At 34.2% G+C, this 144,179-nt stretch overlaps 8 protein-coding genes across 13 annotated transcripts in view; 5 read left to right on the top strand and 3 right to left on the bottom strand.

The window, feature by feature from the left end:
• Positions 1–7,295, top strand: part of LOC127877843 (uncharacterized) — a 26,509-nt gene extending 19,214 nt beyond the window's left edge. The window contains exons 6-18 of one of the 4 annotated variants that reach the window (XM_052424123.1): positions 515–586; positions 902–940; positions 1,471–1,524; positions 2,233–2,295; positions 2,550–2,594; positions 3,000–3,035; positions 3,144–3,200; positions 3,369–3,410; positions 4,689–4,814; positions 5,938–6,076; positions 6,159–6,251; positions 6,595–6,672; positions 6,882–7,295. In XM_052424123.1, coding sequence (XP_052280083.1) covers positions 515–586; positions 902–940; positions 1,471–1,524; positions 2,233–2,295; positions 2,550–2,594; positions 3,000–3,035; positions 3,144–3,200; positions 3,369–3,410; positions 4,689–4,814; positions 5,938–6,076; positions 6,159–6,251; positions 6,595–6,672; positions 6,882–7,148 — 1,111 coding nt within the window. In that variant the 3' untranslated portion in view covers positions 7,149–7,295. The other 3 variants (XM_052424124.1, XM_052424125.1, XM_052424126.1) reach the window with 3 other exon arrangements.
• Positions 7,177–8,004, bottom strand: LOC127877844 (uncharacterized). Of its 2 annotated transcripts, none has more exons than XM_052424127.1 (2): positions 7,914–8,004; positions 7,177–7,666 (listed from the first exon to the last, which is right to left on the bottom strand). In XM_052424127.1, the coding sequence occupies exons 1-2, from the start codon at positions 7,968–7,970 to the stop codon at positions 7,304–7,306; spliced, it is 420 nt and encodes a 139-aa protein (XP_052280087.1). In that variant the 5' UTR covers positions 7,971–8,004; the 3' UTR covers positions 7,177–7,303. The 2 variants fall into 2 exon arrangements, with proteins under 2 accessions (XP_052280087.1, XP_052280089.1); XM_052424129.1 differs by having other exon boundaries at positions 7,917–8,004.
• Positions 8,005–10,618: 2,614 nt separating this feature from the next.
• On the top strand, positions 10,619–13,334 carry LOC127877842 (uncharacterized). The gene is made up of 3 exons (XM_052424122.1): positions 10,619–11,758; positions 12,136–12,387; positions 12,727–13,334. The coding sequence occupies exons 1-3, from the start codon at positions 10,890–10,892 to the stop codon at positions 13,169–13,171; spliced, it is 1,566 nt and encodes a 521-aa protein (XP_052280082.1). The 5' UTR covers positions 10,619–10,889; the 3' UTR covers positions 13,172–13,334.
• A 26,804-nt stretch (positions 13,335–40,138) lies between these two features.
• Positions 40,139–67,276, top strand: LOC127878400 (uncharacterized). The gene is made up of 22 exons (XM_052424926.1): positions 40,139–40,143; positions 40,642–40,692; positions 42,861–42,923; positions 44,825–44,863; positions 47,097–47,159; positions 47,292–47,354; positions 47,696–47,782; positions 48,210–48,263; positions 51,705–51,758; positions 57,781–57,852; positions 58,135–58,173; positions 58,633–58,686; positions 59,817–59,879; positions 60,169–60,225; positions 60,609–60,644; positions 60,782–60,838; positions 61,009–61,050; positions 61,810–61,905; positions 63,149–63,320; positions 63,700–63,777; positions 64,603–64,689; positions 64,970–67,276. Exons 1-22 carry the CDS (start codon positions 40,139–40,141, stop codon positions 65,303–65,305), a joined length of 1,668 nt encoding a protein of 555 aa, XP_052280886.1. The 3' UTR covers positions 65,306–67,276.
• Positions 67,277–74,345: 7,069 nt separating this feature from the next.
• Positions 74,346–104,283, top strand: LOC127877841 (early endosome antigen 1-like). 2 transcript variants are annotated; one of them, XM_052424120.1, is made up of 27 exons: positions 74,346–74,677; positions 79,855–79,911; positions 80,585–80,716; positions 80,900–80,971; positions 81,512–81,562; positions 83,770–83,832; positions 84,803–84,889; positions 88,850–88,888; positions 89,092–89,145; positions 92,663–92,725; positions 93,085–93,171; positions 93,579–93,632; positions 96,138–96,191; positions 98,606–98,677; positions 98,987–99,025; positions 99,556–99,609; positions 100,310–100,372; positions 100,622–100,666; positions 101,062–101,097; positions 101,206–101,262; positions 101,431–101,472; positions 102,462–102,557; positions 102,649–102,774; positions 102,937–103,135; positions 103,218–103,310; positions 103,589–103,666; positions 103,876–104,283. In XM_052424120.1, exons 2-27 carry the CDS (start codon positions 79,868–79,870, stop codon positions 104,140–104,142), a joined length of 2,067 nt encoding a protein of 688 aa, XP_052280080.1. In that variant the 5' UTR covers positions 74,346–74,677; positions 79,855–79,867; the 3' UTR covers positions 104,143–104,283. The 2 variants fall into 2 exon arrangements, with proteins under 2 accessions (XP_052280080.1, XP_052280081.1); XM_052424121.1 differs by lacking the exons at positions 101,062–101,097; positions 102,462–102,557.
• A 6,539-nt stretch (positions 104,284–110,822) lies between these two features.
• Positions 110,823–114,238, bottom strand: LOC127878399 (uncharacterized). Its single transcript, XM_052424925.1, has 7 exons — positions 114,216–114,238; positions 113,785–113,952; positions 113,375–113,564; positions 112,970–113,065; positions 112,721–112,810; positions 112,163–112,260; positions 110,823–111,121 (listed from the first exon to the last, which is right to left on the bottom strand). Exons 1-7 carry the CDS (start codon positions 114,236–114,238, stop codon positions 110,929–110,931), a joined length of 858 nt encoding a protein of 285 aa, XP_052280885.1. The 3' UTR covers positions 110,823–110,928.
• LOC127878398 (uncharacterized) lies at positions 114,216–116,461 on the bottom strand. The gene is made up of 5 exons (XM_052424924.1): positions 116,336–116,461; positions 115,759–115,866; positions 114,862–114,965; positions 114,569–114,754; positions 114,216–114,378 (listed from the first exon to the last, which is right to left on the bottom strand). The coding sequence occupies exons 1-5, from the start codon at positions 116,459–116,461 to the stop codon at positions 114,279–114,281; spliced, it is 624 nt and encodes a 207-aa protein (XP_052280884.1). The 3' UTR covers positions 114,216–114,278.
• Positions 116,462–119,036: 2,575 nt separating this feature from the next.
• On the top strand, positions 119,037–122,654 carry LOC127879028 (uncharacterized). The gene is made up of 2 exons (XM_052425618.1): positions 119,037–119,772; positions 121,164–122,654. Exons 1-2 carry the CDS (start codon positions 119,748–119,750, stop codon positions 121,529–121,531), a joined length of 393 nt encoding a protein of 130 aa, XP_052281578.1. The 5' UTR covers positions 119,037–119,747; the 3' UTR covers positions 121,532–122,654.
• Positions 122,655–144,179: the final 21,525 nt, after the last annotated feature.

The raw sequence follows: 144,179 nt of genomic DNA, 5'->3' as shown, positions 1-144,179 counted from the left end.
TTCAGTTTGGCATTGTATAAGTACATGAACGTAATATGATATCGGCGGGCTACAATAACCTATAATTTTTATCAACATATCCATAAATGAATTTCAAATTTGGACACACATATTTATCATGGTTGAATTTATCCTTACTTTCTAAATGGTTACGGCATATATTTTACTTAACTTAACTTTACTTTACTTACATAGGCGGTATAAACATCGAGCAATTGAAATCATTATTCTTATAGATGTCAATAAAACTTCCTATTAGTATTAAATATGCTTTAAATAAAAATATAAACATTAATTTTTGTGTTATATGAGATCATGCAGACTGGAACATTCTTACCAAGGGGCATGCATAATAAAATTACTAATAACTTTTTTAAACATGTTAAAAGGTCAAAACATTGTTCAAATTAATGTCTTTTTGATTGAGAGAACAAAAATACAATACACTTGTGATTACGATCATAAGTCTGCTCCCTTCATGCTCACGATCTGGTATGTGTTAGTAACATTTCAGCGAAAACAAAGATACCGAAACTGCGTGCCTGAAAAAACAGGTCGAAGAGCTCAAAACCACAACCCATCAAAGGTAAATATGAAAGCAAAACACTGGCTCTAGCAGAAAGATGTATCTGATAACCGGTACTCGTATATAAATAATATGGTCGGTAAACAAACTAACATGCACAATCGATATAATTATTGTTTATGTATCAGAACTTTATAATGAGATTTGAAGACTTTTCTGTATATTGATTTGGTAGGTAATGAGGTGGAATATTAACATTATAATAACCTAATGTCTCGATAAAGAGAAAACCTTCTTGTCTGAATATTGAATAAAACCTTAGTCACAACATCATGAAATACGGGTGAATCTAAGATGTCTTTTTTTCGTTTATAGCAGTGTTCCTAATGACACTAAGAAGTTGCAAGAACAATTGTAAGTTTTCTTAGATAGTAAATAGATAATATGCTTTGATGAAATGGAAATGTTGCAAGAACTATTCAATTAATTAACCTTAAGCTTGTTACGTTGTATGTTTCCCGGAAATAGTTTGAAATAGCGTGACTTGGTATTTCATGACAAGCATACATGCCCTAGTGTTCGGCTGAATTGTCATTTATTTGCGATCAAATTTGTGTGTTTGCGAATTTAATGAACACAACTATTTAAGTCATCACTCCAGCTGCCCGTAAGTCCTATCCTTCTATCATTTATTCCATACCTTTCGTTTTTGCGCTTCTACGTTTGCGCCCAATATCTTGCGGACTGACAATCTGAAATTATATGCGCTCTCGATCTTTTGATAATATTTTGAATACGAAGTACTCAGCTTCGTTTTCATCCTTTACTCAAATATATTTTGAATAATCGATACCAAAGTGAATATCCTTCCTTATGTCGTGATTTTGAATAATCAATTCCCAATACCTAGCAACGTTCACAGACCTTATCCGATTTTTTTTCAGGGATCAGAATAAACAACAAATGGATCGACAAGCGTCCGAACTAAAAATCGTGAAGTATGAAATCCTCTGTTTATTGTGTCTTAAATAGTTTGCATAAATACAAAACCAGCATTCATTATATAAACACCTTTATATGCTAGTAAGTAAACATTTATAAGGCAAACGAGTACATGATGTGTTACAGACAACTTTATCTTGCGATTTTAAAATTTCAGGAAGAAATGAGTACTTTGTTAATATCTTCCAACGTGTTAAATAAATACTAACGAAAGTATTCATTTTAATGCACGTAAATTTCTATTAAATAATTATAATTATAAGTTTAATTTATCTTAATTGCTATTGTTATTTTCATAGTCTATAGAATATGTTGATGTCTTTGCCGATATCCCTTATGATATTGACGATTAAATGTATAGGCCATTTTTTATTAATAATTTAGATTCGTTTTATAGTGTGATGTATTACATTAACTTATTACTTAAGAAAACTCGTTTGAGTTGGTAGTAATATATAATTTTGCAGCCGAAGTAACAGTAAACTTTTATGAATTCTAAACTATATTAAAAAATTCTAGCCGTATCAAACTTTCAAAGATTTTAGTTATCAGTATTATTTTGACAATAAAATTAAAAATAAAACAGTTGCAAGGAAAGACAGACTTAAATATATGGTTACTTCAGAGAATATGTAAATATGATATGAATTTATTTGATACTGAAATGTTTAGCCTTCTTTAATAATTTTGAGTTATTTTTCCAGGAAGGACCTTGAAATAAAAAAGGAAGAAATCATAGGTCTACAAGATGAAAAGAAATCAATAGAGTTCGTATCACCAAATACGTGTAAATTTAAAAGGGTAATATGCACTTTGCGACGGAAAAAACAACAACAAAGTGTTTATTGACGAAAAAAATGTTATTGCTCAAAATCGTCATGTTTTGTTGTGTTGTCATCCGAACATAACTTAAACAAATACGTGCGTACAACTTAAATTTGGTAGATTCGCTTTATATCAAACAGACATGACATGTATATAAGGGTTTCCAACTGCACTAATCATGTATTGTTGTTTACAGGAGCGAGCTTACAACGTTGAAGTCACTCAGTGAATCTCAAAACAAGTATGTCTTTAACACTGTAAACATTTTTATTATTTAAATCTATGAGTTACCCATTATAATTGAGACTTAGACTTTTTAATTACGAAGTTACGTTGCGAGATTATACATATTTTTATAAGGTCGACTGAAAAATAAGGCATCGATTAAGACACCTTTTATCCTCAATCAAGATAACGCTCATGTGGCTAAAAATTGTCATTGTTTATATAGTGTAATAGTGTAATAAACACAGTACCAATGGAATTTTTGTCAGATCGTTAGACATAGTAAAGATAGTGTCATAAGACTCAAGTTGACAAATAATACCCAATATTAAATTAATTTTAGACTGAAATGTTTTGAAAATATTGCATAAATTGATTGATAAATTGTATACCGACTCAAGTAAAAATACATTTGTTTTAGTTCGTCTAAGATAAACACCGGGTTGCAGGACAAAATGTAAGTTGACTCAATCCAAACTATGTTTTCGTAATTAAAAATGTAATATTATTGCATAAACAGACACAAGTTAGAAATACACATTTTACATGTTTAAATGTTTTCTAGTGGCTCTATGAAAAAGCAGATTACCCAAAAAGACACCGAAATTGGAAATAAAAAGTCGTGAGTAATTATTCAAATTACTATCTACCGTCTTAGAGTATGGGTGCTTTCAGAAAAACGTTTTTCGCTATTTAAGTTCACGTACACTCTTACTCGCGGTTTATTCGGTTTTGTGAACAATTTACTTGATAATAACATGCAACTTAATGTTGCTTCTATTCTTTTCAGAGAAATAGACGCACTGAAAGTGGAAATCAATGATTTAAAGAAGTATGTTAAAATTTAACACGTATCACTACTCGTTCTACAAATGCTACTACTAAAACGTGTAACACAACTGCAACATCAGCTGCAAGTACTGCTAATACTGCATTTCACGAAGTCTTCTTTCACTTCCACTACTACTACTACTACTACTACTACTACTACTACTACTACTACTACTACTACTACTACTACTACTACTACTACTACTACTACTACTACTACTACTACTACTACTACTACTACTATTTCTACTACTACTACTATTTCTACTACTACTACTACTACCACTGTAAGCACAATTTAAGTACACTTCAACACCGTTATTTCGAAGTCGTCGGGACCGTAAAAAAAACTTCGGATTAACGATTATTCGAAATAAACATTTGACAGAAGACTTCTTTGACTCTGTACAAATAAAACGTTGTGGAATTCGCATGGTTCGATTACACGCTAATATTAATAATGATTTCACTTCAAAACGTAAACAAGTCAGATAGCAATAGATTTCTATTTGTAACAAACGGAGGAATAAAACGATTCTTTTTCTTCTTCTTTTTATTTTTCTCTAATTACAGAACATATAAAATACCATGAACAGCACACATTATAATACATGTAAATACATATGAGTACATTTTCGGAAATGAATTAACTTTTTTAATAAGACGCGATGTCTCTCTGAACATCGGCGTTAGCAGCACTAAACTGGACGCATGTAACATATTTCTCCAATTTGTCAAGGACATTCAACAATTAACTTCCGCCCGTTTTTTGCTCGCAGAACTGCCTTACGTCGTTGATGCGGTCACACATTGATTGGATGTCGTGTTCATTCTTGTGTTGTCGGCCTCGTCGTCGTCGCTGGATTCATCTTTTAAGTACAGCGTCGGCTGATTGCTGGCCGATTAAGTCGCAGACGACAAAGGTGTAATTATCGGTTTTTGACGTGCAAAGCGCAGACGACAAAGGTGTGAAATTACGCTCAGTGTTTTGCAGTTTTGACTTCGGATTAAAGATTGATAATTAGGTGCGAATTATAGTGTTGGGACCGACAGAATCACTTCGAATTAACGATTTTTTCGGATTAACGAAGTTCGGATTAACAATGAAATTTTACATTAAACAAAGAAGAACCAAAATCGGGACCCGAAAAATACTTCGAAATAACGGTGACTTCGGATTATCGGTGTTCGAAATAACGGTGTTGAAGTGTACATAAATGCTTTTTTAAAACAAAGACCATGACCATGAAACAAATTGGAACCAGTGCCTTTATTTCAGAACCATCGATACACTTCGGAGAGAAAAAACGATGGAAAAAACAGCACCGCCCGGGCGAGACGACGTGGGTGATATAAAACAGCAACTCAGTAAGGCAACACACGAAATTGATGAACTGAAAAGCAGGTACATTTTAATTGTTATAATACTTAAATAAAGGACCAACTAATTGTTTTTAATGAAAATTCAATACTGCTCCAGCAGGTGGAGTTTCACTTCTTTATATTATAATACAACACGCATTAGCATTTGACGAATAACTCTTTATATCGGCGATTGCAAGTGGTTTATTGCAGTTAAACTTATACGAAAACGTGATAATAGTTTGTCAAAATATAATATTGACATCTATTTTTAATGTGCAATGTTTAGGTTGAGCAAGATGGTTGGCGAGAATCTAACAAACAACAATCTAAGACCTAAGAATATACGTAACAGCCTTGTAAGATGTTCAGTGTCTTATAACAGTACTGTTATTCATTTATCGGGTCAATGTAACCGACCAAGATGTACACATTGCAATAATATAAGCATATGTTCAAGTTTCAATATTAGTGTTACTGGTCTATCGTATGATTTACGCTATGATGTTGATTGTACTTCGCGCAATGTTATATATCTTATTACATGTAAAAATTGTAATAAACAATACGTTGGACAAATTAATCAGAATGTTTCCCGCAGAATGAATAGTCATAGATTTGATATCAAATATTGTTCAATAAATCCTATTTCACATGTTGCTACACATTTTGGATCCACTGACAATGATTGCACTTTATCAGATTTCTCCTTTGTACCTATTGATGTTGTTCAAAACAATCTAGACCGCTTATGTAAAAAAACATTGGATACATAAATTAAAAACTATGATTCCTAACGGTCTAAATAATAAACTGCTGTATGACATATAGAACATAAACATAATTTACATATACATTTGATGTTTGTCTATTACTTTGTTTTTCTAAAAATTATATTATTACTAATAGACTGTTGTATCATCACTGATCCATCTTTGTATTATGTATTATTTAATATTATGTACTATATATTTTTCCGACAAACGACGTTACGTTATTGTATGACGTTGAAGTCACTTCCTTTGTATTTGTTTATATTAATGCACTACTGATGAAGGTTATGGCCGAAACATGTTTAGTACCTAAGACATTTTAATAAACAGTGACGTGTTTGTACGATTTATTTAATTTTATACAAACAACAACCCAAATATCACGGATCTTAGCGACGAGATTCGACCTACAAAACTGGCCGAGATATATTCAGAAATGTACGACAACGAATGGACAGACGCGTTTGAAGAGTTAGAAAAGCAAGGTTCAAAAGAGCTTAACATTATTTCGGATTTGCTCAAGATACTTCAGGTGAGAAACATTTGCCTTAAAAAGAACTTGTAAAATACTTAATGGTGTTATTTTAAATGACAAAACAATATTGCCTTTCCAGGATACGCTAAAGTTCTGCGGGCTATTGGCCGAACAATATATTGCGAATTTACAGAAATCTGCTTCTAAATTACAAGAGAAAACATCGACAACGGTAATAAATTTATCTTCGTGTATACGTGCTTACAATGTTTAACTACTTTTTCAATACAGTTATTCATAAAGCGGTTACATTGCCATCTTTATTTGACATCGCGATTAAACTGAGCTTGTTCAAGAAATCGTATTAATAATTTCCATTCGATAACATGCTTTATTCTTAGTTTAAAGTATATGGTTCTTCATTAGCTTCTCATTTCATATAACTTGTAATTTCATACTAAAATCTTTTAAACGAAAATGTTAAACAAGTCAAACACCGAAGCGTGTTCAATAGTGTCTTGTTGTGCCTAATGTAACTGTTAAGATAAATGTATGCGTTTAATATTGAACTCCAGAATCAATACCAAAAGCTTCATTTGCTGAAAGAACTAAGAAAGAGCTATGCACCGTCATTAGCGGATGAAGTCTTCTCGGTATTTAAAAATAACACGTTACTGTATTTCTCTTTAAATTGTGTTTGGTGTAATAAATTGAACGGGCTTTAAAAATTAACGTTTCTTTCATCATGATACTATACTAATTTATACATAGACTTACTTCGTTATGATAGAAAAATATCGGCGGCTCTAATCTGATTTTCTTTTCTTATTTAATAGAATCATAAAATAAACTTTTATTTCAGCTGTATGTAAAGGAAAAGAATTTAAAATTCGGTAAAACACCTAAAGTGGAGGCGTATACGAGAAGCTGCGTAAAATTGTCTTGGCTGATGAGCGTCCAAGACCCTGCAGTTGTAATTGATGTGGTCAAAACACCTTCAAAATTTGACTTCGATCGATACAGATCGTACACGAAATCGGGGACCATAATGGAGTTCGTTGTGTGGCCAACAATGCTTCTTCATATCGGAGGACCAATTTTAATGAAAGGAGTTGCTCAATGCAAGTGAACTAGAGACAATAACATATAAGCGTGTTTATTTTATTCATTAATTTGATTCCGTCCAGTATCTGTATTGTGTCATATTGTGTTGTAAGGATGTCCTAAACATGATTTTCGGACATATTCAAGGCATAAAAAATTAACTTTTTTCATTTGCTGTTATTAATACATTGAATGTTTGGAAGACGACTGTGACAATGATGATGCGATGCGCAAAGCAACGCCCTCTTGCTTCGCCTGAGCTATTCCCTGTACGAAAATATAGCCCTCTTTCGAGGCCATATAAAGCGCAGGCCACACTATATAGTCCAGCTTCGTTCCGTGGTGTTTGTAGAACCGATAAGCATCCCTGTCGAAATCGTCCCCAGGTTGCCGTATTGTTTCATCCAGACAGATGGGTGGAGTTTGATTGATCATGAACCAGCTCAGTTCAGTACATCTGTCCATAAACGGGCTTAACTTCTTAAACGTCTTGATGTCCTTGCAATAATCCTTACGCGATTTCTGCATATGCTTCAGAAAATGCTGCAATATACAATGATATCATGCATATCAGCATGGCGATCATTAAATATGTATACACATTGCAGTATACTTTCAAGCACTGTAAGTTGAGGTCATTTATATGAATAAAAATAGTTTTATCTACCGTTTTAATTGCCAGATATCACATTAAAAACCGTTATAGTGTTTACAAAATGTTTAACAAAATTGATGCAAACGATAATCAGTTTAATACTGCTGGCATGGACTTTGTTAATAATACACTAACTACTTGAATTTGAGCTACTGCCTCTTTTGCTGTTGTTTTCTTCAAATCCGCTACCATCTTCCTAGTAGTTTCATCTGTGGAGTATTTTTCGACATCTTACGAAATAAACCAAAATTGTGTTCTAAGTAATAATGCGTCTTTGAAAAACAATATCTTGAATAAATGTTAACCCGATATAACTGAGAGAAAGACTACCTTTATCTCAGATGTTCTGGAGAAGGGGAAACACAGATTTTCTAATAACAGTTTTGTGTGACTGTCATTGGTAATGACATTAAAGGCATAACTTTCCTGAAATTTAAAAACAAAGCAAAATAAAACTAATATAAGAAATTAAGTGATGAATTCCTTTATTGCCACTCTATTTGATTAAGTTTTAAGCGATGAGACCAAATACAAGACAGACATCTTTGTCTTACTTACATTTATTATATTTCATACTACCAAGATTGAACCATGTATCATTTACGATCAGCATCGATGATTACACCATAAAAATAAATAAAAAATTTAATAAGAAAAATGACACATTTATTTGTATGTTCCTATTACATGTACCAATACCAGTATTTGTCTACTGCGGTTAATAGCTTGACAGTAATTATGGTACCAGTCGAACGTAGAGATAAGAATAAAAAACATTCCCACTTAAATAGTTAAGTTAAAAAATCTTTTACGTGTGAGGTGTTTGTGTATAGTTTCAAAGTGTCAACGTTAATTGGCAATCTGACATTCTGCCTTTGGCCAAGTACGTATATACGAAAGAAATATAGCAAAGACAGGGATTCAACAATAATACAAATAAAAGATCAGCAAATAACACAATCACAACACAATATATGTATGACTATTAAATACAATAATGTTTGTTAGCATATAAGTATACAACAGCTAGACTATTTAAAATTTCGCCTCTGAGTTTGTACGCTTCGACCAAATAGTTTGAAATGTTTTTGAGAATCAGATTAAATACATTAGTAGAAGGCTTCATTGATATGTTTTTACTTATGGTCATGGCGCTCGGATGTTATATTTTATACGTTAATCGTTATATAATGGCCAACACAGTAAAAAGTGATATTCGGATGCACATACATTTGGTTACAGAGTTAACACTTGGGTTCTACTCGGGACAATCTACTATAACTACCAACTTATATTTTAAGACAATGGGAACTTTATCGAAATTGGCTCAATTGGATTCTTAATAACTTTTCATTCGATATGTAAACCAGGTATCTTCCATATTCGAAGCGTTTTTAAAATGTAAATTAGAGTTCCCTTTTGGACTGTGAAGCTAAAGTATCGCTCCACTCTTGAAAAAATGTCTTTAATTCGTTGGTTTACGATGTAAGGTATGTCGCACGTGAAATCAGTTGCATAAAGCATATAATCCAAGCCAATGTTGTCTAAAGTTAACTTCAAATCATGACACCATATATTATTTTTCGTACAGATGAAATTGGTTAAAACATAAATCAGTTCTATAAAAACTTGGTATAATAAAGATTTTTGGTTATTTACAACTTTCATCCAATAACGCAAAGCTCTAATTTATTTATCTCACCTCCTACAAAAATTACCTAATCCGATTGGCTTAGAGCGGTCACGTGCCCATGGAGTATTTTCCATACACCTCGAGTAATTTCCATACCCACCGAGTAATCGAGTAGTCGGTTGAGATATAATCGTAACACCGTTAGTAACTGACTGTGTATGGGATATACACCCTCAGTAATTTAATACCATACGAGGGCTTGTATGGTATGAAATTACTGAGTGTGTATATCTCATACACCGTCAGTTACTAACGGTGTACCAGTAACTTACACCGTTATAAACTGACAGTGTATGGGATATACACCCTCAGTAATTTCATTCTCTCGTATGGTATGATATTACTGAGGGTGTATATCCGATACACCGTCAGTTACTAACGGTGTAACTAATAATATCTCACCTCCTACAAGAATGACCTAATCCGATTGGCTTAGAGCGGTCACGTGCCCATTTTGCATACACCCCGAGTAATTTCCATACTACCCGTGTAATCGAGTAGTCGGTTGAGATATAATTGTTACACCGTTAGTAACTGACGGTGTATGGGATATACATCCTCCGTAATTTAATACCATACTCGAGCTTCGCTCTCGTATGGTATGAAATTACAATGGGTGTATATCCCATACACCGTCAGTTACTAACGGTGTAACTAATAATACAATTGCTAGAGGGAATCAACCAAAATTAACTAAAAAAAGAATAGTTAGAAGTATTGTTTTAGACGAAGAATATTTTTGCAAAATTTGTAATTTAATGTATCACTATCATAGTCATCTTAAGTTCACCAGACTTCAGAACCATACAGTATGGTGCTACTAATGAATCGAATAGAGCTAGTTTGGTTTTGCCATCTAACTTGACACGGCCAAAAATGGACACAAGATGATGATATGTTCATTTAATATGTAATCAGTATTAGACATATTTCTAGTGTAAGGACACAATACACAGATATACTAAACTGTCGACAATTTCAAGGCAGTATTCGTTTTAATGACCACGTGTAGTTAAACCTGCTTTTCCATTTTTCAAATATGTTTTTTTTCGTTTTATTGACATTAATTTTAAGACCCCATTTAGAAGAGTGAAGGTAAACATTGTTAAGTTGGTTCTGAAGGCTTACTGGGTTAGAAGTATATAATACAATTTATTTTATGCTTTCCGGTGGTTTATAGAGAAATATCAGTGAAATAAAAGTGGTATTTCACTGTTTCAAACAGTGAAACATAACAGTGAAAAATATCGTTATTTTTCACTGTTTCAGTTAGATACTGGAACTACTTCCCCAATAACCCCATGGTGAGCCTCAATTGCAATTTTCATTCAAGGGAGACTAGTCTACTTGAACCTGAAACACATATTTACCTCCCTTAAACATAATTATTTCGTCTGCTGCTTAACTCTTTAACAACAATGGATGAATTGGAAAACAATGAAATAAATCTTCTTTTCTCAAATATCTTTGACTTTGATGACTTTTTAAATGAAATGAATGAACGAGATGATGACAGCGCTTCAAAATCACAAGAAATAACATCAGCAGCACCAACAGCAGGAGCAGCAACATCAGCCCCACATCCACTGGTAACAGCATCAACACAGGAAGAAAAAGAACAAAACCCAACATCAACACCAACAAGGAATTTCAGATCTGTAAGTGTGGATAGCTTTCTGCTTGAAAACGAAAATTTAAATACAAAAAAGAAAACCGACAATGACATCAGACTTTTCAAAACTTTCCTAAAAAGTCACAAAAATGAGGCAAGAAATATTGAAAATATACCTCCTCATGAATTGAACCCTCTGGTCTGCGAGTTTTTGTTGGGTGTGACTAAAAAAGATGGATCAGAGTATGAACCCACATCTTTGAGGGCATTTTTAAGCTCAATCGACAGGCATTTAAGGCACATGAACTACAAGCACTCTTTGATAAATGACCCTGAATTTGCCAAAGTAAGGGAAGCATTAAAAAGTAAACAAAAAGCTCTGAAAAAAGAAGGTTATGGAAATAAACCGCATCAAGCCCAGGCATTAACAAATGAACATATTGAAGCTATGTACGCAGCTAAAACTCTGGGAGAATCAAGCCCAAGAGCTCTATTACACTCACTGTTGCTTATATGTACAACCCATTTTGGGATGAGAACCGGCAAGGAAATTCACACCCTATGCTGGGGTGATGTCAGCCTTGGAATCGATTTTGAAACTGGTGAAGAATTCATCACCTTCGACAATGAGCGTCAGACAAAAACCCGTTCTGGTGAAAATCCTAGGGATATAAGGTGATTTTCCTACTTTAATATATTTGTACACAAATCTGAATTGATAATTTTTTATTTATATAAAAACTGGTACTGTTTATAAAATATTTAAATGGAATTTTTCTTTAGTAAAAATAATACAAACATGGAGGATATTTGTTGGTTAAGGTAGAATATCGATTTTATTTCACGAGTGATCATAGAAATTATTATTTTTACGAGTGGCGAAGCCACAATTGAAAATATATATTTTCTATTATCACAAGTGAATTTATAGACCTTTTTTTACAATATAATTCTTATTTGTATTATTAATATACAGTAGACTTCACTTTTGGTGGAATAGTATTTAATTTAAACAAAACATTTAATGCAACACACATTTTAACTATTCATAGGAAAGTCAAGCCACGGGCATATGCAGTTCCCGAACAACCTGACAGAGATCCGGTGCATCTCTACAAGCTATATGCCGACAAACGCCCTGTTGACATGATGACAGAAGACAGCCCCTTCTTCTTAACTCCTGGCAACAAGACACAGCAATGCTGGTTCAGGAAGTCTGCCATGGGAATAAACAAGCTATACAGCATAATGACAGAGATGAAAACAGATGCTGGTATTCAAGAGCCAAGAATCACCCCATACAGGTCAAAACCCGACAAAACCCCATATTATATACACTACTTTCATAACAAGACTAAAATATATAATAAAAATCACTTACCTCCCATTTATTAAATAGGTGTTGTTTGTCCAATTTACATGCTACAACACTCAAAATTTTAATTCATAAAATCTCCTGTACTCGACTAGTACTATTCCTCTACTTTCCGGTTCCATTACATCCAGTACTTGACAGACCACCATGTATTTATTGAAGTGTTTCAAGAGCACACAAAACAATTACAACTTATATCTTATGCAATATGTCATGTGTACCGTTGAATATTGATTTTATTTTTACCATAGAAATAAACTTTTTTCAGTGCAAGAAAGCACTTGATTCAGAAGCTGAATGACGAGAATGTTCCTGCTCATCAAATAATACAGATTTCAGGGCACAGAAATATTAACAGCTTAAATAATTACAGCAGTTTGAACAAGGAACAGTCAAAAAATATTTCAAAAATACTTTCTCATTCAAACCAGTCAGTTGAAAAGCACAACCGCACAGCCACTGCCACTGCGTCAGCCACACCTGCATCTAGTGATTTTCCGATGGCCCGAGGATTTTTTGTCAACTCACATTTCCAGGGCAATGTAACATTTAATTTTCACAACTCTGAATCTTACATGGGCCTTTCCCAGACACAGAACGTAGTCAATCACCAGAGGCAATCTCCATCCCGTACACCGGCGGTAACCGCAGATTCCCCTGTACAGCGACACTACAAGCGAATCCGTCTTATTGCAGAGAGTGACAGTGATTGATATCGAAACCATTTAGCACAAAAACACTGTTGAAATATGTTTGCGTTCCTAGTTTAATCCAGTTATGTGTTATTAATCCAGAAAGTCGTAAAAGTGTTGTTCAACATGGCGAGCACTTTCGTAACTTTGAGATCAGTTGAATACACAAATTACTACGCCAGTATATGCAACACTATTAATTTCATAATAATTTAAATTAAACTATTGTTTGTAATAATATTGAATGTATAAAGTATGAAAAAGATATATGTTGAATAAAACATTGATTTTAATAGTAATACACTTTTTACAGATGTGAACTATTTTATTGTGTAGTAAGTTCTTTGTGCGTTCTAAAAATTGAGGCACCCCACGGGGAAACTTAATGAGGCAAATTCGGAAAATTAACAAAACTACAAAAATAAGCATAAAATAAAAAGAAAATTTGTTGGTTTCGGTAGCATATCGAATTTAATTCACTCGTGATCATAGAAAAAAATATTTTCACTCGTGGCTACGCCACTCGTGAAAATATAAATTTCTATGATCACTCGTGAATTAAATTCGATATGCTACCGAAACCAACAAATATCCTCTATATCATCAGGAAATAACAGCATAAAAACAGATAGCAAATGCAAATAATCATTTGCAAATTTTGAACATTTACACAATCTTTAAAATTATTTGTAAACAAAAACTAATCATGTTAGCGTCACAAGGATAACGTTTATAAATTATTTTACGTCCATAAAACTCGGTTTTCTTTACTTTACATTTTTCGTTAAACCACAATGATTTCTTCACATTTATTTTTGCGCTTATTTCCGCCTGCATGTACAGTTTTACAGTTAAGCTCAAAAGAGATATTGAAAATAGTATTCGATAAAACATCGATACAGTTATCAATATTGTCAATCGTCCGATAGCATTGAATTTGTTATTTCATCGAAAATGTATCTTTAATCTTCTGAAGCATGTTTTAAAAACTCTTTATTATTTTGTTTCTTATCTATTTTTATAAAGATGTGCCCTTGATTTGTTTATGTACATTTATCACAGAGTAAAGTAAATTCAATCGGGCTCTGTGATCAGAAAATTCAGTCAAATTAAGTACATGCATAGTATAATACGCGTGTACATATTGTAGTGAACAATCACTTAGTCAACATTACTTGCACCCACAGAGTTTCTAGTTAAGTCATCAACATATTTGTTAACCAACGTCCTAAGAGACTATGGCGGTGTCATATGTTCGTCGATGTAGCTTAATAATAGTTTTGTTGATTTTGTTCAAGGATTAATGTGGATAAAACGTTTATGAATATTCTTATCGCATAAAAAAAGCATCAAGTTAAGTTTATCTACATCACCACAATCACCACAATTGTGTATGTTGTTACGAAAAAAAAATTTGGTACAAAAAATTTTCGAAAAAAATTTGGGTATGAAAACAAATTTGGGCACGAAAAAATATTTGGGAACAAAAAAATTGGGACTGAAATTTTTTTGGGTACGAACAAAAAATTGGGGATGAAAAAAAAATTGGGTACGAAAAATAAAGTGGGTACGAAAAAAAATTGGGTACGAAAAATTTTAGTTACGGAAAAATAATTGGGGGAACGGGAAAGTAGTACCTGTGGGGAACTTGACCCACACTCGCACATTTTCGGCCCTTTCCGTCAAACATCAGATAAGTTCCTCGAAGGCAATAGTATGAATACACATTTCGGAAGCGGTAATGCGGTCCTACCTACGCGCGACAAGATGTAAGCGAAATATGTACACAAGTCTGTCAGGAATGATTGAATTAACGAAGAAAATCGTGTATTGATGTAAGTTTTTGTAAGAAATGTGCAGAAAATATATTAAACAAGAGCTGTGTTTGTGAAACACAATGCCCCTGCTGCGCAGCTTTGAAGCCATATATTTTACCTTTGACCTTGAAGGATGACCTTGACCTTTCACCACTCAAAATGTGCAGCTCCATGACATACATATGCATGCCGAATATGGAGTTGCTATCTTCAATATTGCAAAATTTGACCTTTGACCTTGACCTTGAAGGATGACATTGACCTTTCACCAATCAATATGTGCAGCTCTATGAGATACGCATGCACGCCAATATTGAAAGGTTATGGCCAATGTTAAAGTTTTCGGACAGACAGACGCTTTATATTTCACATTTGACCTTGAAGGATGACCTTCACCTTCACCTTTCACAACTGAAAATGTGCAGCTCAATGAGATGCACATGTATGCAAAATATCAAGTTGCTGTGTTCAATATTAAAAAAGTTATGGCCATTAAAGTTTTCGGACGGACGGACAGACTGACACACTGACTGACTGACAGTTCAACTGATATAGGCCACCCTACCGGGGGCATAAAAAGCAATGGCGATATTTTTCTCAGCCACATAATTGTTAATAGTTTGATATCACAAAATGAAAGTGAAAGTAGAATTGTCAAAAATGACAACCTGTCAACGTGTTGTTTTTGCTGGCACGAGAGGGCGATTACACTCAATGTGTTCACATTTTGACCATAGGCTTTGTCAATGACCTTTATAGTATGGGTAGCTTTGATATTATTTATTGCTTTCATGTAACTGCATATTGTGTATATGTTTACAATACACAAAGCATAAATAATGATATAAATATACTGATTGAGCTTATAATAATCTGAGAACTATAGCCAGGTCAATTAAGGACTTAAAATACAATTTTGTGTCGTGATTTCATGAAGAAATGACCATGCATGTACTAGATTTCAAATTCAAGGCCCTGGTGTGACACATTGGTAGCATTACCGTTAAACTGTTACAAGGCTCATGAAATTAGTTTTTATTGAACTATCTAAGGAAATCTAAATCAGGCACTGATTTTTCTTGTTTTAATACAGTCATAGATCAGTTGTGGCCTCTGGGTAATGACCAATTTTTGCTTACTTGTCACACCCGTAAAACTTTCCACACGTCTATAATAGCAAATCTGGATTTAGGTGATCTTCAATGGTACATTTAAACTTTAGCTCTGTTACAAGAGTGCTGGTAAAGTCCATTCACATATTTAAATCTAGGCCATGTCAAAATCAAAGTGTTAAAGACAAATGAAAGATGCGTTCATTAATTATTGTCCAGTTGTTTACTACTGCTGTAAGTTTTTATATAATATGACTGATGAACATCATGTGAGACAAAATTCACATTATCATCGTATAACAGGTTTAGCAACCTTTTAGATAACAAAGTATGCTAGTTTTCAATGTCGCTTCTGGGGATCAAACCCGTAGGGCTTTTAGGAAGATTCTGAAATTTTCGATCCCTCGAGAGCAACCAAACCAAAAATTAAGTCAAATAGTGCCGACTCGGTTTTTTGAGTCGGTTCATGAGGGATAATGGAGCTTGATTGGTCATTGTCGGCTCTGGTACTACTTACATGTACCCCGGGTACTCTTAAGTATACTTACATGTACCCTGGGTACTCTAAGTATACTTACATGTACCCCAGGTACGGTAAATAAACGTAATTGTACTCGGTCCATATTAGACTGTACCCGAGTTGTATTCGCGCCCAAAATCCGATGTCGTAAAACGCGCAACCGATTATCTTAAACACACTTCTCTTCAAAAAACACTGCATCAACATGCTTTTTGAGTATGTGTTCCTATAATATAGAGGCCATTCTACAGAAAATTGACATAAATGTGTTATATAATTATTACAAAAAATAGTCGACAACGACTGATTTAGGGTTAAATTTCCCGAGTACATTTTAGCATATTTACCGTGACCGGGATACATGTAAGTATACTTAAGAGTACCCAGGGTAAATGTACGTAGAATCCGAGCCGACAATGAACAATCTAGCGATACTGGATGGTGCAACATCTCTCACGCCCCCTAGCATCGCCTTTAGCAGTATTCAATTCTCAACAGGAAAGTGCTGGAGTCATTGATCCCGAGGGACAAGGAAAACAATTGATTAATGTTCGAAATAAATAATTTGATTAATTACAATTCTATTATTTGAGCCAGGTCACAGGAAAAGCGCAGTCAAATCAGTATCCAATTAAATTATTTGTTATTGTCAGAAAAACGCTTTTAAGCAAACAGCTTTCAAGCGACTGCAGGCTGATCTAGATCCAAACTGGCCACAATCGCCTTAATGTCTCTTTTACTGTGACACAGTTCATTTAACTTTAAAATTATAAAAAAGTACTAACACTAAGAAACAGAACAAACCAGTAAAGAGTTTGAAATCAATGTTGAATTTCAGGACAGCTTGGTGATCTGCTAATCCCCGATGAAATGTTGATATCGGGTATCATAGTCATTCAATAAGTCGCAAAATGCTCGAATACAATTTATAAAGCACAATGTGACTTATATTGATAACTTAAAATACCAGTTTTGCCGTGTCAAGCTGTTATGATCCAGAAAGTCCTTCATTCACATCGAGTATATATCCTTCGAATTCCAACTATTGTAGTCATAAGCGGAGATTTAGTGAATAAATAATTCATATATCCTAAATGACAGCTTCTAAATAGCGAAACAAGCCAATTTATGCAGTAAGAAAGTTTTGAATCGAGACTCTCATTGGGGCGGCCATTGTTGAATGTTGAAACACGAACGACATCTCTGCTAGGAGAATGTTATCAATGACGAGCAATCTCCTACGCAGTGGCGAATGCAAAAGGGAAGTAACTGAAAAATCGAGTTATCTCAATCGGACTGGCTCGGTCTTTTACATAGGTTGCCATTGTGATTTTTTTTAGATGGTTATCATACCTTGGACGATGCTGTTCCAATAACTGACACTTTAAAACCGATATAAAATACGAAATGTTTTATACTCTCACTCAGTGAAGACATTTGCAATCCAATACATTCACTCAAATCGATTTTTTTCACTAACAAAATTCCATATTCTAATGAAAAGCTTACATCATTTTTTTACATGTATATTAAAATTCCATCACGAGACTTAGTTTACATTGTGTTTCGTTTAGAACAAGATATTTAAATCAATAAACTGTGCAGTATTAAATAACCATTAGTAAGTAAAAACCACACATTAAAAATGTAAAGTGTGCTATGATATTTCCAGGCGTTCTTCTTCTTATGCAGATTCTGCGAAATGCGCAACGTAAGAAAAAGCATTGTAAGTGTGCGTGATTTTTTGTCAAAGAAATAAATTAATAGAAAAAAATATTTAATTAAAAGTATTTTTTTTTATAAAATGGAATGAATAACTTTAGTCTTGCCACAACCAATCAGAATTAAAATTTAAATTTTAAAATATTATCAGACATTATATACTAAAATAATGAATTATTGTGAAACCTTGCATTATGTTTTTCATATTGTGTTTTTATCAATACACTTGACACATAGTTTGCTTTCAGGCACCAGAGCACACAGTACATTGATCGACTTACGGCTGAACTAGAAACCGTTAAGAATGTTTGATTACTAGTACATTTAAAGCGTAACTTAACGGCATGCTACGGCTAATATGAATCAAAGTACTGAAAGTACTGGTTTGACGATGCTTTTGAAGAGGATGGATATATAGAAGATATTTGTTGGATTCGGTGGCATATCGATTTTCCCAGAAAAAATGCGAAAAATATCGATATTTTCACTGTTATTTTTCCCTGTTTAAAAAAGTGAAATACCAGTTTATTTCACTGATATTTCTGTATAAATCACCGGAAAGCATAACATAAATAAGCATCCATTTAAGTTAATCTACATCACCGCAATTGTGTAATTTTTATTGCTTGTTATTTATCCGCAGGCCAATAGTTAATGGTTGTGGTGCAATCGTTTTCGTTCTTGGACACTGCATCCTTTCAATCAGTTCAATGAAATTTATTTACCTAAATAAACCTGATATTTGAACTTAAAATTCTTTTGGGAGAAATGGTCCAGACAACTGGATAATAAAGCAACAATATGCTAACCCATTATTTTTCGAGGAACATAATTTAAAATTCCCTTGCTAGCCCCCAATCATTTGATTATATGTTGGGGTATAATAATAATCAAACTTTGTTTTTCTTCTCAAAAGATTGTCGTAGATTACAAATTGATGAATATATCATCCAAGACTACAAGTTTTAGAAAGCCATTTTTTTCATTTATTTTTATTGATAAACAAGGTTTTGTAACAATCTATACTATACATAGATAGCTTTAACAGCACAATGTGGCTCACCTGAAACTGATTTTTTCCTAGTGGTGTTAACTAATTTTTCATGAAGATCTAGAAAAAAAGGCATTGTGAGTATGAACACACTATTTTCGTCTATCCGATCTAGTTGAGTCTTGTTACCAAGATCCTACTTTTATTTATTTGAACATTCTGATCAACTGCCATGAAGATCAGGTAAAAAATGTAAGTTTTAACATGGATTTTAATGATTTTAGTTATTGATCAACTGCTTAGAACCACATGACCCACTTTGGAACGTGACCTGTTAATCACTGAGACTAGACCTTGTGACCTAAATGTTAAATATGCTACTTTCATGCTTGACTTTGAAATCATTTAAAATAATGTTCTAACCAATTTACAAGTGGATCAGAGAGAGAATGTGACCACTAAAGTATTAACAGACCTTTTCTTATATTTGACCTAGTTCCCTAATTTTTGATAAAATATGAAAAAAATGACATAGAGGTGACTAGTTTCATAAGAATCTGGCAAAGAGGTGACACCCAAATTATCTTATGTGTTCACAATAAACTTTGGATAAAATACAACAAAGAGTGATAACAAAAGCTCACCTTGTCACTTCATAACAAGTGAGCAAAATAACCAAAACTATGACATCATATAATTGCTCAGTTACTTCCAATAACAATAAAATGTTACTTTTGAAACAAAATACAATACCTTCCCTTTCTTACTACAGGCTGTTCTAAAACAAGATAGACCTGTATCGCTCACCCAAAACTCATTCTATAGTGTCAAAAACGTGTGTATGATTTGACTTAGTTGTAACCTAGCTTTAGCCTGCCAGGACCAACTTTCATTTTCAGCTTTTGATTTGATTAAGATCATTGTAAGCAATTTTCATGAAAATCAGGAAGATAATGTGACCTGTAGAAAGGTAAAGGAAGTTTTCTTTATTTAACCTAATGACCTAGTTTTTGACAAACTACCAACTTTCAATCTGAAACTTTATTTCATCGGGATAACATTCAATTCTGTCCAATTTTCATGAAGATCTGGAAGAAAATGTGACCTCTGGAGTGTTCACTAACCTTTTCTGTGATTTGGTTTGTTGACCTAGTTTGGACCACATATGACCTACTTTCAAACTTAACCTAGAATTGACAGAGATGAACATTTACCAACATAAGACAAACAAGGGCTGTTTGTAAAACATGCATGCCCCCCATATGGGCTGTCAGTTGTAGTGGTAGCCATTGTGTGAATACATTTTTTGTAACTGTGACCTTGACATTTGACCTAGTAACCTGAAAATCAATAGGGATTATCTGCTAGTCATGATCAATTTACCTATGAAGTTTCATGATCCTATGCCTTGCTTTTCTTGAGTTATCTTCAGGAAACCTTTTTACTGTTATGAGTCACTGTGACCTTGACCTTTGACCAAGTGATATCAAAATCAATAAGGGTTATATACCAGTCATGATCAATGTATCTATTAAGTTTAATGGTCCTAGGCGTAAGCGTTCTTGAGATATCATCTGGATACTATTTTACTGCTTTGAGTCACTTTGACCTTGACCTTTGACCTAGTGACCTAAACATCAATAGGGGTAATCTGCAAGTCATGATCAATGCACCTATGATTTTTCATGATCCTAGACGTAAGCATTCTTGAGTTATCATCCGGAAATCATTAAACTGTTTTATCTCACTGTGACCTTGACCTTTGACCTAATGACCTGAACATCAATAGGGGTCATCTGCGAGTCATGATCAATGTACCTATAAAGTTTCATGATCCTAGGCGTAAGCTTTTTTGTGTTATCATCCGGAAACCATTTTACTGAGTCAAGTCACCGTGACCTTGACCTTTGACCTAGTGACCTATAACTCAATAGGGGTCATCTGCGAGTCATGATCAATGTACCTAAGAAGTTTCATGATCATAGGCGTAAGCATTCTTGACTTATCATTTGGAAACCATTTTTCAAAGTTGAGTCACCGTGACCTTGACCTTTGACATAGTGACCTGAAAATCATTAGAGGTCATCTGCGAGTCATGATCAATTTACCTATATAGTTTCATGATCCTAGTCATAAACGTTCTTGAGTTATCATCCTGAAACCATTTTACTATTTCGGGTCACTGTGACCTTGACCTTTGACATAGTGACCTGAAATTAAATAGGGATCATCTGAGAGTCATGATTAATGTATTTATGAAGTTTCATGATCCTAGGCATAAGCGTTTTTGAGTTATCATCCGGAAACCATTTAACTATTTCGGCTCACCGTGACCTTGACTTTTGACCTAGTGACCTCAAATGGGGTCATAATTTTATGCGAGTCATGATCAATGTATCTATGAAATTTCATGATCCTAGGCATAAGCGTTCTGAGTTACCATCCGGAAACCATTTTACTATTTCGGGTCACCGTGAACTTGACCTTTGACCAAGTGACCTGAAAATCAATAGGGTTTATCTGCGAGTCATGATCAATGAACCTATGAAGTTTCATGATCCTAGGCATAAGCGTTCTTGAGTTATCATCCGGAAACCATTGAACTATTTCGGGTCACCGTGACTTTGACCTCAAAATCAATAGTGGTCATCTGCGAGTCATGATCAATGTACACATGAAGTTTCATGATCCTAGGTATAAGTATTCTTGAGTTTTTATCAGGAAGCCATTTTACTATTTCAGGTCACCGTGACCTTGACGTTTGATATAGTGACCTGAAAATCAATAGTGGTCAACTGCGAGTCATGATCAATCTACATATCAAGTTTCATGATCCTAGGCATAAGCGTTCTTGAGTTATCATCCGGAAACCATTTTACTATTTCGGGTCACTGTGACCTTGACCTTTGACCTAGTGACCTGAAAATTAATAGGAGTCATCTTCGAGTCATGATCAATTTACCTATGAAGTTTCATGATCATAGGCATAAGCGTTCTTGAGTTATCATCCGGAAACCATTTTACTATTTCTTTTTTATGTTAAACGTCGTCAATTATTAATTGTATATAGATTTCTATATAGTTTGAAAAACATTTAGGCAAATATTTCTCATGTAAGATAATATGCAAATAATTAATAAAATATTCCCTTTTAATCAGTATGTTGGTTTATCGGTCAATAACAATATCACTTTGAACATTGAATTATTTAAAAGTTATAACAAACATTAAATGTTCTCCGAACAAATGACTCATAACACAAATAGCAGATTGATAGGAAGATATGAACAAATCAAGGTTGCTAGGTTGCCCGCCTAGAATGGTCCTGTTAGTATGGAAGTACTTGATATATAAATGTATGAGCCTGTCGGTGTTGTAAAGACATAAAATATTTTATGAATGTCTCAAAGTGTAGAATCATTTTGCATTTAGTAAAAGAAAGGCAACATATAACCCTAAGTGGCTGACAAGAACTTGTGGCTTAATACAACTAAAAAGAGGCATTATGATTCTTAAAAATAAAAGTAAACATCATTATTTATGAATTTTCTGATCAAAAGTGTTATTTTTAGTGAATAGGGGAAATACATTTTCAAGAATAAACAATATTATTATAAATGTTTTGGCGAAGTGATAGTATTATCATAGTACAGTTTTGGTCTAAAAATCCCGTAACATTTTTTAAATATCATAACACCTTGTTGCAAAAAAAAATCATGAAAAATAGAATTTTCAGAGTAACCTATTAAAATAAAATAAACAAGGGCTGTTTGTAAAACATGCATGCCTCCCATATGGGCTCTCCGTTGTAGTGACAGCCATTGTATGAATATGTTTTTTGTCAATGTGACCTTGACCTTTGACCTAGTGACCTGAAAATCAATAGGGATCATCTGCGAGTCATGATCAATGTACCTTTGAAGTTTCATGATCCTAGGCCCAAGCGATCTTGAGTTATCATCCGGAAAACCACCTGGTGGACGGAGCGACAGACCAACAGTCCGACCGACATGTGCAAAGCAATAAACCCCCTCTTCTTCGAAGGGGGGCATAAAATGCTTTATATGACCTTAGATATTATTTTTGCAATCATTTTTCATCAATTACAAATGTTTAAAAAAATTATTGTTTCATGCTACTCATGGTACCAGTTTTTTGTCAGAAAATTAATCACATTTTTTAAAATTGCATTACCCCTTGTTGAAAAAAATCATGAAAATATAATTTTCAAAGATATCCTTTAAAACAAAAAGAACATGCCTTCTTAAACCTTAAATATTATTCCTTCAAGCATTTTACATCAATAATTTATGTTTGAAAAAATCATTGGTTCATGCTAAATACTGTTTGATATTCTGTAAATAATGTAACTACACATCCAAGTAGTGAGTCCATCAAACTATTGCAACCGAAACACCTGGTGTGCCAAGGCACCAGCCGAAGTCAAATGCCTTCTGACTTGGTGCATTTTACTATTTATATTTGTATACATTTGTATGTGTTTGAAAAAATGTATAATCTTTAATGACATCTTCTGACCATGCATGTCCTAGATTTCAAAATCCAGGCCCTGGTCTGACACATTGGTAACATTAACGTTAAACTGTTACCAGGCTTCTGAATTTAATTAGCCAGGTCACAGGAAAAGGGCAGTCTAATATGTATCCAATTAAACTATTTGTCATTGTCAGAAACCGCTCTTATGCAAACAGCTTTCAAGCAACTCCAGGCTGAACTGGATCTAAACTGGCCACAATCGCCTCAATGTCTCTTTTACTGGGATATGGTTCATTTACTTTAAAGGGATCTTTTCACGTTTTGGTAAATTGACAAAAATTGAAAAAAGTTGTATCGGATTTGCCAATTTTCATTTTAGTTATGTTATTTTTAGGAAACAGTATTACTGAACATTCACCATGGTCTAATATAGCCATTATATGCATCTTTTAACGATTTAAAAATTATAAAGCGTTGCAACGCGAAACGATTGAATAATTTTGAGAGTTATGTTGTTGTTGTTTAATTGTGTGAAACTACGAAGATTGCTTATACTAGGTATAAAATACGTCAACCATTTATACTTGCCAGAATAGTCGAGCAGGCTAATGCGTTTTTACTCCAGGACTAAGGGGGTCACTGGTTGGAGCCCTGCTGCGGACTACTTTTTTTTAAAGAATTTTATTCTGGATTTTTAACTGCTGGAGCTTTTAATATCCAATGTTTACATTTATCAATATAAAGCATTTAATGACTAACTTCAAAACATGTCAAAATCTGTGAAAAGGCCCCTTTTAACATAATATCTACTCCTATAAATATGAGGTCAATATACATGGACTAAACGGTAAATTACGTCTTATTATTTGGACTGTAATGACATCAACTACTTAAATAGAAAGAAAAAAGAATTCATACTTACCAGTAATTTGAGTAAAGAGTTTGTATTCAATGTTGTATTTCAGAACAGCTTGGTGATATGCAAATCCCATATGACATGTTGATATCGGGCATCATAGCCATTCAATAAGTCGGAAAATGCTTAAACAAAATTTATAAAGCAAAATGTGACTTAAATGTATAACTAACAAAACCAGTATCATCAGTATGCCAGTTTTGCCTTGTCAAACTGACGAGATCCAGAAAGTGCTTCATTCACATTGAATATATCCTTCGAATTCCATTAATTGTTGCATTACTAAATAGCGAAACAAGCCGATTTAAGCTGTAAGCAAGTTTTGACACGAGTGTTATCAAGTCTCTCATGGGCGAAGCCAAGGAAAGTGATCCATTCGCATCGAATATATCCTTCGAATTCCATCCTTTGTTGTCATTAGCGGAGATTTAGTGAATAAATAATTCATATATCATAAATGACAGCTTCTAAATAGCAAAACAAGCCAATTTATGCAGTAAGAAAGTTTTGACTCGAGACTCTCATGGGGGCAGCCATTGTTAAATGTTGAAACACGAACGACATCTCTGCTAGGAGAATGTAATCAATGACGAGCAATCTCCTACGCAGTGGCGAATGCAAAAGGGAAGTAACTGAAAAATCGAGTTATCTCAATTCGACTGGCTCGGTCTTTTACATAGGTCGCCATTGTGAGAAATTTTTCTACTGGCCACAATCGCCTTAATGTCTCTTTTACTGTGACACAGTTCATTTAACTTTAAAAGGATAAAAAGTACTAACACTAAGAAAGAGTACTAACCAGTAAAGAGTTTGAAATCAATGTTTAATCTCAGGAGTCAGGACAGCTTGATGATCTGCAAATCCCCGATGAAATGTTGATATCGGGTATCATAGTCATTCAATAAGTCGCAAAATGCTCGAATACAATTTATAAAGCACAATGTGACTTATATTGATACCTAAAAATACCAGTAATCAGTATGCCAGTTTTGCCGTGTCAAGCTGTTACGATCCAGAAAGTCCTTCATTTACATCGAGTATATATCCTTCGAATTCCAACTATTGTTGTCATAAGCGGAAATTTAGTGAATAAATAATTCATATATCCTAAATGACAGCTTCTAAATAGCGAAACAAGCCAATGTATGCAGTAAGAAAGTTTTGAATCGAGACTCTCGTTAAGGCGGCCATTGTTGAATATTGAAACACGAACGACAACTCCGCTAGGAGAATGTTATCAATGCTTCTACGCAGAGGCGTATGCAAAAGGGAAGTAACTGAAAAATCGAGTTAGCTCAATCGGACTGGCTCGGTCTTTTACATAGGCCGCCATTGTGAGAATTTTTTCTACTGGTTATGAAACATTGGACGACGCTGTTCCAGCATCGTCAAAAATGTTTTCAAATGTTTATTTTTCTTATTTTACATGCGCTTAGATATTTACTTAGAACAAATGAAATAAAATAATTGCATCGCCAACGTTGATAGGATTTTAAATATGAATGCACTTTAAAGATATTTATAAGTATATTTGATTGATTAAAAGGTACAAGCTGTGCACAACATTAAAGATAACACTTCCGTAACAATAGGGTTTTATTCGTCGAAACACGCACATTTTTAAAAGATCATCCTGATACTAGCAGCTTTTAATATCAATTGACCACACTATGAATTAAAGTGGCTTTTTCACAGATTTTGGCATAATTTTAAGTTTGTCACTAAATGCTTTATATTGATAAATATAAACATTGGAACTTAAAAGCTCCAGTTAAAAATCAAGAATAAAATTTAAAAAAGAAAAAAAAAGTAACCGTTACCAGGGCTCAAACCAGTGACCCCCGGAGTCCTGGAGTTAGTCTGAAGTAAAAACGCATAAGCCCTCTCGGCTATTCCGCCGAGTATACACAGGTTAAGTATTTTTTACCTTATAAAAGCAATCTTCGTAGTTTCGTAAATTCAAACGACAACAACAGAACTCTCCAAATTATTCAATCGTTTCGCGTTGCAACGCTTTATAATTTTTAGGTTTTCAAATCGTCAAAAGATACATATAATATTGGACTATGGTAAATGTTCAGTAATACTGTTTCCTCACAAATATCATAACTAAAACGAAAATTTGCGAATCTGAAACAACTTTTTTCAATTTTGTCAATTTACCAAACCGTGAAAAGATCCCTTTAAAACAATTCGTATTCAATGAATTGTATGCTTGAAAAGTTATAACACGGCCATTAATCACGCGCGCTACGTCTTTTTTGAGATGCATTAATAAATGGGCCAATGCAACAACTCACTCTGTAAATGTTCAAGAAGCAAAAGGTACTTGGTTCACGACTTGCAACATGTTCCATTAATATGAATACATTATTCATACTAATATACTTACATCTCTATTGAGTATTAATGTATAGTTAAATTTTAGTTTTGCGCTAGGCTTATTTTCAAAGTTCATATAATATATTGATATTTTTGCCACTTTCAGTCATAATATTTATGATTATAGGTACATGCCATTAAAAATTAATTGTTTTGATTCGTTGGATAGTATAATTTATCACATATACTTCAAGAACTCTCTTCCAATTACTGTATACATGTACATTATAAAATTACAAACAAAGTTCGTTGTAATGCAACACAAACACATATGTTTCGTTTTATTTTTTTAGGAGGTGTCTTTCAATAAAAAATGAAGAACTTCTGAGCCTTAAAGATGAAAAGAAAGCAATAGAGTTCGTAATATGTGTAAATGATGATAGGTTTAATATGCGCTTTTCGATAGAAAAACAACAACGCAATAACAATCTGTTAATTGCAGATAAAACGTCCGTTATATTAAAGTGATATTATGGGCATTTTTTACTGCTGCATTGAGCTGAAAAGAATTAACAGGTCCAAAGAGTTAGTTAAAATGTGGTTACTGACCAATTATCTGCAACTCATCTTGCTACCAATTGTTTATTTAAACATATTTAATTTTCGATATTTAACATGACTCACCCAGTTCCCTAAGCCATAATGATCCGTAAAACAAAATTGTGTCTTTGTGTCGTATGAACGAATCTGCACTAAAACCAAATTTAGGTTCACATCGAACATGCATAAACAGTTGTCAACTAAAGTACGGTTGATATTCAAATGCATTATTTTTCTCTTTTCGGAATATTGTTTTAGTATGTTGATGCTGCATTAATAAATATACGTGTATATGAAGTGAAAACACCAACAATAAACAACGGTTGCGATAGACACCTATAAACTGTTAGATGCCCATAATATAACTTTAATGCTTATAATAAGACACGTCAGTTTTTTTTATAGTCCATTGCCATTGTCATGGTCTTCTTTTGTCTTGAATTCTAAATATAATTGTAACAAAAATGAAAAATTGCGAAAAACTTGACTTTGGTAGATTCACGTTATTCCAAAATAAAGTGTACATTTAATGGTTTCCAACTGCATTTATCAACTGATTGTGTTTACAGGAGCGAGATTACAACGTTGAAACCTATAAGCGAATTGCAAAAAAAGTATGTTATAACACTGTTAACTTGTTATTATATACATTTATGAGTAAACCATTATAAGCTAGACTTTAAAGTGGTGCAACTTTATTGAGATTAACAAAATCTTTATAAGCTTGACTGAAGAATAAGCAATCGATTTAGACACCCTTTATCGACAAAGACCAAACACAAACAGGACCAATATTACTTATGTCAGATCGTAAGCAATAGTAAAGATAGTGTCATAACACATCTGTTGGCAATTGACACATAACATTGGATTACTTTAAGAAAAAAAACATTTTGAATATAATGCATTTATTTGTTGATCCATTATTTAACGACTCAGTATTTTTTTTATTTCTACCAAGAAAAATAGTATGTTGCAGGACAACATTTGTCGCTATTACGGTTCATGTACCCACCCGTTTACATATGTCTTAATTGGTTTTGTGAACAATGTACTTGTTCAATGCAAGCACTTTAATGATGTATCTATTCTTTTTAGAGAAATAGACGCATTGAAAAGAGAAATCGAAGATTTACAAAAGTATGTTAACATTCAACATGCGACACTTCTACATTAACTGCTACTACTAAAACACTATAACTACCTCTGCTACAAGTACTGATAATTCTTTATTTATAGCGCCTACTACTATTACTACTACTACTACTACTTCAACTACTATAACTTCTTCTACTACTACTACTTCTACTACTACTGTTACTACTTCTACTACTTCTACTACTACTACTACTACTACTACTACTACTACTACTACTACTACTACTACTACTACTACTACTACTACTACTACTACTACTACTACTACTACTTCTACTACTACTATTACTACTACTACTACGACTACTACAACTACTACTACTACTACTACTACTACTACTACTACTACTACTACTACTACTACTACTACTTACTGCTACTACTACTACTACTTCTACTACTACTATTACTACTACTACTACTACTACTACTACTACTACTACTACTACTACTACTACTACTACTACTACTACTACTACTACTACTACTACTACTACTACTACTACTACTACTATTACTTCTACTACTACTACTACTTGTACTACTACTACTACTACTACTACTTCTACTACTACTACTACTACTACTACTACTTCTACTTCTACTACTACTACTACTACTACTTCTACTACTACTACTACTTCTACTACCAAAGAACGTCTAACACAAAAATTGGAAGAATATTTAAAAATGAAGATTGACCAAAAGGAAGAGTAAGCATAATTAAAGTGAAGCGCTAATTGATATTTAAACGGGAACCTTGATCATGATACAGACTGAAATCAGTGCCTTAATTTTAGAACAATCAATTCACTTCGGAGAGAGAAAGCTATTGACAAAACGGCGCCCCCTGGCCGAGACAAGGCTGGTGTTCTTAAACAGCAACTCAATGAGGCTTATCAAGAAATTGAGAAACTGAAAAGTTGGTACATTTCCAACGTTGAAACAATACATGTTAGAACGTTTAAGCCGTTTTTTACATTTTATTTTAAATAAGTTATATTTTGAGCATCTCATGCGTGATCGCTTAACTTGCAACCGGTCGTTATATTTTGTTTATTTTTTTTATGGAATATATATTGAACGTGTAATTTTCAGGATAAGCAAAATGATTTCGGAGGAATTATCAATCAACACTCCACATATCGCAGACCTTAGTGACGAGACCCGACCCACAAAACTAGCCAAAATGTACGAGGAAATCTATGACAACGAATGGACAGACGCGTGGGAGGAACTGACAAAGTCTAATGCAAAAAAGAATGTCGTTATTGCGGAATTGCTCATGATACTGCAGGTGAGTAATACTTTCTTGAAAACGGAATGGCTCTCAATCTACAATACAATCTGTGAAGCGTTAACCGTAGTGTATGGTACATACATTCTTTTAAATGTGCAGGAAAAATAATTGGAATTTCAGGATACGGCCATGTTTTGCGGCATCGTAGCTGATCGATATATTGATAGTTTACAGAAATCCGCTTCGAGATTGCAAGAGAAATCATCGACGAAGGTAAAAACGTACTCTACATATAGATAAGGGCTAGATATATTATGCTACGCTAAACGAATGTATACGGTGCTATGCTGTTTTTTGTTCACTTGTATATTCATTTAAGAAATAGTTAATGAAAAGACTCACATAAGCTTGTATTATTTCAGTCATTTGCGTTAAACTTATTATTCTAATGTTCTTAATAAATCACGACGCTTTACGTTTTTGAATTATAATAATTATAATTGTATTGTAGTACTTTTTTGTTACAAGTACTTTGCCTCTTCTGACGTACAACTGATTCTTAATTCAAGTCTTTAAATCGTATCTGTCCATAACAGTCATTGACTGGCAATACATCATAAGATTTATCCTTTCTTGTTATTTTTTTTTAATTCGTTGAAATGTTTGTTTAAAATAATATACTACAGAATCAGTTCAAAACGGTGCATTTGCTGAAACAACTTAGAAAAAGCTACGCACCGTCATTAGCTGCAAAAGTATTCTCGGTAATCGAATAATAACGGTTTGTATTTAACCTGTCAAAGGGTAATATTTTTACCAGGTTAACAAGCATATTATCAGGCGCCTTTATTACTTTATATACAGATGTATCTGATTTCGATAAAAGAGTATCATTGAAAATTTGAATGTCTAATGCTTATTTTCTGAAATGATTATTAGCCATACTTAAATTTCAGCTTTATGTGGAAGAGAAGAAATTAACCTTCGATAAAACACAAAAAGTGGAAACGTATACAAAAAGCTGTATAGGGCTGTGCTGACTGATGAGCGTCCAAGACCCTCCATGTGTATTTGATGCGGTTAAAACACCAGCACCATTTGATAAAGATCGGCACATATCGTACACGAAATGGGGGACCAAAATGGAGTACGTTGTGTTGCCAACAATGCTTCTCTATGAAGAAGGTCCAATACTTATGAAAGGAGTTGCTCAAGGCATATAAACGTTAGTGAACAGGCTACAAACACGTTAAAAAATGTTTAATAATTCTGTCCAAATTATTGTTGCCGCTATTTGAGATTATATGCACGTGCTTTTGTTCATAAAAATCATTGTGTTGTGGATGTTGCTGCATAAGTTAATTAGCTTTTGGAAGACGACTGAGACATTGATGATGCGATGCACAAAGAAACGGCTTCTTGTTGTACGGTAACCATACACGAAAAGCCCCTCTTTCAAAGCAATTTACAGCTCAGGTCACTCTGTATAGTCCAGTTCGGTTCTACTGTATCTGTATAACCGATAAGCATCCCTGTCGAACTCTTCCCCAGTCTGCCGTACTGTTTCATCCAGACAGATGTGTGGTGTTTGATTGATCATGAACCAGCTCAGCTCAGAACATCGGTCCATAAAGGGGGTTAACTTCTTAAACGTCTTGCTATCCTTGAAATAATCCTTACGCGATTTATGCATATGATTCAGAAAATATATACGCGATTATGCTGCAAAACAGCATGGTAATAAAAAATATGCATACAATAAAGTACATTTTGAATTTCTTTAAGTTGGGTTAATTCTTATGATTGAATGTCATTTTCTCTACCGCCGTAATAACATTATATATTTTTTTTAATGTTTAAGTGTGTGCTGATAAATTGCATAAAATCTGTAATCGGGTTAATGATGTTGAAATGGAATTTCTAAGTTTTAGCTACTGCCTCTTTTGCTATAATTTTCTACAAATTTATTTTCTACCATCTTTATTGTCGTTTCATTTGTGGAGTAATTGTCAACATCCAACGTAATCAACCACAATCTTTTGTTGAGATTTACAATGCATATTTCGAAATCAATAATTTTATTCCATGTATATGCAATACAAGTCTTATAGGAAAAAGTTCGGATGTTCTGGAAAAGGGGAAAGACGAAAGACATGTTTTTAACATCAGTTCTGATGACTGTCATTGATAATGACATTAAAGGCCTCATTTTGTATTAACAGTCATGGCTCTATTCCACTACGAAAACAAGCCCACGATTCGCTACGATTTCCCACATTTATTGAATCGGGAAGACTCGTGACAGTCTGCGATTCAGTTACGACATTGGTACGATTGAGTTACGACGAATCGTGGGGCTCGGTTGAAGTCTTGCGAATAGAGTCGCGACTTCACTTCAATGTGTAAGAATCTGCTGCGACTGTACTACGAACGATGCAGATCGGTCACGACTTAGCTAGGACCTCACCGAACGCACCAATGAATTCGGCGCCAATATCTACTGATATTGATTCTAACACGGCACGCGACTTGTTTTCTACAGACAAAGAAGGAAATAAAGTGTGGGTTATTCTGCAATAAATTATGGGCGGAGCTTAATGTTTCGAAAATAGTTCCGAATAAATAAAGAAAATATTGCTGTAAAATGCACGTGCTTAAATCCCACTCTTAAAGAAATGTAAAAAAATGTAGAACGTATATAAATGTAATGAAACAACAAATTGTATATTTGGTGATAAGTGGCATGACCACGCCTGCTAAGAATTTGTTTGTTAAGAAACGTCATTAAGAAAACATTTATAGCATATCAGCTTTTCAGAAGAATTAACACATGTGACGTCATTAAGTTTCTATGAGTGTTGTTCTCAATGAAAGTGACGTAATTTGCAAAATATTTATGAATGAAAACGACGTCAAATGTTTGAATATTTCAATATGGTCACTAAATAGTGAACTTTGCACTAAGAAGGGCGGAGTATTGAAAAATATAGTTCACGTCCAAAAGCTTGAAGCAACTCAATCAGAATTGTGTAAGAATAGAAATAATATTTTTCTATGATGGCTTATTGTCGAATAACCCACAGTAAGGAGTAAAGATTCGTGTTATCAAAGCACTCGTGCTCCGCATTCGTGATTTAATTCCTACGCATCTATACTCCTTACTGTGGGTTTTCGACAACAAAACATGATGGAAAAATATTATTTCTTTATCGTTCTTTACAAAATCGTAACTGTTTCGTAACTAAATCGCGAGAATCTTAGCGGGCTCGCAATTCTATCGGGGTGAACTGTTGAGAGTCTTGACAAAGTCGTAAATGATTCGTAGACATATCACGTGATCACCGATTCCCCGATTGAGTCACGAATTACCTAAGCTTCCATTACAAGAATGCACTACGACACTGTTACGAGTCAACTGCGATTTAATTCAGTCTTGGAGGTCTTGGTCAAATTTTAAACACGTTTAAAAACTGGCCGCGATTTTTTGGGAGCTCATGACTCGCCCGCGACTAGCTACGAATGAGTTAGGACCTTCGCCGATTGTGTTACGAATGTCCCCGACCTCAAAATATTGGAAATCGGGACAAATCGTGGGGAATCGGGTCGTAGTGGAATACCCCTATTTCCCTATTACAGTTACTGACTTTTAGATACTTTTTACTAGGCTCTCGATAATTGTTGCATCGTCACTATGTTTTACATTTGTTTTACTCATTTTATCGGTAGTCGTTGCGTTTAGGCTACAGTTATAGGTAAAATAATCGTATATTGTGCCATAAGGCAACCAGAGTATGAAGTGAACAACTATGTGATTAGATCTGCGTACGGACCAATACTTTGTGAGCATCTTACACACAATATCGGACAGTTTATCTCACAGTTAAGTAAACCCTACAGGATATACCTCTCGTTCATGCGTTACATAGAAAATACATTATCCAGTTTATATGCATAATAATTGGATTTGTCACCTTGTATGAGCCTTTAATCAATACATCGATGAGCATAATTTACTTTTAAAATACCGAAGTGCGAATGTTTGTTGCCCTATGTTTTATTTCAACCATTAGCGTCGGTCTGTTCTGGTCTAGACGTGCAACCGTCTTATGTACATGTAACCTAGTTAGACATTAATCGTGTAAACTAAAACGGACATCTCGACAGAAGGGGACGGTATATTTATCATAATAAATAGTTCTTATCATCAGTTATTAATGAATATATAAATAAGACGCAGCATTGCACGTGCTTTTATCGAAACTATCATTATCCTATGAAGTAACATTGTATGTAAATACTTGGATCAATTCCGCAGATAAATAATTTCCGCATCGTAATTTACTCGTCAAGTCATATATTTAAAACAGTAATTTCTGTTATTGGCCTCAATTCTTAAACACAAACATACACCAAAGATAATCAAAACGGTCATAATGAGATGTACAAATAATAGTAATACTAGTAGCATATTGTAAGATTAATCGTCGTTGGTCTCCCACAGTTGTTTTAAAAACACTTTGGTTTGCCTGCAAGGTGAAACATTCTTCACTAGCTAGTTCGTTTTTTGCATGTCTTAATTCTATGAAAACAAGACAAAGTGTCTGGAGTTTTATAATTCCTATTTGATACTAATATAAAATATTCTCGTTGAATCTAAATATTGGGTAACGTAACTGCTATCATATGGTTGACCGTTAAACAGTTTGTACAATGCATATAAACATTAGACGCAGCAATAACAAAGAATACAACCTTATTTAAATAAGTTGTATTTGCCATTGTTAAAAAAATCAGTTCAAATGCAATCATATATCATAACTTGAAAAATTGAAATAATATTAATTAACCTCGAATGCCTCTAAGCTACATGCATTCGTTCAGGCTGTTTCGACTGCCATGTCGTGGTGAGGTTTTGGGTGTGTGTAATGCATTATGCAATCTCGGTGTACCCCTCTTATTGAATCGATCTAGAAAATGCAATAGTAAAATACACCTTACTTTATTCTATTTACTATAAATAAAACATAACATAAAATGTAATTGTATTTGGACATTTACGACTTCAATGTTATGGGTATATTTTAAAGGGATCTTTTCACGCTTTGGTAAATTGACAAAATTGAAAAAAGTTGATTCAGATTCGCAAATTTTCGTTTTAGTTATGATATTTGTGATGAAACAGTAATACTGAACATTTACCATGGTCTAATATAGCCATTATATGCATCTTTTGACGATTTTAAAACCTAAAAATTATAAAGCGTTGCAACGCGAAACGATTGAATAATTTGGAGAGTTCTGTTTTTGTCGTTAAATTTTGTGAAACTACGAAGATTGCTTATATAAGGTATAAAATACGTCAAGCAAGCGTACTCGGCGGAATAGCTCAGTAGGCTAAAGCGTTTTTACTTCAGGACTCTGGCAGGACTCCAGGGGTCACTGGTTCGAAACCTGGTCCGGGCAATGTTCTTTTCCTTTTCTTAATTTTATTCTTGATTTTTTACTGGAGCTTTTACGATCCAATGTTTACATTTATCGATATAAAGCATTTAATGAATAAGTTAAAAAATGCCAAAATCTGTGAAAAGGCACCTTTAAGAGTAACCCATTTAAAAAGATAGAGTTCCGATTAAACAAGTGACATTATTTATAATATTGGAAAAAATTCTGCTTGCAATATGCTTTGAATCGAAGTCTCTCTTTTACCCATCTTTGTCGAAATAATAAAAACTTGATTAAATGAGCTTTCAAACAGACTTATGATAAACGACTAAGAGCATAATTGTTTTTTCTTATGATAGCAGCGTATTAAATTTGAAATTATAGAAAATTATATTTTCATTTCGTTTTTTGTTCGGTACCTTGTCTTTTGAACTGTATTCATTTTTGTTTTATTATCCCCCGCCATAGGCGGAGGGATATTGTTTTGGCGTTGTCCGTTCTTCCGTCCGTCCGTCCGTCTTTCCGTCCGTCTTTCCGTCCGTCCGTCCGTCCGGCACTTTATGTCCGTAGCCATATCTTGGAAGTGCTTTGGCGGATTTCATTGAAACTTGGTAGGAGTATATATATGGATAAGAGGATGATGCACGCCAAATGGCAATGTACACCATCCTTTAATAACAGAGTTATGGCCCTTTGTATTTTGAAAAAATGCTTTTTTAAGTGTCAAATATAACACTTTTTGTGTCCAGAAGCATATTGGCGGGGGATATCAATTCAACGAATTTGCTTGTTTAATACCGTTTTCTCTGTTATGATTTATACTAATATCATAATATGCTCGCTTAAACGTAAAACATCTAATTCCATACTTTGTAAGTTACTTCATAATTCACTGTTGTTACGCTTTTATACGCCAGCACATCACATTTCATTAAATGCCTCCTTATAAACTATAAAGTGTGAATTCTTCAGTGGGATCATGGAGTATGAAGTCACCACAGGTCTTTCGTACTATCACGGCGTTGAGATATGATGCATCGATAAAGGTCGAATTTTGCAGGGTTTTAAAGTACGCGATATTCTGCGTCAAATACACATAAAATGCCAGTCAGGACCCGTTATATTTGTTAATTTGCGCCCCATGCGACGCACAATCATTTTGACCTATTGGTTCTCGTAATATCAACACGAAACTCTGAAAGACAACTGCAGTACGTAATTTTCTAAAAGGATGTACCAGTTGTCTCGCTTGTTGATTTATCGACCAACCGTGTTATCGCGCACCTTGATTTATCGACCAACCGTGTTATCGCGCACCTGCTGTTGCTAGGTGCAAAGTCCTGAATTGAGATTACATTGCGTAAATGTGAGCTATTTATGTCGCTATGAAAGAAAAGCTTACTGAGGTTTCGATAGATTATTATCTGGCAAGCAAAATTAAACTATAAAAGTAAATACAATCTTTAATTTTATAGGTGTGTGTTAAATCTCGGCTATTGTTTACGTAAATAAATAATCGATTACTATACTTTTAACTAATTGACTTTGACACAGCCAGCATATTGAGCATACATTCGCTGCTTGTAACTCAGGTTATATTGGGACCCCCATTTTTATTGACATGATCCCTGAAAATTATTAACTAGAGTCCTAGGGACCCCTTAAATTTGACATGAATGTAAACACTGATTTTGTTAAATCGATACTTGAATTTCAATGTTCTATATTAAGCACCCGCGCTGTTTGACTTTCGTAGAAGCAACTAAGGAAGTTTAAAAGTTGTTTATATCAACCGGGTTTATGTGGTGTTACCGGATATATATTGGGGAATGAGAATTGTATTTGGCACAGTTACAATTAAATGACGCTGTATTAATCGCCTAAGAGGTAAGATCGTATGATTATTTACTAGCAAATGAAAACTCCGACAGGTTTCAATGTAGATTCGATTAGGAAAATGTGTGTTCTAAATAGTAATTGGTGCATTTTGAATTATGAAATAACTGTCCATAAAAATCGGTTCAAACTTAATCTATTAAACACTTTTCTGGCATTAGATCTAGTATTACTGTAAAATGCCTCGCATCAAATGCCTAACAACCCCCTTTATCATAGTCTCAATATTAATATGCTCATTCGCATATTTAGTAATTAGCAAGCTTACACATCTAATAGCTTTATTAAACTGAGCATGTTGGCGTTATAATGTGAAATCTGGCTGTATTCATCGTGTTAACTGTTTATTGAATTAGTGTGTTCATACACAAACCAAAAGGCTATCTCTTATATATATAGAGGGAATATTATGTGAATTTGGGATAAAGATCAAGTTTATCATGCGAGGCTTAGAACCGATGTAGCGCGAGGTTTGCCGAGCGCTAACATGAATCGAGCCGAGCATGATAAACTTGATCTTTATCCGAAACTCGCATAATATTCCATTTATCCTATTATTTCCTCACTATTTTCGATTTATAATTATCAAATGTCGCATTTTTTGACGATTGTATCTGTCCGTATTTGACAAAAACATATTCTCCAATTTTTGGAAAAACCAAAATCTGATATAAAAATAGCGATAGTATAAAGCTTAAGTTTATACGATCGTTGTTATACTATCGATTTTCATCTGGTAATAGGATAAATGAAAACATGCTTACAAGCGACACTGATCTTTGTGGCTATTTAGGGTAAACAACGTTTGATTTAACAGGGACGTGTTCCCGTAATTTCTTTTTTTAATACCATAACATATATTAACTAACAAACATATAACATACAGCAATGTCTTAATAATGTATAATATCGAGACAAAGAAGAATTAAAAGTGTTTTGCCTTCATGAGATTACGCGCATTTACTAAACAATTTAGGCGCTATGTTTGTAAAAAACGTAGTTCCAAATTTTTCATGGAAAGCGTTACAAAAAGTTTATTATTTCACAGATTTCAATTGAAAATTATCTAAAAATGTATCAAATTTGTTCAAAATTGTTCGCTGTCAGTATTATTCCGATTGTCTGAAAATCATGTATACATATATGTTTGAATCTTTTACGAATACTATGAATATTTCCATTTGGCAAACTGTGCACAAGTTTGAAGACGATATAAACATCAGTTGTGTGCTTTTCGTCATTCATTAACTTAAAGTTAAATGTTCTGCCGGTGTTATTATATAAGACATTCACTACTTTAATACACGCGAAGGAAATGGCTTTCTTAAGTATCATAGCGCTTGTATAGAATATTAAATAATGTACTGTTCCTGTATCAGAGTGTCTTGTGCTTATCAAATCATCTAAATTATTATTTTAAATGGATCACCTATTTATGCTAAAGTATATACTTAGGCAATATTCTCATTTCCTCTTGATATGTTCTTTAAATGCCGCTTTGAGTGAAAACATTGCATTAAATATGGAAGTATAAATACAATTTGCGAAGTTCAAATTGCACTGGCATTTGTACCAATGATGTATCCTTGATATTTCAGGAGCTGCAAAAACATGTCTAAAGCCGTTTCTTCTCAAAAGCAACCACAAAGACCGGGGTAAGTATTGTTAAATGGACAGAAGTAATTCATTATTTATTGATACGAAGACTTCACATGTAGTGTATAATTCGCATAGTTTTACCAAATGCAATGGGTGTAAATAGCCATATTTGTATACACAAATATTTAAAGTAACATGAATACAAAAAATCTACGAATATTTCGCAAATTATTTCGTAAAATAAAGTTAACCCATAAAAAATCAGTGTCCAATATAGCAATAGAAAAAATTGCAACGCAAGATGTGGTTTGATAATATAAATTTAACGAGAAACAAAATGCTCGTTTTGTGTTTGTTATTGTTCTACAATATATTCCATGTTAATTTCCTGCCACGATATCCGATCATTTACAATCAAACGCGAGACCGGGCAGCTTCGGAATAACGACCTATTCATGCGAACTACGTCCTGCTTCCGAATCTGCTCAAAGCCAATATCGCGTTCGCTCTTAAATGTTCGGAAATCGTAGCCGGAAATTCACATGCAATATATTGTGACACACACAAAATATAAACGAGCATTTTGTATCGCGTTAAATCTATGATACCCAACCACATTTAGCGTTGAATTTTCGGCTATTACTATGAGGAACATTGATTTTTTAAGTGTTAACTTTATTTTTCGTAATTTTGTACACAATTTTATTTTGAGTGTAAATGTGCTTTTAAACATTACAGATCATCCAAGAATCCACCACCAGCACACGACAAGAAGAAAGACACAGCAGTTGTCAAAAGCGTGTCAGAGCTCCAGAAGGAAAACGATGCCCTAAAATTTCGCATCGAATGCCTAGAGAAGGAATTTGATCCGTAAGAAAACCGACTTTCGACGACGAAATTAAATTTATTTTTGATTTGATAATAATAATAATAATAATAATAATAATAATAATAATAATAATAATAATAATAATAATAATAATAATAATGATGACTTATGCGCAATGAAATCAATCAATCTTGTATGTTTTTTCTTTTACAGGAAAGTGTTTGAAAAGAAAGCAGGTCAAAGTAAACAACAGACAGTGCTCACGCTATTCGCGGAAACCTTAAAAAGGTAATATTAAAAGTGTTCATTAAATTACTAAGACCCTTAATGCTGTAAGTTTATAGTCGAGCCCGGTAAATATCTTGTCTTAAGTCTTCTGGATTTTTTTTATCTGAACTGATCAGTTATCCGTACATGGATTTTTCTTGCATGATCGAAAACATGTTTGATTTAAGTTAAGTTTTTGAAAAATGTTCGAATAGCTCAATTGTCGCGTGCTTTAAGGTGAAAAATGTTCGGAACTGTTCCAGATATTTATAATGTTTCAATTCAGCTTTATAAGAAATGATTTTGAACAACAACGTTTGAATTCTCAAGCTGATATATTAAACCGCTTTTGAGATAAGTCATCATGCAAGTATCGCGTTTTTAGTCTGATAGGGTGTATATTTGACACATTAAAATGTATGTTTTAATCATATACACTGTTTATATAAGTTTGCTGATTATAATAAGGTGAATGATTTTTCCAAAATTTACGTTTACATATTGATTGAAATATTTTCTACTCATACTTATGCTTTAGTTATTTTTATGTGTTCTATTTGCAGTGCAGAGGAAACAATTGTTAAGCTACGAAACGGAAATTCTTCAAATGAAAAGTATGAAAATTAATTAAATTCTGAGTGAAAAGTAAAGAAGAAGTAAAGATATAACATTTTAAAATGACGAAAACCTTCATTTCACACGACGTTGGTAAAGTCTCAGTCGTAATGAGCAAATTAAACTATCAGTTAATACCTAAATGGTACAGATTAATGTACATGACATGGGATTTACGTCTTGGTACTAAAATGTTGTTGTTTTTTTATCTATAGTTTTTAATTATTCTGGGTTAGGCGTTCAATTGTTCGCTGTCATTTTTTTCAAGGTCGTTTTGAGGTTTACAGTTCAGAAGAAATCGACAATACAACTATTCATACCTATAATTAATCCTTTTCAAACACTACTGCATTGTTCACCTTCGACAGTTTATCATTTTAAATAGCATTTTTTAATTGGTGAGTCTTGCACTTGCGTTTGCACTCTAAGACCATGTTTTTTATACTGTTTTTGTTAACGTAAGCCTACACTGCACTGTACCGATTAATTTATGCCTAGTGTTCGCTCGAGTAAAGGCCATTGAAATACGTAACTTTTTATAGGGTCAGTAGCAGCACTAAAACTAACGGCAAATATTCACTGAAATCCCATATGGACTGTAATATTTATTTCATAACCAAACAAATACACATCATTGAGAAAATAGAACTGTCATAAAACGTCTAAATAGTTAATAACATGACAAATATAATTTAAAGCATGTAACCAAACGAAAACTTGAAATATTTCCATATTTCAATTAAGTTAAACAGATTTCTCATTTTCATTCCCGCAAACAATAATAAAAAGTTCTCTCTTTACTAAGGCAATATTTCACAGTATTACCACGGGAGCGAACTTTCCTCTAAAAATATTTTGCATACCAAGTGCATTTGTTTCAACTTGTGTAACTGCATGACGAAGCCGCGGGCTTGCGAGGTTTTCAAAATGCATTTGTTTAATGACTGGCCAATTTCTACACATCTAATGCGCTTGTTACAAAAGTGAATACCGGTAATGATAATTTACTTTCGCTTTAAAAACACTGATTTACTTATTTAAACGTTAGTTTACCAGTCTAATTCTATTACCATTAAATATAAGAATTCAAAGTGTATTCAGTTATCCATTAACACTTTGTAAGTAGTGTTGAAAACTCTTTTATTGAAATGACACCGCATTCTTAACGGCGACATAACAACATAAAATAAATGCTTACTTCTTTTCATTTAAAGATTATGGTACGGATTTGAATGACTCGTGAACCAAACTTAATCAGTACAGAAAAGATCAGTTAAGTTTTTCTTGAATTTAAAACCGGTTTATATTAAAGCTGATGGAATAAAACACAACGGCCTTCGATTGAACCAGTCATTCAAATAATTGTACATATGATTTTATAGGGCACTTTCACATAATTATCCTGCAACTCTTAATCGTGATTCTGCACTTTTAGGTCTCCAAGAATTACAAGTCTGACACTCAAAGCGTGATTACGATTATTTAATGCGCGATTGCAAAATCGCGATGCTAGATTGCAGCAATATGATGTAAGATAGCTAAAAAAGATTGGAATGTGCGAGATAAACGGGGCAAATTTGCATCGCGCGTATGTGATTTCATCTGAACATCGGGTGTGTTCGCCGGATTTTGCACTGTCGACAACCTTATCATGTATCTTGGCTTGAGAAAACACTCCCAACGTTTATCATCACATTGGAAATGAGAGGAAATACCAAAATTGCGGAAGAGTTAGTGTCCTGTTTGCAAAATTAGTTGCTCATATCCGGGTGTTCCTTTTTTAAGATCAATACAAGACACGGTTTCCGGCGTAGGTGCATCTGACCAAGCTTTTACCTTTAATAATAGTCTATACAATTTTGAAGAATGCATAAATCCTAACAATACATTTGCTATTTTGAGACATATCGCAGCAAATATTGGCAACCTATATATTTGTTTCGTGATGAATGTAATAACAATTGTAAGTCACATCTATCTTAAGCTTCTTTACGGTTGTTTTACTGCATGTGCATTTGCGTTTATGCAGACATGTCCTTTCGTCATACCGTACACATGTACTGTGTAGTGCTTTATCTTATGTGATTTATTTTTCTAACCCTCTAATTGATGGTATTGTTTCATCGCCTCTTTGGATGAGACAGTGTTACAATATTTATCTTTTCAGCACTCGCGAGTTAAACCAGGCCAAAGATGAAATTAAGGAACTGACCTACAAGCTCAATCAGATGTAAGTGACAGTCTTAAGGGTCAATATATTAAATCGTAATAAATCAGCACATTTGTATTACGAAAAGATTAATGCAACATTATAGAAAAACAATTACAGCAAAGAAAACTATTTTTCCATATCATAATCTTAAGTAATGTGAACTCACAGTATCAACACCGCCCACGTCAGTTGATATTTGCCATCGCTAGACTACGACTGTACAGAGTGTATGTTTTAAGGTTGACTGTATGTGCATGTTATGCTTGTTGATTTGACTAAAGGTACGTTTCTTTGCATATGCCCCGTTGTGAAGGTGAAAACATTTTTAAATATCAATTTATATAAGTATTTTGGTGATAGTTTTTATATAAAAATGAGACATTTACGTTACAAAATCGTGCTATTAATTACTCAAATATAATTGTATACACTAATACTTTATAATGAGCCGATGCATGACACTTTGAAAATACAATTTCATTAAAGGGCGAAAGCAGAAGAAACACTGAAACTTGACCTCCAAACAGCTCAATCAGAACGAGATGACTTACAGCAGAAACTAACAGAAACAAGGTACTTACATATGTCGAATTATATACCTTTTAAGGTAGGATTTTAATTTTCTCCCAAAACAGAGAATCACTTGCACGTAGTATTTTGTTCTTATCTCTGTCGCTTATTTGTAAACACCTTTTTTCTGACAGAAACGTGTATGAACACAACTATGTTTCATATAGACAGCATATCACACCGAGTAATTATTATTTTTTATTTCACCTCTGTATAATATAAGAAATACGGACAGTATTGAGACGTCTTTTTATATTTGTGACGTGGATGTTGTTTATGGTGTAATTCAGTGTGTATTAATTTTACAACTGTACTCTCATAAACCTAGTATACTATTTGTACACGTTGTGCATGTATATTACAAAGTATTTATTCTTAAAGATCGAATATAAACTCCCTGAATAGAGAGAAGCAGGAAAAAGACATTACCATTAAGAACCAAGCAGAGGATATTAAAAGACTTCGCAACGGCATTCCTAATATTCTAACTAAAAGGCCAGTGAACTCACTGTGTGCCAGCACTTTGATATAGTGATGCATCTTTCTTATTAAATTTTAAATCGATATTTTGTCCCATAAATATCAAACCTGTTTAATGGTCCTAAGATGCACACTTATGAATTGAAGACATTTTTAAAGAACCCGAACTTAATAAAAGTACAAACTTTTCGTATCATTTTATATATATATATAATATTCACCTAAGTGTTACATTATTTGATTGAATTGCACGATCAGCTTCAACGGTTCTTAGTCGTTATAGTCCCAGCTGTATAAAATATTACACTAGTTAAATATGTCTTCTTCAGCGAACAATTTTACAAAGCCGATGTGATAAATTATACATTATTATGTGAAGATATGTGATTAATGTATACTTTTAGATTTATAAATTGTTTGTCCTTATGCATGGTTGTATGTGAAATGAATGTACAATCAATATACAATAATAAATCCCAGTGTGTTATTTATATATACTGTTAAATCATTTTAATCGTCGGCATTAAATTTCGTGGTCAAAAATATTTTGTGTTGACAAGTGCTTTCGTGGAATTCTGATTTTGAAAAAGAGCCATTTTTCGTCGGTCATTTTCACATGTGTTTATTTTAAATTCGTGGATCGGTCTATTCACGAAATTAACACCAATAAAGGTTCCACAAATATTTATGATTTTACAGTAGTTAAATCTTCAGTTATATAATATTTATACATTCTGGAATGTGTACCTTATAAGTGCCATCACAAAAAGGCTAATTTCCTTCTGCTGATTGCTTGAATTGCAATATTGTATGTTTAATCGAAAGCAGAGTTGTGTCTTGGATTGCAAATACGGGTTTTAACTTTGCAGACCCCCAACTGTACCTGAGAAAAAGGAATCTCCTGGGTCGTAAGTTTTAAATAATTTTGTTTCGTAAGAATTAGTGTTCATAATTATTTGACGAGGATTGATAGCGCATGTTAAAAGTTCAACTTCCGTTCAGGCTTTTTGAGAATTTATGTAATTATGTTCAATTATTTTTTGTTTAATTACGCATCAATTGAATTAATATGTATTTTACAATATAAGAAGCGCAATAATATTCATGGCATACTTAATTTAGTGTGCTCAACGTTTGAACAAGAACGTTATGACAGCAATAAAAGAATCATTCTCAAAGTTTGACTTTGAAAGATTGCGATAGAGAGATAAAACAGGTAAACAGTGTATAAACAATACAGCCAACCGCCATATATGAACACGCATAAAGTAAGGACTAAACATTCCAGGAAAAAATAAGAAAAAGAAATGGAAGCATTGAATGATAAAGTTCGCAATCTGGATAATGTCACCAATAACATACTCGTTGGGTTCGGTAGAATATAAAATGTCGTATCGTTCAAAAGGAAAGTTGTTTAATGTTGCAATGATTTAAATGTTACCGGTAGGTTATTTTGTGGGTTCTATCGTGGAAGAAAACTCAACTTGGCTGAAATATATATTTATTAATGATATTAAAAATCATTAATATATCAAAGATGTAGACTCTTTGAAAGTAAAGCATCGAATCCACTAACAATAATATTAATAATAGACAAATACAAGTAATGCATGATCCGACGGTGATCATTAAAATACAAGCAATCCAAAATATAATTAAAACAACGAACATAATGAAATTAATAAACACATTTACCTAAAATATATATTTATTAATGATATTAAAAATCAGTAATATATCAAAGATGTAGACTCTTTGAAAGTAAAACATCGAATGACTATAGCAATCATTCGATGCACGCGATCGACATTGAACCTATTTGTGCACGGGAAAAGGGAGGAGTGATCTGAGTATAAGTCAAATTATTAACGTGCAACTGTATGGATAAGGTGAACTGATCTTATCTCTACCTAGAGGAAAACGACTTAAACGACTAAATCGAATAAACAACTGACTAATTTTATATTCCCACAGAATACTCGTAACTTACTTTTTAAACTAACTTAATATAAAGATACTGGTTAAACAATAAAACAACACAACACAGTTTAGTTAAATAAATTTAATAAACTTCATAAATTACTTTATAATAAAAATTGACCTATAACATAAATTAAGTGCGTTTTCAACTTTCGTGATTATTTTTCCACCTTACATACAGCTGCTTTAATTCAGTATTATTACAAGGTGTTGCCACTCACAAAAATTGTCACTTGCTATGAAAATATATATACTAATTAAATGTAAACTTCTCAAACTGATCTGTTTGATACTTAAAAGCATGCCATAGTCTTTAAATTTATTTTTGCTCTCAAGAATGTACTGAATCAGATTAAATCTCGACTGACTCCAAGAAACACGATGCGAGATTGAGCAATTAATATCCCTATCGTACTCTAACAACCTTGCTGTGTAAATTATGAAATCTTGAATCGTATTCTCGGACTTTAGAATAGTTATATCTGACGTCGTGATTCCGCGTTTTATGCAGTTGGAGAATTACACGTCTTCGAACGAGAACATGCAAAGCGTGGTCACACAATTTTGATGAGATATTGCAGTAATATGATGTGAGATCGCAAAAAAATAAAGATATTTTGCGATATGAAATGGTATAGTAGTGATCTCGCATCGTGCATGATCTCAGGATTTTACACTGGTAGCTAAATTATCGACACTCTTTGTTAAAAATATCATATTAATATATTTTTAATGCGATGAAATACCAAAATTTCAAAAGATCAGTATCCTGTGTAGACATTAATTTGTTTCTAACATTTCCAGTTGAGTCTTTTAGATAAATTAATGACAGGGTTTTCGGCCAAGCTGTCTAACCAACGTTTTGACCTTAATCAATAGCCATTAGAATGTTGAAGAATGGATCCTAACATTAAATTTGCTATTTTGATCCATACCCCAAAAGCATTGCTACCTGTATCTCTTTCCAGATCAATTTAGTATCATTTGTAATTCATGCCTATCTTAAGTTTCTTTGGTCCTACCGTAAACATCTACGGCATTTTGCTTTATTTTATGTGATGTAGTTTGCTAACCCCTCTTAGTTGATTCATCGTCATTGTTTTGTTTTATCATCTCTCATTAAGACTATGTAAGGCATTGTAACATTATATATTATTCCAGCACAGAACAGTTGAACATAGCCAATGACAAAATAAAGGATCTGAACAACATGCTCGAACAGAAGTAAGTTTTAAGGAGCGTTAATATAGAATCGTAATAAATGAACACATTTATGTTGTGGTATCATATATGGAGTGGTTTTATCATCTCTCATTAAGACTATGTAAGGCATTTTAACATTATATATTATTCCAGCAAAGAGCAGTTGAACAAAGCCAATGACAAAATAAAGGGACTGAACAACATGCTCGAACAGAAGTAAGTTTTAAGGAGCGTTAGTATAAAATAGTAATTAATGAACACATTTATGTTGTTGTATCATATATGGAATGGTAAATACAAAAATGAAGCAAGGACAAATGTATTATCCTGACTCTTTTCTAACAAAATTTTAACTCACGTTATCAACACCGCCCACCGCTAGACTACATACGTAAAATAGTGCATCTTTCTATCTTGACTTAATGTGCTTTTTGTTCACATCATGTCGACTAATTTGTGTTTCTTGTTCAGTCGCACAATTATCAACGTGAAAACATTTCTAGTACAATATACAGTTTCGATGCCACATAAAAAAATGAAATAAAATTTCATTTAAGGGAGACGGAATGCGAAAATCGAAAACGGGAACTCAAAAAAGCTCAATCAGAACTGGATAACTTGTCAAAGAAAGAAACAGTTGCCAGGTACTCACATGTGCTGCTCAATTGTATAGTTGTTCACGTCTGATTTTAATTTTCTCAAAGAAAAAAAAACAACGACAAAGAATCACTTGCACGTAGCCGTATGTTGTTTTATCATCTTTATCACTAGTATGACATTTGAGTGCTTCCAAAATACAACACAAAATATGCAAAGTGCTTAGTATTTTAATTTTGCCTCATTATATGCCAAAACTTGTTTTTAATAGCACACAATGTCTTTGTGTATCATAAATACAGTTTTATTCTTTAATCATATTACATTAATTGAAAAAGCATACATTTTTGTAGTTTTATATTGTGTTTTTACAAGTTATTTTAATACACATGTGAGTTAATATAACCATACGAATTATAAGGTATGAGATCAGTATAAAATCCAATGCAAAATATTTGTTTAAAATGTTTACAGGCGCTCTTCTGATGAGGTTGAATCTTCGAAAATTGCAACTTTGAAAGAGGATTTGTAAGTTTGTGTTCATTTTATTACGCTAATAATCACATTAAACATAAAAATAGACAAACAAGTCCTATAATTAAGTAAAGGCAGTTAATCAGAATGTCAGTTATTGGGAATGCTTACATTTTAATCTTAAATTGTTCGTACGCAAGTATTATAACTCCAAGCATTATGTATTGGGAAGTTTTTAACAGTTTTATGAAATGAACGATCACGATCATATTTTCGTATAAAAGTTCCAGACTTAAAGAAAAGAAAAGGTCGATGTGCTTTAAACAACTGCAAAACATGCATTCGTTTAGATATGAAAACATTATCAATTTAGAAACTATCAAAACAAGAGCACCAATAATGAGTTTTTGTATATATTAATTCCAAATTCCGTCAATCCACTATTCATACATTTCGCTCTTAAGTCTAAACTAGAGACCGTTGGCCAGATCTTAGTTTGTTTATTGATTATCACTATTACATGACATATAGTCATAGATATAACATGACGAGTAGCTTGAAAAAAGATACAACAAAAAGACCAAAAGTAAATTTACATCCGTTCGTTTGTAGCATATCTAAATTATGTCATTAAAAAAAAATACATACCTATCACCCGTTAGTAACCACATACACACCGACTATTAATTGATGTGTATTAGACAATAATGTAATTTACGCATTTACCATTATTTAATAAAGAGAACATGGAAAACATCATGCAAATTAGTAAAAGAGCTTAATCAATTTTACATTTTTTTTCACTCAAGCGCTCAAGAAAATATAGTCTCCCTTTCTTTTGATGATTGACTATCAAAACCGAAAAAAACACATATCCCATATGAATCGCCCATCATTTATGATTTATCTTCGTTGCATTGATTCTGTAGTTAGGTAGACGAAGAATAATACCTTCGCAGAATTGTAAACAACGTTTTAGCACTTTTGGCTCAATGAAAACCTCCATTCATATGTATATGGGAACGTGTTCACTATGGAATAAATATGTAATAAAACATATCGAAGTGCTTAAACATGTGCAAACATAGTAAACTATAACATGTTATAAAGTCATCAAATGACTTTTTAAGCCTACAGACACATTTCTTTCAGATCGAAGAGCTCACAATAAATTGATCGACTTAATGCTGATTTAGAAACAGAAAAGTATGTCTAATTCCGTTATGATTGTTAGTAAAAATTGACATTACACTTACTTAAAAAATATCACGTGGTTAGTAGCTTGTAAAAGAGCTATTTTTCAGTATAATAACAAAAGGTTTGACAGTTAACAAATGCTAGTCAAATCGCATCAGTACAATACAAAACAAACATGTTTATCGACATAAATTACAAAAGTTAATGTTTTACCAACTCGGTAAGAAGGAAGAAGTAATACATATGCAATAACTTTAGGGTACCATACAATATTTTAATGTAAAAAGCAGCCAATACTTTTTTTTTCTTCACAGAGCGTCAGTAATTAATCTCGCAACATTGTTAAATACTTTAGCTTTTTGGCAAGATAGTCTTTTTTAATTAAACATAATTTGGCCAGTTTGATCGAATACAATATTTTGTTCGCAGCTTTTTATAGATGTAGTAAGTTAGAAAAAGGTGATATTTGGATTCAACATTGTTTGCGTTTCATAGTTTATATTTGCGTTCATCTCTGGGTCGTCTGTATTTGACATTGAACACATCCATTCGAAATTTTTAAGAAAATTACTATGCGTAAAAACTTCAACTAATCTAATGGGTCTGTATGGCGAACTTGGAAGAATCCCTATGAATGAACACCGAACAATTATTATGTTTCGATACTGGATAAAAAATTTAAACTTACAGGAAAATAACATAATAAAAAAGGGTTATCTCATGCTAAAAATGGACGCAGAAAATGGAGTCAATTACAATAAAAATAACTGGTCATCACAAATAAAAGAAACATATGGGCCTTGCGGAGTTATAAATAAACCAAAGCATTGCTAAACCATCACTAGATACCATCAAACTCAGGATACTAAATCAATTCAAACAGAACTGGAAAAGTAATATTAATCAATCTGGAAGGCTTAGCGCGTATTGTACATTCAAAAGTAATTTTGAACTCGAACCATACCTAAAAATCATAAAACAAAATAAATATAGAATAGCATTAAGTAGATTCAGACTATCTTTACACAAACAGGAAATTGAACAAGGGCGTTATTATAATATAAATAGAGAAGACAGAAAATGCAAAATTTGTAATTCACATTTAGTTGAAAACGAATATCATTTTATCTTAACGTGTCCCTTATACTCTCACATAAGAAGAACATACTTAAAACCATACTATTGCAGATGGCCAACGATAACAAAATTTAAAATCCTTATGTCCACAAACAATAAAAGTGAACTGATAAACATAGCAAAATACATCACGCAAACAATTTAAGAGAAGAACTTGTAAGTGATTAATCGATCAATGAATTCACTCATCACACTATACCGATTTTGTTCATATACCTACTATTATATATATATCTTGTTTATTATTAAATAAAATCCTTTGTATATGCATACTTATGTCTGTCTAAAGTATACATGTTATGATTCATATTTACGTGTTGTCTGTCATACAGGTATCTGAGATATATATATATATATATATATATATATATATATATATATATATATATATATATATATATATATATATAGTAAAAAGAACAAGTACATTATTTGTTACACGCATGTATTATTCAATGAGAACGTTATCACACTATCTGTTACTTTGTTAAAATTGTTGATTAAATCTTTAAGCTTTTTTCAATATGTCAGATTCATATCCACATTACAGGTTTTACTTCCAATCAATAAATACATAAACACTGACATTTTTCAGATATCTGAATATATTAAAATGAAAGAAAAGACAATTTTATAAACATTTTTAACCCTTCCTGCGCTCATTTATACAAATGTCATTTATTATATACGAACTAACAGTCTAGAGGAAGCATTCGCGATATATGAACACATCGGGACTAACTAATCTTTTCACCTTTATACTTCAATGAATGAAGCACCAAAGCAATCGATTTAAAGTTTTCTTTCTCCTCTATCGGATACTAAATGCAATCATCTGAACCAGAAGTATATTTGTATTCACTTATGTAGGCTAGAAGCTTTATTTGAAAGCTTTATTGCTGAATAAATGTTGTTGTTGTTGTTGTTGTTGTATTTCTAACTTATGGGCGCTAAGTCTAAATCTTAATAACTGGTGTTTATGATTTATATTTTTAATTCAATCTAATCATTTTTATACGCGAATTAAGTCTTAAACTGTATATAGTATTCTAGTATTGGTTTGTTATTCGTATTTTACCAAAATTAGCGATACATGCGAATCGCGTATTCTTATTTTCATTTTCTCAATTTCAATACACTTACCTCACATTTTGATTTCAGAAAGAAGAGAGCACAAGAAATAGATCGCATTAAGGCTGAACTAAACACAGCTAAGTATGTCTAATTCCGTTGTTATTGTTCCTCAAAGTTTAAATAACTGTTACTAATAAATATTGCGTGATGAGTAGCTTATAAAACACAAACTATTATTTCACTTAAACAACAAAATGTAAATGTACGTCGAAACAACCGTGGTACTTTTACAGTATATCACCGAAACAAAACATCGAATACCCTAATCCAGTGATAACGACATTTCCACAGAAAATTAATTAATTCAAAAATTCCAATATTGCGCTAAACGTATCTAGCTTATTCTGCGTTACAGAACATATCAGTAAAATAAATTCCAATGATAAAATGTGTCATGCAAATATATATAAATGTTGCCTTCCTTGCCAGTGACGATAAAAAATTCAATAGTGAAAAAACATAAATATCTTTAATACTTACTCGTAATTGTAATATTCAGCTCCGTTGCATAGTTTGATTTTGATAGACTTATCAGATTATGTCCGTTAACTTGTTTGCATAGTTGGGTGTTGATAGACTTATCAGATTATGTCCGTTAACTTGTTATCAACGTTTACAGGCTGTGTATACGATCATACCTTTTTTAAACAAATAAAACGTTGCTGAAATACAATCTAGAATGAACGTGAAAGATGATATTGTTTCTGAATATCAAAGAACTTGCACAATAACAAATGCTTTGTTTTTGGAGTCGAAATCTAGGCCATATACACATAACATACACAGTGTTGCGAAATCCCCACTAATATGTGCAGAATAGTTTGTACGACACATAGTCACAAGTTTTGTTTCTGCAAGTAACGAATAAACGTGTCGGTTTGGCGTACGTGTCCATTGATGTAAACATTTGATTTATGGTTTGATTTATGGTATGGTATGATTTTTGGATTTATTTAAAGATTTAATTATTTGAGTAAAAATTTCTGGTTCATCGTCATATGTTGTAATGAATAAAGAAAATAAATATTGATTTTATAATCGTTCATGGAGTAATTACCACATTTTGTATTGTACGGGCTTTAAGTAAACTCTCAAAGTGTCATAGTGCATTTATCAAATTATGCTCTCCGGGTTCGAAGAAAACATTCATCAAATATATTTCTGAAACAAGCACGTGTATATTGAGCTTGTTATCTGAAACGTTACACAGAAATGTGATGCTAAAGCACATGAGCACATATACTTTAGGTACTTAATTTGAGTCCTTCCAACATACTACAAGAAATTGAAGATACCACGTTCGCGTCTAAATTAACGATCATTAAATATAAAACTGTGTTATATTCAGAAATTCTATGTAAAAAATAATGCACATTATATTAATATAAAAGATTCCTATCCAAAGGATGTGAAGCTTTCTAATGAATTGCAATATTTTACAGGCGCTCCTTAGATGATGCAAATTATGCGACACTTGTTACTTTGCTGAAGTAAAAATATAAGTGCTTAAAATTACTTAACACCAAACACATATTAAATGCAATAAAATAATCAATTTTGAATGTCAAACATCATACATCAGGTAATGCACTTTAATCATTTATGAGTTTACTTAAAGCCTGGAAAATAGAAAATGTTGTAATTACTGCATTAACCATTAACGGACACGATAAACTTTACAATATACGAATGAACATTTGGTAGAAAAGCTGTCAAAAATGTCATTTAAATTGACGTATTTCAAGAGTCACAAATGAGACGCATATTTTTGTTGCTTCGTCACCACGACTAAGTTACTTGTTTCCACGACTAAGTAACTCGTCTCATAACAAAGTAACTAGTTTCCATACCTTAATACCCACTCTATAGGGATGTTGCATAAAACGTCTCATCAAATTCGGATAGTGTCTAAGATCTCGCTACCGTTAAAAAAGTATCGGCAATTGATTGTTCTCTATCATCACTTAATTACATGAAAATTATAATTCCGACAGAAGGGAAAATCCGCGACTATATTCTCAAACCTTGCTGGGGTCGGAGGGGTGGGGAGGGTGCAGAAATAGTAATGTAGTGCTAGATATTAGAGATTCAATGATCGGAGCGTTATATATGTTTTCTTGTTAATATTCATATTATTATAAGAAAATTAAAACTGTAAATTCTGTCATATTCAGATAACACAAGTGTATCAAAATAAAGTGTTGAACCAGTGTAACAAAATTTATTTACAAATGATTCATTGTAACAACCTGTAAGCTTGCGATGGCGCCGATTTAAATAATTAAATATTCATTTTAATCATATTAAGGAAGTAACGGAAATATCGGGTTAAATCGACTTAAATACTTAAAATATCTTTTTTTTTTGTAAATAAACTATGTATAAGGTATAATTTATTTGGTAAGAGTCAGGTTAAAAATATTGCGTGTTGACTTCGTAATAATAAATGTGTAAACACGTGTGAACCGTAAACTCGGAAATCAATTTATTGGCAATTTCACGATACGATCGTGATATATTTTTAATCGAAGTATAAATACAAATATATGTATTTTAAGAATTCATATTGTCAATTAGTCTTGGTAAAAAATACCGTAATATTTTAAGATTGTCATAAACTACTGTGAGAAGATTTATTTTGTGTAATGTCATTCTCCGCATCATTATCATGTCTGTATATATGTTGTTGTTTTATTAACTTGGTTTCAATATAATATTTTTATTTATTCATCAGTCAGATGTAATAGTTTATTTATGTTGCCATTTTTGCTGTTTAGATTTTCTGGAAACTGTTTTCAAATGACTCCGATTTTCATTTATGCTACCAACATTAAGTATATAAATGTTCTCAAACATAATAATTCATGTCACTTAAGTATTTATTCATAAATAATAATAAATTATATTACGTTAAATGCCATTTTTGACATGTATTTTGACAAGCAGTATTTTCAGGCAAATTTCCGAAATTTTAAAGGGACCGTCAACCGCGATTGACGAAAAGAGAAAAGTTCTAAAATACCGTCTGTTTTACCTAACATACCTTCTTTTTTACAATTATTAGTATATATTGATTTAGATATCACGACTGGTATATAACATTACTTTAAAAAAGTTAATATTTTCAGTATATTCGGTAATAAAATTTCGCGATGTGTAATCGAAAGTACATCGCGAAAATAGGTGACATAACGATATACACACTATAAATAACGCATGCAGAATGGTCATTTTATATATTAAATATATACAATTCACTACGCATGCACAATTTGCATTCCTGGGTTTACCACGCAACGATGGTGATCAATCTACTTGCGTTATTTATAGTTAACTGTAAGTTACCTGGTACCTGTACCCAGTCAAATTTATTACCGAATATACTGAAAATATGAAAACTAAACAACTTTTTTCAAGTAATGTAATATACCAGTCGTGATATTTCAATCAATATAAACTAATAATTTAAAAAAAAACACGGTATTTTATAACTTTGATTTTTTCGTCAATCGCGGTTGACGGTCCCTTTAAAATCACACCCTCTATTCTTTAGCCTTAGCTTTTAGATAACGATGAGGACGTATAAATACAAGAATGTATGATAATTTCGGTGGGATAGAACAACCTTTAAGGTAGCGCACCTGTAATGGGCACCTTTCCAAATATATAATCAAATGTATTATTTTCTTAATCAGCATCATTTCACTGAACTACATGCACGTTTTTAGGTAGGCTATCCATGTTTAAAAAAAATACGGATTTTTTCATAACCACCCCCTCGCTCGGCTTATGTCAAGTTTATTAACACCCCTGGGATATATGAAAGTTCCATAATTCATCCAGATTTCCAAATATGGGCATGCAGTTGGTGTGTACAGATGCAGTAAATGTGTTTAAAGTTTAAACAAGATAAAATAAGTATGTAGACATTTATTTTTTATAACTTGTTGTCTATGGAAGAGCGCCGTAAAATGTAAGTGGTTTCAGCCAAGTAGAAATTGGGTTGGTTAAAAACAAAGTGTCATAAAATTCGAAATAGTATCATTTAAGTAATATTTTGAACTTAGTTTTTTTTTTATTTATACACTATATACAGCAACAATACAAAGAAATAGAGAGATTTACCGTTTACTTTTCGAAATAAAAATAAAAATGCAACATGCATTATTCGTATTTCTAGCAGTAAATCACCCAATTGAGCCATAGCGTTGTTTTAATTTTTAAAATTGAAGAGAGTGCATAAAAAGTGCAACATATTTCATGTTAAACTGATGAGTATGAATGAAAGCAGGATTATTAAGCTATCCAAAGTAATTATTTTTAGCATACAAGCATATCTGATTCTATTAACTGTAAACTGAAACTGAAGAGGCTATATCGACAGACGCTGAAGTACCAAAATGTTCACAATTCAAGCCAATATATATGTACTATCTACTATGACAAAAGCTTCTATTAATAACACATATTATAAAGAAGTTTCCTTATGTTAGATAGTAGAGGATAATTGTTTGTTTTGAGTGAATATGAAACATTTATTTCAATTAGAAGTGAGAAAATTGCAATAATTTCGCGAGCGCATGGCGCTAGTGAAAATATGAATAGTTTGTACTTCGATGCAAAACTTGGTTTATACAGCTAGTTATCGCAATTTTTCTGTTATTGCTGGAAAACCGGACTACTATTTAACAATACACATAGCTTAGATGCCATATTAAATCAAAGTACGTTAGAAAAGAAATAAAACGCGTCTCAAAAAGTACCGTATTTACTCTATGTTTTCGGACACTTAAAGATAATTAATTTTTTTGTGTCCGAAAACATAGATACGAAAAATATTCACAAAATGCAGGTGTCCGAAAACTTAGAGTCGAAAATTGAAGTGTCCGAAAATAGCGTCAATTGTTTCAACGACTACCGGTAATAGCATGCGCTTGTAAAATACCATGCCGTATAGTATAAATTACAGTTATATATATTTGCACTGCATTTTAAATAATTTTAAATGCTTAATTTATTTGACAGAAAGTTACTACAAGGTTGTACTTTGACCAACGAGTTCAAAGATGAGAATGTGACGTCCCGATACTCGCTAGTATGAACCTGTAATTAACGCAAAAAAAGCAAACTATGAATTCTTTGTTTGTTCATTTCAGAAACAGGAAGTTGTTTTCTAACACCTCCCATTGTTCGTAAAACTTGCAATAGGGTGCATCACACTTTGAAGCGTTTAGTATTTGTCACAGTTATTTTACTTAGAAGGTGTCATAACGCTTATGCTATCGGGCGAAACCATTGTTTAATACCGGTTTACAAGGTTATTTACCCAATAACGCAATGTAATGGTCCGTTGCCCTCAGGCATGCACCTTCCATGTTTTATGATGTTAATCTGGTTGTAAAACCCCATGATCGAAGTGTCATTAGATATCGAAAACAGGACCGAAATTTGGTAAAATAGCGCTGTAAAATATTCTGTCCGAAATCTTAGAGACATAAATAATGGACGAAAAATCGTGTGTCCGAAAATTAAGAGTCATAAAAAATAATTATTTTTGCTAAAAAAAGGGGTGTCCGAAAACTTAGAGTGTCCGAAAACATAGAGTTATTACGGTATGCGTTGTCGGCAGGATTAAAACCTGCGCGGGAAGATCCAAAAAGATTTCGAGTCCATCGCCTTAACCACTCGGCCACGACAACTGCACATTAGTACCTGCTTAAATTAGATATCCATAAGTAAACAGGTAAAAAGGCTCTTCAAGCTTCGAAGAAATCGCGGGAAATCATTACAGTTGCGCTACCTTAATTTTTATCAACATGCCCAAACTGAATTTAAAGTTTGGACACACGTATTTATATTGGTTAATTTTGTCCGTACTTCTTATACGGCCGGTTGGAGCATTTTTACCAAGGGACTTGCATGTTAAAATTGCTAATCACTGTTTTATTACATGGTAAACGGTCTACACATTTTCAACAACAATTTCTTCTTAAAAGTAGATTATGAAGAGAAAACACAATAACACACACATGGTATTACGACAATTAGGCTGCTTCTTCCCTTAATGATCACAATCTGTGTTTTCTTGTTATGAACATTTCAGCGAAAACAAAGATACAGAAATTGCATCCCTGAAAAAACATGTCGAAGAGCTTAAAACCACAACCAATCAAAGGTAAATTTGATAGATAAGCAATTGCTCTATTAGAGAGAGGTATGTTGATAACTCGTATATTAATTATATTGTCGGTAAACAAACCTTCATGCAAAATCGATATTATTATTGTTTATCGATTAGAACTTAATAATTTTTCGAAAACTTTTCGGTATTTGCATGTTTAAGAAAAAATATTCTATTGTTATCATAAAAAATACATGTAGTATATTTAGAGTTGTATGTTGATCAGTTTAATATTATAATGACCGAATGTTTCTCAATGTCTTTATTTCGTTTTAGCAGTGGTTCGATCGACACTAAGAAATTGCAGAAACAACTGTGAGTCATAAAATATAACCACATTTAAAATGTTATTCTGTTATACAATGGAAGGAGAAAAAGATGTATTCATGACATTTTATTTATACTTGTCATGTGGCTTGTTAACCGGAAAAGTCTGAAATACCCTGACTTGGTCCGGCTGAACTTTCATTTTATTGCGATTCAATTTCTTTTGAATTAAATTAACACAATTATTTTAGTCGTCACACCCGCTGTCCGTTAGTCCTTAAAAAACTTTCGTTATTACAGTTTTTCGTATTTCTATCTATCTATAGGACAAACAATGCGAAATTAACTGCGCTCGATATTCGAAATATATTCTGTGTACAAAAAACTGCGTATTCATCATTTACTCAAATATATTTTGAATAATCGATACCAAAATCGTTCTTTTGTCAGTATTTGGAATAACTAATATCAAATAAATATATTTATTCACGGACCAATTTTTTTCAGGGAGCAAAACAAACAAGAAATTGATCGACTATCGTCCGAACTAGGAGGCGTGAAGTATGCAAAGCTCCTTATAATGCGTCTTTAATAGTTGACGGAACATACTTACATATTTCATTAATTCACCATCATTATATACTAGTAAGGGAACATTAATAAGGCGTGCGAGTACATGATTTCTTACAGAAAACTCACTCTTGTAACTGTAAAGTTTTCATGAAGTAAAAGGTACTTGGTTCACGACTTGCAACATGTTACATGAATAAATCATTGATTCTAACACCCTCAAATCTTTAAAAGACATTTTTAAATGGATTCTTATTGCTAGGGTTATTTTCACACTCCATAGAATACGTTGAAAAGTTCGCAAATTTCACTCATGATATTTATTATAGGTACCTGCAAATTATTAAACTTATGTGTAGATGCGATGAATATCTTTTAAAGTACTATTAATATATGTTTGCAGTCGATGTTCGGTGTATAAATGAATACGATTTCTAACCGTATAAAACATTAAATGGCTTTAGTTATGACGATAGTATTGATATTAAAGGGATCTTTTCACGTTTTGGTAAATTGACAAAATTGAAAAAAGTTGTTTCAGATTCGCAAATTTTCGTTTTAGTTATGATATTTGTGAGGAAACAGAAATACTGAACATTTTCTATGGTCTAAAATATTCATAATATGCATTTTGACGATTTAAAAACCTGAACATTATAAAGCGTTGCAACGCGAAACAGTTGAATAATTTGGAGAGTTCTGTTGTTGTCGTTTAATTTTGTGAAACTACGAAGATTGCTTATATAAAGTATAAAATACGTCAATCGTACATTCTTGGCAGGATGGCCAAGCGGTCTAATTGTTTTTTACTCCATGACTCCGGGGGTCACTGGTTCGAGCCCTGCTGCGGGCTACTTTTTTCCTTTTTTTAATGTTATTCTTGATTTTTACTGGAGCTTTTCAGATCCAATGATTACATTTATCAATATCAAGCATTAAATGACAAACTTAAAAAAATCTGTGAAAAGGCCCCTTTAAAATAGAAGCAAAATTAAAAAACGAAAGTTCGTTGTATTGCAAAGTAATACAGATAAATAAATTTGTTTCCTGAGAATATTATGTTGATTAATTTGGTACCAAAATTTCAAGTCCTCTTTAATAATTCTGAGTTTTATTTCCAGGAAGAACCTTGAAATAAAAAAGGAAGAGGTTCTCAGTCTTAAAGATGAAAAGAAAGCAATAGAGTTTGTAACACTAAATATGTGTAAATTTCAATAGGTTTAATATGCACTTTTCGATTGAAAAATAACACATAGCAAATTGTTTAATGGAAGAAAAAAAACAACATGTAATTGATCACACTTAGAGACGTCAATTCTTTATGGTCCGTCGTTCTGTTCGTTTGTGTTGTATTCCAATCATAATTGTAACATATAGTTATGTAAACTCGCGTATAACTTGAATTTGGTGGATTTGCGTTATACAAAATAACGTACACATTTAATGGTTTCCAACTGGACTAATCAATTACAGGAGTGTTTACAGGAGCCAGCTTACAATGTTAAAGTCCATTAGAGAATCGCAAAAAAAGTATGTTTATATCACTAAAAGTGTATTGATTATATAAATATATTAATAAACCATTAAAACTGCGACTGTTTAGTGACGAAACCTCGATGAGATAATTAACATTTGTATAAGCTCCGGTGAAGAATAAGAAATCGGTTTAGACACCCCTTAAATAAAAAAAAACAACACATACTGTCATGTAGATAACAAATTGACTTTGTTTATATGGTGTAATAGAGTGATAAACACACTTCTAGTGGTACTTATGTCGGATCTTAATATAATACATCAGTTTGCAAATGACAACCACCATTATATTACTTTAAAACGAAGATTTTTAAAGTATTGCATTCAATTATTGATCAAATATATACCGACTCAATTACACAAATATTTTTTTTAAGTTCTTCAAAGACGAATACCGAAATGCAGGACAAAATGTAAGTTGACTCAATCCAAACAATGTTTTTGTTATTAAAATAATATTATAACACAAAAGAGACTCATTGCAAATTAAAAAACACACATCGTATATGTTTAAATTAATTATAAGATCTATCTTTTATCTTCTTCCTAGTGAATTTATGGAAAAGAAGATCAAAGACAAAGACACAGAAATTGGAAAGAAAACGTCGTGAGTTATTATTGAAATGACTATCTGCCGTTTAAGAGTATGAGTGCTTTTAGAAAAACTCATGCCGCTTTTTAAGTTCATGTACAACAATTTACATATGGTCTATTCGATTTTGTAAACAATCTACTTGCTATTTACATAAAATTAAATGTTGATTATATTATTTGCAGTGAAATAGACGGATTGAAAAACGAAATCGCTGATTTAAAGAAGTATGTAAAATTTAATCATGTACTTCTACTACTTCTACTATTGCTGCTGCTGCTACTACCCATGTTACTACTACTACTACTACTACTACTACTACTACTACTACTACTACTACTACTACTACTACTACTACTACTACTACTACTACTACTACTACTACTACTACGACGACGACGACGACGACGACGACGACTACGACTACTACGACTACTACTACTACTACTTCTACTACTACTACTACTACTACTACTACTACTACTACTACTACTACTACTACTACTACTACTACTACTACTACTACTACTACTACTACTGCTACTACTACTACTACTACTACTACTACTACTACTACTACTACTACTACTACTACTACAACTACTACTACTACTTCTACTACTACTACTTCTTCTTCTTCTACTACTACTACTACTACTACTACTACTACTACTACTACTACTACTACTACTACTACTACTACTACTTCTACTATTACTACTACTACTACTACTACTACTACTACAACTACTACTACTACTACTACTACTACTACTACTACTACTACTACTACTACTACTACTACTACTACTACTACTACTACTACTACTACTACTACTACTCATGCTGCTGCTGGCGCTGCTGCTACTACTTATACTGCTACTAATAACACCTCACTCCTCCTACTACTATTGCTGCTACTACTATTACTGTTACTACTAATATAACTGTTTTTAACACTTTCTTTGCTTTTTTGCTTTTTGCAGGGCTTGTCATGACGCCTTTGTAAAATTGGAAACCAAAGAACGTGAAACAAAGAAATTAGAAGAAGATTATAAAAAGAAGATTAATCAAAAGGAAGAGTAAGCACAATTAAAACAAGCATATTCATTGAATTAATATCCCCCACCAAATAAATTTTGTTTATGGATGGGTGTAGAACTAAAAGAAAAGGTATAAGTGAAGAGTTGTGCCTTTTGTAAATTATATTTTTTTAACTCATTTGTACCTGTGATGGGTTTACAGACAATACAATGCAGACCACTGCCTGATAATTGAGAACAATTACATAAGGACATTTTGAGAATCCATTTTAGTATGGTAGAATCCTTACCAAAATAAGGCATATTAAATTAAATTGTGTGATTTGTGTGTGACTTTGACCATGACCCTATCATATTTCTTATTTCTTTTTGAATCGATATTTTTTCCATGAATATCAAACATATTTTATGGTTCTAAGATGCACACTTATTTATTAAAGACATTTTTAAAGAACCCGAACTAAATAAAAAATACGTTTTGTATCCCTGTATATAATATCCACCCAATTGTTCCATTGTTTGATTGAGTTGCTCGGTAAGCTTCAACGGTACTTAGTCGTCATAGTTCCAGCTGTATAAAATATAACACAAGTTAAATATATCTTCTTCAGCGAACAATTTTACAAAGGCAATGTGATAAATAAATAAAGATAGTAAACAATTTATAAACAAAACAAAACTCTCTTACCATTTAGCAATTCCATCATAGCTCGTCACAATTGTGTTAACCAAGATCAGAAAATATGCCCGCATATGCTCGAGGTTATAGTGACACTTGACGTTAAAATTTTCTATGTATTGTGAGTGCATCTTTTCATGTCTACAGTACAACTTCGCACAAGAGGACTAAAAGATAACGTATCACAATTGTTGTTTAACATGATAAATTTTCTACGTCCATCAAATAATGTGGGTTAGGCATTTCAAAAGTTCTTGTTTCGCAAACAAAACATCTAGAAGTCTTAAATTTCTCATATATTTGTAATGAGTTGAATAACAGCGTACATGTTCACGTATTGTACTACAACTATCAAACATGTACAAAAAATGAATTGTGTTATTTGGTTAAGTAGAAAGTATTGTTTCATATTAAGACCTAGTTTATGTAAAAAAATTATTAATATATGTATTGTTGCAATTGTACGTATTATTACTTTGTATAATCATGATTGTTTACTCTTTAAACACTGTACGTTTAATTTGTTCACTTGGGCCTTTGGCCTTCTGGATGTTATGTTCAAATAAACTTGAAACTTAAAGCGAAAACGAATGGTCATTTCAGATCACTATCTAGACCGGACATACAAGATTTGAGTGATTCTAACAGACCTTCAAAACTTGCGGAGAGACTTTTTGAGCTGTATGACAACGAGTGGACAAATTGCTACGAAACAGTTAGGAAGCAGTTCTCAACAGAGCAATCAGCGGTACAAATGTTGCTGCGGACGTGCGTGGTAAATTTCACTACATGTTACATGTATCGAGGATTTTAGAATAATGTGTTGGATGATTTTATTAACACACTTTGGTCTGGACAATTAGCGTGGTAAATTTCACTGCATGTAACACGTATCGAGGATTTTACAATTACGTGTTGTACAGTTTTATAAGCAAACTTTGGTCTGGACAATTAGAAAACCTTATAATATATTACCCAAAGCAATGCCAATTTTCCCGACGATTCAAATGAAATACTGTATTTAGCAATCCTATTGTAGACCGAAGCCTACTTACATGCTTTGTAAACCGTCAGTTTTTCGTTTAAGTCTCTCATAACGGCGACATTCATATCTATGTGTGTGCATGGTAAATATATTTGTTATTTTTTTATAGAAAATATACAATAGTTGTACTTTGATTGCAACCAGCGACGTTCACGATCTGCAACGTGCCTTTTCTACCTTCAGCGAGGTAAGAAGTTAAAAACATTGTGTCGGGTTGAGGGGATCTGTTCTGACCAAAAATGATACGGACGCACTTTAACGGATTATCACCGCCCATCATTTCAACAAAATGATGCACTCCTATTGGTCAGTCAAGCATATTTAGCAAAAACAAACGCATTTAACGTCGTATTACATATTTGCAACATTAACAAATAATGGTTGTATCAGTACAACAACGAAATTAAGCTTGCAAAGGATTTTTTCCGTTTGGAATGTTTATTTAGATACGGATTATACGGGAGAATAGAGTGGTGTGTACTTCGCTGTCAGTGTGCAGCAGTATGTTAGTATTAAAAAGTATTTTAAGCATTTAGGACACAATGTACTTTAATATTTATGTAACAAATTCAATTTAAAAGCAATAACTTAAACACAAAATAAAGTCAAACTTTTGCGCATAGAGACCATCATAAACATACATTTTTTTAAGAGCATTCCAAATTGATTATAACAATAAGTAAGATAGGTAATGTGGTATGTAAGAAAAAGAGAATCAACAAACATTAACGTTGCCATCTTTTTACCGGCTTTTCGCCAGTTGATGAGGGTTTCCCTCCTATTGGCAAAGACTCATGGTCTCCAACCTTAAAGCAAAGCAGTGAATTTGTAGTACACAATAAATGTTTTTCCTACAATGTGCACACAGAAATATTAAAAAATGAAGTCATGGCAAGTGCCCATACAAAGATTTGTGTTATCAAATAAATGGCGTTGATTGTTTTTAGTATAGCATTGCAAACTTTTGAGTATAATGTAATCTTTAATTACCTGTTGTTGTGTTTTTTGCCAGGAGAAAGATGACGTATTACTGATTCAAATAAAACAACGAAGAAAAAGAGCCCGTCAAGTGGACATTGATTTTAAACGAATAACGCAGGTATAAATTATGTTTATATTGTAAATTACAAACTTACAACTTTGATGGAGCCTGTACTAATTATTATTATTGCTGTCTCTTAGTTGGTTAATATTTACAACACATTTAAAGTTCTATTATCAAATTGTATTGATTTATATACGTAAATATGTGTTCTCGTTTATCACCTATATAAATTAAACGGGGCGTCGACTCAAAAAACTTTTTTATTATATTTTTAAAAATGAATGATTTTTGTCAAAACCGATTTTGCTTAACAATCACCGTGCTTTATATTCAGGGCATAGGTGATAACGTAGCGGACATTTTAGGACCAGATCTAATAAGAAATCTGCACGTGCGTGCCTTCTGGGTCAAATGTCTGGAAATCTGTTGGTTGATGGTGATTCAAGACCCACCAGTTTATATGGATATCGAAATTGATAAACAAGGTCAAATGTTTGATCACGCGGCGTACCGACCCTACACTCAGACTGGATATGAGTTTGACTACGTAGTTTGGCCAGCGCTATATACACATCAGGGTGGAGACATTCTGCACAAAGGAGTCGCTCAAGGGAGGGAAAGTTCGGATTCAGTAGGAGGAAAACGTAGAGGCATCCTGGTGAAAAATTAATCGCCATGCACAGATGATAATATTTGCAGACATGGACAGGAACTTTCGATTGTGACATGTTAAATCCTTATCAACGTTATATTTATATGGATGATGTTAGTTATAGTGTTCAAATGCGATGATTAATTGCATATTGAATATTTCTTGTATTGAAAAATAAATTAATATTCTCACGTCCTCAAATTCATAATTTATGTTTACTAAGAATGTCGTTTTTAATGTGTTGTATGTTATACTTACTTCGTTCAAATTGAAAGAACTAGATGGTGTATTGCGATTTAACAACCCATTGGATAAAGATATATGAAAGCTTTAGTATTGCGCAAAAAGATTAAACATCGAAAATGCATTCATGTACTCGTTCTAACAATGATTGCATACTTGAAATAACGAACCGTTCGTAAACTAACGGTACATGCTAAGTTATTTTTTTTAAATCTTCACAGTGAAATAAAACTTGAATTCGTCACCAATCGATTACTACGCGCAATTTACAAATCATAATTGATTACAACGAACGGCGATGGTTGTTTAGGTGAGTGATCGTTCTTACACGGTGCAAAAACAATATTGTTTAGAAATACTGGATTGTTTTTCGTTTGTAGTGAGTTAAAACTTTTTCTGATAGTACAACATATAAACAAGTACAACGGTCATTGAGATAGCACCATGAAGCTTAAGGTATGGGAGTGTAGTTATCGGATACATATCCAAACCAAGTTTGTTTCACTGTCCAACATAACATGTATTTAAAATGCGTTTTCTATTAAAAAATATACATATTTAGAATTAAATGAGAAAAACGGTAATGCGTATGCGTATGTCGTAAAGATGGTTGTTTCTTCCAATCGATCGACCCAAACTTGTCGTGCGGCCAATGCTTTTATGTGGCCTTGAAGGGGTAAGGGGTAAGCTTATATTCGCCGCATTGTATATTTGTCTCAATTTTAAGTTGATTGTATTGAGTCTCAGATGGTCTGAAATAAATTTTATCTATAATAGTTTCTTTTGTACTTGATGTCCGCCGTCCGTCCTTCAATCCGTATTACTTTTATTTCCGAGAGAAATCTCCGTAGCTCATGATTTGAATTTTAATAAATTTCAATAAATTTTGATATGCATCCCTATAGAGCAGACATACGCATCTTTGTCAGGTCGTTCTGGAAAGCATGATCTGATTGGATGATTGATGAAATATCACTTCCGATTAAAATTTCGCATATTGCCTTGCCGTTCCTCTTCAGTGAGTTTTCAGAGAGATGCCCTTGAACTTTAATATGTTGCCACACAATTTAACAATATATCGACAAAGCATATTATCGGGAGCATCAATCGTTTTCAATTATAGCTTTTTTTGGTATTATTAACATCGAGATGCATACAACTTAGGTAACGATTGTTAAATTCATTTCAGTTATATCTAGGCGGTCAGTTAACTTACACTTTTTCCTAAGTAAGCTGGATCACCAGTACTAAGTGTAAACTAATGCCACCGTTATGCTAGAATCCAAGAAAGGGGATGAATGGCCTTCGAATCTACTACATGACCAATCATCTAACATTGCATTTTGAAAATAAATTAAATTTCAAGTAAAAGCAATACTGTATGACCGGGTTGAAAATCGAACACGCAATCCTAGGATTGGTAGTTAAAACTGTTCTAGCCGGAAAGAATTTGTAAAATAAATCGTTTGCTTGCAAACTAAATTTGTCGTCAATCAGCCCATTTAAAAAAAACAATTACAGTGCCTTTAAGTGATGTGGATGGAATATTTACAACCAACATGATATCAAGTGAAACCATTTAAAATTAACCGTATATAATTGCGTTTTACTCATCAACAAGGCTTCTAACGATATGTTTATACTTCAGAGAATTGAAGCATGGTGGCGCCTAATAAAGAGATTTTGCGTATATTTCTAGTTGAAGACATTATTCATGTTTTAAAAACAACAACTCTTTTCAATAGCTATCATTATGGACATGTTAATACTTTGATAATATTGTTTATTTTAGACTGATGTATGTGTATATATAAATTGCATTTGTGTGCAATTCCATGGAATTTACATTTTTTGTTATCAATATTTTTATTGCATATAAATAATATGTGTAAGCATTTCAAAGATGAAAGCCAATGGTGAGAAAATGTATTATTTTATTGGGCATATACTCTAAATGTAATGGCTGCAGTGTATTATAATGAAACCTTTTTTACAAGCTCTTTTGAAAAATTGTCGTTTTATGGGAAAAGCTGAGCAGGCTGGTGGACAGGCGGGCAACGGAAACGATTTGTCCGGAACATACTTTTGTACAGCATAGATTTAAAACAACTTACAATTAAGATCAGCACGTGGCGGAGCGTCTTCCTCAAGAATCAGGTCCGACAGTGCGGTCTCAAGCCAATGTCTAATATAATATAACATACATTGTTTTGACACTTTTAAATTTCCAGGAAAAAGTGATCAGTTTGAGTGGACGGAGTATCACGAGTATGTACAAAGGACAAGGTTAAGGTCACAATTTAATGGTCAATTTTCAAAATAAGGTATTTTCAAGTAACTTAAAGAATGATGTGCATAATGAAAAGAAGTTTGGCATACGAAAAAGCAGGTTCCGATGTATAAGATCATGTTCATAAGGTTCAAGATAAGATTTAGAAATAAGTAACACTGTACCTGAAGCTTGACTTCCAAGATGGATGGATTTTTTAAATAACTTGGTAAAGGGATCACCATGATGGGAACGGGGATATTGAAATACCTTTCTTTGGTTACAAGCATTCTGATTGGGGGACACTATAACCAGGTCCCGAAGTCAACATTTCAAGTCAGTATGAAAATTAGAAATATATATTTTGAGATTCCCTATCTTTGTCATGTTTATTTAATGACGGACGTATCTTGGTGATAATAGAATTTGTGTTCACGAATGAAATAGTAGTCTTTTAATCATTATTTCAACTTCGTTATTATGTTTGACAGCGAGCGCCTGATATTGTGTTTTACAGGCTTATCCAGGAAAAAACTTAGATGACAATCAAGTAGTGGATCGATCATACGGTTCGCAGTCAAAAAAGACAACAGCCAACTAAAAAAACTTGAGCTTCTCTTACAGCATCCAGATCTATGCAGTATTTAATATAATACTGCGAAGTATTAACATCTTTAATAATACGAAAAATTAAATGTGGTGCATAATTCACATATTTCTAATAAATATATTATATTTTTTTTTCTTGTACACTGTTTGATGACAAATGAAATTCAAGACAAACCGCAAACATTAAATTTCTCCGATTAAATTGTATTATGCCCCCATCGAAGAAGAGGGGGGAATATTGTTTTGCTGGATGTCGGTCGATCTGTCTGTCGATCGGTCGGTAGATCAGTTCGTTTACTAACAATATCTCGTAAAGGAAGTGACCGATTGGCTTGATACTTCGCATGTGCATTAGCCTTGGACAGAAGAAGACCTTTATTGAAATTGGGGTCACTAGGTCAAAGTTCAAGGTCACTATCAGAATAAGACTTAAAGTGTAAAGTTGTGTCCGATCAATAACTCCTTAACGAATTGACCGATTGGATTGATACTTCACATGTGCATTGGCCTTGGACAATAAATGATCCCTATTGTAATTGGGGCCACTAGGTCAAAGGTCAAGGTCACAATCACAATAAGTGTGAAAATGGTTTCAGATCAATAACTTGTAAACAAATTGACCAATTGGCTTGATACTTCACATGTGCATTGGTCTTGAACAGTAGATGACCCCTATTGAAATCGGGTTTACTAGGGCAAAGGTCAAGTTCACTGTCACAATAAGTGTGAAAATCGTTTCCGATCAATAACTTACCACTAAATTGACCGATCGGCTTGATACTTTACATGTGAATTTGTATTGGGCAGTAGATGAACCCTATCGAAATTTTGATCACTAGGTCAAAGGTCATGGTCACTGTCGCAATAAATGTGAAAATCGTTTCCGATAAATAACTCGTCCACAAATTGACCGATTGGCTTGATACTTCCCATGTGCATTGGACTTGGACAGTAGATGACCCCTATTGAAATTGGAGACACCAGGTCAAAGGTCATGGTCACTGTCACAATAAGTAGGAAAATCGTTTCTAATCAATAACTCGTAAAAGAATCGACCAATTGGCTTGATACTTCCTATGTGCATCGGCTTTGAACAGTATATGACCCCTATTGGAATTGGGGTCACTAGTTCAAAGTTTAATGTCACTGTCAAAATAAGTGCGAACATTGTTTCTGATCAATAACTCGTCAACGAATTGACCAATTGGCTTGATACTTCACGTGTAAGCCGTCTGCAAACAAATTACAGCACAATATTTCCATCACAACTCAAGTTATTCACCGGAAATTAGTGTTTCTTCGTTTAGTTACAATGCCATTGATCTGACTTGCCCCAAATAAAATCCCAAATTAATTCTGTATGCTAGTTACACGCACGCACATTTCAGTTTAATACCTATACCCAAACTGAAGTTATTAGGTGCGTATACTTTTTATTTTGGTATATTACTGACTTAGACCTCAACCCGATACTTCCCAAAAACATTCTCGAGCTCATACAGGCTTGCTAATGTCAAACGTTTCATCAAGATTGGTCAAACCAAAATAAAGTTATTGACTGAAAACCAGTACAATTTTATTCCATTTTATTATTCTTATTTGTCTAATTCCTTCTATTCATGGGGAATATACAGTCAGGCAAAGTTTCAGGACAGACAGACAGTGTAAGTCTAATAATCATAGCCCTGCTCCTGGCAGAATCGGATCCTTACATCCTGATATCTCAGGTGGAAATTAAGTACTGATTGATACAATTATTGTAGGGGAAATATGCTCTATATACCAACAAACTCATTTATTGATGGAAGTCTATATGCTCCCATTTTTGGAAGACTAATCACAACATGTAACTAGAAATTGCGCGGCATAGGCCGACGCGTATCCCCACGCTGCATGTTTGACCCAGGGGCGCCCCAGGGTTGGTAATTTTTCATGCTTTTTATGCTTTACTGCATTCTATCTCTTCTCTCATATACAGGTGTCCCTTTTCGCCAATATTTTATAATTCCTTGTATAAACATTAGATGGATGAGCTAAACCATTTCACAGATGAGTTAACACAAACAATTTACTACTAAAAACACCTCTGCGCCACTACTGTGTAACACTATATGTGTTTTCAATACACAAGCTTTATTGTTGAATAATTCCTTTGTCCGATGAAAATGCTTGCACTTCTTCTGATTGGGTAGATAACCACATAATAGATTTCGAAATCTTAACGCGGACCCTAAGTTCAAGGTCAAGGTCACAGTGGTCAAAAATTTGATGCGCATGGAAAGGTGTTGTCGAGATACACATGCGTACCAAATATGAAAGGAATATCTGTAGGGACACAGCAGGTATGAGCCTTGTTCGAATCGCAGTCACAGATTTCGAAACCTGAAGGCTGACCACAAGTCCAAAGTCAAGGTCACAGGGGTCAAACATTTTATGCGCATGGGAAGGTGTTGTCAGATACACATGCATACCAAATATGAAAGCAATATCTGAAAGGACACAGAAGTTGTGAGCCTTTTTCGAATCGCGGTCGCAGATTTCAAAACCTGAAAACTGGCCCCAAGTTTAAGGTCAAGGTCACAGAGGTAAAAAAAAATTATGCCCATAGTGTTGTCCAGATATACATGCATACCAAATATGAAAGCAATATCTGGAGGGACACAGTAGATATGAGCCTTTTTCGAATCGCGGTCGCAGATTTCGAAACCTGAAAACTGACCACAAGATCAAAGTCAAGGTCATAAGGGTAAAAAAATTGTGTGCGCATGGATAGATGTTGTCTGGATATACATGCATACCAAATATGATAGCAATATCTGAAGGGACACAGTAGTTATGAGCCTTTTTCGAATCGCGGTCGCAGATTTCAAAACCGGAAAACTTACCCCAAGTTCAACGTCAAGGTCACAGGGGTAAAAAATGTTATGCGCATGGAAAGGTGCTGTCCAGATACACATGCATACCAAATATGAAAGCAATATCTGAAGGGACACAGTAGTTTTGAGCCTTTTTCGAAGCGCGGTCGCAGATTTCAAAACCTGAAAACTGGCCCGAGTTCAAGGTCAAGGTCAAAGGGGTAACAAAATGTATGCGCATGGAAAGGTCTTGTCCAGATACACATGAATACCAAATATGAAAGCAATATCTTTAGGGACACAGTAGTTAAGAGCCTTTTTCGAATCGCGGTCACAGATTTCGAAACCTGAAAACTGACCCTAAGTTCAAGGTCAAGGTCAGAGGGGTAAAAAATGCTATGCGCATGGAAAGGTGTTGTCTAGATACACATGCGTACCAATATGAAAGCAATATCTAAAGGAACACAGTATTTATGAGTCTTTTTCGAATCGCGGTCGCAGATTTCAAAACCTAAAAACACACCTAAAGTTCAAGGTCAAGGTCAAAGGGGTAAAAAATTGTATGCGCATGGAAAGATGCTGTCCAGATACACATGCATACCAAATATGAAAGCAACATCTGATGGGACACAGTAGTTTTTAGCCTTTTTCGAATCGCGGTCGCATAATCAAAACCTGAATACTGGCCAGAGTTCAAGGTCAATGTCAAAGGGGTAAAAAAAATATGCGCATGGAAAGGTCTTGTCCAGATACACATGAATACCAAATATGAAAGCAATATCTGAAGGGACACAGTTATATGCCTTTTCCGAATCGCGGTCACAGATTTCGAACCTGAAAACTTACCCTAAGTTCAAGGTTAAGGTCAGAGAGGTAAAAAAAAATATGCGCATGGAAAGGTGTTGTCTAGATACACATGCATACCAAATATGAAAGCAATATCTAAAGGGACACAGTAGTTATGAGTCTTTTTCGAATCACGGTCGCAGATTTCAAAATATAAAAACTGACCCAAAGTTCAAGGTCAAGGTCACAGGGGTAAAACAATTTATGCGCATTGATAGGTGGTGTCTAGATACACATGCATACCAAATATGAAAGCAATATCTGAAGGGACACAGTAGTTATGAGCCTTTTTCGAATCGCGGTCGCAAGAAAATCTCTCACCCGGCCCCGCCCCAACCCCCATAACTTTTGACCTAGGGGTCAGATCAAAATTCCGTCAGTGTCACCGTCGCATATATGCTCATAGCTACCATGTTAGTAACTTTCAAGGTTCTAGTGCTAATAGTGTAGGAGGATCAGGTGGCCAGGACGGACGGACAGACGCACATCAACACAATATCCCCACTTTTTCTCCGAAAAACGTGGGGATAATAATCAGCGATTATTATGGTTCTACATTAAAAACTGATACAGATTAAAGGATAAAAGGCATATTATCTCAAAATATAAGCTGAAGTCAAATATAAAGCAGAGTTGTCCTAGGTTGGTTAATGAGTAAGTACATATTCTGGAAAGCGTTATGGGCAAAGATGTTCTATAACATGTACTTTATTCAAAGTTTCGCAAAATGTTCCTTACTTATTTTACAAATTATATACCTGACAAAAAATTGTTATATCATAATGAGAAGTTATGTTTGTAATATTTAAATTAATGGCAACTCATAACAATTTATAATTTCTAATAAAAATTAACTTCAGAGTTTAAATATGTTTTGTGAAAAACAGACATTGATACAAATATTATTTATCATATGAGAACGAACATGTTTCTATCATAGTATGTTTTGAACAACAAACGGTAAGAAGTATCGTTGCGAACGAATAAAAAAGTTTGAAGATGTTTAAAAAAAACCTCACTGAATGCTTATCAATAACTTAATGTTACCACAACATTACAATATTGCATCAATGAACTATCAATAATAAATAATTTATAAAAATGAGAAATTGTCAAATTTTACAATTACAATTCATTATAAGTACCGGTAACTTTTTTTTCTTTTTTGATTGTTTCTTACAATATAATATTTTGATTAAAAACGATAATCACGGTTTTGAGCGTTTTGAGACATGAAATTAATTGTAATTCCTGAAATGCTTCATAATTATTTTAAAAGTATGCTCTGCCCATAATTATAGCAGAACAAACTGCAATTTCTTTCAATCTATGTCGATAGAAAAAACAGCTACGTGTCGTGCATTTTATTTGATCATGTTGTAAAATGATTATAATAAATCCTTAAAAACAATTTAAATGAATTCTGGCCATATTGTTGCCTTTTTAACTCAAAGTGGGGCTGTTTTGACCATTTCTGGGGTATGTTTAAAGGGGCCATTTTAACAGGGGCTGCTTTTACTGTACTCTACACAGGGTCGACACTCAACGCGCGAAATCGTGCGCGATATTTGCTCTATTGAAGCAAGTCAGAGCAAGACACGACATGCCCCGCGACTCTTTAAAACGACAAGCGAAAATTTAAGACGACACTAATTTTTTATGAATCTTTTCCCGGCAACTATACGCGTGACAATTCTTAAATCAAAGTGTGCGTGTCGTCTTAAATTGTCGCTTGTCGTTTTAAAGTGTCGCTTGTCGTTTTAAATTGTCCAGTATCGAATCCATAGGGGACTAATCACGTGACAAACAAGATGGCGACGATCATGATTATACAGGTATTTTTCGCCGTTTTAAACCCTTTATTACATTTATTAATGGTTTGAATGCCGCTAACGTTCCAGCCATATCAGCAAGAAAGTGATTAGCGTTTATTACGTATTAATATTCGCTCTTTATCTTGACTTTATTCGCTGCGAATTTTCTTAGCGGGAGCTGAAATTGTGTGACCCGCTTAAAAATTTCGCAGCGATTAAACTTGATATACAGAGCGAATATAAATACGAACGCTAATCACTTTCTTGCCAATTTTGCTGGATAGTGTGCAGGATTTTTACTATTTATTAAAGTTGTAAAATGGTATAAAACGGCGAAAAATACATGTCTCGGCCTGGACGTCGCCATCTTTTTTGTCACGTGATTACCCTCTCTGGTATCTTGCGTCGCTTTGATAGTCGAGTGTCTACCGCAAAGGTCGACATTCGATATGATACGTACCGGATTCCGTAAGAAACCGTACATTTATAAACCTGTTAGGTGGAACGATTTATCTGACTGCGCTATATTTGTTCAATATCCGATATGGTTTTACAACGAGGATTACAATTTACACTCAAGTATTTGAAACTCTGTTTCATGCTTTCGTAGAACGTAGCTAAGGAAGTTGAAATAGTGATTACACAAATGGATATTTAAAACGAAACTAGGATATACTGAAATTGCGTTTGTGGAAGGTGTTTACAAACATTTTAAGAGAAAACTTACCTCAATATTTAAAAAGACGTTACAGAGGTAAGCTTAAACTAAGCCATTCGAAATTGTCTTTACGTCATTCCGTTGATGTTTTTAATTAATGTGATTTACAGTTTAAGATAATCAGTTTCGTATCCATTAGGGATAAATATAAATTAACACAGAACAAGTTTCACCATTTCCTGATATATTTCGCCTCAATAGGCTTTTTCAAATTTTGTTTTTACATTTTCTTTATGTTCAACAATCATTTTCCTACATTAAGAAAATGCAGAAGATTTGTAAAAACTAAATTTGAAAAAGCCTATTGAGTGTAAGAGATGTCAATCAACTGCCATATTACATGTAATTATATATTATTAAACACGCATTCCATTAAAGGGACAGTCAACCGCGATTGACGAAAAACGAAAAGTTCTAAAATACCGTATTTTTTACAATTATTAGTTTATATTGATTAAAATATCACGACCGGTATATTACATTACTTGAAAAAAGTTGTTAACATTTCATATTTTCAGTATATTCATTAATAAATTTTACTGGGTACAGGTACCAGGTAACTTCCAGTTAACTATAAATAACGCAAATAGATTGATCATCATCTCCACGTGGTAAACCCAGGAATGCAAATTGTGCATGCTTAGTGAATTGTATATATTATATACATAAAATGATCAATCTACTTGCGTTATTTATAGTGTGTATATCGTTATGTCACCTATTTTCGCGATGTACTTTTGATTTCACATCGCGAAATTGTATTGCCGAATATACTGAAAATATGAACTTTTTTACGTCCACGAGTAAGCTAAGTCGTGGCCACGAGATAGAAAAAAGAGAAGTGCAAAACTAAAAAGAGGAGTGCAATTAAAAAAGAGCGGTTCAGTAAATAAAGGAAGGGTGCATTAAACAAAAGACAAAGGACTTGTTCACTTATTTTTCGTTTTTTTAAATGCCATAACAAGTATTAACTAACAAACATATAATAAACAGAAATATCTTAATAATTTATAATATCGAGAAAAAGAAGAATTAAAACTGTTATGCCTTCCCTGAGATTACGCGCATTCACTAAATAATTCAGGCGCTATGTTTGTAAAAGAACGTAGTTCCAAATCATTCATAGATAGCGTTACAAAACGTTTGATAATCATCTATAAATTTATAAAATTTGTTTAACATTTTTCGCTGTCAGTATTATTCCCATTGTTTGAAAATCATGCATACATGTATACATACATGTATTACTGTTTTACTGTATTACTGTTTTAAATCTATTAAGACTACTTTGAATATTTCGATTTGGCAAACTGTGCACACGTTCGAAGACTATATAAACATCAGTTATATGCTTTTCGTCATTGATGAACTTTAATTTTCATGATCTGTCGGTGTTATTATTTAAGACATTCACTACTTTAATACACGCGAAGGAAATGGCTTTCTTCAGTATCATAACGCTTGTATACAATATACACTTATTTCATGGATGCGCGGTGAACAGTCAAAGTGTTTCCCAAGGTATCAGGATGACTTTGGTACTGTTGCCCGAGGCCGAGGGCAACAGTTCCAAATTTCAGCCCTGATACCGATGGACAACAGTTTTGACTGTTCACCAAGCATCCATGAAATTAGTGTTTTATTACCTGATCAAATTTCCAACATAGAAATAACAGCAAACTAAATTTTTATTTACACACAACAGTTTTCGATAAAATAAATTATGTTGACTGTTAAACTGTAAAATGACGTCATTTTTTCGACGAAATGACGTCATTATTCCAGCGGGCAACAGTATATAAATATTACATGGCTGACAGGGTGACAGTAAATTTGTCAACTTGAGGAAATACTGTCAACCGAGGCGAAGTCAAGGTTGACAGTATTTTTCCGAAAGTTGACAAATTTACTGTCACCCTGTCAGACATGTAATAATTATTTTATCATACCGAATTAACTATTCAAACATTAACAATTTATATGAACCATGAACAATTTTAATATTCAATAATTGAATTTAATTTCAGCAATAAACAACCATTAATATGTTGAGTGGTTCAGATTTACGGGCAGAGCAAAATGAACTTTATTCGGCACCGACCTAGTAATCAATTTATCCCATCAATTTTCGTAGTCGTCAATTATTTCTTTAAAAATATATTACAGAACCAGCTTTCCGTATTTTATTTTCATCACTTGATTACGCAATTTATGACGTACTTGTGTGACGTCATTTAGGTGACGACACATTTTGGGACAACGATATGGACGTGGTGGTTTTTTTAACAGTAAAATATTTGTTTAAAGCATCGAACGAATCCAAAACGTATTTCGGACTGTGTGTTTGTAATGCATAACACCTTAAGAACAGACACTGGAAGTGTATATCGTTGTAACTTTATTGTTTTTAGCATTGGATTAAAGTTGCCTTTGAGGTAAGCGTGTCGTTTATACTAGATTTTCTGAATTGATTTTCTTTTTGACTCCTGTCAAAGCTTAAATAATGGCATTAATCTATTCTACAGCACAGTTTCAGCTGCGATCGATATTTTAATTATCCAAATACAACGGACACGCAAAACTGCGTACTGCGCATGCGCGAATGGGACAGTATAATTTCAGAACATTCCGCACGTGATTGTTAAGGCAGTGGGATACAGTATTTTTTTGTCAGTAAAATTTTTCCCGCTGGTGGCACGTGATTGCTATGGCAGCGGGATACAGTATATTTTGGACAGTAAATTTATTCCCGCTGGGTCTGACAGTATTTCTATGTCACGATGGCCTATGGGAGTTAAGCATTGTAAATAAAAGTGAGGTATAATAATATATATTAAATATTACATGGCTGACTGGGTGACAGTAAATTTGTCAACTTGAGGAAATACTGTCAACCAAGGCGAAGCCGAGGTTGACAGTATTTTTCCGAAAGTTGACAAATTTACTGTCACCCTGTCAAACATGTAATATTTATTTTATTATACCGAACAAACTTTTCAAACATGAACAATTTATAAGAACCATGAACAATTTTAATATTCAATAATTGTATTTAAATTCAGCAATTAATAACCATTTATATTTTAATAACAAAAATAAAAGTACACTGGTTAACACAGTCAATTTCGTATCACTTGATTAGGCAATTTATGACGTTGTAAACAGACGACAAAATGGCAAGCAATATTGCCAGCAAACGTTTTTCAACGATAAGCAAGGAGGATATGAAGGTTAACACAGTCAATTTCTTATCACTTGTTCGGTATAATAAAATAAATATCACATGTCTGACAGGGGTCACCCTGTCAGACATGTAATATTTATTTTATTATAACGAACATACTTTTCAAACATGAACAATTTATAAGTACCATGAACAATTTTAAGATTCAATAATTAATTTCAGCAATGAATAACTATTTATATTTTGATAACAAAAATAAAAGTTCACTGGCTAACACAGTCAAAGTATTCTTTCCTAATGATGCAGCACAATACCAAATGTCACTGGTCTCTTGAAATGATTCTAACGGTCTTTGCCATAATGCTTCGAGTTTAGGGTTCAGTTTAGATAGGTACTTCTCAAAGTATCGGACTGGACAAAACGTACTGCCAGGTTGCTCGTAGATCTTTCCTTCTCCTGTGGTATCATCAGGCGTATCGTCAATCCTAAAAAGATGAATTCATTTAATTGAAAACATTGGTCTGACATTTAAAATTGCCTGAACACGAAAATAGATATTTTTGCTTAAAGATTATGCGGTTTCACCCAGGTGGTTTCACCACAAAAATTCCATGTAATTCATGTTTTTTCCCTCTGTCAAACAAATTAACAGCCATCTTTTATAGTTAGAATTCTTTGCAGTAACTTCCACCTTTTAGTAAAATTACTACCATTTAGAAGGTTGGCATAATATATATTTTTTTAATTGAACCTACCCGTGAATTTTTGTTGATTCTGCGATGACCTGGTGTATAAACTTTCTCCCGGTTGAATCGTCATCGACCCTAAATTCTCTTGACCTCTCCTCAGAAGGAAGTGCATTAAGTTAAACCATATCCTGTTTTGAGAACCACATTGAGTGTTAATATGTTAATATTAAACGGTACACTGTTGCCACTTAATTTTTCCAGCTCGCTGTCGGATATTACAGGTTTGTGGTCGACACTCCCATGTCCACTTTTCTTAAGCTGCTTAACTTTTGACTTGTAGGCTTCATTACTTGATGAAAATTGCTGGTCTTTCAAATTAATGTTATACGTGCTTAAGAGATGCTTGGATATTCCCTCCTTCAGACTGTCCAAAGTTTTATTCTTTAGTTCCTCGCCGTTTTTCTGACGTACAGGTGCATAGAAAAAGCGTAACCCAATAACTGGTTGTGAAGTTCCGCTGGATTTTCCACGAGATCACTAAGATCCATGTAATTTGAACGAAGATATTCGTCGTACAAGTTCATACCATGTTTAACTACACGTTTAGTGTTTTTAGAGTCCTTGTCACGATCCAATGCCTTCAAAACTTCCTCGCTTATCGTTGAAAAACGTTTACTTGCCATTTTGTCGTATGTTTACAGCGGAAAGGCAAAACTGCGTACTGCGCATGCGCGAATGGGACAGTATAATTTTCGAACAGTCCGCACGTGGTTGCTAAGGCAGCGGGATACAGTATTTTTGTACAGTAATTTTTTTCCCGCTGGTGGCACGTGATTGCTATGGCAGCGGGATACAGTATATTTTGGACAGTAAATTTATTCCCGCTGGGTCTGACAGTATTTCTATGTCACGATGGCCTATGGGAGTTTAGCATTGTCAATAAAAGTGAGGTATAATAATTCAAACTGTTGACCGGTCAACAGTTCGATATTCACCGGTAACAGTTTAAAACATTGCAAATTTCTTTTTCGACGAGGATATAGCAAAAAATAAATAATTATCATTTATATAAGACATCAGGTAATAATATTAAATAATGTACTTTTCCTGTAGCAGAGTGTCTTGTGCTTGTCTAAACATCGTAATTATGATTTTAAAATGGAGCACATAATTATGTTGAAGTACATACTTAGGCAATATTCTCATTCCTCTTGATATGTTCTTTAAATGCCATTTTGAGCCAATTAATAATATTGAATTAAATATCATAGTTTAAATACATTTTGCGAGGTTCAAATTGCACTGGATCTTGTACCAATGAGGAATCCTTAATATTTCAGGAGCTGCAAAAACATGTCTAAAGCCGTTTCTTCTAATAAGAAACCACAAAAACCGGGGTAAGTATTGTTAAATGGACAGAAGTAATTCATTATTTATTTATACGAAGACTTCACATGTAGTGTATAGTTCGCATAGTTTTACCAATACCATGGGTGTACATAGCCATATTTGTATATAAAAATATTTAAAGTAACATAAATACTAAACATCTACGAATATTTCGCAAAATATTTCGTAAAATAAAGTTAACCTATAAAAATCAGCGTCCATTATAGCAAAGTTGCAACGCAAGATGTGTTATGGTAATTTAACTAGATACAAAATGCTCGTTTTTTGTTTGTTATTGTTTTACAATATATTCCATGTTAATTTCCGGCCTCGATATGCGAACATTTACAATCGAACGCGAAACTGGCTTCGGGCAGCGTCGGAAGAACGACCTATTCATGAGAACTACGTCCTGCTTCCAAATCTGCTCAAAGCCAATCTCGCGTTCGCTCTTAAATGTTCGGATATCGTAGCCGGAAATTCACATGGGATATATTGTGACACACAAAAAATATAAACGATCATTTTGTATCGCGTTAAATCTATGTTACCCGACCACATATAGCGTTGAAAGTTCGGCTATTACTATGAGGAACATTGATTTTTTAAGTGTTAACTTTATTTTTCGTAATTTTGTACACAATTTTATTTTGAGTGTTAATGTGCTTTCAAACATTACAGATCATCAAAGAATCCACCACCAACACACGACAAAAAGAAAGACACAGCAGTTGTCAATAGCGTGTCAGAGCTCCAGAAGGAAAACGATGCCCTAAAATTTCGCATCGAATGCCTAGAGAAGCAATTTAATCCGTAACAAAACCGACTTTCGACGGCGATATTAAATTAATTTTTGATTTGATAACAATAATAAAAATAATAATAATAATAATAATAATAATAATAATAATAATAATAATAATAATAATAATAATGATGATGATATATGCGCAATGAAATCAATTTATCTTGTATGTGTTTTTTTTTCTTTTACAGGAAAGTGTTTGAAAAGAAAGCAGGTCAAAGTGAACAGACAGTGAAGACGCTATTCGAGGATGCCTTAAAAAGGTAATATTAAACGTGTCCAAATTACTAAGACCCTTAATGCTGTAAGTATTTAGTCGACCCCGGTAAATATCTTGTCTTAAGTCTTCTGGATGTTTTTTATCTGAACTGATCAGTTATCCGTACATGGATTTTTCTTGCATGATCGAAAACATGTTTGATTTAAGTTTAGTTTTTGAAAAAATATTCGAATAGCTCAATTGTCGCGTGCTTTAAGGTGAAAAATGTTCGGAACTGGTCCAGATATTTATAATGATTCAATTCAGCTTTATAAGAAATGATTTTGAACAACAACGTTTGAATTCTCAAGCTGAAATATTTAACCGCTTTTGAGAAAAGTTATCATTCAAGTATCGCGTTATTAGTCTGATTGGGTGTATATTTGGCACATTAAAATGTATCTTTTAATCATATACACTTTTTATATAAGTTTGCTGATTATAATAAGGTGAATGATTTTTCCAAAATTTACGTTTACATATTAAGTGAAATATTTTCTACTCATACTTATGTTTTAATTATTTGTATGTGTTCTTTTTGTAGTGCAGAGGAAACAATAGTTAAGCTACGAAACGGAAATTCTTCAGATGAAAAGTATGACAATTAATTAAATTCTAAGTGATACAACATTTAAACTAATTTTGAAACAATCATAAATATTGTTCTCATTACTCGTACGTACCAATTTTTGTTTTAAGTTTTAAAATGACTTTTTGTTTTCAATGCATGTCTTGTCACCGTACATCATAATGCATTTTCAAAATAAAGTAAATAGCAGTATCAGCAAATGCTAAAAAACATTATTCCTAACAAATGCAAAGTATTTGTTAAGATAAAAAAGAAGTTAAGACATAACATTTTAAAATGACGAACTTCTTCATTTCACACAACCTTGGTAAAGTCTCAGTCGTAATGAGCAAATGTAACTATCAGTCAATACCTAAATGGTACAGATTGATCTACATGACAAGGGATTTACGCCATCTCGGTACTAACGTGTTTTTTTTATCTACAGTTTTTAATAATTCTGGGTTATTTTTTTCATGGCCGATTTTATGCTTACCGTTCAGAATAAATCGAGATGACAACAATTCATACCTATAATTAATCCTTTTCAGAACACTTCTCCATTGTTCACCTTCGACAGTTTATCACTTTAAATAGCATTTTTGAATTGGTTAGTCTTGCACTTGCGTTTTTACTCTAAGACCATGGCCTTTTTTACTGTTTTTGTTAACGTAAGCCTTCACTGCACTGTACCGGTTAATTTATGCCTAGTGTTCGCTCGAGTAAAGGCCATTGAAATACGTAACTTTGTATAGGGTATGTAGCAGCACTGAAATTAACAGCAAATATTCACTGAAATCCCATATGGACTGTTATATTGACTTATAGTTAATAACATGACAAAAATAATTTAAAGCATTAAACCAAATCAAAACTTGAAAAATTTCCATATTTCAATAAAGTTAAACAGATTTCTCATTTTCATTCCCGCAAACAATAAAAAAAGTTCTCTCTTTACTAAGATAATATTTTACAGTACTACCACGGGAGCAAACAACTTTCCTCTAAAAGTATTTTGCATACCAAGTGCATTTGTTTCAACTTGTGTATCTGCATGACGAAGCCGCGGGCTTGCGAGGGTTTTCAAAATGTGAATACCGGTAATGATAATTTACTTTCGCTTTAAAAACAGTTTTACTTATTTAAACGTTAGTTTAACAGTCTAATTCAATTTACATTAAATATAAGAATTCAAAGTGTATTGAGTTATCCATTAACATTTTGTAGGTAGAGTTGAAAACTCTTTTATTGAAATGACACCGCATTCTAAACGGCAACATAACAACATAAAATAAGTGTTTACTTCTTTACATTAAAAGATTAAGGTACGGATTTGAATGACTCATGAACCAAACTTTATCAGTATTTACAGAAGAGATCAGTTAAGATTTTCTTGAATTTAAAACCGGTTTACATTAAAGCTGATAAAATGAAACACAACGGCCTTCGATTGAACCAGCCAATCAAGTAATTGTACATATGTTTTTATAGGGAACTTTCACATAATAATCCTGCAGCTCTGAATCGCGATTCTGCACTTTAAGCTCTTGAAGAATTACAAGTCACTCAAAGCGTGATTACGATAACATCATGCGCGATTGCAAAATCACGATGCTAGATTGCAGCAATATGATGCAAGATCGCTAAAAAAGATTCGAATTTGCGACATAAACGGGGCAACTTTGCATCGAGCGTTTGTGATTTCATCTGAACATTGGTCGAGTTTGCCGGATTTTGCACTGTCGACAACCTTATCATGTATCTTTGCTTGAAAAACACTTCCAACGTTTATCATCACATTGCTCATATCCAGGTGTTCTTTTAGATCAATACACGACACGGTCTCCAGCGTAGGTGTATCTTACCAAGTTTTACCTTTAACAATAGTCTATACAATTTTGAAGAATGCATAAATCCTAACAATACATATGCTAATTTGAGACATATCGAAGCACATATTGGCAACCTATATATTTGTTTCGTGATGAATGTAATACCAATGTAAGTCACATCTATGTTGAGCTTCTTTACGGATGTTTTACTGCCTGTGCATTTGGGTTTATTCAGACATGTTATTAAGTCATACATTAAACATCTACTACATAACTTTATGGAAATATGAAAATATATCATGTGGTTAATTTTTCTAACCTGTATAAATTTAATTGATGTTATTGTTTCATCGCCTCTTTCTACGTTAATGTTAGACAGTGTTACAATATTTATCTTTTCAGCACTGGCGAGTTAAAGAAAGCCAAAGATGAAATTAAGGAACTGACCAACAAGCTCAATCAGATGTAAGTGACAGTCTTAAGGGTCAATATATTAAATCGTAATAAATCAGCACATCTATTTGTTGTATTACGCATAGATAAATGGAAGATTATAGAAAAACAATTTAAGAAAAATAAAGAAGTGAAACTCCAGCTGCTGGAGCAGTATTGAATTTTCATTAAAAACAATTAGTTGGTCCTTTATTTAAGGCAAGTGACCGATTGCCCAAACAGTACAAAACAGCACAATACAGCACAATACAAACCAACATAAACACAAAATATGAATAAAACTGGGGTCACCGCCTTGGAGCGGTCAATGCAAAGCATTGGGGGTTTAAACCTGGTTATAGAGCGCTCAACCTCACACTTGGCCCAGCAATATTCATAATACATTTTAGTGTAAATAAAATTTAACGTCATAGCATTGTAACTCAAATTAAACAATAATAAAAGGGAATTAAAACGCATTCAATTTAATTACTATTTAATTACTCAATTGCATTGAAGATACAAGAGTAACAGAATTACAACTTTTTGACGAACGATCAAATAAAACTATTAACAATTGTCAACTACATTCCTTCTTTATAGAAAAGATTTGAGAATATAGAATCATATAGTAAAAGACAACTATTTCTCCATACCATGTTCTGAAAAAACATTGAACTCGCAGTATCAACACCGCCCACGTCAGTGGATATTTTCCATCGCTCGACTACGACTGTACAAAGTGTTTTTTTTAAGGTTGACTGTATGTGCATGTCATGCTTGTCGATTTGACTAAACGTTAGTTTCTTTGCATACGCGCCGTTGTGAAGGTGAACACATTTTTAAATATCAATTTATATAAGTATTTTGATGATATTTTTTAAATTAAATTGAGACATTTACGTTACAAAATCGTGCTGTTATTTTCTCAAATTTAATTGTATACACTAATACTTTATAATGAGCCGATGCATGACACTTTGAAAATACAATTTCATTAAAGGGCGAAAGCAGAAGAAACACTGAAACTTGACCTCCAAACAGCTCAATCAGAACGAGATGACTTGAAAAAGCAACTATCAGAAGCAAGGTACTTACATATCGATGGTCCCAATTTAAAATGTCGAACCTACAAAAACACAAGTTTTCAGGAGACGTATTTTTGTTAAACATTTCTTGCACAAAGTCAAATAAAGATTATTTTAAACATTTTTAAAAGTGTCGCATGATGAACCATGTTCGTATGGAACTAATTTGACGTTAAGTTAATAAATCTGCTGTAAAATGTATCTTCGTCATTTAGACTTGCATTTATGTGATGTTTCGGCAAATTGGACAGCTTATTGTAAGAGATTTTGTTTCAATAGAATAAATTTGTCCATTTTTTCCGTTAGATATAGCAAAGCAATGCGTGTTTTTCTGTTTTACACGGTGGAACAGAGGTGACAACCGCAATTCTTTATTTATAGTGTGGCCTCAACTTAGTAACTTGTTGGAACAATTTTTAAAATAACTTGTGGAAACAACTAAGTACGTTGTCCCCACAACTGTTTAAGTTGAGACCTCAGCTTAGTAACTTGTGGCCACAACTTCATAACTTGCTCCCAAAACTTCAACCTAGTAATTTGTTCATTTAACTTATTAAGTTATTCCTTCAACAAAATAACTTGTGGGAACAACTTATTTATTAAGTTGAGGCCTCAGCTCAGAAACTTGTGGCGACAACTTCATAACTTGTTCCCACAACTTATTAGTTGTTGCCTCAACTAAATAACTTGTGGGACCAACTAACTATGTTGAGGCCACTAATTTAAGTTTAACCAATAAGATCGGGCTTTTCATCTTTACCGTTTTATCACAATTAGTACCCCTTATTTTACTAGATGCTCGGGTTCGAGCACTATCCCTGTTAGCTATGGATCCCCCGTTCGAGCCCTATCTGAGCACTTGCCATGTAAGCCATGGATTTCAGATTTGAGCCCCTATCTGAGAGATCGCCAAGTTAGCGACTTGGTTCAGGGTTTGAACCCTGGTGTGAAAACTAGGCACATAAGCGACGGATTCCGGTTGGGAATCCAGGTCTGATACCCCCCTTTTTAAACGATGGGTCTTTGGGTTTTAGCCCCAGTCTAAGGACTTTCCCTGTAAGCGACTTGGATCCCAGTCTGAGCATTCGCTCCCTACGTAACGGATCCTGGTTTGGATGCCCTGCTTGAGCACTCACCCTGTATGCTATGGGCCCCGGGCTCAAATCCCGGTTTAAGTACTTGCCATTTAAGCGAACGGACCCTGATCAAAGTCCTAGTCTTAGCGCCGGACCCGAAAAATGCGGGATTTATAGCTTACAGGGCTAGTGCTCAGACCGGCGCTAGAACCAGAACACCCATAGCTTGCGAGGCTAGCTCTCATTTCGGGACTCGAACGCGGGAAATGTTGCTTACGAAGCTTGTGCTCATTTCGGCAGCCGGTCGCTTAGAAGGCGAGTGCTCAGTATGGTATGTTAGCGACGGCTGTTTGGTTCAAGTCCCTGTGTGAACCTTTAGCTTTCGGTGCGAACGCTCAGACTGAGGGTCACAACCGGGATCCTTCCCTTACTGGGTAAGTGGTAAGACACAGGCTTTAACCCGGGATCCATAGCTTTCAGGGCTAGTACTCAGACTGGGGCTCGAACCCGGGACCGGTCACTGTTGGTGCAAATTCTCACATCGGAATTCGAGCCGTCGCTTATAGGGTAAATCCTCAAACCGAGGATTGATCTAGAGACCCAAAGCTTTCAGGGCTAGTGCTCGTACTATGATTCGAAACCCGGGGCCGTCGATAACTCCTAATTAGATTTTCAGACCGTCGAAAACTTAGGCATCTTGCACTTGCCTCGTAAACGATGGTTCCCGGGATCGAGCTCCGGTCAGAGGAATCGCCCTTTACAAGAAGGGTCCCGGGTTCAAATCCAAAAAACATGGGACTCGAAACCGGGACCCGACGCGTACGTTGCTAGTGCTCAGACCGGGGATGGAACCCTGAACCCAGTCGCAAACAAGGCAAGTGCTCAGACAGGGACTCAATCCCGGGATCCATAGCTTACAGGGATAGTGCTCAAATCGGCGCACAATATTACGCGTATACAGGTACTAAACGTGATAAAACGGTAAAGATGAAACGGCCTATCTGATTGCTTAAACTATGTTGTGGTCGAAGCTTAATAAGTTGTTCCCACAACACATTAAGTTGTGGTTATAACATAGTAACTTGCGGCCAGAAGTTATTAAGTTGAAGGAACAACTTACTATGTTGAAACCTCAACTTAATAAGTTGTAGGAACAAGCTATTAGTTGCGGCCACAAGTTACTAAGTTAATACCTCAACATTTTATATTATTTTGATATCTTTTTGCGTTTATCAATGCTATAAAATGTACATCATTTAATTTTTTGATAAGCGAACGTTTACGTTTCGTCAATTTGCCTTAACATACATGGCTATATTGATACTTTAATATATTAATAAGCGCGCAAAATGCCGACGTAACAATTTTTTTCAGCTTCGTTATTTTGACTTCAAGCAATTGCGGTTCGTCATTACATCACGTGACTTTATGGAGCTGTTGCGATTGGTTAACTATTTTGTTGTTTTGGGGGTATATGTGCATTGATTTCACGCTTTGCACAGTATCAAAATCGCGAAATGCCAAAAATGTAGGTTCGTCATTTTAAATTGGGACCATCGATATGTCGATTTATATACCTTTTAAGATAGGATTTTAATTTTCTCCCGAAACAAAGAATCACATGCACGTAGCCTTTTGTTCTTATATCTGTCGCTGATTTTTTAACACCTTTTTTCTTCCAGAAACGTGTATGAGCACAACTCTGTTTCATATTGACATCATATCACACCGAGTTATTATTATTTAATATTTCACCTATGTAAAATATAAGAAATACGGACAATACTGAGACTTCTTTTTTAAATTTGTGACGTGGGATGTTGTTTTTGGTGTAAGAACTTTTATTTACTCTCATAAACCTAGTATACTATTGGTACATGTTGTGCATTTATTTTATAAATTATTTATTCTTAAAGATCGAATATAAACTCCCTGAATAGAGAGAAGCAGGAAAAAGACATTACAATTAAGACCCAAGCAGAGGATATAAAAAGACTTCGCAAGGACATCCCCAATATTCTAGCTAAAAAGCAAGTGAACTCACTGTGTACCAGCACTTTGATATAGTGGTGCATCTTTCTTATTACATCTTGAATCGAAATTTTTCTCATAAATATCAAACCTGTTTAATGGTCCTAAGATGCACACAATATTTGAAGACATTTTTTTTAAAGAATCCGAATAAATTAAAAAATAAATAAGTTTCATATCTTTGTAAATAATATCCACCCAAATGTTACATTGCTTGATTGAGTTGCACGGTCAGTTTCAACGGTACATAGTCTTTATTGTCCCAGCTGTATAAAATATTACACTAGTTAAATATATCTTCTTCCGCGAACAATTTTACAAAGGCGTTGTGATAAATTATACATTACTATAAAAAATATGTGATTTATGTATACTTTAAGATTTATTAATTGTTTGTCCTTATTCATGGTAGTACGTGAAATGAATGTACAAACAATATACAATAATAAATCCCAGTGTGTTATTTATATTTTTAAATCATTTTATTCGTCGGCATAAAATTTCGTGAATACAAATACTTTTTTGTTTACACGTGAATTCGTGGAATTCTGATTTTGAAAAAGAGCAATTTGTCGGCCATGTTCACATGTGTTAATATTAAATTCGTGGATCGGTCTATTCACGAAATTAAAACCAATTAATCTCCCACAAATACTAATGATTTACAGTAGTTAAATCGTTAGTTATATAATATTTATACATTCTGGAATGTGTGCCTTATAATTGCTAGCACACCCGTATAAACACTAATTTCTTGTTTCCTTCTGCTTATTGTTGATTGTTTGACTTGCAATATTGTATACATAATCGAAAGCAGAGTTGCGTAATAGCTTAATATGGGTTTTAACTTTTCAGGTCAACAACTGTTTCTGAGAAAAAGACGTCTACTGGGTCGTAAGTTTTACATGTTAAAAGTTCAACTGCTAGCTTTTTAAAATGCAAATATTTTAAGATGAATCTGACGTTCGACTTGGTGGGATATTTACCTTTATTACTGAAACAACTACGATTACGTACCAATGTTGTTTCGTTAACCTTACACGTTTGATTCAAACAAAATCAACAATTATAACAGAAGACTGACGTTTTATTTACAGCCAAACGTCAGCAGAAAACGAAGCCGAGAAAGCAGATTCTTCCGAGCAGGCTTTGTTAGAATTTATTTTATCATGTTTAATTATGTTTGTTTAAGTACGCATCAATTAAATGTATATGTATTTTAAAATATTAGATGCAAATATATTCATGGCGTAATTAATTTAGTAAAGACAAAGATCGAGCATGAACGTTGTGTAAGCAAAAAAAGAACAATGCTCAAAATCTAACTTTGAAACATTGCGATAGAGAAATAAATAAAATAAGCAATTGATAAACAGTATGTTATTAATTAGTTGAATTCATATTGGCTTTGTTATTGAGCTGAAGACAGCCGTAGTGGCCTAAGGCCGCAGGACAATACGGCTGTCAGAAGCTCAATAATAAAGCCAATATGAATTCAATTAATTAATGACAATGTTATAAATTAACTTTATAATATTATTCTTATGTCAGCAAGAAAAGCTTATAGATCTATTCCACTTTCAAATTACAGGTTTTTGATATTAAATGAAGTATGGAGTTTTGAACAATAGCAAAATTTCTGTTCTATACAACTTTTTCCCTGTTTATATTCCCATGCAAAATGCTTTGAAAATGTTATGTACACCAAAATACCTTTTAAGAGATAATTGTTAATTAAAAACGAAATTGAATATTGTTGCAAGAGGAAACATGTTCCATGCATTTAATTGCAAAAGAAAAATTATTTCATTAATATTGTAATAATAAGTCGATATTACTGATATAGGATAGGAACAATAGCATTTAAACTAAGTGTATGACGAAAGATGCTTTCAAGACATTACATGATGCAGGAACACAATTTCAATGAATTTGACAGGTCGCGAAATTATGCAAAATTTACCTGAATAACATTCCAGCCACACTGGATCCACTTACCGTTGTTTTAATACAACTCAGAAAGGCAATAAGGATTGAAAGCTTACTTATTGCCATTAGGAATTGCATTTGTAATGTGTAAATCCTCCATGATTTCGAATTAGATTTGCTTTCGACGTTCATTGTAGCTTGAAAATCATTCTATACATAAATGGTGACGTCACTACGTTATTGTCAGTAAGACCGGTGTGACACAATGGCTTGAAAATATTCGAAGTTCATATGCTCAAATATCGAACCTTACTGTTGTGGTTACATTCCACAATTGTTATTGTCGACAAAGGAAGCTGAATATATTAGGGGCTGAGTGCTTTAAGTAAACTGCAATATTATATTTTTAAAGATTTAAACTTTTGCACCAAAACTAAGCATACAACTGCAAAATGGTGTCGAAATTGTCGATATTTTAGATTCTCGTATAAGGCCGAGTTTTTTTCTGGTTTCTGATTGGCTGAATCTCGTATTGGCCGACCTGTTTCCATATAAGGCGAGTTTCGAGTTTTATTGGCGAGGCTCAACTTGTATGGAGCGAATAAGATGTATTGAACACATGCTCGTCTAATTTTAAGTTAATTTATAGTAAGGACCTACATACAGCTGCTTTAATTCAGTATTGTTACAAGGTGTTGCTCCTCACGAAAATGATCACGGTCTATGTAAATATAGAAACGAATTTAACGAGGAAACGAATTTTAGTTAAACCTCTCCAACTGATCTGTTTGATACTTAAAGCATGCCAAAGTCTTTCCATTAACTTTTGCTCTCAATAATTTATTAAATCATATTTTATTGAGCAATATGCAATACAGTCAAGTTATCATTACCTGATCAGTAGCGTAATAAAGTTGTTCTGGTGAAAAGCAATAAATGTTTTGAGACTACTTTTACACCAGTTTGATTAAATATTACCTTTGCTTACTGTTTCAATGCATAGTCTAATTTTAAGCACAGGAAAAAATTATTTGTGATACCTTTTTTCGCCTCAGAATTCATGCATTCACGGATCAGTTGTAGCCATAACGGATCACGTGATCGAAACCATTCAGGAGGGCATCTAACACGCTTTTTGAACTGTTTAAACATAAACTGTGTTGTTTACAATGACCAAGTAACATTGCCAGTTATAAATTATACTCATTGTTTGTTATTAATTGTTTTCTATATGTTATCTGGTATCTACACCTTACGCATGACGTTCTTGTGTGAATTATCTGTTGAAAATCCTAAATAGATCGAAAAGATATGGGCATCTTATAAACCATGTAAATTGTTTGAATCATATCTAATCATCGATATTGAACATGGAACATAACTGACACATTAAGATTGAGATCATTTATTGAAAGAATCAACAAGATTGGCATATATTTTAATATAATATATTATCAACACGCATATTATCACGCTTGATCCGTTATTGCCCTAATTTTTCATATCATTTAAGGTGTTGCGAAATCTTAAACACGAATCAAAACTGAACTGGACTTTTGCAGGCAGACAACTACTAAATGGCCTTTAAATTAATGATTAAACTTTTTACTTTCCAACAGAGTTATAGCATGTGGCCACAAATAATGTTCAACCTCGATTTGGAAACGAGACGGAAGCCAACAAAGTCGTATAAACATGTCAGCAAAACATACCGAAATGTTTGACAAAGAGTAGCTCCGATAACGACTCAATCAATGCGTTTAAAAAAACAGGCATTGGAGATGCTGTGCACAAAAATTCATCTAAAAATGTCAACTATTTATTGCGATATGTAGTCTTGAACATCAAAGTGATCCGCTATGGGTAATGATCCGGTAATGGTAACTTGACTGTATAAGATATAAATTGAGCAATATAATGCGAGATTGAGCAATTAATTTCCCTGTCGTTCTCTAACAATCTTGCTGTTTAAATTATTTGATTTTGAATCGTATTCTCGGACTTTCGCATATTTAAAACTTGAAACTTCACCTCGTGATTACTCATTTTCTGCAGTTGGAGAATTACAAGTCTTCGAACGAGAACATGCAAAGCGTGGTCACACTATTTTGATGAGATATTGCAGTAATATGATGCGAGATCGCAAATAAATATAGCGATCTTGCGATATTAATGTTACAGTAGTGATCTCGTATCGTGCATGTGCGATTTCGTCTGAACATCGTTCGTGACCTCGGGATTTTACACTGGTAGCTTCATTATCGACACTCTTTGTTAAACAAATATATATCATATTTATACATGTAAAATGCGATGAAATACCTAAATTCCGAAAGATCAGTATCCTGTATGGACATTAATTTTATTTCAACATTTCCGGTTGGGTCTATCAGATACATTAATGATAGGGTTTTCGGCCAACCTGTCTAGCATATGTTTTGACCTGAATCAATAGCCATTAGAATGTTCAAGAATGGATCCTAACATAAAATTTGCTATTTTGATCCATATCCCAAAAACATAGCTACCTGTATCTCTTTCGAGATCAATGTACTATCATTTGTAATGCATACCTATCTTGAGTTTCTTTGGTCCTACCGTAAAGATCTACGATATTTTGCTTTATTTTATGTGATGTGGTTTGCTAACCCCTCTTAATTGATTCGACGTCATAATTTTGTTTTATCATCTCTCATTAAGACTATGTAAGGTATTGTTACACTATATATATTATTACAGCACAGAGAAGTTGAACAAAGCCAATGAGGAAATAAAGAACCTGAACAACATGCTCAAACAAAAGTAAGTTTTAAGGAGCTTTAATGTAGATAAATGAACACATTTATGTTGTTGTATCATATATGGAATGGTAAATAAAAAAATGAAGCAAGGACAAATGTATTATCCTGACTCTTTTCTAACAAAATGTTAACTCACTTTATCAACGTTATCAACACTGTCCATGTTTGTGGGCATTAACTCTCGCTATAGTGCATACGTAATAAAGTGAATCTTTCTTTCTTGACTTAATGTGCTTTTCATTCAAATCAATTCAACTTTGGTGTTGTTGTTTTTCAGTTGCACAATTTTTAACGTGATAACATTTCTAGTAGAATATACAGTTTCGATGCCATATTAAAAAAAAAAAAAATTCATTTAAGGGAGACGGAATGCGAAAATTTAAAACGTGAACTCGAAAAAGCTCAATCCAAACTGGATAACTTGCAAAAGAAACAAACAGATGCCAGGTACTCACATTTGTTGCTAAAAATATCACGTGGTGAGAAGCTTGTCTCAAAGATAGAAGAGAATCACTTGCACGTAGCCTTATGATGTTATATCATCTCTATCATTAATATGAAATTTGAGTGCTCCCAACACAAAATATGCAAATGTTTAGTATTTTAATTTTGCCTCATAATATGCCAAAACTTGTTTGTTATAGCACACAATGACACAATCCCTTTGAGTATCAATTAATAAGTTTTATTCTTTTATCATATGACATTTATTAAAAAAGCATACTTTTTGTAGTTTTATATTGTGTTTTTACAAGTTATTTTAATACACATGTGAGTTAATATAACCATTCGAATTATAAGGTATGAGATCAGTATAAAATCATATGCAAAATATTTGTTTAAAATGTTTACAGGCGCTCTTCTGATGAGGTTGAATCTTCCACAATTGCAACTTTGAAAGAGGATTTGTAAGTTTGTATTCATTTTATTACGCTCATAATCACATTAAACATAAAAATAGACAAACAAGTCTTATAATTAAGTAAAGGCAGTTAATCAGAATGTCAGTTATTGGAAATGCTTACCTGGATCTCAAAGTGTTCGTACGCAAGTATTAAAACTCCAAGCTTTATATATTTGAAAGTTTTTAAGTGCTCGAAACAACTACAAAACATGTATACGTTTAGATATGAAAACATTATCAATGTTACAAACAAGAGCACCAATAATGAGTTTTTGTATATATTAATCCACAATTCACACATTTTGCTCTCAGGGACAAGAGAAATCAAGATATTGTTCGACTTTAGGCTAAACTTGAGGCCGTTAAGTATGGCCAGATCTTAGTTATTACATGACGAGAAGCTTAACAAAGATACAACAAAAAGACCGAAAGTACATTAACATCTGTTCGTTTGTAATATTTCATTGAAACAAGAAAATTACCTATCTATCATCCATTAGTAACCACATACAATCCAATTTAAGTGATGTATATTACTACCGAAAAAAAACACATATCCCTTATGAATATATTTTTTTCCAGTTCGTTTCCGATCAATAACTCGTCAACAAATTGATCGATTGGCTTGATACTTCACACTAAGTGTGAAAATCGTTTCTGATCAATAACTCGTCATCAAACTCACCGATTGGATTGATACTTAACATGTGCATTGGCCTTGGACAGTAAATGGACCCTATTGAAATTGAGGTCACTAGGTCAAAGGTCAAGGTCACTATCACACTAAGTGATTTTCGATCAATAACTGGTCAACGAATTGACATATTGGCTTGATACTTCACATGTGCATTGACCATGGACAGTAGATAACCTCTATTGAAATTGGGGTCACTCGGTCAAAGGTCAAGGTCACTATCACACTTAGTGTGAAAATCGTTTCCGATCAATAACTCGTCACTCGTCTACGAATTGACCGATTGGCTTGATACTTCACATGTGCATTGACATTGGACATTAGATGACCCCTATTTGAATTGAGGTCACTATGTCAAAGGTCGAAGTCACTATCACACTAAGTGTGAAAATCTTTACCAATCAATAAATCGTCAACCAATTGACCGATCGGCTTGATACTTCAGGATGACCCCTATTGAAATTTTGGTCACTAGGTTAATGGTCAAGGTCACTATCACACTAAGTGTGAAAATAGTTTCCGATCAATAACTCGTCAACGAATTGACCGATTGGCTTGATACTTCACATTTGCATTGGCCTTGGACAGTAGATTACCTCTACTGAAATTAAGGTCACTATGTTAAAGGTCAAGGTCACTGTTACATATAAAGAGTACAATTCTTTCCGATCAAAAACTCATCAACTGATTCACCGATTGGCCTGATACTTCACATGTGCATTTGCCTCGGACAGTAGATGACCCCTGTTGAAATTAGGGTGACTAGATCAACGGTCAAGGTCACTGTTACACACTAAGCGTTTCCGATCAATAACTCGTCAACTGATTCCACGATTGGCTTGATACTTCTCATGTGTATTTGCCTTGGACAGTAGATGATCCCTATTGAAATTGGGGTCACTAGGTCAAAGGTCATGGTCACTGGCACAATAAATGGGAATAGTGTTTCTGATAAATAACTCGTCAACGAATCGACCGATTGGTTTGATATGACCCCTATCGAAATTGGGGTCACTAGTTCAAAGCCCTGTTTATAGGGCATATGTCTCCGACCGCGGAACACTTGTTTAAATTAATCATAGTTTGGACAGTTGGATCGAATGCCATATTTTGTTCGTAGATTTATATAGATGGAATAAGATAGAAAGAAGTGGTATTTGGGTTCATTTGATATTTTCATGTTAATTTTATCAAAAATTAACAAACACGTGCACACCGAATATCAAGCCGTATATTACTAGTGACATAGTATATACAATATTTATATAAAGCATTCATTTTTTTTTAAAGAAGTTTACCTGGTAATCATCATCTTAATTATTCATAGTGCTAAATCCATTTTACAAATATATGCCACCAAAGCACTTGTGAAAATATGGTCTTCCTTTACATTTATGATTATCCTTATTTATTTATTATGTACCATGTTATTGTAATCAACGTTGAATACCTTTCTGTTTGTACGTAGACGACGAATTTAACAGCCATTGAATTGAAAACAACGTTTCTTCTGGTTTGAAGAATTTTTTTTCAAATATATTAAGGGAAAACATGTACACTAAGCTTGCTTTTTATATAAATATTACAATATAAATAAAACATGAATTGTTTCGCAAAATCACATACATTTGTAATAACAAAAACAGTGAAGTGCTTAAAAAAGATATTCACAACCCGAGAAAAGGAAACAATACAAATATTATTCAGTGATCAAATGTAGTGCATATAAGAGCACAATTAAGGATACACGTGAATCGCGTATGCTTGGTTTTATTTAAATAATTTGAATACACTACCTTTACATTTTGATTACAGGAAGAAGAGCGAAAAAGAAATTGATCGACTGAAGGCTGATCTAAAAACAGCTAAGTATGTATAATTCCGTTTTAACGGTGCCTCAACATTTAAATAACAGTTATTAATAAATATAACGTAAAAATAGCTTAAAAACACACACATTATTATTTCAGTTAAAAACAAAAAGTGATAACGACATAGATACAAACATTACAATATTGCGTTAAACGTGTCTAGCATCTTCTATGTTTACAGAAAATATCTGTAACACAATCTAGAGGTAATTTAAATTCCATAAAATGTCATGGAAGCGCTCATTAAAATTTTGCTTTTCTCGTCAGTGTTGATAATACATTCAATAGCGGAAACACATACATATATTCTATTGATTACTCGTCATTGTAATATTAAGCATCGTTGCACAGCTTTGACATTGATAGACTTATCAAATAAAGTCCGCCAAAATGTTATGAACGTTTTCAGGGTGTATATATGGTCACACCCTTTTTTCAAAACAAATGAAACGTTTATTAAATACACGCGTGAATAAACGTGAAAGATGAAGTTATATCTAAATATCAACGAAATTGCACAATAACAAAGCTTCTTTCGTGTAGTCGAAAAATAATTCATATACTAAAGACATAAACAGTGTTAGTAAATCGAAACTATTATGTGCCGAATTAATCATTTGACCCTTCGAAACAAGTTTTTTTTCTGCAACTAACGAAAAATGTGTTAGTTTTAGCGTAAACTTCAATCGATGTAAACATTGGATTTACGGTTTGTTGTACATTTCTGTACCATTAAAATAAAGTTAATTTATTTGATATAAAAGTTATTGTTTATCTTCATATGTCGTTTTGTCCGTAAGAAAATAAAATACTGACTCTTTAGTCGTATATACTAAGGTTTATATGTTCTCCAGGTTCCAAGAAAAAAAGTCATCAAAAAATATGTTGGAAAACACATGTACATTAAGCTTACTTCTGCGACACGCGTTTCTTTGCAGATGTAAAAATATATCGCAGTGCTTGAAACCCCTTCCTAACAAAATTAATTAAATGCTCTCAAATATTCAATTTCGCACATCAAACATCGGTCATCAGATATTGCACCTTATCAATGGATAAGCTTACTTAAAACATGCAAAATAAGACAGGTGGTAATAACTGCATGAACTATTAACTGACATGAACAACTTGACAATATATGAATTGTCCTTTGGAAGATAAGCTGTCTTAAATTGCCATTTAAGTTTGACTATTTTAAGTGACACAAATGAGACATGTGCAACAATGTTTTGTCACCACGAATTAGAAACATGCTTCAGCGACATAGTTACTCGTCTCATAACAAAGTAACTTGATTCTACGACTAAGTATTTCGTGGGAACGACATATCTGAGTTGTGGGACCGACTGAGTAATATGTAGGATCGCTTTTAATGCCAACATTATAAGGATACAATAAAAGCCTCACCCAAATCGGATGGTTAATGTCTAAAACCTCGCGTGGAAAGGTTGGACAGATGGACATAGAAGTTTATAGAAAAAGAATCGAGATATTCATTTCACTCTGTCGTAACTCAATTCCATGAAAATTAAAATTAGAATTCCGACGGAAGGAAAATTTCGCGACTATATGCCTCCTCCTTAAGGACCCATTTACATTAAATATAGTGCAAGATCTTAAAGATCCAATGATCGGAACGTTGTATATGTTTTCCTGTCAATATGCATAGTAAAAGAAGCAATGTCGAACGAGCGACTCTGTAGCATTCAATGTTAAGGACCAGTGTAACAAAATTTTAAAATGATTTATTTTAACAAAGTGTATGCTTGCGATTTAAATTATGTACATGTCATTTTTGTAATAAGATTAATGTTGTAGCAACATTTTGGAATCGGGAAATATCGGTAAAATCGACTTTTCATAATTATAATATCAAATATATTGTAAAGAAACGATTAACTAAAGCGAAACATTTGATTATTTATCATAATTCGCAATTCAGGTATGAATTTTCAGTTTGGCATTGTATAAGTACATGAACGTAATATAATATCGGCGGGCTACAATAACCTATAATTTTTATCAACATATCCATAAATGAATTTCAAATTTGGACACGCATATTTATCATGGTTGAATTTATCCTTACTTTCTAAATGGTTACGGCATATATTTTACTTAACTTTACTTTACTTACATAGGCGGTATAAATATCGAGCAATTGAAATCATTATTGTTATAGATGTCAATAAAACTTCCAATTAGTATTAGATATGCTATAAATAAAAATATAAACATTAATTTTGCATAATAAAATTACTAATAACTTTTTTAAACATGTTAAAAGGTCTTAACATTGTTCAAATTAATGTCTTTTTGGTTGATAGAACAAAAATACAACTCACTTGTGATTACGATCATAAGTCTGCTCCCTTCATGCTCACGATCTGGTATGTGTTATTAACATTTCAGCGAAAACAAAGATACTGAAACTGCGTCCCTGAAAAAACAGGTCGAAGATCTGAAAACCACAACCCATAAAAGGTAAATATGAAAGCAAAACACTGGCTCTAGCAGAAAGATGTATCTGATTACTCGTATATTCATTATATGGTCGGTAAACAAACTAACATGCACAATCGATATAATTATTGTTTATGTATCAGAACTTTATAATGAGATTTGAAGACTTTTCTGTATATTGATTGGGTAGGTTATGAGGTGGAATATTAACATTATAATAACCTAATGTCTCGATAAATAGAAAACCTTCTTGTCTGAATATTGAATAAAACATTAGTCACAACATCATGAAATACGGGTGAATCTAAGATGTCTTTCTTTCGTTTATAGCAGTGATCCTAATGACACTAAGAAGTTGCAAGAACAATTGTAAGTTTTCTTAGACAGTAAATAGATAATATGCTTTGATAAAATGGAAATGTTACAAGAACTATTCAATTAATTCATCTTAAGCTTGTTATTTTGTATCTTTCCCGGAAATAGTTTGAATTAGCGTGACTTGGTATTTCATGACAAGCATACATGCCCTAGTGTTCGGCTGAATTGTCATTTATTTGCGATCAAATTTGTGTAGTTGCGAATTTAATGAACACAACTATTTAAGTCATCACTCCAGCTGCCCGTAAGTCCTATCCTTCTATCATTTATTCCATACCTTTTGTTTTTGCGCTTCTTCGTTTGCGCCCAATATCTTGCGGACTGACAATCTGAAATTATATGCGCTCTCGATCTTTTGATAATATTTTGAATACGAAGTACTCAGCTTCGTTTTCATCCTTAACTCAAATATATTTTGAATAATCGATACCAAAGTGAATATCCTTCCTTATGTCGTGATTTTGAATAATCAATTCCCAATACCTAGCAACGTTCACAGACCTTATTCGATTTGTTTTCAGGGATCAGAATAAACAACAAATGGATCAACAAGCGTCCGAACTAAAAATCGTGAAGTATGAAATTCTCTGCTTATTGTGTCTTAAATAGTTTGCATAAATAAAAAACCAGCATTCATTATATAAACACCTTTATATGCTAGTAAGTAAACATTTATAAGGCAAACGAGTACATGATGTGTTACAGACAACTTAATCTTGCGATTTTAAAATTTCAGGTAGCAACGGGTACTTTGTTAATATCTTTCAACGTGTTAAATAAATACTAACGAAAGTATTCATTTTAATGCACGTAAATTTCTATTAAATAATTATAATTATAAGTTTAATTAATCTTAATTGCTATTGTTATTTTCATAGTCTATAGAATATCTTGATATCTTCGCCAATATCCCTAAAGATATTGACGATTAAATGTATAGACCATTTTTTATTAATAATTTAGATTTGTTTTATAGTATAATGTATTACATTACACTTATTACTTAAGAAAACTTGAGTTGGTAGTAATATATAATTTTGCAGCCGAAGTAACAGTAAACGTATATGAATTCTATATTAGAAAATTCTAGCCGTGTCAAACTTTCAAAGGTTTTAGTTATCAGTATTATTTTGACAATAAAATTAAAAATGAAACAGTTGCAAGGAAAGACAGACTTAAATATATGGTTACTTCAGAGAATATGTAAATATGATATGAATTTATTTGATACTAAAATGTTTAGCCTTCTTTAATAAGTTTGAGTTATTTTTCCAGGAAGGACCTTGAAATGAAAAAGGAAGAAATCCTAGGTCTACAAGATGAAAAGAAATCAATAGTGTTCGTATCACCAAAAACGTGTAAATTTTATAGGTGTAATATGCACATTGCGACGGAAAAAACAACCACAAACTGTTTATTGACGAAAAAATGTTATTGCTCAAAATCGTCATGTTTTGTTGTCATCCGAACATAACATAAACAAATATGTGCGTACAACTTAAATTTGGTAGATTCGCTGTATATCAAACAGACATGACATGTATATAAGGGTTTCCAACTGCACTAATCATGTTATGTTGTTTACAGGAGCGAGCTTACAAAGTTGAAGTCACTCAATGAATCTCAAAACAAGTATGTCTATAACACTGTAAACGTTTTTATTATTTAAATCTATGAGTAACCCAATATAATTGAGACTTAGACTTTTTAATGACGAAGTTACGTTGCGAGATTATAAATATTTTTATAAGGTCGACTGAAAAATAAGGCATCCATTAAGACACCTTTTATCTACAAGCTCATGTGGCTTAAACTTATCATTGTTTATATAGTGTAATAGTGTAATAAACACAGTACCAATGGAACTTTTGTCAGATCGTTAGACATAGTAAAGATAGTGTCATAAGACTCAAGTTGACAAATAACACCCAATATTAAATTATTTTTAGACTGAAATGTTTTAAAAATATTGCATTAATTGATTGATAAATTGTATACCGACTCAAGTAAAAATATATTTGTTTTAGTTCGTCTAAGATAAACACCGGGTTGCAGGACAAAATGTAAGTTGACTCAATCCAAACTATGTTTTCGTAATTTAAAATGTAATATTATTGCAAAAACAGACATAAGTTAGAAATACACATTCTACATGTTTTAATGTTTTCTAGTGACTCTATGAAAGAGCAGATCACCGAAAAAGACACCGAAATTGGAAATAAAAAGTCGTGAGTAATTATTCAAGTTACTATCTACCGTCTTAGAGCATGGGTGCTTTCAGAAAAAAGCGTTTCGCTATTTAAGTTCACGTACACTCTTACTCGCGGTTTATTCGGTTTTGTGAACAATTTACTTGATAATAACATGCAACTTAATGTTGCTTCTATTCTTTTCAGAGAAATAGACGCATTGAAAGTGGAAATCAAAGATTTAAAGAAGTATGTTAAAATTTAACACGTATCACTACTCGTTCTACAAATGCTACTACTAAAACTTGTAACACTACTGCAACATCAGCTGCAAGTACTGCTAATACTGCATTTCACGAAGTCTTCTTTCACTTCAAATACTACTACTACTACTACTACTACTACTACTACTACTACTACTACTACTGCTACTACTACTACTACTACTACTACTACTACTACTACTACTACTACTACTACTACTACTACTACTACTACTACTACTACTACTACTGCTGCTGCTGCTGCTGCTGGTACTACTACTAGTACTACTACTACTACTACTACTACGACTACTACTACTACTACTACTACTACTACTACTACTACTACTACTACTACTACTACTACTATTACTACTACTACTACTACTACTACTACTACTACTACTACTACTACTACTACTACTACTACTACTACTACTACTACTACTACTGCTGCTGCTGCTGCTGCTATTACTTCTACTACTACTACTACTACTACCACTACTACTACTACTACTACTACTACTTCTACTACTACTACTACTACTACTACTACTACTACTACTACTACTACTACTACTACTACTACTACTACTACTACTACTACTACTACTACTACTACTACTACTACTACTACTACTACTACTACAACTACTACTAATACTACTACTACTACTACTACTACTACTACTACTACTACTACTACTACTTCTACTACTACTACTACTACTACTACTACAGTACTACTACTACTGCCGCTAGTACTAATATTACTTCTACGAATTCTACTTCTTCAACGTATACTTCTACTTCTACAAATACTGCAACAAAAACTATGTCTATAACTTATACTTCTGCTGCTGCTACTACCACTACTACTACGTTTTTTTCTACTAATATTACTATGCCTTCTACTACTACTACTACTACTACTTTGGCTGCTGCGTCTTCTATTACTGCTTTTTGCTTTTGCAGGGCTTGTCATGACGCCTTTGTAAAATTAGAAACCAAAGAACGTGAATCAAAGAAATTAGAAGAAGATTATAAAAAGAAGATAAATCAAAAGGAAGAGTAAGCACAATTTAAGTACATAAATGCTTTTTTAAAACAAAGACTATGACCATGACCATGATATAAATTGGAACCAGTGCCTTTATTTCAGAACCATCGATGCACTTCGAAGAGAAAAAACGATGGAAAAAACAGCACCGCCCGGGCGAGACGACGTGGGTGATATAAGACAGCAACTCAGTAAGGCAACACACGAAATTGATGAACTGAAAAGCAGGTACATTTTAATTGTTATAATACAGCACGCATTAGGCATTTTATGAATATCACTTTCAATCGGCGATTGCAAATGGTTTATTGCAGTTAAACTTATACGAAAACGTGATAATAGTTTGTCAAAATATAATATTGGCATCTATTTTTAATGTGCAATGTTTAGGTTGAGCAAAATGGTTGGCGAGAATCTAACAAACAACAACCCAAATATCACGGATCTTAGCGACGAGAATCGACCTACAAAACTGGCTGAGATATATTCAGAAATGTACGACAACGAATGGACAGACGCGTTTGAAGAGTTAGAAAAGCAGGGCTCAAAAGAGCTTAACATTATTTCGGATTTGCTCAAGATACTTCAGGTGAGAAAATTTGCCTTTAAAAGGACTTGAAAAAATACATTATTTTGTTATTTTAAATGACAAAACAATATTGCCTTTCCAGGATACGCTAAAGTTCTGCGGGAAATTGGCCGAACAATATATTGCGAATTTACAGAAATCTGCTTCTAAATTACACGATAAAACATCGACAACGGTAATAAATTTATCTTCCTGTATACGTGCTTACAATGTTTAACTACTTATTCAATACAGTTATTCACAAAACGGCTACATTTCCATCTTTATTTGACATCGCGATTAAACTGAGCTTGTTCAAGAAATCGTATTAATAATTTCCACTCGATAGCATGCTTTATTCTTAATTTAAAGTATATGGTTCTTCAAGTCAAACACCGAAGCGTGTTCAATAGTGCCTTGTTGTGCCTAATATAACTGTTAAGATAAATGTATGCGTTTAATATTGAACTCCAGAATCAATACCAAAAGCTTCATTTGCTGAAAGAACTGAGAAAGAGCTATGCACCGTCATTAGCGGATGAAGTTTTCTCGGTATTTAAAAATAATACGTTACTGTATTTCTCTTAAAATTGTGTTTGGTGTAATAAATTGAACGGGCTTTAAATATTAACGTTTATTTCATCATGATACTATACTAATTTATACATAGACTTGCTTCGTTATGATAGAAAAATATCGGCGGCTCTAACCTGATTTTCTTTTCTTATTTAATAGAATCATAAAATATACTTTTATTTCAGCTGTATGTAAAGGAAAAGAATTTAAAATTCGGTAAAACACCTAAAGTGGAGGCGTATACGAGAAGCTGCGTAAAATTGTCTTGGCTGATGAGCGTCCAAGACCCTGCAGTTGTAATTGATGAGGTCAAAACACCTTCCAAATTTGACGGCGATCGATACAGAGCGTACACACAATCGGGGACCACAATGGAGTTCGTTGTGTGGCCAACAATGCTTATTCATTCCGGAGGACCAATTTTAATGAAAGGAGTTGCTCAATGCAAGTGAACAAGAGACAATAACATATAAGCGTGTTTATTTTATTCATTAATTTGAATCCGTCCAGTTTCTGTATTGTGTCATGTTATGTTGTAAGGATGTCCTAAACATGATTTTCGGACATATTCAAGGCATAAAAATTTAACTTTTTCCATTAATTTTGCTGTTATTAATTAAAACATTCAATGTTTGGAAGACGACTGTGACATAGATGATGCGATGCGCAAAGCAACGCCCTCTTGTTTCGCCTGAGCTATTCCCTGTACGAAAATATAGCCCTCGTTCGAGGCCATATAAAGCGCAGGCCACACTATATAGTCCAGCTTTGTCCCGTGGTGTTTGTAGAACCGATAAGCATCCCTGTCGAAGTCGTCCCCAGTCTGCCGTAGTGTTTCATCCAGACAGATGGGTGGTGTTTGATTGATCATGAACCAGCTCAATTCAGAACATCTGTCCATGAACGGGGTTAACTTCTTAAACGTCTTGTTGTCCTTGCAATAATCCTTACGCGATTTCTGCATATGCTTCAGAAAATGCTGCAATAGGACTATACAATGATATCCTGCATATCAGCATAGCGATCATTGAATATGTATAAACATTGCAGTATACTTTCAAGCGCTGTAAGTTGAGGTCATTTATATGAATAAAAAAAGTTTTATCTACCGTTTTAATTGCCAGATATCACATTAAAAACCGTTATAGTGTTTACAAAATGTATAACAAAATTGATGCAAACGATAATCAGTTTAATACTGTTGGCATGGACTTTGTTAATAATACACTTACTACTTGAATTTGAGCTACTGCCTCTTTTGCTGTCGTTTTCTTCAAATCCGCTACCATCTTCCTAGTAGTTTCATCTGTGGAGTATTTTTCGACATCCTACGAAATAAACCAAAATTGTGTCCTCAGTAATAATGCGTCTTTGAAAAACAATAACTTGAATAAATGTTAACCCAATATAACTAAAAGAAAGACTACCTTTATCTCAGATGTTCTGGAGAAAGGGAAACACAGATTTTCTAACAACAGTTTTGTGTGGCTGTCATTGGTAATGACATTAAAGGCATAACTTTCCTGAAATTTTAAAACAAAGCAAAATAAAACTAATATAAGAAATTATGTGATGAATTCCTTTATTGCCACTCTATTTGATTTAGTTTGAAGCGATGAGACCAAATACAAGACAGACATCTTTGTCTTACTTACATTTATTATATTTCATACTACCAAGATTGAACCATGTATCATTTACGATCAGCATCGGTGATTACACCATTAAAATAAATAAAAAAATCAATAAGACTAATGACACATTGATTTGTATGTTTCTATTAATAACACCATACAATTTAGAAAGCAAACGCATGTATACCTTGAGTATATCTAATAACCAGTTTATGCTCGTTTTTTCCTCTTTCATTTCTAAAGTCAACACGTTGAATGCGTCCATCCATTCCGAATCGTAGAACTGTTGCAAAATACGCAACGCATCATTATATATTATCGTAATGTATGAACGTATTACACAATCAATGGAATAGAATTACTAGTTACAGCAACTGACCTTAAGATACTTTTCGGCTATCGCGGACGGACGTGTGGTCTCATCGTCTCTATTTCGTCCATTTGTTTTACTCATTTTATTGGATGTCACTGCGCTAAGCCTAGAATTAGAAGTTACGTCATCGTGTATTGCGCAATACGGCAACCATATTATAAAGTGATGTGTGAAAACATTGATGATCCGATAGACATATGAATATTACCATGGGATCTGCTTATATACAATGCAAGAAGTTCAAAGTTAATAACAAAACAACAGTTTTTATAAGATCGTAAATGACTTTAACATGAATTTTAAATACCACCAAACGAGCGTCTCCGGACATGATGATCAATTGATCATTATATAAATATCTCATACCTGTCAAGTAGTTCGTTTCTCTCGATATGACTCAGCTGCAACGACTGTTCTTTTATTTTCAGTTCGTTCCTCAGGAATTTGATTTCCATCTCCGCCTTCTTATACACGTCAATCTTGTCCGATCGATCTGTTCCCAGATCTTTGATTTCGTCCATCAGCGCCAGTTTGTTTTGTTCAAGACGTGCAACCGTCTCTTGTAATCTAGTTAGACAATATATCTATACATAAATGCAAAATAAAATGTCTGCGAATAGGGCCTAAAGAATACAATGTCGTGGGAAATGTTACAATCTGACAGTTTTACATACATATGTACGTAAGACGTAGAATTTGACACGTTTTCATCGGAAATATAGGTAAGATACACATAATGCTGTATGTAAAGCCTTGTTAAATTCCGTAGCCAGATAATGTCCGCGTTGTTGTTTGCACTAAGGTCATATAACTACCAGATACTTAAATAATTAACCTTTGAACATAAACCTAAGATTATGAAAACATTCTGAATGCCAACAAATGCTCAATTTCTAGTAATATACTTATTACTTTTTGATTTTAAGTTGTTGGTCTTCCACAGTTGTTTGTAATACACTTTGGTTCGCCTGCATGGTGAAATATTGTTCCCTTGACAGTTCGTCTTCTTCATTTTTTTCTTCTCTGGAAACAAAACATAATGATTCATTATTTTTACTTATAACGTATATGGCAAACACCGTGTGAATCTGAATCATCATGTTTGGGTAACGTAATTGATAGCACCGAGGTTGACCGATAAACGTTATATACAACCAACATATATTGAATACGCAGTGATAAAAAGGAATATAACAATCTAATGAAAGCAATACCGCTGTCTATTATGTCAAAGCGTCAAGGAGGTCAAATATAATAAGATATCATTTATTCAATACTAGTTTTGAGTTAAAAAGAATAATTACATTACATTTCATCAATCGGCCATGAGAGTAAGACGCCTGCGATATACACATTAATTAAAGTCTTATGCAGCACATTTACGTGGATCCTACCTGTCAGTTTCGATTGCCATGTCGTGGTGAGGTATTGGAGTTGGTGCAAAGCTTTCTCGTCGAATCTGGGTTGACGCCTCTTGTTGTGTAAACCTAGCAAACGTAAGAGTAAAATTCACCATAACTGCAGTCTACTTTCTTTAAGTAAAAACACCCATCCCATGATATTTTATTTCTACATTTAAGACTTAAATGACGTTTGTATATTTTAAGATTAGACGTTTTATAAAGATATCGAGTCTCCAATTAACAAATGACGTTATATATGTTGGAACAAAACTTCTCCGTACCGTATGGTTTGCATCGAGGTCTCTCTTTTATCAATCGTTGTCGGCGTCAACAAAGGAGATTGCCTGTCAAAAAAGCTCCGAAATATAATGCATCGCAGTAAAACATATCCGAGTAATCAAGGGCATACGTTCGACCGTATGTTCTTTTATTCTTAAAAGAATAAAGTGTTCATGTCAATGTGCATAGATTATAGTTAATATTCAGACGATCCTTAGTTTATTTAATCTGCATGAGTGTGTGAGAAAATCGTTTCTCATTAAACAAATACCTGTCCGTTTGCGTAACTGCCGTTTTCAAAGGCCTTGTCTTTGGAGTCACGTCAGATTTTTGATATGGTTTGTCTGTCTTTTCCGCACGAGTTTGTGATACGTGTTGCCTGAAAACATGTTGCGTTTACTTTTATTATACACAGAATTTCGATTTGACATGAAACAGTAGTAAATAGACTGCATTTGTTACGAACTAACTGCAAACAATATTTCGAGTGCGAAATGTCCCCTTGTCAATTTACTAGAACACTTATAGCTTAACTGACAATGGAAGATCTACTTACGCCACTTGAGGTCTTGTTTGGTCTTGATATGAGACATCTTTTTGTTTCTTCGAAGCCTTTGGTTCATTCTTTGGCTTTTCATGTCGGTCATCAAGTGTTGGAGTTTGAATCTTACCAAAGCAAGTTAGAATGTGTTTACACATATAACAGAAGACATGCATGGATTATGATTTTTTTTAAATTATTATATTCTTAGGATAAAATATTTTTTGTGTCCACATTAAACATATTCTTTGTTTGAAAAAATGTCGAATTCTTGTTATGTAACATACCTAAAGCAACGCGTCGTACTTTTTATTCTTTTTAACAAGAGTGCACACAGTGCATCGTCATGGGAGGAGATTGTGAACATTTAGTAAATACAATTTAGCGATGACTTCTGAAATGTTATTTCAGTACTATTGTAAGGCGCTGTATATTTACTTATATTTCTTTGCATATTAATGGTCTATATGTAAGTATAACTTGTCATGATAACATTCAACGAAAATATTGTATTTTGCATATTTTACTCACGTATCTGTCTAGGAGTTCGTCCAAACTTTGAATAATGCTAGCAAAGGTGTATATCTTGTCTTGTCGTTTCTTTCGAATGTGTTCCTGCAGGTACTGGCGGATGGGAAATGCTAGAGTGATCTCCCCCTAAAGTTAAAGCAATAATGAATCCTTGAGATGGATCTACATCTTTTATACACATTTCCTAACAACGGGTTTTATCGGGTTACGCAAAATTCGTGAAGATAAAGAATGACTTCCTACAAATTAAAGGGTAAGTATAATTGTAATACCCATGCAGGTTTGTTCGTCTGTCTGTCCATGTACATGTAAATCTCTTGCACTTTTCCTTCTAAATTATTTAAACTTCCAATGATTGTTTTGTTTGATATGCAATTTTGCATGAGCGATTTTAATAATAAAACGTAAAACAGTACAACATAATGATCATTGTTTACTCTAAGAATTTCTGTAATATTATTAGTGTTACTATAGGATTATAAGCAAAGCAAACCATCTATTTGTAGCAAAATAACTTCAACAATATTTTCCCTTGTAGCTCAAAGCCAAGACGTTTAATATTTGTTATGTAACCTTGCATTGTGGTTCTTTAGTTTTATCAAGAAGATCCTATAACTCTCTACACACCAGGTTTTTGTTTTACAACTTGCTTCACTTTACTAAATGCGGCGACAAGCTAAGCTGTACTTAATTGATGACATTAATGCTATGCTATGCATACTTGTTTACTCATATGATGTGTCCTCTAAACTTATTGTGACCAGGGGTATCAATTTAAGCATACGGTTAATTTGTGTATTGTTTCACAAATATTTTGGAAGCCATGTTCAAAACATTTAAAAACGGCTTCTTGATAATTGCAAAACTTTCCTTGGTGACATGCAATTAAAATTTGCAACACTTTTTAATAACAATACTAATGATAATACTACTACTACTACTGCTTAAAATAATAATAATAATAATAATAATAATAATAATAATAATAATAATAATAATAATAATAATAATAATAATAATAATAATAATAATAATAATTATAATAGTAATAAGAATAAGAATAAGAATGATAACAATAATATGATTGTACCCTTTAAACGAAGTTTGACACACCCTTGTAACATTTCACTACATTATCCAATGTTTATTCGTGTAAAAATAAACCAAACGTCTACTTTTTATAAAAACAACTTTATTCGCTACAATCTAGACGGAAAAAAGAAATTGCAGACCTGTAGCAGGTGTGACATGAGGTTATTCCAGATGTCTTGAGTCAGTCTCTCACTTAGTACCCCCTGTTCTTCCAGATCGCGATTAACAGTTTTCAGTATCGCTTCTAGTTTCCTTTGACTAAAACTCATGTTTAATTATATTTTTTAAGTTAACTTTTGATAATTGTTTTCATCAACACTGACTCAAATGCCACTTGAGTTAAGTGAATGATAAATCAAATGCGCACTAATTATCGATTTTAGTTTAAACTCGTATAAACAATCGACCATCAATAGCGCAGGTATTGTGTTTTAGTCAAAGACTTTCAAAGGCGTTAAAGTTCAGCGTGATTGCTTTAAAACAATTGTAGTAAAATGATCGTGATTTAAAGACCAGCCATATCGACATTATATTTCAACAATCGAGTCGTGTACAAAGGCTACATTTAAAAAGTTTATTTTGAGCCCCGATGCAAAAGCGGAACTTGTGTATAGGTCTTTTTAGTATTGAATTATTCCTTTTTTCACAAAAGTTATTTCCGCATCGCTTTATTTGAAAATGGTTTTGCCATTACCTCACATATAATTGATTTCATGTTATCATGATATCTAATATCTATATGACTGTGTTTTTAATGTAGTCGCGCTACAAAAGCACTGTTCTGTATGACATTGTGAAACATGGTCCTTCAACATGAACCATTTTCTTTAGGGCAACGTACGCAAATGATAATTGAGCCGTGTTATGCGAAAATGGGTCTTAAACCATATGCGACCAGCGCATCCGCAGTCTGCTAATACGTTGCTCCATTTATCAGATTTGTGTCTATACATCGTAAGGACATGGCATTTGCTAAATGTTTATTCAATATAATATTATTCGTTTGTTAACCATAAGTATACATGTATGTGTAGTTTTACGTAGTTAAAGTATTTAGTGATCATTATCATTAGACTGGTGGCATTGTTCACGTCTTGGTAATTATACATATGCATGTTTGTTTGATAAAATAAAGATTTAAACCAACATATTAAATATAAATATTATTTGGTACGTGTAAGATAGTTTTTTCGTTTAAATGAATACTGCTCGATGATACACAGAACAACATACTAAGTTTAGAAATTTATTAAAATATACATACAATTATAAACGACTGTATAAAATAATGTAGAATGTTGATTATAGTGCATACACTTTTAGACGAGTTGAACGTGTTTCTATGTCCGCTGTCACACTTTCACACCAACTTTCAATTATATGCGTTATTTCGTTTGTATAACGCCCTTCATTACAATGTTTCCCTCTTTTTCGTCGTATAAAGGAGGCCACAGAACAAAATCCACTTTGGTTCCTTTTCCAGAACCTATTTCGTATTTGGTTTTGTCCACTGCTATGTCCTGCTTATCATTGTCAGCAAATCCTATGTGCATAGGGGGCGTTTGCAAGCACATGTACCTGTAAAAACAACGTTATGGTACTGTATTGAACAAGCAAGGAAATGTACAGGTTATCAAAAAGCAAAATCACATTTGAAACATAAACGCTCATTTTAAAGATTTTTCGTTTTCGCTAAATTTAATACAATAACTTTTATGTTGTTTAATTAATCATATGAGCATCAATCTGAGAAAACTTTGCTTAATGCATGTGCGTAAATGAACGACTTGGCTTAATGCATATGCGTAAATGAACGACTTGGCTTAATGCATATGCGTAAATGAACGACTTGGCTTAATGCATGTGCGTAAATGAACGACTTGGCTTGATGCATATGCGTTAATGAACGACTTGGCTTAATGCATATGCGTAAATGAACGACTTGGCTTAATGCATATGCGTAAATGAACGACTTGGCTTAATGCATATGCGTAAATGAACGACTTGGCTTAATGCATATGCGTAAAAGAACGACTTGGCTTGATGCATATGCGTAAATGAACGACTTGGCTTAATGCATATGCGTAAATGAACGACTTGGCTTAATGCATATGCGTAAATGAACGACTTGGCTTAATGCATATGCGTAAATGAACGACTTGGCTTAATGCATATGCGTAAATGAACGACTTGGCTTAATGCATATGCGTAAATGAACGACTTGGCTTAATGCATGTGCGTAAATAAACGACTTGGCTTAATGCATGTGCGTAAATGAACGACTTGGCTTAATGCATGTGCGTAAATGAACGACTTGGCTTGATGCATGTGCGTAAATGAACGACTTGGCTAAATGGATATGCGTTAATGAACGACTTGGCTTAATGCATTTGCGTAAATGAACGACTTGGCTAAATGCATATGCGTAAATGAACGATATTTTCCACCTAAACTGGATTTGGCGTTAGAAGATTCTTCCTTTGAACGAAAATATAAATAAAAGCGGAAAGTGTCGTCACTGATTAGCTTGTGCGGCTTGCATAGGCTAATCTAGTAGTTCATTTAAAGTACACGCATTAAAAGCCCGGTTTCCTCGGAAATAAACTCATATTATCTCACCAGCACAGCTCTACAGATCGTTCTATGTATGCCATGCATCCTGTCAACTCTTCCAAGGAATATTTTTCTTGTGACGACTCCAACTTTGTGACAAATGCCTGCAATCGCACAACATGCATTTGTGTGTACTCTTAACATTCATACAAATTATGTACTTCACATTAAATATGAACAATTCATGATGTTATTACCAACAGCAATTGAATATATGAACCGCGTCATGCGAAAATTGGTCTTAAGTCACGTGCGACCAGAGTAGCGCAAGACCAACCTGCGCGATCCCGCAGTCTTGTCAGGAAGGTACGTTGTCTGCTATAAAGTGACACAAGGTTTTATGGTCTCATAAGCGGAAAGGTTTTATCCTTACAAGACTGGGCAGATGCGCAGGCCGGGCTGAAGCTACGCTTGCCGCATGTCGCATACGACCCTTTTTCGCATTATCCGGATCATTTGATTTTTCAAGATATTTCATAAAGGCTTAGGGTGCACAATACTTGGCGTTAAAAACTAATACCCGCTTTCGATACAGAACGCGCACCCCATCCCCAAGAAACGTACATTTTTAATGTGTTCACAAGAGTACTTGCTCGTTTGTTTTCTTATATTGCTTATTTGCTTCGAGTCCACTTCGTCCACCTTGTAACCACTCTACAACAAAAGATGACAATGTGACACTTCAAAGGAAATTCTACATTATGCACCAAGTAATAATAATTAACGAAAACCTATAATTTTCCACAAAATAAAACAGTACATGTAATTAAATCTACTAATACCAGAACGATTCCAAATTTTGTATAACATTACCTGATGCACATTAAATATTTCGCAAGGATTCACAAGTCCACATATTACGCTGCCATGTTGATATAAGCTGGCTTCCTCGCAAAATGCGTAGGCATCCTGAAACAAAAAACATGAGAACCGGTATTTATATTTATTTTGTTTTATCTTCAGTGTATTCATCCCGTTATAATCCAGTCTATTACAAGTACAAGATTTCAAATGAAAATTGTCGCTTCTGTTTCGTGTAAATTATTCACATATCAGCACCATTAATGAAATCAAAGATCAACCAACAGAAAATAGTTATTTATTGCTTCAAAACAACATCACACAAAAAATTGACAGTCATAATTAAACCCGAGAACAGGCAATGAGAGTCATTTCGATGATTAAATCGGTCTTACTAATGACATAATAGGGTCTTACACGAACAATGTCCATTGTTCTCGCAGCTGCTACCTGGTCGGCCATATTTAGTGACGATTTATAAAACTGAAATGCGTCATTTCTCAAAGACGCATATAAGTCTTTAAATTGATCCGCTATTTTCCTCGGAGGAAAAGTATTGTACATGTCCGCCATTTCTGATCCTTTCTTCTCGATCAGCTCGTTTAATCTGTCAACATAAAAGAAAATGCGATAGGGCGGTTATATTAAAAAAGAGACCTCTATCGAAATGTGTATGATATAGTATAGATAATATCACCGAATAATGTTGAAGTGTGTTAACTGTTCGCGGACTTAACGTCAACATATCTATTAAACATTAAAATTACCTGTCTACGTTCCTTCATTTTAGCCAGCATTGTCTGGCCGTGATGTTTAAGTTAACATACCTATTTTTCATCGTGTTGTTTTCCTCTTGCAGCTTTGCTACCTCTGCCACTTTTAGATTGACCTGCTTTTCCAGGTTTTTCATCTTCATTTGCTCCTTCATATTGTCGAGTTTTTCTTCCTTCTTTTCTGAATGCTTCTTTTCCAGTGTGTCGATTGCAGCGGTCAGTCTTTCGACAAAATACACAAACAATCAACTTGTGTTAATACAATCTACTTTTGCGTAGTAATTTCAAAACTTGAGATACCAAAACCAAAAGATGGATAGAAAATATATATTTGTTCTCAAAGTTTATTGATGTGCGATAGATGAAAAAGAAAGGAGCATCACACATTCAATTTTACAGACAATTTTGTTCATTATGCATTATAAGTTAATCAATATAAGGAGTTTCAATACGACAACGCTATACGCTAACTTTACAATACTAACTTATTTTCTCGCATGTGTAACATATCTAAGCCTACAGTTTTTTTACAATTAAATACTAGCGTGTTACCGGTCAATTTGTTCCTGCTTTTCGCTTGTTTCCTTTTCTAAATCTTTGTTCTTGGCTTCATATGCTTCTGTCTTCCTTTTCAGTTGTTCGATTTCTCTAAATGAAAACACCATTCATTTGTGATATCACAATATATTCACACTATAAATAATGTTTAATATTTGTACCACATATGTATGTTCTCAGACGTTCAAGTCATGCAATTGAATAGCATTTGTTAAGTCATATTACCATTTCATATAAGCAAAAGAAAACACAAAAGCAACACAATTTCCCGTTTCCACACCTGCCATTTTTATGACACCGCTCACAAATGGAAACAATGACCTGGAAGCAGCTCTGGACATCCATGGAAGCTCCGACAGGAGTGTCGATATTTTCAGGCACTGTGTTTTCTTTCTCCAGTTTAGTTTTAACAGTTTCCAGACAAGCTCTTATGATATCCATATCATCTTTTGCTCGCGTCATATCGCTAGGAACAGGATAGAGTTATATATATTACTGTTTGTACTAAGTTGCATATGAGTAAAAATGTGAGTGTCGAAAACGTTGCATATTCTTTACTGAGACTTTATTTACCTGGTCATGTGAAGCAACTGAGTGGTTTGCTCCTTGTCCCTTGGGGTGGGTGTACCAGAGGAAGAATAATCGTTTTCTTCGACGAATTGATCTGGGTTTTGAAACTAAAAAAATATTAGATTAGGTCTGCAGTTTGTGGTTAATTGCAATCGGAAAATTTAGTGAAACTTAATTTGTCGTAGAAGGAGCACCATGTTTAGTCATAAATAGTGTAATATGTTTTGAAGCGTGTTCAAACTTAAATTTTACATTATTTAATATTCTGTATTAACGAAGAACCAATAAAATGTCGCACGTAATCATGATGTATGTTAGAATGATTTCAGATATTCCTGTAAACACACATATCTGATGTTACATTTTTTCGTCACTACATATTTAGTAGTTCTTGAAAGCAAGTATTTACGATTTTTATGTTCGTTTTTAATTTTCTAAATCCAGAACGAAAACGTGAATATGAACGAGGAATTAAAATATAACGATAAATTATATTACTATGGTCCCATAAATCAAATATTATTTACTTTAATAATAGCATTTATGACGGCAAAGTTTACCGTAGAGACATGTTTACTCGTTCTTGTTGCAAAACCAAAAAAACGTGTCTACATGTGGTAGGAACAAATCTTAATAGAAAAGTGTAAATAGCCCAACAATGTACATCTTTAATTCGTATACATAAATGTATTTTTTACTTCACATACAAAAATATTCAAAAACTGTTTTAAAAAACAAATTTCGTTGATACCATGTCTTCTTAACCTTCATTTTTTTAGTCAATATTATAATTGATTAAAAAAAAGGTAGTTTCTTCAATACTCGCTTCAATGAAACAACCGTTTATTAAAACTTCGTGGTGACGTTACTATTGGAAATGAAGGACATGGTGCGACTTACCGCGGCTTTGAGTTTCCCTAGGACCGAGGACACGGCCTTGAAAAGGTTGATCTTCTGGAGGTTCCATGACAACTCCTGAAGCACCTTGTCAGCTTCCTTCCACTCATTCTGTAGGGATAGCAGCAGAATGATTTAAGTATTATTATAGGGTGATTAGAGAAATGTAACAGTGATTCTATGTACTCCGAGCTTCCTTCCACTTTTCCTGTATAGATATCAGCATGAGGGGATGTACGTATTATTATAAAGTAAAAAATATTATATCAGAGATTCTAGATAATCCAATCCAGAGAAGACATTTCATATAAAGCACAGGTTTCAGTTAGAATTTGGAATATAATAGTTCACCTTTTATTGACGTTTCAGAATCAAATTATTTGTAGCGATAAATAAAAGAATTAAAGCCATATTTAAAAAGCGAGGTATCTGATATTCACATTGATTACATTAGAAAACAAAAAGAAAACAAGTCAAATAACACCATCAAATTAATAGTAAGATGGTCCTGTTTCAGAACATTTAATGTGATACGTATAACAGCCACACACTCTACACGGTGCACACAAATACTACTTACAACATCTATCTTCTGGCGCAGTCGTTGCCATGCGTCCTTTACTGCCACATTTCTAAGCGCACCATTTTGTTCAAGCTTGTCATCTGTATTAACAGTCAGTATCTCAATTAGTCGTTTTTTACCCATATTGTCGATAGCAACTGATCTTTTTTGCACCCTTATATGGAGTTTTATTGTGTATAGAATATGCAAATGCCGTGAAGACACTCACTATTTAAAGTGCTTATCTTGCGTATTAACATGAACAATCAAACGTTCTGTTTTCAATTTAGGAATTGATTTATACACATTAATTGTTTGCTTAAATGTACATGTACCAGTCGATCGTGAAACAAAAGAATTTAACAAATCTATGATAGGGACATGAAGCGTTAAATTAGTGGCCACAGACAAAAGACGGCTAACATGGATCGTTAGAATTGCATTATAATACTGAACGACCTTTACGAACGCAGGGGAAATAACTCTATTAAGTACAAGTTATACGTTTAAGAGTTATATTTCCAATCAAAAACACGTATTTATAGTTTGATCGCTCAATTTCTGCACTTGTAATAAAATATTTTAAAGACAATATTGACGTCATTTTACGACGGACAGAATTATATTTTCTCTCGGCAGCCGATGTTGGATTTAAATAATGTTTATCTTAAATGGCAAAGCACACATACATAATTTTGCTCATACTGATGTAGAAATTCGGATCACCTGTATGTATAGCATTAACTCTCATAACAGTTTTGTCTGCAAAAACATCAACAAATGAATGAACCTTTCTGTTATAATAATGTTTTAAATAAATCAATGTGTTTAATGGATTTTTACAGCGGATACATGAGAAATTTCCAATTAATTGTGCGCCCATCACTCCTATCTATTGATATTCCATTTATATCAAAACATTTATCCCAGCAACGGAAATCTAGCAATTCATTTCGAGGAATAATCCTAGTACGAATGATCTAAGTGGCGTTATTCATATCGATGTTGCTTTGTGTATGTCGTATCGTGACGTCCTTAGTTATTGTGTCAACAACCTGCGTCATTAAGAAGTCCAATTAAGAACCAAAGCTGGGATAGACAAGTTAGAAATAATAGATTGTTTTCAAATAAAAATAATATTGCATTTACGGAAACCATAATAAGAACCATTTGTGATCTCAATAAATTCATACAAATAAGACAGTCGCATACATATTTTTTTATTATAATATCAATATATGCGTTATAAATAGATACACTCTCTCTACACGAAGCATGCACCTGGCTGAAACGTGAGTTCCATAATAAAACAAAAGCACGTTACTGTGGATTATTTGTATTTAAATTCATTACTAATGATTTCATGAGCTGATCATGTCCAATTCACATTAAAACTAGCATGTCGGAGTTTTGGATTGGTATAAACGAGGACACTACGTCAGAATAAATGATTTTAAAATGACAAAAAAACGACACATTTTTATTATATTTCATTGTTTTATGCTTATTTTTTGGGTACGTTATAAGAATGTGCACGATAATCGCACGTTGTCGTAATGTTTTTTTATTAATTGTATCGAAAAGGTATGCCGTATGATTTTTAAGGCTTATCCCTGATATCTAAAGATATGAGGGGCATTTATAGCTCTTTTGTTGTAAAATGGTATAACTATTTAAAACGATCATGATGTTTAACTTATGCAATTATTATCGTGATCATTTTATAAACGAATCTTAGGTTTCAACATTTCAACATTTATTGCGTTAAATGGCATATTTCAATGATACCACTTTGCTATCGAATGCAAACGGAGAAATCAATTCAACGATTAGATCTTAACGATAAACATGATTTATTTCATTTTAACGCTAACAAAGAATTTGAAAGACACTGTTGATTTTTATTATAACACGTGTCAAATTCCTATCCGTTTCGCATGCGGCGATTTAATCTGAAATTAATGTTTATTTGATTTTCACAACCGTTTAAGTTTTCAATACACATCCTTTTAAATTTCAAAATATTTCCCATATGGCTTAGAGCTGCCAATTCACTTGATGTTTCTCCCACTGAAATTAACCATTTATGCCTAGCGTATAGAAAAAAGGTCTTGGCAAACAGCGTAGACCCAGATGAGACGCCGCATGATGCGGCGTCTCATCAGGGTCTGCTCTGTTTGCTTAAAGAAATTTCTGTAAGAAATATTCTAAATAAAGAAATAAATATACTAGACATCCCTAATTTTGGAAATAAATTGATCCAATTTAGAAGGGTGGGAGAGTCCACTAGGCTTAAATGGGTTAAGATTGTCGAGAAACAAAAGACAGGCGTACCTCTCTGACGTTAAAGTGCGAAGTGGGAATATTCACCGCATTGGTGCAAAAAGGTACCATGTTCCTTCTAATTTCAATGTCACAAAGTACCTTTTGCACCTAGGAAGCGATATGTTGTTAAGTTAAATCGCACAATAATAAGCATAATGACGCATCATTAAAATCACTAGAACAGTGTTCTGGACGTAATAAAAGGATTATCTCGCCTTTAAAAAATTAAAAGGTTCATTTGTAGATAAAGGACATCTCGTGTATATTGTGTAGAACGAAATTAATAAATAAATAAGTTTCATTCAAGAAGAGTTACTCTGGTATGCACTCCCATTTTAGAACTGTCCATTGGATAGATCAATTCGTTCACAAATCAAAATCTATATGCTTTTGAAAACAAACTAAAACACCTAATTGTTGACACCCAACGGAATGGTGTTCAGGCTCAATCCAGCCATTCGCTTGAATGAGTCTTGTTAAGTAGTTTGTCAATATTTTGTCCTCGCGTTAAACGAAATGATGATTTCACGACAATACCCAGTCATTGGAGAGGGATTGATTAAGGCAGGAAAATAAATTTATACGCCGCGATATGATTTAATGATTTTATTTTCCGATGTTAGTTGTGGTTTGCGAACGGGACCATAGTTTCGAGTGTAAACATTCGAGGAATTATTGGAGATATGTTATTGTAATACTCACTATGCTATTGAAACTGCGTGAAAGGGAATTACGGCATCGTTTACATAATTTCAATGCGATACATCTGTATATCTGTTGTGAATTCAAATGTGAACAAAATGTGTGAGGTTTATAACTAATTTTCTGATATTTAACTCTGTGAAAACAGTTTGATTCGTATGTTGTTGTTTTTTACAAAGGAATAACTGGAATACAGTTAATATTCACATAGTGTGAGGATAATATGCTTACAAAATAATGTTGATACGTTTTTTTAGGATTACGAGTTTGTGACTTATAGTTTGTGAAATAATTGCTTCAATATATACATCAGAGATTCACCCGTCATATTATATTCTTCGAAACGTTAAAACTTCACATACACTGCATTTATTACCGTTCTTAAAATGGAGGATAGTTCAACATGGAAACAACAACAACCAACGCAGGTACGTCAATTTAAGTTTCCTTACAATCTTCAAAAGTTAGCGCGGAAGATGTCACAATATAGAAGAAAATATAAACGAAATTGCGTTTTATAGTATAAATCAAAAGCAGAAATTTTCTTCGCAAACCATACCATATTTGATGTTCGCGTAAAGGAGCGAAATGGTATTCATGAATAATCAGTTCGATACAATGCAGATGAATATAATTTTCAATTGTGTACGAAAAACTTACTGAAGTTTTGTATACATTGTTTATGGAAACGAATCTCGGCTATACTTAATACGAATGTGAATATGAATTCCCCATAATAATTGCATGCTATAATTAATATATTAGTTTGAAACTGACAGAAGTTCATTTTCATGTTCATTAAGTATTGAGGTTTTTGTCCTTTAACGAGGCTAAGGAAGATATTTACAAATCCTCATTTGGCTGCGTGCTTGTTGGAGAGAAATGGATTCATTTCGTAAATATTCACACAGTGAATAACTAGATAGTTGATGTCACATTCGGGCAACACTATCGCCATAACATCTCTGTAATTGCAAGACCATTCTACGTTAGGTGTTTGGGTATTTCATCTACTAAATATTTAAACCTAATTATTATTGGAACCATGAAGGAGAATCCATTAACGCCGTATGCCACACAAAAGCTTGAATTTTTATTTACGTTCAAACAAAAATGTACGGCTTACCTAACAGCTTATAAAGACATACTATACTCACTGCCACAGACGGATAGATGGCCATATCAAATCAATGCTTTATATTTGATCTTGATCATTAGCAAATATTTGCTGTCATAGGAGAAAGCATTTCGAAATATGTCTGTCAGACTATTGAACGTTAAGTCATTAAGATTTGCGTCCAGTTAACAGCGTTGCTTGGAAAAATGCATAATACGTTACTTTCGAATGTTTGTCTAAAACTGGAGCTATTTAGTTTAACTATAATTTGCTTTTTAAATGATATACTTTTCACAATGATGTATGATGTTATTACTTGTTTAAGCATTACATTTTAACTGCTATGAATCCAATAACGGTACTTTAAATATATAATTAGAATATAGTAACAAGTACTATTAATATTTTCTAAATGATTCAATGTCTATTTATTGTTTAATTCACCTTATTTAACCCATTTATGTCTAGCGTCTAGAAAAAAGGGCTTTTGCAGCCTTTGCAAATAGCGTAGATCCAGATGAGACGCCGCATGATGCGGCGTCTCATCAGGGTCTGCGCTGTTTGCTTAAAGGAATTTCTGTAAGAAATTTCTAAATATAGAAATAAATATACTAGACATCCCTAATTTTGTAAATACATTGATCAAATTTAGAAGGATGGGAGAGTCCACTAGGCATAAATGGGTTAATTACTCAATTGTAGTTCAAGCAATCGTGAAAAGTGTTGAGTTGAGCTTCGTGAATTACATCCTGTTGGCCCTAAGCTGCGCATTAGGGCTCGCCTTCATCGCCGGCATTGTCGCAATCGTCCTCAAAGAGATTAGTCGCTGGAGAGACGCCAAGGCTATGCACCTGAAGCAAAAACTCAACATCCGCCGGAAGGGGATCAGCGGAGGGTCAGCGGTCAGACGCGGCCAGTCGTGCGACAGCTTCTCCGCGTCGGAAATGACGTCATATATTCAGTTGACGGAGACGCCCACATCGATACGGTGTAGTTCGGCATGGACGCCTAGCCCCGTTACGCGGAACAGCGGCAGTAATTCACCAACATCCGGGAACTTTTCACTATGACATTGACAGCTGTTTGTGCTTTATTGTAAATATAACAGTGGTCTTTATAGAATTGTAAATATTGTTTAATGACGAGGCTCCTCCTTATGAACAAGACATGAGTCCTGTCAAGTAACATGGAACCCAAATTTCAAAATGCAACCATGGCCCAGTGTGTCTGTGTTTGTACACGCCCAAGGATGGTTTTGACTTTAAACCTGAAATTGTGACCTTGAAAGTGGACCTACGGACTTGCTTCATGTGAACTTCATGCTTTATCAGTAAGGTTAACACTTGTGTAATGTAGTTTCCAAACTCAAACAATCAATAATACCAGTGCTTTCCACAGGATTTTTGTCAGGCGCCCCGGGGCTGATAGGGGTGGTTCGGGAGGGGCGTCCCCTCCCGACGTTGATCTTTTTTTTAATTTAACGTGTCAATTCACGTTCTGTGGTGCGTTATAACTCATTATTGCATAAACTCTATCTATAATGCCCTCTGGTGGGGTGCAGAAACTTGGCAAAGTGAGGGCTTGAACGGAAGAAATCGTGCATTAACAAGACGATTCACGTGCCGTTCAAGCCCTGTTATGTGTTTTTCATATCCATAATCTGGTCCACACGCAGTTACTTCCCTTCTCCAGCCTTCGACGACTTTCCAAGCATAAATGGGGAACTGAATAAGCACCAGTTTCCTCATGCATGCAGGGATAATGGCAATGTCTATTTCAATCCTCTTTTCAACTTATACCATCTGCACTCTCTTGACAACAGCTTTATTGTATTGGCAACGTCAATGAAGTTTAGCAACTTAAGGTTATTTACTCAACACTTTCAAAAGACTATGCTGTAAACTTAAGTGATTATGTACCTTCAACGATCCTGCTGTAAATTCCAAAATATTTCCTCATTTCTTAATTTTCGCGGCTGCATTTCAACTTTGCAACTTTGCCTATCCGAAGTTAAAGCCTCGTCATTTCGGATGATGACCGAGTGAGGCATTTGTAAAACACAATCTTGAACTGTATTTAAATAATCGAATTATTTTGTCGATGTCGAATGAACAAAACATTGTTTTCAATGTTATTTTAAATTATTTTGGTATGTGTGATTTGTTTATGCAATAATAGCGAAAATACACATTTTCTCGGACATGATCATCTGCGGGCGCTCTCAAAATCCGTTCCTGCCCTCGTGCTGCGCACTCGGACAGGAACGGATTTTTCGAGCGCCCGCAGATGATCATGCCCTCGAAAACGTGTATTATCCCTATAAAGAAAAACAGCGTCAAAAGACGTCATTTGGTGCGCTATGACTCTTCAAGAAAATCCCCCAGTCATTTAAAAATATATATTTTTTTATATTGTTTAATTGCTTTAAAACTTACCCGCACAGATAGTAAAATCCCGACTCGAACGATTCCCCAATACACCCGTTTCAACCAGACTCTATTACTGTATCCTTACTACTTGTCAAGTTTCTATTTATTACCCGATAATCCCGTTTTTTCCGTTTTTAAAGATCACTTTATGGTAAATATTTACGATAAAAGCTCTCAACTATTTCTTTAACACAAACCTTGCCATTTTTCTATAGTATCAAATACATTTTAAGTGACTATTTGATTTGATTTGATGAAATATTGCCTCTGAACATGCGTCAATCCCCTGACGTGTTGTGTGCTTGTTAAAACGCTCAATACACGCACGCTTGACGCGACGTTGTACATGCTGCATAATTTTCGCGCTCTTTTAATTGAGAAACAGATTGGACACAAAATAAATTTGCACTGCTAATTTGAAGCAAGAATATTTTAACGTTGCGGTAACATTTACATTCGGAAGTGTGTTTCGGATAAAAACGCGTTAACATCGACTTACGGGAATGGGTTTCGAATTACAAAATAAATTATTCCTATTTGAGATTTCAACAAATATTAACAGTTGCGTTATGAATTCAATGATCATTTGTTAAAACACAGTACGAGTCGAATAAATGTTTCGACGGAATTATGCATGAAATTCACGTTGTCCACGAGGATTACAGCCGGTTGCCATCATCAGTACTTCTAAGTATCGATTATCGGACGAAACATTTAGAAGTGTGCGTAATCAATTCAACGAAAATTTGTTATAGCGCATTACGTGTCGAATAAATGTCAGAAAAACGAGGTGAATCAGTTCAATCAATGGACATGATGAAATATACATGTACTGGAATTAAATTGTTATCGCATAATTGTAATAACAATTTGCACAACTTACTCGCTATAAGTAATTAATTGTTTACCACTTGCAATTAATTTATCGTATTTATTATGAGTCATAGGCAGAGGGGGTGATCACGTGATTATCAAGATTGCGACGTCTATGCCGCGGCCGGTATTTTTCGACGTTTTTATATCCTTTAATAACTTGTATTATTTTTTAAATTCCGCCCACTTTCCAGCCATATTAGCAAAAAAGTTACTGGCGTTTATTTCATAGTAATATTCGCTCTATATCTCGACTTTACTCGGTACGAAATTTCTTAGCGGGATGACCCAATCAAAAATAATGGTCGATAGTTAACCCCGCCCTCATAAGCATTCGCGTAACCGATTGGACGATGAACATCACAGTTTGAAGTCTGGAAAGTGAACTGATACAGCCTTGTCAGCATTAAAATGACTGTGTAATGTGGCTAGAATTATCTCAGATGAACACCGTCCCACAACCAGTGAACGTCCCTATCACACACATACACCATGGACGACACAGGAAAGTAGCGCAATACATATTTCGCGATAGCACTTCCAATCCTAGCAAACTGGTCTGTCGTGAGTGCGGGGTCCCGGAACACCCACCGCCTACAAATGCCAGCCACCACAACGGTGGCGACACCTCTTGCTCTCACAAACTGACACAACTCGAGAATACCCAAACCGATGTCTCGGGGCTGGCAACTGGCGGTTACTAGTATATCATCCCCCCCCCCCCCCAGGCAAAGTATGACAACATCTGGGCCCCACTGTAACAAATCCTCCAAAAGGTCCATATTTGGTCTCGATACCCTCATGCCGCCCTGGCCAAAAAAAAAGATAGCGCCCAGGCACCTAATAAGCAAAAGAAAACAACATTAATATAAACGAAAATGTAAGGCTACTAAGAAAATAAAGAATAGGAGGGGGTAGCAATATAAGAATTTAAAAATATCAAGCTAATAACCACAGTAATGTAACCTGTCTGTTAAGTGACACGGGTCGGTAAACTCCAAGGACAATTAGACCAATACCACTCACTATGATACTATACCGGAATCAACGCAACACCTTCACATATATTGAGAATCCCTCTACAGTCGGACGTCCGTGCGACATTGGGAGGCGGAAAACTACAACGGGCGAGGCATGGTATGGTATTGCGCAAGGGGGGGTTAGGGTTTGGGTTAGTGTTAGGGGTCGGGTTAGGGTTTGGGTTAGCCTAAACCCAACCCTAACCCGACCCCTAATCCTAACCCTTACCCTAACCCTTTTTTGGGGTTATCACCCCTGACCATGCCTCGCCCGTTGTAGTTTTCCGCCTCCCGTGCGACATAGCTATCTCCGTAAAAAGCTATCTTTAGCAGCGGATGGCGCCTCATGGATGCGGGGGCGCCACGTCGAGTGGAATGGTACCATAGTACAGTTCCACAGCAATAAGGTATTATACAAACACCATATATCTGTACCAATATCCATTTGACTAAATACTAATAGTAATTTATTTTTCAACTCACCACCGACTTGAAAACAAACACAAATATATGCAAAAAAGACCCATTTGGTGACTTTAACGGCTTATAATTACCTCCCCTACAATATAAAACATATATGGAAGCTCACACCCTACGGACGTTCGAAATCTCAACCATTTATCTTCACAAAATCTGTTCTGTTAGAATTCAATTTAAAACTAGATGGATACCTGCACTTAATCTATAAAATAAAGCGATACAATTGGGCATACTAATCAATCTAGCGTCCTCTTGTATAAATTACCTCCCTTAGGCTAATCCGAAAAGCAAAAATATGCATATAAGCAAATCGCGTACCTTGCATAAATGCGAATAAAGCGCGTGCCGGTGCCAGGATAAAAATACATTTAGGTAATAATATAACATTTATCCTGTCTTCCGGACCCTGCCCGTGGACTACAGCCATGAGAGGGTCCCCTGGGCGGGCACGGGTGACGGGTCACTTCGGTGAATACCATGGGGCCACTCGCCCGGGCCCGCTCAGAAGGAGCCTACGGTATTATCACGGCCCGAGCATGGCACAGATATGACAACCGACCTATAGTTACCCCGTCGCAGGGCATAGCCGACGGGTCACATCGGTGAATACAATGGGGTCCCTTGGTCTGTGCCCTGTGAGGACGCCACGGACGGGCACGGGCTGACAGGCTGCACATTATTACCCAGTAAAACAACAACAATACTCTCTTAATACAACGACGGAAGGGATTACGTTTCCAAATATAACTGACACCCAACCCATGAAAGGTACGCTTTCTCTAAAAAATAAAACGATCATCTGTAACCACTAGGTAACAATATTGGCGAATTTTAATCCCCCCTTTTGAAAATCAAAAAAATCGGGCTAACAGTATCCGGGTTCCGCGAGACCCTCCCCCCCCCCCCCCATGTGCTGGTCCTCGTTATTTTTCCCGCTGCACCCAGCAGCAGCCGACGACGATGTGTATTGGGGGAAAGCACGCAGACACCTCACCTCCGTACAGAGACGGAAGCCGCATTAAGTGCGCACTCAGGTAACTCAGTAGAGAAACCTTCAGTGCAACCCCTACAGATGTAAATATCGCAATCATGTATTCTCTGTATGCATTATATTAAAAAAAAATGTTGGCTGGAGCGTGTCGACTGGGATGGTGAGCCCCCCCCCCCCCCCCCCCCCCCCCGCGCACTATGTCTCTGCCGTGACGACCCACCCAATATTACAAAAAAAAAGAAAAGAAAAAAGTGAAGGTAATTATTTTATTTGTTTCTCTGTGTATTGGTGAGAATAACTAATTGCAGTTCATTTGTTACTAACCATTGTAATAGCCACAATAGCACATAGGACTGCTGCCTCTGATACCATATATAATATAACAAGAACCAGTAAAGTGCTCGCTCTCCTAATACCAAACTATCATAACCACAGACCCTCTCTTATTTCATCAAGTAAATGATCTATCAAAAACCACTCTGGCCCTCACAACACCACAAGGCCACAGGCAACCACCTCAGCAAGAAGAAAGAAAATCTAGAAATTGTCTATGCCCACAAACAAAATAGTCATCTTGGTCCAATTACACACACTCAGTCCCTCTCTTCTATCGTCTAGTCCATGATCTTTCAAAAATCTAGTCTGACCCTCACGACACCATACAATCAATACTCAAAATAGCAACAGAGAGTGCCCATGTTACTATAAGATATGACAAAGGGCAGCAGAACTATATATGTACCAATACTAACGCTATGTACAAATATGTCTTCAGCGAGTGACGATAAATGTTGCTTCTCTTTGAAAGGTACTGACGAGAATCACTGATTGTAGTTCATTTTGTATACTTACCATTGTATTTTCCTATGTAGCCGGATCGAGCCCATAGCTCGACATGCTCCAGACCAGACCACGATACTAAAAGGGCATAATACAAAAACACATAGGAATGCTGCCTTTGCCTTTATAACCAGAAACATTAACGTGCGCGCTCTCCCTAATACCAAATACACTATTATCTCAACCTCAGCCCCTCTCTTCTTTCATCAAATAAATGATCTATCAAAACTAGTCTGGCCCTTACAACACCACAGTGTCATAAGACACTTAACACAACAAAAAGAAAGAATATACAAAGAAATTGTCTATCCCCCCCCAACGAAATAGTCATCTCGGCCCAATCAAACAAACGTAGTCCCTCTCTTCTATCATCAAAAACATGATCTTTCAAAAACTAGCCTGCCCTTCGCAATACCATTCAAACTATATACCAAAAAGCAACAGAGAGAGCCCACGTCACCGCAAGTTATGACACAAGGCAGCAGAACTATATATAAGTACCAATACTAACACTAATATGTCCTCCGCGAGGGACGTTAAACGGGGGTGCAGTGTATCGGTGCTATACACCGGGCACTTAAAAGAACCAGGGGCGCCTCTGGAATCGGGGCGTTTCCTGTATCCTGCTCGAACCCCCACTAACACCTCTCCTGGGGCGGAGAGCATAACAACCACACATGGGTAAATGAAAGCTAAAATACAGGCCATAAACTATAATACTATGAGTTTTACAACATAATATCAAACATAAATAAAGCATAAAACATATGATATAACAACGGCATTTTTAGATCATTTATTCACTTTGCCTATCCAATTATAATAGCAAATATAACGTAACTACAAAATAAATACATCCCAGCTTGATACATGGTCTGGATGTTTGGCAGGCGGGTGGGAAAGAGCGATGGTGACTCCGGATGGGGCTTTGGGAGGCTCCATGGTCGGTTCTTGGCTGATCTGTTGTCGCGCGCAGCGAGAGGGTGGATGAGGGTGCTTGTCTCGAGGGGCTTCGGTGGTTAGGGGGTCGGGCCGGGGCCATATGCGGGCGCGGGGGGGGGGGGGCTCGGGCTCTCTCGGCTCGGGTGCGCTCGTGCGGGGGTGGCGTGTTCTGCGATCTGGGAACTGCAACGAAATACAGCCCTTCACGACTGACCGACGACCGTGATTAACCGATAGACACCTCCTCTTCCGCTCCAGACAAATGCACAACAATCACATACCACATACTATACACAAACATATACAGATCACCATCACGGGACCCGGAACACACGGGCGTGGCACTCTCATACACATCACTCGTTATGAGTGGGGGGTGTGAGTGTTATGTGTGTGTGTTCCGGGTCTTACTTTCCGGGTGGTGATGGGGTGTGGGTCGTGTTGAGTGTCTTGTACATAAGTAGTGTGCGGGACGCTCCGCGGGATCCGCATCTCATCATCACCATACGGTAGAGAGCACATTAAGGTCTCATTGGCCAACGTGCACTGAACTCTCTTAAAAATAAAAATCATTTTGCGAACACCCGGGCAGACGGGGTAAATTTGACCTGTGTGTGTTGTTGTAGGTTATTTACAGGTCGTTCCCGCGTCTTCGTGACTACATTTGGTATCGATTAACCTTTATCCCCTGATAGGTCACATGGGCAGGTCGGGCTGCAAAGACCTCGTGAAGAGGCTAGTAGGACCTGTAAATAAACTCTGATACAAACAAGGCTAGAATAATCGATACGCGCGTCTTATCAGTGGATAATTACTGGATTATCCATTACCCCATGTGGTGTTTATGGCCACAGGTGGTTAGCGTGTGGCTATGCTATTAATTAGTGAAAACATCATTTTGAATGATAAATAATCATATTATAACGAAAAATTTAATTTTATGAGAAAAAAAAATTCACTATCAAATATATATATATATATAACAAGGTATGCAACTCAAAATCACCCCAAAACGGGGTGCATCGCTTTGAACAGCCATATCTTCATCAATTGTGCAGCGATTTTCACGATCTCGGTCTTATTCAACGCAGAAATGAATTTCCTTTCTGGAAATGTATATGTCTTGCACTATTTTTACAAATGCTGGGTCAACTTTTAAGAAATAACACGATACACAACTCGTGTGACCCAGTTGAAAATGATCATGCAGTCTTTTAGACTGAAATCTTCACGGAGTAAAGGGCATCTTCCCTACAAAGTTCATGTACCTCGATACCATATTTCAATAAAACGTATGAAAAAAACATTATTACCGTTCTTGTCGTTACATTAAGACTGCATCAAGACTAACTGTCCAGCGCCGTTTGAAACCTTTGTTTACATACATTTCAACTTACTGACATTTTAAACACACGAGTGATTTCATTGGTCCAATGCGGAGGTGTGTCTTTACAACTGGAGATTTCATTTATAAAGACTGCATGATCATTGTCAACTGGGTCATACGAGTTGTGTATCGTGTTATTTCTTAAAAGTTGACCCAGCATTTGTAAAAATATTGCAAGACATATACATTTCCAGAAAGGAAATTCATTTCTGCGTTGAATAAGACCAAGATCGTGAAAATCGCTGCGCAATTGATGAAGATATGGCTGTTCAAAGCGATGCACCCCGTTTTGGGGTGATTTTGAGTTGCATACCTTGTTATATATATACATATATGTGATAGTGATTTTTTTCCAGAAAAGTTAATTTCTCGTTATAATTTGATTATTTATCATTCAAAATGATGTTTTCACTAATTAATATCATAGCAACAGAACACGCTAACCACCTGTGTTTATGGCGATTACTTGTGAAAGTCCCCGGGGACTCTGATTTCGAAATTCAAGCGCCCGGCGAGTAATCGTTAAATGGCCTGTAGAAAGCCCTGATAATACTGTGCATTTTACTATAGTTATACTTTTTTACCATATATTCTTTTCGTCGTTGAGCCCATTACACTATGTAAATGCGATGATGGAAAGCATTGCAGTGAGATTGTATTCCTTCTAGGTTAAGCATGCATAAAAAATTCCCGTATTGTTATTAAAAGGGTTTAGAAACACTTGTACAGGGGTTTAAAATTTTTGAGTTTTCATCTTTCTGACGCATATGCATTTGAACTGACACGAACAATAATTTTATATAGAAATACTTAAACAATCCTATGCATCATTCACTGAACAATGGGTATTTATTATATTTCCTTTTGTTTTGACGGTCATTAGAACTTCAGGTACCCGCCATTTTATTGCCTTGCTTGGTGCAGTGATTTTGTTCGTGCTTTGCGCCGCGCTCTGTAAAAACGAGGTTAAGTTTCGTCCCAGATGCCCGTGAGGTCCGCACTTCCGTATGGAATTATATGTCACTTGTATTTAAGGAATGTTCATGTTATATTTGTATTAATACAAGTGATAAAAAACAAAAACACATTTAACATAAATGTGATAATTATTTATTTAACACCTAATTGTAAAATAAACATTGCTTGTAATTAAAAAATACAAACTTCTATAAAGAGATATTTGTGATTCGAAACGACGTTGATTAAGCAGCAATTGTTTTATGATATATTTTGCACAAACGTTATGAAATACAAACAACGACGTTTCCGCCAACCCCCCAAAAAACTCTAAACTCAATTTTAGAAAGATTTGAAACTTAATTAAATTGCATATCCATTGTATCCAGTAAACCCCCTAAAGTGTCTTGTATTAAAAAAAGGCCTTTGGTTTGAAAAATATACGAAAACACAGATATTTGTATAAAGGAAAACCTAAATATATTTTTACCATATATGTACATGTATATTTAATATCGTTCATATACATATTAAAGTATTGAATTATTTTTATTTCAGCAACGTATATTACTGAATTGTTTTGGAAACAAACTTTCATAATTGTATAAGCACCACGCAGTCACGCATTATTAAACATAGATACATAGCATATAATACATAATAATTATGCAGCGGGTAAAATTGTTCAGGCAAATTATACGAATCTTGACCCACTATATTATTACGCAGAAAGCGCCAACAATATTTCTAAAGTTCTCATTTCTTTTCATTTTAATCTTACATAGTCATACGTTCAGTGCCATACGTTCTTGACCGCATGCGAATATATATGAGCAGTTCCAAGATAAATCCTCTATTAATGACATCGGTAATGTTGAGAAAATCGAACCTTTAGTTTAGAAATTCCATGTACCGCCCAATAATTTTGTACATCAATTTTAAACGAAATTTATACAAAAACACTAACTAACGATTTTGGTTATAAATACAGGCTTTGTGGTAGAAAAGCTCATATTTAAGGGACTAAGCAAACATCTCACAAAAGCCCGATTAATTACTTAAACACTTGTAAATGCTATTCTACAACGTAACGTCAATCGGTGACGCATGTCCGTTCGCTTTCGGCTCTTCCGACGGTGTCTGTAGCGGCGATACGCCCGTCTCCTCGGGAATGTTCATGGTTGCGCGCGTCATCGTAAACGGCGTCGGATCGGCGATGTTCGCTTCCGACACTTCACTCATCCGTGTGAGCACTTCATTGAGGCGGGTCGGTTCCGGTGTGTCTCCACCGACTTCGCTGTACACCGGAAGGCTTGCCAAAGACTCCCGCTCAGCGTCCTTTCCATACATCGTCCGACGGCCGTCGGTGAATCCGGGAGTCGTGGCGTCCAAGGTCATACCACCATCGTCGTCGTCAATTTCCGACGGACCGAACCTGTACAACGCCAATTCGCTGACGGTCGGAAAGGGGAAGTATGGCGACACGCGTCCATCCAATTCGACGTCCTTTGCCTTATCTTTTTCTTCCACCATTATCGTATGCGGCTCCACCTGTTTTTGGCGCTTCACTTTTATGTAATACACGATCAACACTATTGCTATGGCGCCTATGAGGACCACTATTGCAATGGCAATGGCTATGTAGGAGCCCGCGGTGAGCACGCGAGGGGTCGTGGTCTGGGCGCGTTGTGGAGCAGGCGTGACGGTCGGCTTGATCGTTGGACAGGTGTCTGAAGAAAATATCGCATGGCAAACAAATGGCCTAAGAACAAAATAAAAATAGAAGCAGCGTTCACGTTTACAACAGTTAAATGAATACATATATAATTGTTGCAACCTTAAAGAATTGTTTAATGCCTTGTAAATGATCCACTTAGAGACTTCTTTTGTGTTAAGGTAATTAAAGCAACTTATATACATCCTTACTTTCTCAATATACAAATACTTTATATCATTGAATAAATGTCAAAAGTCATTATTAAAAGAAAATAAATCTCTTCTCCTTCAAATTAAGGACGATTATTATTAGCGCTTGCGGCGTACTGTTGGCAATCATCGTGAAACTCTCCCCCGGAGGGATCTCGCTGCTGGAGTTCTGGAGCTCGAGACAGGCCCGGGGGTACGTCGAAACGTACACGGTGTTGGCAATTGTCTTAGAGACCTGGACATAATGTAGTTGATCAATATGGGTGTAATAGTTAGGAATACCTTAAGCTTATGTGAATTCTTAATTGTCGCAGAAATCTGGATTAAAAGTCGTGGATGTGGAAGTCGTAGGTTCGAAACAACTTCTGAATAAAATACTTTAAGCGTAGTTTAATCCTATTTCTAAACTGAAATGCAAAATTTAAATGCATATGGGCATGCTCGGTCAAAAATGCACACTTTGTACACTTACCATTTTGTTTTGAGAATGGGTTTCCGTTGCAGTGAATACAAAAAACTACTATGATGTTATTTTTATAAATAAGAAGCAACACAACATGCCATGCGTCTGGCCCGTATTCACTTACCCAGTCTTCGACTAAAAAAATAAAAATACGCAGAACAAGAACAATTGATACAGTGTTTGAATATTTACAGGCTAGAACTGGAAATTATGTAAGTAAGACATTATTCAACATGAAGAATTATGTCGATAGAGGTGGGTAAAGTAGTTTTACTCAAAATCAAGGCAATTCTTGAATATTCAAATTTTAAGAACATTCTTTATATTAACCCATTTATGCCTAGCGTCTAGAAAAAAAGGCCTTAGCAAACAGAGTAGACCAAGATGAGACGCCGCATGATGCGGCGTCTCATCTGGGTGTACGTTGTTTTCTTAAATGAATTTCTGTAAGAAATATTCTAAATATAGAAATAAATATACTAGACATCCCTGTTTTTGTAAATAAATCGATCCAATTTAAAAGGATGGGAGAGTTCACTAGGTTCAAATGGGTTAAGACCTAAGTCTAAGAATTATGTGATGAACACGGGCCCTGCATGGCACCATGATGTCTTCTGCTTACCCGACACGTGTACCGGTTTGTCTAGTTCGTTGTATGTAAGATGATTTGAGAAAACTGGGCATAATGCATCTGCGTAAGTGTCGTCCCAGATTAGCCTGTGCAGTCCGCACAGGCTAATCAGGGACGACACTTTCCGCCTAAACTAGATTTTTGCTAAAAAGAGACTTTCTTTGAACGGAAAATATCATAAAAACGGAAAGTGTCGTCTGCTTACCAGACACGTGTACCGGTTTGTCTCGTTCGTGGTGTCGTCCTGGTTGTAGAGGAGCGTGTACCACGTGTCGCCCTCCTGCTTGTCCCACATACAGTTGAAGACCCCGCCCTCTGTGAAGGAGATACACAAGGCGTAAGTAGGGCTGGATTTGGTCATTTTTGGCTCGGGTACTACTTAAATGTACCCCGGGTTCTCTTAAGTATACTTCAATGTACCCCGGGTACGGAAAATATACTGAAACGTACCCGGTAATTCTAACGCTAAATTGGTTGTTGTCGGCTTTTTTTCAAATTATTTTATGTTCATATTATGTCAATATTCTGTAATATGGCCTCTATATTATCGAAACTCTTGCTCAAAAAAGAATGTTGCGGATGTTTTTCTAAGAGAATTGTGTTTCGTATTCCGTAGAGCGTTTAACGACATCAGATTTTAGGCGGAAATAACACTCGGGTACAGTATAAATTTGCCGGGTACGTGTTGGTATATTTTCAGTACCCGGGGTACATTTCAGTATAAAAGCACTTAAGATTACCCGGGGTACATTTAAGTAGTATCTGAGCCGACAATGATCACTCGAGCGCAAGAAGGACGGGCAATATTTTATTGATTAAGGCAGATTACAATATGGCGAAACAATAGAATTTACACATTACAACTTTTTTATTTTAACAAGCGTTCGTTATATCTTCATTGCAAAATATTGGCTAATAATAGTATGTGCTATTTCATAAAGTTTGACTTGAAATAATCTTGAGCCAACTACATTTTTTTCCCAGACAAAATCACTTCAAGCTATCAGATTTTAAAATCTTGCCTATCATGAAACGATAATATATAAATGTATTGACTTGTTTTACAAAATTTATTTCACTACCATTTAGTGTCGGTATTTTTTTTCTAATTTAACAAAAATAAAAAAAAATCGATGAATAAGCTTAAAGTAAGAGCTTGATCGATACATTAAATGGCTGGTTAACATCCAAACATTTTGAAAACAAAAATTTAACAATTGTGTAAAGCATAACATGTCTGTTATTAAACTTACAGAAACTTAGGCTCTTAAATAATAAAAAAATAACTTTGTCAGTGCATAATTTATAGAAGCAACTATAAAATCGGAGGAAAAGCACAGTTTATGTAGTTATTGCTAGATGTATTAAAGATATACTCCACATCTAAATATATGTAAAGGCCAATCGTCAATCACTTTTCAAAGATGTACATGTATGTAAAATGATTTGACTCGCGTTCTGAGAAAACTGGGCCTAATGCATGTGCGTAAAGTGTCGTCCCATATTAGCCTGTGCAGTCCGCACAGGCTAATCAGGGACGACACTTTCCGCCTTAACTAGATTTTTGCTAAGAAGATACTTTTTTTGAACGAAAAATATCATAAAAGCGGAAAGTGTCGTCCCTTATTAGCCTGTGCGGACTGTACATGCTTATCTGGGATGACACTTTACGCACATGCATTAAGCCCAGTTTTCACAGAACAAGGCTCATTTATTGGATTTCATTTAGCATTCTCAACATATCGTAAATTCTATAAGGTTTTTATCCAATATATTTTGAGATGGTAATACCGGGTTCTTCTTCTTCATATTCGACTTTTGTTCGTGAAATTCTGCCCCCTACCCCCCCCCCCCCCCAAAAAAAAAAAACCCCACCCCCTAACTTTTTTATAAAAAATAATAAAAAAAATAAAAAAGAGCTATGTTTGTGAAACACACTGCCCCTACTGCGCCGCTTTGAAGCCTTTATTTGACCTTTGACCTTGAAGGATGACCTTGACCTATCACCACTAAAAAATGTGCAGCTCCATGAGATACACATGCATGCCAAATATTAAGTTGCTATCTTTAATAATGAAAAAGTTATGAGCAAGGTTAAAGTTTGGGGACCCACACAATAAATGACAGACAGACAGTGACAGACAGACAGGCCAAAAGCAATATAGCCCCGATCATTCGTTCCGGGGGCATAAAAATAACCTGCGAACATAATAACTACAGCCGGGCACTAGACTAACCTGAGTATGCAACTATGTCAGGACACAGAGTATAGTTAAAGTTAACCTCCGTCTTGTCAGTGCACATGTCCACCCAGGTTTCGTTGCAATCGCTGGATGTCCGGCTGTATACGTAGCGACCAGAAATGTCGTTATGACAGTCCACGGCCGATACGTTCGCGTAGCCTGAAAATATCTGCTAGTAGTACAATATATTGAGGAAATATTTTTCGAGCTTTTCTATAAACAACGCGAATTATGGAGAGAATGAAAAACACCAACAACTACGTCTTTAGCAATAAACATTAAAAATTATTTATAAGCCGAGAAGGAACACAAATGCGAAAATATTTCCATCTGACTATCGGAATAAGAAAGTGTTCTGTGCCTTTTTTTTTATTAAAGCATTACCATAGTTTTTGCGTTGTTTAATGTGTACTTAAGCAACCTATATTGTGTTCTTTATCTGAGGACAAAGCGCATGTCATGTAAAATGGTAAGATACGACAAACGTGACAACACCGACAAATCTAAATGTGTATTGATATCTTGATTTTATCAGTAAAGGAAGCCTGTACCGCTCAAACGAAGCCTATCAGCTACATACCCTCCCGGACGAGGAGGCGCGCCTGGGTGGGGGCTGTGGTGGTCAGCTGACACGTGTCCGCCTCCGAGAACGGGTAGGAGGACAACTGGAACGTCACCCGGTACACGTCCGTGCTGTCCAGCACCGCTAAATACCAGACGCCTTACATTTGAGTCGCGTTCTGAGAAAACTGGGCTTAATGCATGTGCGTAAAATGTCGTCCCAGATAAGCCTGTGCAGTCCTAACAGGCTAATCAGGGACGACACTTTCCGCCTAAACTTGATTTTCAGTTAGGAGGGGCTTTTCTTGAAACTAAAAGAACCATAAAAGCGGAAAGTGTCGTTCCTGATTAGCCTGTGCGGACTGCACAGGCTAATCTGGGTCGACACTTAACGCACATGCATTAAGCCCAGTTTTCTCAGAACTCGAGTCATTTGTTTTGTGCATTACATTGAGTATGACTTGAGTGTAACATTTACTACGACACTGATTATGGCGTTGAGTATGACAATTAGTATGACATTGAGCATAAGATGTAGTGTGCATTACATTGAGTATGACTTGAGTGTGACATTCAATACGACACTGATTATGGCATTGAGTATGACAATGAGTATGACATTGAGCATAAGATGTAGTATGCATAACATTGAGTATGAGGCATTTAATTTCGTATTACACTGAGTCTGACATATAGCATACCAAAGTAAACATCGTGCTTGATAATTAGCATACGCTATCGTATGTCATTGAACATGATATTTAGCATGTCATTTTATTTAAAATCCCATTAAGCAATAACACTTTTTATTTAATGTATAAAATAGCATTAGATCCAACTTCTTACTTTCACTGGACAATTACTTATAGTCTGAAACTTATCAGGCAGTGCGGATACTTACGTGACATCAAATAATAAATAAACTTCTTGCTGGTCAGCTTTTGCAATTGAAAGCACATGGCGATTTTAAAATCAAAACCCAGGAAAGTAAAGTCGTCTGACCTGAAAAGACGTTGAGTTTTGGATAATTGCCTCTATTGAATGACAACATGAGGGTCTGTCGTTTCAACCCCGACTTTTGTAACAAGAAAATAAATGTACATATCTGATAGTTACAATATTGCCATTTGAATAAAAACTTATATTAACGGTCAAACTTTCCTGTAGACATTATTTTTTTTACTCTATGTGTGTTTGATTGTTAAAAAAAGATGTATGCATTATATTCAAACACGAACATTAACCCTTTGCATGCTGGGAAATTTGTCGTCTGCTAAAATGTCGTCTGCTGAATTTCTAAAATTAGCATTTTCTTCGATTTTTTTCAAAGAATACTATCAGAATAGCAAACAGTTTGGATTCTGATGAGACGCCACGTTCTGTGGCGTCTCATCTGGATCCAAACTGTTTGCAAAGGCCTTCAAAATTCGGTTCCAGCACTGAAAGGGTTAACACTCCTGCCTGAACAAAAATGTTTAAACATATGTTTATAAAACTATAAAGTATGTGTAATGCTTTTCATCGATAATGAAGACAAAATGAAACAATGTACCAACCAATATTCGTGGTCGTGAGAATAGCATTTGCTTTAAAAGATGTCGGGTTCGATTCCCAGGCAAGGCAACGTTTTAACTTAATTGTACTTCATTAAACTGCAGTTTCTTGTTAATATAATTATTTAAACTATTCCAAATTCTATAGTTTTGTTACTCAATGTAGTAAGTGATATTTTTCAAAAGTACGAACATCTGTAAACAAGTCATTAAAATGCAATTCAATCGACTCTAGCATAAATAATGCTCTAAACTACATACAGTAAATAGATATTCTCTATGTGTTGTCCTTATGATAAGATCGAGAGTAAATTCCTTATGTCGGTTTGATGTTGAGGGATTAACTTGCATAATTAACCAGTATAAACACGGTCAAAATAACTGCACACCATTAAATTCTAGTTAAAAAATTGAAAGATGCAACAAGCTCGCACTCACAGCAGGAAGTATCTACTGCCCGTGAGCGTCGTGCACGTAAAGTTTAGCGGCCCAAACTCCACCATCATCTCCACGGACATCTTGGTGTTATTGAAGGTCACCTCGCCCATGTCGCTCGAGAGCCACGTGCCGTTCTGCAGGTCACGGGGGAACGTGCATACCGCTGATACTGCAATATTAACGGGCTCTAGGATAGGCGCCCCCCGCAGAAGTGCCCCCTCAAAGATTTTTCACTGGGCGGATATTTGCCCCCTCACTGATTGCTCACCATTTGCATTGAACTTCTCATCAGAAACCAGTGTTGTTTGAGTAACTATTTACGGTAAAAGGTGTGATGATGATGCCCGACGTTCATGCTAATTGAAGTTGACACATGGGGGCACTTATCCGCCCCTTCAATTATTGTGAGGGGGCAGATATCCGCCTACTTAATTCTGACAGAGGGGCAGTTCTCCGCCCCTACAGATTTGATGGGAGGGCACCTCTCCGCCCCCTTTAAAATGAGGGGGCACTTCTCCGGGGGGCACTTCTCCGGGGGGGGGGGGCGCCTCTCCAGATACCATATTAACGCCATTACGTTTTAGTCCGAGGTGAGGCCATACGAAAATATCATTCGTTTGCACTATCATCAACAATTTTTTTTTAAAGATTTTTAGATTCCCAGCTTATATAAGAATATGTCATGCCATGCTGAAATCTTCCCAATCACTCTGAATGAAAAAAACATGGCCGCAATCTAAATAGTTAATTTGGCGATTATCATATATTTTATTAACACAATCGAAAACTCAACAACAACGATGTTAATCGGCACAACAAATTATGATCCGTATGGTAAGTAGAAACAAACAACGTTCTCGTTACTGTGGCTCTGCAATTACGAAACAAAGAAAATTTCAATGTGATAAGTGTAGACCATAGAAAAGAGATATTGTCAAGAATACACCCATTTATGCCTAGCGTTTAGAAAAAAAGGCCTTGGCAAACAGCGTAGACCCATAGATGCGGCGTCTCATCATGGTCTGCGCTGTTTGCTTAAAGGAGTTTCTGTAAGAAATATTCTAAATATAGAAATAAATATACTAGACATCCCTAATTTTGGAAATAAATTGATCCAATTTAGAAGGAGGATAGTCCAATAGGCTTAAATGGGTTAATAAATAAGTCGCACGCCGGAAATGCAAATGCCGTGCGAAGAGTTATACATAGAATCTCAACGAAACAATACCCATCATGTTACAACGTTTTCTACTGTATCTTTTTTTAATTGAACTATGTATGTGTTAAGCTAATTTGGATAGATATTGGAAGTTCTTGTAAAAATGTAAGACGTTATGCGGATACGGATTCGGAGCCAGACATAAGTCAATCGTTTAATCTTTACTCATAACTACTAAACTCTTATCAGAAAAACAAGATACAATAATTACAAAATCTAGTTACAAGACACACGCATACCTTCATTATAACTGATGTTTAACGAAGTCGACACCAACAACGCCACAATACACTTGACACACCAAGTCATTTTAAACATGTTTTCACTTCTTTTATGCTATTCATGATGGTTTAATAAAAAGGTCCGTTTTATCTTTTTTCCTCTTTTTCTTCCATTATCAAGCAGCCATTTTGTGTCTGTAACTTTTTTAAAACCTTAACTCTATGGAGATTAATCCTTTGACCGGAAGTCGGCGGTACATGGCTACATTCGCTAAATTTAGTGAGTTTGTCCAAAGTATATTTGATATATAGTATTGTCTTATATTTTAAATTATTAAGCAGAAAAACACATATTCAAAATGAAACACAAAATAAATTGTTATCTCTAATTATTTAGATCAATCTGTCGTTTATAGTGTATATGAAAACAGTTTAAGAGGTCAAACGTTCAATATTCTAATCCAGTTAATCCAAACAGGCTTTCAGTAAACTACTAGTTTTGTTCATTATCTTAATTCGTGTAATTGATTTCAATTCTTCATAGTTATTTCCCTTAGATCATATACCTTCGAAAAATATATTAAATGTCACGCGAATGGGTCATATAGTTTTACTGTGTAATTATAAATCAGTTGATCACAGCAAACATCAAACGGTGCAGATATTCCTAAAACAAAGGCATATTTAACAACGAGAAATAGTAAAGGACAAGCCTTTCCAAACGACGTTCACTTAAAAAAAACAGCCGTGGTATTTTTTTTTAAAACAGTCACATGTTTTACATGTCTTAAGATCTTTTGTAAAACATGCCTCTAGGGTGTTTTATTATAACGAATCAGTGCGGTGTTGCCTCGTTGAATGATGCTTTGCCAGAATATATTCGTTCGTTAGCTGCTAGTTATTGCTGTCTGTGTAGAGGATGGATTTCAGACGAATGTTGACAATATGTGGGTCAGAATCGCATAACAAGACTTCGTAGGGTTTTCAAAGCTTCCTTACGAAAAAAATAATATGGCTACATTTTTTGAATCACCAGAGTTGTTGTCTTAGTTTGTACCAGCTATCAGCGGTTCATCATAGTCAAATGTGTTCGTCAAACTGTCCGAATACAACGGGTACACCAGTCTGCGTTTTGTAAATAAACTAATAAACGGCTCAGATTTATAGTCAGAAACAATATGCACTAGATTATGACTCATGGGCTACGTTATTAGATTTATACTGGATATAAATCATCAGCATATGGTTTCAGTATAAACATCAAAATGCAATACAATAGTTTCTACATTACAATGCGTTAGTTATGGAAATATTACGTCTGTGGATTTAAATTCACTCTCAACTTAATCAATCCGCTAATCCTGTATGGTTTGTGTTTGACCCTGGATTAAAGGCGGGCGATTCTATCTAATCGCTGTTCCATGTGAATCCAAAAATACTTACATGGGTATATGTGTACGTTTCCGGTGGTTTTATTGACAACTCCAAACATGAAAATTGATCGACGCACCCAATAGAGGACTGAACGTTAAGGAATTTCCAAAACTAATTTATAAATTAAGTTTCTTTCAAATTCAACATCGTGTATTACAGTAATTTCATACGATTTATTATTATTTGGCGTTAAGTACACACCGGAAACTACTGTTCCTTAAAGTTAACACAGTTGCCCGAGGAAACAAAATGGCGACCAAGCGGTGATGGTTTCGAGCAATGGAAACAGGGGCTATCAAGTATAACCATGGCAGCCAAGTCAATCCGAATTCTGATATTCGGATTATTTTTTGTATATGCAGGTAAGCATTTTATCTGCTCTTGTTATTGTTTACCATTCGAGATGAACGAAATATTTGTGGCTGAAAAGCGGTCTTCTAAAGACACAAACATACTTTCTCTCGTCCGACATTATTATTCTTTTTAACTACACTGCATCATGGCATCTTAAAAACATGCCGATAGGAAAATGATAAAAAAATCAACTTATAATTCTTATTCGATAGTTTTAACAGAAACAAATTTATCTTCCACGCTAGCCTATATGAGGTTCGTTATTTTTTATAAATAATATGACGTCGATGTAATCAGACATTATCGGCAACGTAAACATGTTACATACAATTTTGTTAAATGTGATACAATATCATTTAGCAAGACTGGTAAGATTTTAATACATACGCAAATTTTTTAAAAGATCAGAACATGTATTTACTATGTAACACATATTAATACTGAAAACTCTATGATCTCAAAAGCACATACATTCGATGAACCAAAATGAGTAAAAATAAAACAATTGAGTTCATGCCATTCGGGCCTGTAGTGCCCAAAGCAAGCATCAATTTATTTTCGTTTACACGTCCTTACTAATTACTTTGAACACAGTATATTGGCATACATGAAAGTTCATATAGACATAGATCAGGAAACGCTTTATAATTTTCAGGTTTTTAAATCGTCAAACAATACATATAATGGTCATTATAGAGCATGGTAAATGTTCAGTAGTAATGTTTCCTCACAAATGTTATAACTAAAACGAAAATTTGCGAATCTGAAACAACTTTTTTAATTTGTGTCATATAACCAAAACGTGAAAATGTCCCTTAAAAATGTTTTGAACATGGGTTCATACCTCAATAGCATGATAAGTATTGAAATACAGTGTTGTATTGTATGACAAACTAACTATTTATTGCCTTTTTTTAAGTAATTAGATTTAGCAGTGATGTAGTTGCTTAATTTGAAAATCTTTGCAATAAATAGTACATGTCATTTTCTTCACTAGTTGAGTAATCAGAATATCTCGGTCTTTTAACTCTGGGATCTTAAAAGCTAATGACAACAATTGCAACTTTCAAATGCACACAAATATCGTGTAAATTAGAAGGACATCTAAATGTAATAACTCGTTGAACACTTTGAAAGGTATGGTACATTCGTATTGTTCGAACGTCTTACTAGTCCCTTTTATAGATTAATGATCATCCCGACATGAGGTTAAGACGGGTTTTAAGAACAAAACAAAAGAAATGATGTCTTAACGTGACGCTTTATATAACGTGGCTGTAAGGCCTGTTCCACACTAGGGTGAATGCCACATTCACTGTTTTGATAGGGTAGTAACAAGTATCTCCACGTGAAACATGCTCTGAGTTTCTTAACCCATTTATGCCTAGTGGACTCTCCCATCCTTCTAAATTGGATCAATTTATTTCCAAAATTAGGGATGTCTAGTATATTCATGACTATATTTAGAATATTTCTTACAGAAATTCCTTTAAGCAAACAGCGCAGACCCTGATGAGAAGCCGCATCATGCGGCGTCTCATCTGGGTCTACGCTGTTTGCCAAGGCCTTTTTTCTAGACGCTAGGCATAAATGCTTTAAAGTCCATCTGGAACGGGTTTTCGACAGACGTTATTCTACGGTAGCGTTGAGCCTGGTTCCTCTCTTACATGTTCGTTGGTTACATTAGGGTTCAAATTATTCGATGATCTTGTGGCAATGTCTAGACTTGTCATCTTGTATTTTATCCATGTCCAGAAAAAAAAAACATTCGTCAAGGAATAGATGTTTGTAAAATTGATATTATTTACAAATGTATACGATTAACAATAGTAAATAGTTTGCCATTCCCATTCTCCCGTATGAAGAAAATATTATCAAAGAAAAGAAACAACGTTACTACCTTTATAACAACTCTTTAGAAAGTCTATTTCAAACTGACCCATAAATAACGAAGCGTAGACATTGTGCCATCCCAACATTTTAAGTTAGTTCACGTCGATTAAGTGAAAGATTTTTTTTAAATACAATATGAATGATCTTCGATCAAATCTTCGATCGAATCACGGAATTGTATTGTCGATCCTTTTCAAGATTAAACAAAAAGTGTGTGGTGTGTTTTTCGCTACTCCAATGCAAGTTTAATGTTAAATTATAATTGAATATTTCATTTAAATTACTGCTCCACAAGAACCGTTATGTACAGACTGACGTGTATATTGTTATAAAAAAAAATTGTGCGAGAGGGAAGGGGGGAGGGTGGTTTACGACAGGCTTATCGCATTAATGCCAATATATTTGTGATTAACCCATAGTGATACTGATCGTTCGAATATAAGACGCGCTCTTGGAAGTACGTGTTGCATGTGCGAAAAGTGTCGTCCTTGCTTAAAACTATTTATTTTAGATTGATTGCATAGAAAGCCCTAAGCTTATTGAAACGCCCTCGAGACCGTTTCCTTTGACTATAGTACTTTGTCTTTGGGAGAGATCGAAGGAACGCTTCCAGAGGGGTTCGAACCCGTGATGTATTAGCATATGCGAATAAGATATGACAATTTCCTTATTTTATTAGAACAAATTTTAGTTTAGAAGAGTCTACCTTTTCATAAAAATATCAATAAAAGCGGGAAGGGTCGTATCTGATTTTGTTCTTAGGACTGCACAGGCTAATCTGGGACGAGACTAAACGAACATGCATGAAACCCAATTTTACTAGAGTGCTCATTCGACTTTGTCTTGTCGACGTTGACCGCTATC

Source organism: Dreissena polymorpha, chromosome 4 (assembly GCF_020536995.1).
Source record: "Dreissena polymorpha isolate Duluth1 chromosome 4, UMN_Dpol_1.0, whole genome shotgun sequence".
NCBI lineage: Eukaryota > Metazoa > Mollusca > Bivalvia > Myida > Dreissenidae > Dreissena > Dreissena polymorpha.
This window is presented reverse-complemented; position numbering and strand designations above follow the sequence as displayed.

What these genes read in the sequence shown, in the direction of transcription:
- LOC127877844 (XM_052424127.1), bottom strand. Translation starts at nt 7,970, where the DNA reads ATGGTAGCGGATTTGAAGAAAACAACAGCAAAAGAGGCAGTAGCTCAA. An exon ending in CAGTAGCTCAAATTCAAGTA is followed by an intron (nt 7,667 to 7,913) that starts GTTAGTGTATTA and finishes TGTATATTGCAG; the next exon opens with CATTTTCTGAAGCATATGCA.
- LOC127877842 (XM_052424122.1), top strand. Translation starts at nt 10,890, where the DNA reads ATGGATGAATTGGAAAACAATGAAATAAATCTTCTTTTCTCAAATATC. An exon ending in GAAAATCCTAGGGATATAAG is followed by an intron (nt 11,759 to 12,135) that starts GTGATTTTCCTA and finishes AACTATTCATAG; the next exon opens with GAAAGTCAAGCCACGGGCAT. An exon ending in CCAAGAATCACCCCATACAG is followed by an intron (nt 12,388 to 12,726) that starts GTCAAAACCCGA and finishes AACTTTTTTCAG; the next exon opens with TGCAAGAAAGCACTTGATTC.
- LOC127878400 (XM_052424926.1), top strand. An exon ending in AAGAAAGAAACAGTTGCCAG is followed by an intron (nt 47,783 to 48,209) that starts GTACTCACATGT and finishes AAATGTTTACAG; the next exon opens with GCGCTCTTCTGATGAGGTTG. An exon ending in GCTGAACTAAACACAGCTAA is followed by an intron (nt 51,759 to 57,780) that starts GTATGTCTAATT and finishes TGAACATTTCAG; the next exon opens with CGAAAACAAAGATACAGAAA.
- LOC127877841 (XM_052424120.1), top strand. Translation starts at nt 79,868, where the DNA reads ATGTCTAAAGCCGTTTCTTCTAATAAGAAACCACAAAAACCGGG. An exon ending in TTCGAGGATGCCTTAAAAAG is followed by an intron (nt 80,972 to 81,511) that starts GTAATATTAAAC and finishes TTCTTTTTGTAG; the next exon opens with TGCAGAGGAAACAATAGTTA. An exon ending in GAAATCAAAGATTTAAAGAA is followed by an intron (nt 101,473 to 102,461) that starts GTATGTTAAAAT and finishes TTGCTTTTGCAG; the next exon opens with GGCTTGTCATGACGCCTTTG.
- LOC127878399 (XM_052424925.1), bottom strand. Translation starts at nt 114,238, where the DNA reads ATGTTACACATGCGAGAAAATAA. An exon ending in GAACAATGGACATTGTTCGT is followed by an intron (nt 113,066 to 113,374) that starts GTAAGACCCTAT and finishes TTTTTGTTTCAG; the next exon opens with GATGCCTACGCATTTTGCGA. An exon ending in CTTGTGAACACATTAAAAAT is followed by an intron (nt 112,261 to 112,720) that starts GTACGTTTCTTG and finishes GTGCGATTGCAG; the next exon opens with GCATTTGTCACAAAGTTGGA.
- LOC127878398 (XM_052424924.1), bottom strand. Translation starts at nt 116,461, where the DNA reads ATGGGTAAAAAACGACTAATTGAGATACTGACTGTTAATACAGATGAC. An exon ending in CAGTTGCTTCACATGACCAG is followed by an intron (nt 114,755 to 114,861) that starts GTAAATAAAGTC and finishes TCCTGTTCCTAG; the next exon opens with CGATATGACGCGAGCAAAAG. An exon ending in CGGTGTCATAAAAATGGCAG is followed by an intron (nt 114,379 to 114,568) that starts GTGTGGAAACGG and finishes GTTTTCATTTAG; the next exon opens with AGAAATCGAACAACTGAAAA.
- LOC127879028 (XM_052425618.1), top strand. Translation starts at nt 119,748, where the DNA reads ATGGAAACAACAACAACCAACGCAG. An exon ending in AACAACAACAACCAACGCAG is followed by an intron (nt 119,773 to 121,163) that starts GTACGTCAATTT and finishes ACTCAATTGTAG; the next exon opens with TTCAAGCAATCGTGAAAAGT.